This window comes from Rhea pennata, chromosome 1 (assembly GCF_028389875.1).
Source record: "Rhea pennata isolate bPtePen1 chromosome 1, bPtePen1.pri, whole genome shotgun sequence".
In the NCBI taxonomy this organism is placed as follows: domain Eukaryota; kingdom Metazoa; phylum Chordata; class Aves; order Rheiformes; family Rheidae; genus Rhea; species Rhea pennata.
This window is the reverse complement of record NC_084663.1, coordinates 86,149,695-86,284,804: the sequence shown is the minus strand read 5'-3', so window position 1 is coordinate 86,284,804 and position 135,110 is coordinate 86,149,695. Positions and strand designations below refer to the sequence as shown.

Sequence of the window (135,110 nt, the reverse complement as noted above, 5' to 3'; positions counted from 1 at the left end):
TGTATGTGGCTCTGTAGGAAGCACAGGTCTGCACACAAGTACTAGTGCCAAGGTCAACCTGTCAGTAGCTCTTTGCAGTGCCAGGGTGGTGGTGGGTTTTTGTTTCTTCAAAGGTGCCTACTGGTTTGGTTTCCTTTACTACTAAGCGTCTACCTGAGCAAGCCATTATTTCCTGAAAGCACCAGGCATGCAGCTTAGAAATTCTTCCTCTTAAAGGGGGGCTGGGCAGCTATTATGAGCACCCCTGAACTGATCTGTGGATCTTCAAGAAATGTTCTCTGGTCACTTGCTGCCTGGGCAAGAACTTGCCTTGGCCAGACTCGAAGCTCTACTCCCTTTCTCCTGTTCTTCACCAATTCAGTTGTTCCACTTCCTGCCCCAAATTTACATGGTGAGCTGCCCTTTTGCACACCTGCTGTGGTCCTCCTAGAAGGCAGTTGCATTCCAGTGGGGACTAGGTGACTCATGCTCGACAAATTGCATTGGGATGTGATGAGTGGAGGCAATAGGCGAAGTCAGAGCTATTATTATCACTCATCTGCAGCTTCTTGTTCTTCTGAGGCTGAGAACAATTCCCAATTTCATTTAGCTTGTTCCCTCAATGGGATTTAAAGGTCTGGACAGAGCCCTGAACCTGAGCCATACCTTTGCTATATTTAGTTCTTTTTATCTGTCCTCGACATTGTGCCCCTACCTTTGAGCTTCCTGCTGGCTCTCCAAGCACCTCATCTGGTTGTGCAACTTAACAGAACACGTGCCTGTGAACTGGGTCTCCCATGATAATGTCAGACTTGAAAAAGAAATAGCCATGGAAAGAGAGTGGTGAAAAAAACAGGAGATATGTAGTGGAGACCGGGGACCTCACAGGAAATGAGTGACACTTATGCAGCCTGCTTCAAAGAGGGCAGAAACTGCAGAATAGAAAGAAGGAAGAATACGACTCCCATCTCTGTGCAGGGCTGGACAATGGAATTAGAAGACTATGAAGTCAGTTTAAGGTGGATGGGAAGACGATGAACTCAGATGGCCAAAGGTCTGGAGAGTGACAGCCTAGAAAGCCGAGATCCAGTGTGCTTCCAGCTGGAAAAAGGTTTAGAGAAGGATTGCTATGGGGAGGCCAGGCTTTCAGGGCTTGGAAATCAAGCAGAAGAAGCTGGAAGGAGTGTAAATCAAAAGACATGGCCCAAGAAGGAAATATGTTCAGTGTTGAGGGTTGTGGAGCTGTGATGGTGGGGAGGCAGGACCAGCAATGGGGAAAACTGAAAAAGGAAAAGTCTTTGACCAGAATGATAGAGCTTGGTCTCCACAGGATGAGAGAAGGTAAATGTTTGCTACCTAGTGTGCTGGGAGGCATGATCAGAGCTGGACACAGTCTCCAGATCTTGACTGTACACCAAAGCTGAGGGGCAAGTACCACAAAGATAAGGTGGTTGTGCAACCTGCTACTGAAAGCTGCAAAGCCCCGCCAAGATCCCTCACCCCTGTCAATTAGCTGAGACTAGCATGCCCAACCCCCTCCCAAAGGAGAAGTGCATTCAGGTGGTCTTCCTGCCCAGCTTCACTCAGCCAGGTATAACTATATATCCGTGCTGGGAGAAACACCTCTTATGGTTGTTCTGTTACAAGGAGAGCAGAAAAAGTAGTGGAAGGGGGCCAGCTCAGGTACTGATCTTTTCCCATCCTTCAATGCAGTGGAGGTTGGCAGTCCTAGATCACTGCTGTGGCACATGCCTCCAAGCTCTGGCAGTGTAGCCATGGGCCCCCTCCTGCTCTCTCAGCCATGTGCTGGAGCAAGCAGACTGGGCCAAATGGCCACATCTAATGCCTGGGTAGGGAGCAGAAGAAAGGTAGCAATGATGTGGCTCCACGCAGCCTTGCAGTCACAATTGTACAAGCCTTTCTCTGTGGGGCATAGTCTGACGTAGCCTCTTTCAGGCATAAGCACAGGCCTTTCCACGAGATGCATCTCCCTGGCTTTCCTGCATTCAAATTGTGCCTCAGCAGTCATTGATCAAGCAAAAACTAATTTTGCCTGGAGGATCAAAGGAGAGCCACAGGGACATACAAGAGGAAAGGATTCTGGCGAGAAACTCAGAGAGCACCACTGGGGCCTTTATATGGGGCAAAAGAGCACACAAAGGTGGGACATGGGGAACCATCTGCATGTGCTTGGGGAGTGCCCCACTGGGAAAGAGCAGCCTGACACAGAAGGACCCAAAGCCCTATTAGCTGGAAGAAATGATGCTGTTAAACAAAAGGCCAGAGGTCAGAGGTTATGTGACCCGCAGGTTAGGTATTCTACAGATACTGGTGGAGCATTTCTTGGCATTGGTCCAAAGTGGTTCTTTTGATGGTGGTGCAACCAGGCTGATGGAAACACCTGAAGCACCTCTGGACACTCATACTTACCTGAGAGAAGGACTGAAGCAACAAAGATCAGATTTGTCTTTGTGAACGGGGCATGACAGAATCATTGGTGAAGTTTTAAGTACATCTAACAGCAAAGAAGGAGAGAACAAAACAGAGATGCTGTGTAATCCCATGGCTCGCCTGTACCTTGCAGTTCTGGTTCATTGTCTTCTCTGCAAAACAATATAACAACTGAAAAAGGCACAGAGAACAACAGAGATGTAACAGCTTACATGTGAGGAATGACTGAAAACCATCTCTGTAGTCTAGAAAAGAGGTGGTTCAAGAAGGATATGACAAAGACCTATAAAATCCTGAGTGACATTGAGTTGAATAGAAATCAATTACTTGCTGATTCTTACAGTTCAAGAACCAGAGGCCATCAAGTGAAGCTAGTGCCAGGCAAGTTCAGAAGCAATAGAAGCAGGTACTTCTTCACAGAGCATGCCATTAAGCTGTGGAACTTCACACTGTAGGGCACTGAGGATGCTAAAATTTGACACAGGCTCAAAAGGTGACTGGACAGTGGACTAGAGCATACAGTGCTACTGCCTCAAACTTAGGAAGTCAGTGAAAAGCTGGGCCAGCAAAGTAGGAGAAATATCATTATGTGCTTATTTTATTCTTAGATCCTTCCCTAGCTATCCACTTACTTTTTTTAGGGTGAGAAATCAGAAGAGAACTCTGAAAGAGCACTCAACAGTCCACAGATTGCCTTGATGGCCAAAGAGCTGGTGAACACTGTCCAGTAATGCTTTGCCTAAGACAAAAGACAGGAAATAAGCCCCACAGTCCTCCTGGAGCTGCAGGTGAACAGCTTGACCATGGAGGATCCAGGACTTCACAGGGATCTGGAGTAGGGAGGGTACAGATAAAGAGGTGAGGGGAGAAGTGCAGAGCCTCCATAAGAGGTTCTGGAGGTCTTAAGCTCCTAGTGTACATGTAAGTGGGATAGAGAAGCAAATGGACCTTTGGTCAGATCCATTAAGACCTTCTCAAATGCTAAAGGCTTTGACCAGATACAGCATGACGTTTCCAATCACGCAACCAATAAATGGCTGCCAAGTCCTTTTCAGAGACACCTACATTTTCATAACTGATCAAAGATATATTAGCATGCTTTCTACCTCACACTTCTCTCCTTTGATTTGTCTTTCCAGAATCAAGGTTCTGCAAGTGGAGGAGCCATCCCTAGATCAGAAATATGGGGGAAATTGAACAGATGAAACAAGAGGCTGAGCAGCTGAAGAAGCAGATTGCGGTAAGGCTGGGAACAGTCATGAAACTGCTGAGATAGCACCTGTCCCTTGTGGCCAAGTCCCCATCCCCTACTCGGCCTCAACCTGGAGCCACATTTTCTCCAAATACATCCTTGGGGCCCTCTGCAATTCTGCACAGCTCTTTAATTGATAATGGGGGTTCTCTTAGCAAGGACAGGGAGCAAAAAGAGGGGGAGAGGAAGTGAGAAAAGGGGAAACTCTAAATGGGTGAGAAGCAAGTGGCCACAGGCATCAGATCTGCACGGGACCACAGAACACAGTATATCCCTGGGCTCTCCTCTGTCTAGGAGATAGTCGGTGTTTTGCCAGGCCAGAGGATCCACAGAAAGGGCATAGCATGGGGAACTGGATGCAGATCACCTTTTGGCTCACCCTCCTGTTATTTGTCTGATGGACGTTGAGGAACCTTGGTCACAGATCAGGATCCCACTGGGCTGAGCAAATCTAAACACAGCAAAGCCATAGTCCCTACCTCTGACAATTCCCGCTTTAAATCAGGCTCTCAAGTATGCCGCTGAATTTCATTGCCCTCATCACACAGTGCTTTTCTGACTCAACCTCTCTCTTCTCTTTTCCAGGATGCCCGGAAAGCCTGTGCAGACACAACACTTGCTCAGGTAAGGGGCAGAACTGGCTGGCCAGGTGAGTATTTTTAAGTTAGCTAGCACTACTGCAAGGTGGTGTCTCTGCCAGGCTCAGGGGAGGAATTGGGAAGCAGAGTTGTGGAGAGTGGAAAAGCTCCTATTAGTCCAGGCTTAACTCCTTCTCTCTTCCCACTCTCCTCAGATTGTGTCTGGAGTGGAAGTGGTTGGCCGCATTCAGATGCGGACCCGAAGGACCCTGCGTGGGCACCTGGCCAAGATCTACGCCATGCACTGGTCCACAGACTCCAAGTGAGAGAGATACTGCTGATCTGCTGGGTACAGGGGTGGGGTGCAAGGCAGCACCCAGTCACAGAGGGCAAGAGGGCTCTGATGGGAAGAGAACTACTAATATAATGTTATGCCTCTCTCTCAGACTCCTGGTCAGTGCCTCACAAGATGGGAAATTGATTGTATGGGACACATACACTACCAACAAGGTAAGAGTCAGATGCGTGCAGCAAATGTGGATGCTGGAGTGAATGCCCTCAGAGGAAGTACCCTTGTTCTCTCCCATCTCCTCTGCTCCCAGAGTGCAGACCTGGTTTCTTGTCCTCCCAGGTTCATGCCATCCCTTTGCGTTCTTCCTGGGTCATGACCTGTGCCTATGCCCCCTCAGGCAATTTTGTGGCCTGTGGGGGCCTTGACAACATGTGCTCCATCTACAACCTCAAGACTCGTGAAGGCAACGTTAAAGTGAGCAGAGAGCTCTCAGCCCATACAGGTGTGTGTGCTGCCTACCTACAGCCTAGGTGCCTTCTGCTTCCAAGCTTCCTTCTTCTAGCCCTGTCCTGTTTCTCATAGTGGCTTGTTCCTGCTTCACAGGTTATCTCTCCTGCTGCCGATTTCTGGATGATAGCAATATTGTGACTAGCTCTGGAGACACCACATGGTGAGTGTTTTCTTCTGTATCTTCACAATACAGGTGGTCACAGGCACTGAAAATTCACATAGGTCTCCAGCTTTCAGCACTTCTGGAAAACCTTATCTCTAGGAATTATGTTATCACAGGAGCAGACACTGTACAATCCCTCTGGCTCTTGGAGGCACAACTCACACCAGCAAATGGAATTCTTTTGCTTTGCAGTTACCCACCTTTCCAATATCAAAGGATAAATTGCTTCTATGCAAAGTACACAGAGTACTTTAGGTACTTGAGTACCTTAGGAAGCCAAATTCCTAATTTCTCCCTCGGCAGAACAGATGCTTCTTTTCCCAGTTGAAGCCAAATCAAGATGCAGATCTACTAGTGAAGTAGCAAAGACAGTCTAGCCAGCTCTCATAAAGCACAGTATAATTTATTCCAGAAAAAAAAATAGTTATGTAGAACCTACATACAAGCTTAATTTCTGAAATCTTACCCACTACACAAAGGTCATCTATAAAGCCTGTGCATGAACCCTTGGTTCCTGGCTCTCCAGTAACCCTGTGCTGTGACTGAGCAAGTCTGAGTCTTTATCTTCCCCTTTCCCCCAACATCCACTTTGGCAGAAACTCTTAAGCAGGACAAGCCAGAATGTGGCATTTCCATTAGAGATCAAGGCTACATAGGGCTTATTTGCCTGCAGATAGTGTGGGATCCCAGGGAAAAATAGGCCATGCTCCAGCAGTGTGGGTACAGCAGTCCTTTTTCGGCTATTCACCTGCAAGTCTCTCTTACATGGTCTCAGTATCCCCTTTGACTGTCCCCATGAACACTGTCAAATCACAACCACCCCACTCCAGCCATAGTCTAAGTTAAGAATAACAATAGCTATGAAGATGTTTTGTTTTTAATATAGCCAAGTTCAGTGTTATTCTCACCTGTTTTCCCATTCTCATTCCCATGGCTTCCTCTTTTTTTTTTTTTTTTTTTTTTTTTTTTTGTTAATAAGTGGGGCAGCTCTTCAAACCAGCTATAGAGCTGATTTGCCTTGGCTGGCTCTGAAAACTTCTCTCCCCTCCCACAGTGCACTCTGGGACATTGAGACAGGGCAGCAGAAGACTGTCTTCCTGGGTCACACTGGAGACTGTATGAGTTTGGCTGTCTCCCCAGACTTTAAATTGTTCATCTCTGGAGCCTGCGATGCTACTGCCAAACTGTGGGATGTGCGGGAGGGCACCTGCCGTCAGACCTTCTCAGGACATGAGTCTGATATCAACGCCATCTGCGTATGTATGCTGTCCGCGTGGTTGTGATGACAAAGGAAATGGAGGTGAGACCAGCACAGAAATAGAGAGAGAACACCTTAGGGCACAGGTTGAAAAATGCTGTCACCATTATATGTGGGGAACCAAGATCTCAGGGTCCAGTCTGAAGTAGGGAAGATCTGAGTTCAGCTCTCAAATATCTGTGAGTCTGAGCCAGTTGCTGAAGTTCTGAGGTCTGTTCTTACAGGGCACTGGGGCAAAGTGTCTGGGCCTGACTGCCATTCTCAAAACACCGCTTGAACTCAGCCAGCACACCAGTCTGTGGAGCTCAACATGCTAAAATAAGCTTTGATGCAACTTTGCTCATAGCAGTTGTTGGGAACCACAGTTTAGGCATGCTGTAGGAACCCTGAAGCAAGGTAAGTGAGATGGCAGGAATACCTAACTTAGGTGAGGGTCTCAGTCAGCTTCAGACCATAGAAGTGATAACTTAGGATCATGGGGAGATCTTCTAAAGAAAAAATCTTCACATGAGGGAACACCCCAGGGGTGACAGGACAACTAAAGCGTGAGTTTAATTCCTTTCTGCTAACTAAATGAGTCTACTGGCTTCCTGCAATGTCTATTGCTTATAACAGCATTCACTGACTTCTCACTTGCCCCATTGCCATCCCGCCAGCCATGTGATTTTCTGCTACCCCTTGTCCTGAAGGAATCTTCTTCCCCTCAGGGACCAAGGAGGGGGGCAGAAAGCAGAGAAGGAGGAGGACACACAAAGAGCCAGCTTACAAGAAGTTTTGAGCATGAGGTTCAGACCACCCAGTGTGAGGAAGGCTCTCATAACTCTGAACCTTGCTAGACACCACCTGGGGGTAACTGGTAGACATCAAGCCCCAAAACTTTTGTGTGTGTGTGGGGAGGGGGAGGAACACACACACGCACACTACAATCCTTCTCCAAGCACAAGGGCATCTTGCAGAAGCTCTAGCCTAGGTCATTGGCTTTCTGGAGGTGGAAAGAGTTAACATAGTCTTCGGAAAAGCATGAGTCTCCCTCTCCAGCAGATTCTACTTTTAAGATCCAATGTCTTGTTCACTGGATTTTCCTAGCCCCATGGCTTTCTGGTGGTTAGCAGGGAGCAAGAGATATCAAGGAAATGTGTAAGTCACAGTCTGATTAAAATCTGGTATGTGTCCTCCTCAGTTCTTCCCTAATGGTGAAGCCATCTGCACCGGCTCAGATGATGCCACCTGCCGTCTCTTTGACCTCCGGGCAGACCAGGAGCTCATAGTGTACTCTCATGAGAGCATCATCTGTGGAATCACATCAGTTGCCTTCTCCCGCAGTGGGCGCCTCATGCTTGCGGGATATGATGACTTCAACTGCAACATCTGGGACTCTCTGAAAGCAGAGCGTGTGGGTAAGTGGCTCTTAGAGGTCCTTCTTATTCCCTGTAGGACATTCTATCCCTATCAAGGCAATAGAAAGGCTCTTATTTTTCCTCAATGGACACATGCTGTACTGACTGAAGCTCAACAATGCCTCCTCACACTTAAGGAATACACCAGAAGTTGTACAATTACCTTTTGAATAAAAGTATTTGCTTCAGTCAATGTTAAGGAGGGTAAGCCTTTAAGCAAGACTGTTTCAAAGGGGAAAAGAGCATCAATAGGCCTATTAGCTAAAACTGCTCATAGGCATAGTCTCACATTGTCTCTTAATTTCTGCTGTTTATCAGTTTCAGTTGCTCACAGTGCCACTTGGTGGCCAGGTACAGAGCCAAGCATGAAGCTGTGCTCCATTCAATATTTTTGGATGCTCAGTGACACTCATACAAGGAATACGCACAAGTATTGTTCTTTCAGATCACATAAAGCACCTAGCCTCTGAAAATTTCCATCATTGCACACCTTTTAAACTTCAACAGCATTGCTATTTCCTCATCTTATCAAGGATGATCTCCTTTCCTAGTCCTATCAGTGATATTGTTCCAGGATAAAATCAATTGCATGTTGCAGCAATTTCATCTGCATTGGGTATTCAAATGCCTTAACCTTCCCAAAACCATTGCTCTTCAGCCAGATCCCATAGATGATAGCTGTACAGTACGCACAAATGTTCTTCTGCATGTTTGTCCTTATTAACCCCATACTGATCTTCACATGGGGCATATGTACACAGGTTACAAGTCTGATCAACGTGCTCCATTTGGCCAACTTCTTTGCCTCTCCCAGGCTCTGTCTCTTTTACTGACCTCTCCTTTTCCCCTCCCATCAGGAATCCTCTCTGGCCATGACAATAGAGTGAGCTGTCTGGGGGTGACAGCAGACGGCATGGCTGTTGCCACAGGCTCCTGGGACAGCTTCCTCAAGATTTGGAACTGAGGATGACAGCAGAGAGGGAAAGAGCAGCAGAAGCATGGCCCAAGGCCTGAGCGCATGCAAACAGCATTGTCAACTGAACAAAACAAACTTCTGCTTATCACTCCCACTTGTCTCCATACACAGGTCACTTGTAGGAGTCTCCTAGAGTGAAAGGAAGATGAGAACTCTGAGGGTTGGGAGGTAGGGCTGAGGAGTAGGAGCACACACAGTGGCAGTTCTCTCCATCCTTAAACAGGCCCAGCAGTTTCTAGCCTCTTGCAGGCCTCAGGACTCCAGCCAAACACAACTGTTCATCATGTCTCAGGCCTTTACAGTACGATTCAGACACCCTACCTCTTCCTTCAAACATCTCTATACATGTTTGACACCCATCCCTCTGAGGGCTCCTTATCAACTCCTCTGTCCCAGATTAAGCCCTGTCCTCAATTTATCTATGTACAGCTCCTCCATATGGCTCTTCTGTGTACCTGCAAACATTCCCAGAGAGGCACTGGGTTTGATATTTTTATCATGAAACTTCTACCAAAAAGGTAGGGTAAATTGGGCTCATTTTCCATAGGGGAAGACTTAGCTCAAGTTTTGTCTATGCACAGATGGGGAAGAAATCTTCAGATCCCCCAGAAAAAACAGGGAATGTAACATTTATTATTATTTGTTGTTTGCTTCATGTTGTTCCTTCTCTTTTTGCCTCATCCTTGTGTTGTGTGGTGACCCCACCTAACCAGTAGTTCTCAGCCACTGTTTTCCACTCTGCTTTAGCACTTCATAGTCCAAGCAAATAAAGAAAGCTCACAAAAGTACCGCAGACTGTTCTTTCCTGTATTGCAAGAGTACAGCAGACGTAACTTTCCTCCTGTGAAGGCTGCACACTTCCCATTGCTTAAGGCATCTGCCTTAAGAAGGGAAACCACAAGCCCTGCTCTGCTTCTAAGTGGACAGGGAAGGGTCTCCCTCATCTATGTTTTGGCTGAAAACATCCCACTACCTCTTGTTCCAATAGGACACAGATTTGCTGCCCAAGAGTTTGGGCAGGGAGTCAAGTTTGTATCCTTGGGCCAGGAGCCAAGTTTATATCATTTGAAATCTGAGCTCAACTACAGACAACAGCCATTATGCAGGCATCATTCCAATAGTTGGCTTATAGCCATATCCTGGGATCTCAAGGCTTTACTACTGACCATTGATAAGCCACTGTATTTTGTCAGCCTTTAACAGAAGGTGAAGATACTACTGCCAACATACAACATTGCATCCCCCTATTTTGGATTTTGCTCTCATACCAGATCTTTGCCATGAGCTACAGTTCCCTGTGTACATTAGGCCCAGAGTCACAGTAGGTGCAGAAGAACTTAAAGTGATCTAGATAGTTCAGTTTCTTTTAGAGTGACTCCCCAGACTATTCTACAATATCTGAGTTGGAGTCTATGATTCAACGTCAGACCCTTCTTAGTACAGCTCTTCTGTGCAGTAACAGTATGGGGACAGAGCTGAGTGTTAGGGCTAATGAAAAATTAAGTTACTAAAGAAAACAATGCACAGGATGGTAGGAGTACCTTCCTTTCCCTTTCAGGACAAAGGTTTTTGCCCCATTTCCTCCCTTCTCCCCCACCCCCAGATAAGAACCACCATAGTGAATCATTACAGCTGACTTAAGCAGAATAGCCAAAGCCAGCACTGTTCACAAGACATGCGCTGCTAAGAGAGAGAATGTACCTCCTCCCCAGCAGGGAAAGATGAGAAAAGTGACCGTAAGTCTGGAGCTTCAGTCTATTGCAGGATTTCTCACACCTAAGAGGCTCAAAACATAGAAGAGAATTGTAGCAAGCTCCAGGGAAAGGAGATCTAATTCTCTGCAAAAGGACACTGCTGGTTCTCTTTGTTCAAGTCACTCCAGGTACAGCTCCCAGATTTAAGGCTCCTGCTCAGATCCACTGTCACTTCCTTCCTCTCCCCAAGGTTCTCTCCCAATGCATGCCTCTTACCCTAAAGAAGAAAAGCAACCAAGTTTAAAACCCAAGTTAACTGAGAGTTTGTTAGTTTTCAGTGGAAAATGTAACCTCTTTTTAGGCCATTCAGGTTTGGCTCTCCTATGACAATATCTGACAGAGTGATCGATTTCTTCTCAGAGCCTAAGAGAAGATGCACTCACATGAACAATACCATAAGGTAAAAAATACAAACACTGAACCAGATAGAGGGATCTAGGGACAAATACAAGACTGATCCACAGGAAAGGGCTTATAAAGTTTACTGGGTCTACAGACCTGAGAGACCCCAGCTTCCACATTTTGTAGGACTTCAGTTTGGAGTTGGATAATTCTTTCTTTCTAACCATCTTTCCCCACCCCCCAGTGCATCTCATTAAGCTTTACCTGACGAGGTACAAGAGCACTGGGGGAATTATCATCCTGTAGAATGCTGAGGGGAGAGCGCCCAGTTCCACCAGACGTTGCCATGATTTTGTTGCTGGTCTTGCGTCTTATGGGCTTGCTCCCTATAAAACAAAGGGGCAAGTCAGTACATCACTGCATGTCTAGAGATTGATGGATTTTAAGGGGAATCTTAAGTGCTGTCTTCATGATCTAGTCTACTCGCCTGCACAGACAATGTTACTCAAGGACTCTCAGGTAAACAATCAGGACAGTTTTCTGTAGCATGATCTACATAAAAAGACTCATCATCACTTACTTATAACATTGAGATGTACCTCCCATCCTCCCTCCTCAGGTCTTCCTCAAAGAGAAACAGCAGGGTCCCTTTGAATAGGTCTCCACAATTAAAAGCCTGCGTTATATTTTTGTACATAAACATACAAGCTCCTCTGTAATATTTACCTCATTTTGTCTATACATCAATTTTTTTCAATTCCTGGCAGAAACCAGTCAGATAAAAGACCCCAAAGGGACACCCAGGCAATCAGTTACAGCCCCTGAAGGAAAGGCTACCTGAGGCTGTGAGAAAACTGCTGAACTGGGAAGAGTGGATAAAGTTCCCATAAGAAAGTAAGCTTGGTGGATCTGGAGAAGGCATGCACAGGAGATAGCATTCAGAGTCCCAACCTATTTCTGTATCAAGGACTCAGTAGTTCTTAAGACCAAAGTCTTAGGTGGCTTAAGTCCCACATCAAGCACTGTACAGGCCAGTCCTCCAATTTATGGCAAGTATGCTCCCCAATGTTTAAACCCTGCTTATTAAAGGGGGCACTGAAAGCTGCATGGCTAACTTGTCCTTACGCAATAAGATCTAAGGGGGCTCTCTGTAAGGAGTAGCCTTATAGAGGCCCTAAGATGAGACCAGTTTCCTCCCTGCAGCTTTTGAACAAGGCTCCTCTGCAATTTCTCTTTGAGCCCTGCACACACAGGTGTCTCCAGTATTTCACTGAAGGTCTCTGCCTCCAGCCACTCCTGCAGGAAACCTCAAGGGCATTGCACTTACCCACAGAGAAAGGGGGCCCAGCAAGGCAAGCTGGCCTCACAGGAGGCTCACTGCCGGTGCTAGGAGAAGGTGGTTGGGCTCTTTCATCCCTCACTGCTGCAGTCACCTCCCGGCCAGCCTCGGCCATGGGGCTCTGCAGGGCAGGCTCCTCTGCAGCTGCCTCCTCGGGGCAGCAAGTCGCTCCTGACAGGGCCAGCTCCGGAGGTGCAGCTTCAGCTCCGAAGGCCTCGCTGAGCTGCTTCACCAGGCAGTCCACGCTGTCTGGGCAGGAGGGAAGAGGGCGGGATGAGCTGCCGCACCGGGCAGACAGTCCACCCTCACCAGCTGCTGCCAAGGTTCCCCGCTCCAGCGAAAAAGGGGGGTGGGCGTCCTCCGCGTTGGCGGCGGGCTGGGGCCTGGCGGGAGCGTCCAACTCACCATTCAGCCCGGCCTTCATAGGCGTGCGGAAAATGCCCGGCGTCGGCGAGCGAGGGTCTCGGTCCCGGCTAGTGCCTGCTGCCGGCTCCGTGGGGCTGGGCCTGCCCCCTGGGGAGCTCACCACCTGCGGAGACAGCAGGCGCTGGACGGCAAGCGGGCGGAGGCAGTCCCGAACCCCATCGGCAGGACGGGGCCCACCTGCCGGGGGGGGGGGGGGGAACCAGCACGGCCCGGGGAGCACCTGTACCTCAATAGGGGTCCGCAGGATACCAGCGCTGGGGGAGCGAGGGTCGCTGACGTGTGCCAGGTGTTTGTTAAAGACGGGGCCGGAGGCAGGAGTGGTGGGGCAGCTTTCGGAGGCCCCCATGACCGCAGGCGGCACGCCGCGACCCTGCCGCCTCAGCTAGGACCGCGCTCCAGCCCAAGCAGGCAGTAGCCACCACACAGGGCCGCAGCCGCGATTCAAATCTCCCGCGCTGCGGCCGGCCACGGCCCCATTGGCCTCCGCCCCGGAGGAGGGCCGCCGCGGCCCGCCCCCCGCGCCCGCCCGTTGGCCAGCTCCGATGCCAATCTCCCGAGGGCGTTTCTACAGCAACTGCTGTTACATCACCCCGCCTCGCGCGCCGCTCGCCATTCGCTAGGGAATTAAGCGTCCCCCAAGCTGATTGGGTGGTTCTGGAAGGCTTCTGAGGCCTGAAGTCGGCTGAGGGAGGTTGGCTCCCGCCGTGCCTCCATCGCCAGCTCCATGGGAACGACAGTCACAATTCATCTGCCGGATGTCGATTTTCAAGGGATTCCCCGCCCCCGGCCCGCTCTGCGACGCTATTGGCTGAGGGGCCCGGCGCGTTGGCACGGCCGGTCCAGGCGGCTGTCCGTAACTGCAGGAGGGCGGCTGCCATTGGACGAGTCGGTCGGGCTGCACTGCAGGCGGGCGCCGCGCCCGCCACTCGGCCTCTCCGCGGCTCTGTCTGTGCGCCACGGGATTGGCCAGAGACCGCCTGACTATGCGGGTCTCTGATTGGTTAGGGTGGGGCTGTGGGCGGTGCTGCAGTGAGCCGCTGTCATGGCGGAGCTGAGCGAGGCGCTGCTCTCGGTGTTGCCGTCCATCCGGGTGCCCAAGGCCGGAGACCGGGTCCACAAGGATGAGTGCGCCTTTTCCTTCGACACGCCGGTAAGTGCGGCTCGCGGCCGACCCGCGCCGCCCGCCTGGGCTGCTCTCCGCCTCGCTCCCGTTCCCCAGCCCACCCAGGCGCCCGGGTGCCGTCGGCGCGGGGCGCTCTGGGACTTGTGGTTCCCTGGCGGCCGGGGCCGCGTGCGGCCGGGCGGAGCGTGTGGCCGTGGGGACTACAGCACCCAGCAGGCCGCGCGCCGCGCTCCTCCCGGCCGCGGCGCGCTGGGGGCTGTAGTTCTCGGGCCGGGGCGGGCGTGGGCAGGTGGCTCAGCGCGCCGGGCAGCGGCGCGGCCCGCCCCGGCCCGCGCCCCTGGGGAGCGAGCCCCCTCCTCCCTGCCGCGCGCCGCGTGGCGGGACGTGCGGTCCGGCGAGGGAGAGGGGCGCGGGCGGGCCCCGGAGCCGGGCCCGGGCCGCGGCGCAGCGCGGGGGTCTGCCTTGCGCGGCTCCGAGCTGCCCCCGACGGCCCTTGGCCCCGCCGCCGGGCCTAGCCCGGCCCGACAGGCTGGGGGCAAGTCGGTGCTGTGTCATTAAGATGGCAGTGGTCCCTTTTCCAGCTGGTATCCCTGCCCCTCCCACGCCTCGGCCTGGGGCGGCCGAGGCTGGGGGGGGACGAGTCCCCCGCCTTGGCCTCTGCACCAGCGCCCCTTGGGGCTGGGCACATTTGGGGGAAACGTGCCACTGTCAGAGGATGCTTCCTTCAAAGAAGCAGGATATGAGAGTGGCCCTCTCTTTTCCCTGACACCCACAACAACACCTGTCCATGTGCTCCCCTCTCTGTCCCAGCTGTCTGATGGTGGGAAACAAGCTGTGAGTTCGTTAGTGTTTTCTCTGTTGGTCAGTCTCTATATTTGGGTCACTCCCCTCTTTGTTTTAAAAATAGTATCTCTATGGAATGTGCGTAGAGTTTTCTAGGTGCTTGTGGGGTGGGGTGGACTCATTCTGTATCTGCTTCAGGGCTACTCACAAGCTTTGGAAAGCAGCAGTAAAAATAAAAAGTTACCTGTTAATCTTCTTCATGCTGTAGTTTGGCAAAGTCCCACATGACACCTGAAGACTTTCAAACAGGGTGACACAGTTTTGTTGGTAAAGATTATACCATGCTCTGAACATGTGAATTGGGTGTTCTCTGGACTTTTTACAAGATAAGCTCCTCAGGAATCTCACTCAGCCTGGCCTGACTCCATAGCATCCTGCCATAAATCGACAGACACATTGGCTTTCAAATTCATTATCTTGATAGGAACACCTGTTCCGGGACAGCTGGACTAGGGCTTGACAGCTTATTTCAGGCTAGCTACTAAGAGGCTCATATACAGGAATGAACTGTAGCCATTATGTAGTGAAATCAATGAATAATGAATAGTATTCCTAGAGGTAAATGTGTACTTATCCTAACAGATGGAATGGCATTCTTTACCGGTTTTTCTCTCTCCTTCCTTCCAGGAGTCAGATGGTGGCTTGTATATTTGCATGAACACATTTCTAGGCTTTGGGAAACAATACGTGGAAAAACACTATCAGAAAACAGGCCAGCGGGTCTATCTGCACCTCAAAAGAACACGTAAACCGGTAAAAAAAATAAAAAATAGAGTGTTAGTATTGAAAAATACATTTGAATGAGTAGAATCATAGAATCAGTAAGGCTGGAAGGGACCTCTGGAGATCATCTAGTCCAACCCCCCTGCTCAAGCAGGTATCACCTAGAGCATGTTAGACAGGATTGCATCCAAGTGGGCTTTGAATATCTCCAGAGATGGATACTCCACAACCTCTCTGGGCAACCTGTTCCACTGCTCTGTCACTCTCACAGTGAAGAAATTCCTCCTCATGGTCAGGCAGAACTTCCTGTGCTTCAATTTCTGCCCATTGCCTCTTGTCCTGTCACACAGGACAGCTGAGAAGAGTTTGTCCCCGTCCCCTTGACACCCTCGCTAAATACATAGTATAGAGACAGATCACATCTCTCACTTTCAGTACAAGTTTAACACTTTTTAGAGTTCTTCCTCAAATGTAACTGATGTTTTTCTTGGTGAATCTCATTTCTTTAGCTGTGTTATTTTTCAATTACTGTATGGATTGCCCAAACTCTTTCTGTCTGCCCTTTTCCCATTTTCACAGTAGCTTAACTTTTGTCCTTAAGGCTTTCCCCGCATGCCTGTCCCAATAACTATTTTCTTATCATCTCTGAAATAGAAGGAAGAAGACACCAACTCCAGTGCTGGGGATCCCCCAAGGAAGAAACCAACTCGCTTGGCTATTGGTAAGAAAGCACTTGTATATTCTGTATTCCTTTTTGTTTAGCACCAGTCCTTTGGAGCTTCTTGGCCTTGTTGTATGTCTCTCTTGCTTTTCTTTTCCTAGGCTAGTTGAGGCTAGTAGCCTCGATCTAATTCAAATTTAATGTTTTCTAGCATAGCTTAGGAGGTCAGTTACTGCAAAACAGTTGCCAAGATGGTAGTTTTGTTCCACGTTCAAAGAACATGTGCTGCATCATGGTTTTTGCAGATGAATGTTTTGCATCTTCTCTTAACTCTGTATGCCTGACTCAGTTTAGCATATCCAGTGTGGGGTGCTGCTTGATAAAGCTGTGTTCCTTGTGGAGCTGAAGTGAGTCTGAGAAAATCGAGAGGTTTTCTGTAAAGCAAATTATTTTTCAAACTTCTCAAAAATTGAACTAATGTTTTTTATGTAGAAAGGGAAGAAATAACTGGAAATGCTATATGAACAGTTTTGGCCAAATAATTCTGTGAAATATGAAGCATAATACCAGAGGAAGTATATCTAAGCATTAAAATATTAAAGCAAGTCCTTTTTTGGAATGATAGTGCCGGTGTTCCATTACTATTTTGCACAGACTGAAAAAAAAAAAAAAAAAAACTGTTGTGGGAATCAATGAAGATGCTGCAGGTTTCAGCTAGTACCTTCTGAACCACTGTGGAGACCTATGAAGCAGAAGATGGGAACATCTTTAGTAGTAGCAGGTTCTTGGCCTTTCTGGAGGCTGACCACTAGAAGGAAATGCAGAATCTCTATGTAGGTAGTCTTGCTTGTTTCTCACTTTTTCCCTAGCTTTGTCATTGTGTAGCATAAATCTGATGACCACTGCGCTGCCAGAGCACAAACACTAAATATTAGTTTCAACTGTTCCCTCTTCTTATAATGAGTTGCGTAGGATCCCAAAGGTCAATTCTAGTAAAGATGAGACTAGAAGCTACATTTCTTCAGGTTGTCAATGCTTTTATCTATTTAATTATGCTACCTGTGCAGAGATTAGGCCCTGTCTGCATTGAGTTACTTCTACATCCTCAGTTCTGCAAAGGTCCAAAAGAAGTGTTCTCATTAAGTCAGCAAATAGCTCCCTGTGATAACATTTTTGTGGTGTGAATGGAGTAGGAAAGAATAAAAGAAAATCACTTGTGGTTGAGTCAATGATTTCAAATTCAGGAGAGATTCTTTCTTCCTCTCTTTTAGCCAAATTGTGATGGTGGACTAATCCCAACATAGAAGATTTGCAAAAGTACTGGAGAGATTTCAGAGCAGTGTCACTGACTTTCATATCTATCCCTTGATCTGTCTGCACCTTAGCTCCTCTCTCCATGACAAAGAAACTTTAGTGCTCGCCTCTCATGCCAGCATGTTGGTAGAATATCTCCTTTGGAATTTACGGTATTTAGATACAATGGCGGGTAGGGAGGCAGGCACCTCATGCTATTGAATGCAAATGGGGAAGATGGGAAGGAGACAGTCTGCCAGCCGAAGACGCTCTTTCTCATTTGGAACTTCAGGAGGTACCCAAAACAACGTTAGGGGACTTCAGCAGTCTATTTCGGTTTGTGTAGGAATTGTACTACACAGGAATTGTGTAGTATCCTGAAGGATTGTGTATTGCTGTATTCTGTAAAGTGATGACAGGAGACTCTCTGGAATGTGCTGGAGGGATGGCACCGGAAGGGATTATTTGGTTGTATTGTTGCATGATGACCTCTCAAATGATGCTAGTGACTGTTTCCAAGTATTTCAAAAATCACTCAGGCTTGCAGCATCTCTGTTCTTACATAGCATTTTTTGTATGTGTAGTCCAAAATTGTTGCTATTTGAGGGGAGAATTGCAGGAGAAGTTGTGAGAACCAGGTGTTTTTGTCAACAGTGTTTTAAATACAGTAATGTTTTTCAGAACAACTGCAATGCACACAGGCTTCTTGAGCCAGAGGCGATCAACTCTCAAAGTTATAGCAAAAACTCATATTGCTTTCACAGATCTGCTGCAGCCACAGCATGCCATTTCTAAAGAAATAAATGAAACTCAGTAAAAAAAAAATAAAAATAAGATGATGAGGCTGCTGTTAAGCAAAGTGTCTTCTGCCCTGTTCTTTCTGGAATGGAGGGTGTGAATTCTTGGAGAACAGGAAAGGCCAAGATAACGTTCTCAAAAATAATTTTTTTTTCTGGGTACCTCATAAATCAGAAACTGTTCCTTATGTTGCTGCTGTTACTTTTCAGTGACTGTCCAGCACGACTCATGGCAACTGGCAGATATCCTATTTTGTAGGGAACTCCCATGTCTTTGTCAGTCTCTGGAAGGCAGAGAGCTAGGCCAGCAGGAAAAACTACTACTACTGTGCTTTTCCTAAGACTTTTTCTGTAACTCTGGACATGACTAAGCACTCCTAGCTCCCTTATAATTCTGGACTTTGAATTGTCTTTTCTGGAAGGAAGAGAAGAAGAGGCAGGGTCTTGAAAGATGCTGGTAGGCTAAGCTTATCCTCTAGGGGTTTGAAGATGATTTCTTCATGCAGTTTTCACAACATATCAAAGATATGAATGGAAGGACTAGCAGCAATGCTTTATCATCACTCTGTTCTTGTTATTGTCACTCTAAAGCAGTTTTTCTTTTTCTCTGATTGTAGTCGAGGTCTAGAGATTCCTTCTAAGGACCTATGAAAAACAGCTGGGGAAAGCAAGCCTATTGTCACTGGGCTTATATTAACTTGTATGGAACTCCACACATCCAGCAGGAGCTTTAGGATCCAGAAGCTGAAGAAGGATTTTGGATCTAGAACTTTGCCTTAGTCATTGTGTCATGTTTCTTGCAGGCTGTGGGCAAAGAAGACTTGCAAGCTATTTGGTTTGACCTGTTACTACAATGCTTTGTCTTCCTATAGGTGTAGAAGGTGGATTTGACATCACAGAAGAAAAGTTTGAATATGATGAAGATGTAAAAATAGTAATTTTACCAGAGCATCTGGATATTCCTCGTGATGGGCTGGAGGGACTACCAGACATGGTCAGAGACAGGGTATGTTTGGGTGGACGGTTGTGTTTTCTGTTGGTAGGGAGGAAATGCACCATTACAGAGAAAGAACCACTGTCCTGTAAAAGGGATCCTGCAGAGCTGCTGTGAAGTTCCAGCTTGGAGTAAGTAATAGTATACTGCACTTATACAGTGCTTTATATTAAGAAGTCCTGGCCTTTGACTGAGCCTCCTGAACAGTGCCTTAATGCGACTGACTTGCAGATCTGACCCTAAATATGGAGTGTTGTGGCACTGGGAACTGGGAATTTCTTTTCTTGTGCCCTTTATTCTTTTTCCTGCTGTCCTAATTCTAGATTGCCAGTGCAGTTGAGGCCATCTTGACAGCAGATTCAGCCTCACGGAAGCAGGAGGTGCAAGCTTGGGATGGGGAGGTTCGCCGTATTTCCAAACATGCTTTTTCCCTGCATCAACTTCAGAACGACATCCGCATCCCACCATGGTGAGCATACTGTTGAGGCTAGCTGTATTCCTCTGTATTCCAGACTCACCCTGATCATTGTCTTCTCATATCCTGCATCTGCATGGAACTTGCTCGAGCAGAAGATAAGATTTCTTTTGTGGGGCTTTGCTGTGTGTCTGAAGATGGCTTGTGCAAATTAGCAAAGTAAGGGGAAGGAGCAGACTAAGGTATTTCAGGGTGCTCAGTGCTCTGGAGTGAAAGAAGAAAGAGATCCCAGAAACCTTTGCGTATACTGTGATTAGTGGGTGTCAATGCAGACTGCTTCAGAGGTACAGCTCAAAGGTTTCTCCCAACAGCTCTTTTCTTTCTGCCTTTTGTCATTAGTGGCTGGAAGTGCAGCAAGTGTGACATGAGGGAGAACCTGTGGCTGAACATGACTGACGGAGCCATCCTATGTGGTCGGCGCTACTTTGATGGCAGTGGTGGCAACAATCATGCGGTTGAGCATTACCGGGAAACTGGCTACCCACTGGCTGTGAAACTGGGAACGATTACTCCTGATGGGGCTGGTGAGAAGGGGGATCCCATGAGGGTTATATATGCCAGGCCCCACTCAAGCTGACTTTGGTTTCTGACAAGGCAAGTGAGGGACTCTCCAGGTATAAAGTTGGTGTTGCCCATGGTATGATCTGGAACATGTGGTGTCATCTGATCCTGAACTTTCTCACTCTAACCTGCTTCTTATTAGAGGCAAAGAACTGGCTGATAAAAACTGGCCGTCCTTCTTCCCTCCCTTGTAATTTGAAGGGTCTTAGAATAGTTATCAAAATTTCCTTCTTGTTTCCTGTGGTTAGACATTTATCAAAGAATGTTATGTTCAAAGCTTGAGTAGAGAGTAGATGGCACAGTAACCTACTTTTGTCTTTCCAGGCATAGATGCAACCCTAATCAGTGACAAAGTTTTTCATCTTGTCTTATGTTCTGGGGGAGCCTCAATATTGTCTGTAGTGCTATTCCTGAGAAAGGAGAGGAAAACCCAGCTGCTCTATCTGTCAAAACTGCCAGTTTTGAGCACTCTGTTCTCTCATCCAGCAGTGAATTTTAGATCACAGGCCAAGGTAAATCTCTTCTTCTCGGTTCTTCGTAGATGTCTACTCCTATGACGAGGATGATATGGTGTTGGATCCCAACCTGGCAGAACACCTTGCTCACTTTGGAATTGACATGCTCAAGATGCAGAAGGTAAGGAGTTCCTGTGCAGGTCCAGAAGGGGGAGAGTAGCAAGTCTGAGATTTGTTAGCTGGATTCTAGCTTTTCACATTCCTGAGCATCATTAAAATTCAGTCCTATGTCTATGCAGCACCATTCCTGATCAAGAAATGCTGGGGTTTTATTGGACAGAGCTGCCTTGCCTCTTCTTTACTGTCCCTCATGTTTATTCCCTTGGAGTTCTATGTCAGTACCTTAGGCAGGAAGCCACACAGGCTCTTAGCTTTGGTTGCTAGATTCTGTGTTGGTGCCTGATTTTTATGCTCTTTTTCAGGGCGTTGTTCACATTTCTCTCATGTAAGATATCTCTAATGTAGTAGCATTCCTCCTGCTGCCATATAAATGGGTCCTTCTGTCCCAGATACTCAGATAGTTCAAAGAAATTTTTGTATCTTCCTCTTCTCCTAATTTAAAGAGAAATCCTAATCAAACAGAATGGATTTAGGTGTTTCTCTACAGCATAGCCCTTCTGGCACTGCTAATGCTCCCTTGGGTCTTCCCTGAGGGTCCTCTCCGGTTCTTCTCCTCCACAGACGGACAAGACCATGACAGAACTGGAAATTGATATGAACCAGCGCATTGGAGAGTGGGAGCTCATCCAAGAGTCTGGAGTGCAGCTCAAGCCCCTATATGGTCCTGGGTACACTGGTATCCGTAATCTGGGCAACAGTTGCTACCTCAATTCTGTGATGCAGGTGCTGTTCAGTATCCCGGACTTCCAGAGAAAGTAAGTGAACTTAATTGCCTCTTTACATTGGCCTGAGGTCTACTGGATTCAGTACAAAGGTCCCTTAGGGCTAGGATCTTCTGTTGTAGGAATCCAGCTCAGAAATGTGTCTTTACCAGATAAATCCATACGTCCCTTAGATTGCCCTGATTTGCTTTGCAGGTATGTGGATAAGCTGGAGAAGATATTCCAAAGTGCACCTTCGGACCCTACACAGGACTTCAGCACACAAGTGTACGTAGAGTTTTGGTGAGAGGAGGAAGGCTGAGGCTGCCTGGGTGCGTCCCCTCTGCGCTGCTACAGTGTGCTTTGTTGCAGGTTTCTTCCTCAAGCCTTGCCTCTCTGTCTCCATGTCTGTCACCCGAGACACTGATCCTCTGTGATCAGCAAACATCTAAGACAAGAAGGCTCAGCTGAATGTCCTAGATGGAGAGGACAGTGCACCTACCTCAGTGCTTATGAGAGTCTCAAATGATGTCTGAGGCCTAGCCATGATCTTATATGTATTACGTGGGGAATGCAGTATCATCTGTTACCACGAGGGGGATTTCTGGTGGGCGTGTTCCATCTGCGTTACAGCAAAGAGGTGCTTGCTTTCTGCAGTTGGAGGGAGATGGCTTAGACCAAAGTTATACAGAGGTTTAGGGAACTTTGCCTTGGTGGATAACTTATATTTGCCTGAAGATAATATGATTATTCCTGCAAGAGCTATTGTGCAAGTAATTACAGGACAGTATACAGAAGAAGGAGCACAAGATTTGGGAGATTATTTCAGTTTAAATATATGGGTTCTCTGCTATATTAGCTATAAAACACCAAAGCAGTGTTTGGAGGTTTGTGGGGAAAGAAATGGAGGGTGGCATTTGTAGAAGAGGGTTCAGAGGAGGAGTCTGAGTTCAAAAAGATGCTTAGCCTGGGGTGAGATGTTCATTTAGGAGGGGATTGAATTGAGACAACTAGAACGATTTTTGCCTGGGCAAATGAGTGAGTTGGTACAGTATGATCCAGACAAATGACATCAGTGATGGATTGGAATAGTAATGAATTGGAATAGTGGGAGGGTCTGGGCATGGGAGAAATCAACGAGGGTTATTGTTGTCCATTATCTGTCTCATGCAGTAATTCTTAATCTTTCCCATGGGAAGATGTGATCAGTCTGTTCACACCAATACTGCTTCAGGCAATTTCACTGTGCCCTGCTGTCTCCTGTACAGTTAGATACAGTGCTACTTTACCCATTTCAGACTGCAGCATAGTTTGGCTGATAGACAGCTGTTGTACGGCTCTATACTGGCTGCCTTCTTACTGAAAAATTGAAGTTGTTCCTTTATGGTCTCCCCACTGTGCAAGCAATGACTGAGCTTGGTGCCTGAAAGTCTTTGTGACTTTCAAGCGGGTGATGTCTCGTGGAACCAGAGGCAGCAGACCAAGATGAGATGATCTCAGCTGATACAGCAGAGAAAGTTGATCTCTGAAATTGACAGCCCATGGCAGCGTTAAAACTGAATGGTTGATGTGGTTCCCAGAGTGCACAGGATTGAAGAAGGCAGCTTGATTCTAATGGTGACTTCTTCATCATTCCAGAGCCAAACTGGGCCATGGACTACTTTCTGGGGAATATTCAAAGCCAGCTTCCGCAGATGGGGAACAGCAACCAGATCAGAAGGTGAGGCTTAGTATCCTCATGATGAGGGGATGTGTGACGTATGTGTGTGATGGGGAAGGAGGGAGAACCCTTTCTGAAGACCTGTCCTGGAGCTCAGTCTGGAGCCCTGTCACCTGAAGAAGAGCATGGCTAAGAGTAGCGTGTTACATGCCAGGACACATGCTTGGCAAATTATAATCACCTTCCTCTTTTGCTTTGTTCTTTCCAGGGTGTGCAAAATGGAATTGCTCCACGCATGTTTAAGTCTCTCATTGGAAAGGGGCATCCAGAGTTTTCCACCAACCGACAGCAGGATGCCCAGGAATTCTTTTTGCACTTCATCAACATGGTGGAGGTAATAGCTGAGTCTGTCTGTCAAGTCCCGGAAAAGCCCATCTTTGTTTTCTACCCATTCAATGTTATCACTGATAGTCAGGGTCAGAGAGGGTAGGGGAGAAGCTGGCAATTGGAGCAGAGAGAGGGAAAGAACACAGTGAAATGGATCAGTCAGGATCTGTGAGAGCAGAGAAAGAGTGCTGTCCTTTGCCAAGCCTTGTCTCCAGGGATGATTGCTCAGAGGGAATCTCTTTTGTGAATGGCACAACTGGAGACCTATATTATCTCCTTCAGGAGCAGGAATAGCATGAGTTCTTGGGGTTGGCTGTAGTTTCCTTCTTCCTATCTTTTCCAGTGGACTGAGTGCAGAAGTGAATGCTGTTTGGCTGCATCCTATGTGGGGTTGCTACTGCTGTAGCTATTTATTTTTGCTATTCTGTTGCTACACCTCTGATGATTTTAATCTCTCCCTCTTCAGAGGAACTGCCGCAGCTCAGAGAACCCTAATGAGGTCTTCCGTTTTCTGGTGGAGGAGAAGCTGAAGTGCCTGGCCACAGAAAAGGTGAAATATACCCAGCGTGTGGATTATATCATGCAGCTGCCCGTACCCATGGATGCTGCACTCAACAAAGGTCAGTAGCATGCAGAAGGCCAGAATAGCGGCAAACGTTGTGGTTGGAGATTGACGTAGTCACGTCTCTCCAGAGTCTTTCCTCTTACACCACTGGACTGTGATTTAACAGCAAAATAGAACTGCAGTAGTACAACAGTGCTCACTGGAAGACATTGTCTACTTTATGCTCCATTCTTGAGGGCTTATCTCTATCGGCCTGTTCTGTCTCTGAGTGTTGCTTACACCACGTGCTTTATGAGTACCTAGGGGTGGTCTTTGACTCCTCTCCTTTATTACCTAGACGAGCTACTGGAATATGAGGAGAAGAAGCGGCAGGCAGAAGAGGAGAAGCAGCCACTGCCTGAGCTGGTGCGAGCTAAGGTGCCTTTCAGCTCCTGTCTAGAGGCCTATGGAGCTCCAGAACAGGTGGATGACTTCTGGAGCACAGCCTTGCAGGCCAAGTCTGTGGCTCTCAAGTGAGTGTGGGTTGGTGACTAGATGAGCTATGATGAACTGGATATAGCTGCATCTTTTGGAACTTCTTTGTTTAGTTGCTTGGGGAAGGAGTGTTACCAAGCTTTGTAGCTTTCCGTATCTTGCATCCATAGGACATTGAAGTACCCTTGTAAACCAGAGGGGAGATCAGATTGTCAGTGCTGGAGGGTATGCCCCCAAAGGATTACAGTGAACAGAACTGCAATGCTAGTGAAATCCTTACTACTAACTTTCAGTTGCTGCAGGGCTATGAAGATACAGTTAATCCAGAAAATGATCAGCTTTTGTTCTAAATTTGAAACTTAGCTTTAAAATCAGCAGCTGACAGAATATGGCAACTCTGTTCTTGCTTGGCCTCTGGAACCTCTTAAAGGAAGTTTTTATCTATCAAAGGTTGAGCAGGAGCATTGAGTGTAACAGATACATTTGTTTCAGAAACCAGAGCCCTCAGGTAGAAATTCTTTCAGTTATTTTAAAGGATGCTAGCTCAAATACCTATATCAAAGCTTAAAAAGCAGCTTTAACTTGTCTCACTGTCTGCAACACATGCAGTAGTGCAAAGATGTAGTGAGAAGACTGCAAACTTAAGCAGCTTCCTGCTGTGATGCTACTGACTATATTTCTACAATGAGAGAGTTGTCCTCAAAGAACCCAGTAAGTCTACCAAAATGGAAGTATTTTTCTAACATATATTCTGTTATTAAGCAATAGCCAGTATAAATTAACAGTCAGTAACACAATCATATTGAGAAGCAATGTTCTGTTCAGCTTTTAAATAATGAGTTGTGTTCAAATATTTCTTAAGAATTAGCATTGAATACATACTGTTACTTAAAAATTTTACAGCATGTTACAATTATTCCCCACAATCTCTCAATATTACACCAGTAATAAGTATCTGTCTTTCTCACTATTTCTTCTCCCTTCAAAAACATCCTCTCTGTTCCACAAATGCAAAACATCCTTTTTCTCAAATTGTCTAACTTAATTACATTCAATCAATTTTAGAGCCACTATTAGCTTAAAATTTGCTGCTTCTGCTTTCATATCCCAAAAAAATGCTCTTGTTTTTGAAAGCTTGTCAGCTTCTCCAGCTGTATCTGTTGGTCTAATAAAAGATGTTATTTTCCCTTACATTCCTTAAGGATTAGACTTCTAATTAAATACTAAAATCTGAGGAGGCTTGTAAAAACAGGATTGGAAGATAGAGAACATGCACTATTTTTCCTTATCCTTTAATGTTTTGCAGTGCTACATTCAGACTCATCTGATCAGAGCATCTGCTTTAGAAATTGTTCTATGTTTGAGGAGCTTTAAGCTCAGCGCAGGAGAATCTTCCACAGCTCTGCAAATACGTGCATCCCTGCCTTGGGAAGGACATGCCTCTGCCCTACTCACTGCTTTCCTGAATCTTGAGAAGCCCTCAATCATTGCTGATAAGATATAAAAAATAGCTGTGATATTTCTGTCTTTCAGAACAACAAGATTCGCATCTTTCCCAGATTATCTGGTGATCCAAATCAAGAAATTCACTTTTGGCCTGGATTGGGTGCCCAAAAAGCTTGGTAAGAAAGAGGAGAAGCTACAGAGCATATAGGTACTGGGTGTCATATATGGGCACTGTAGTTCTTCCTGGAAAGAGGAAAATAACTACCTCACAAAGAGCAGCAGTCTGTAGTGTGTATCGTATCCCCAGTGGCTGACTTCTCTAGATCTCCCAACTAAGTCCTTTGGTTTCTGCTCATGTGGGGGAGGCTGAGCAATAATGTATCTTGCAGATGTCTCAATTGAAATGCCAGAGGAGCTGGATATCTCTGCACTGCAAGGAACAGGGCTGCAAGATGGAGAAGAAGAAATGCCAGACATTGCACCCCCACTGGTGACACCAGATGAGCCCAAAGGTAGCCTGGGGTTCTATGGCAACGAGGACGACGACTCCTTCTGCTCCCCTCACTTCTCCTCTCCAACATGTTAGTGATTCTCCTTCTCTTTTCCTGATGCCTGACTCATTTCCTTGCTCTCCTTGTCTTATCTCCCATGCTAGCAGTTTCCTCTTGCTTAGTCTTTTCCTATCCCTCTGTCAGTGAATGCTGGCTACCTCCCTTGCATGCCTGTTATGCAAGGGTGTTATGCAAGGGAGTATGTTGAAGCTCATACTGTGTAAGATTGGGATGTGGCATGTCTAGTGCATTTACAGGTGGCAGGGCTGGGGTTTATATAAGACTTAGCTGGTAGAGGTATTTTGTTTTCACAAAGCACAGTGGGAGATAGGGTTTGGAGTGCAGAGGAGAGCCAGCGCTTCCAAGTTCATGAGCTGAATCTTTTTGTCCTCTGGGGTATGTGTGTGTGTGACTAGGCATTTCAGAAGAGGAAGAAAGAATATAAAGGATGAGTAGAGCAGAGAGACAGAACTTCTGTGAAATGAAGTCAGGCAATGGTGGTTTGGGGGATTTTTATGAGACTGCACAACATAGAGCAGGCGGGGCTGGGTGGGAGCGGGTGGCTCTAATCTCTGTCTTTCTACAGCTCCCATGTTGGATGAGTCGGTGATTATCCAACTGGTGGAGATGGGCTTTCCCATGGATGCCTGCCGCAAAGCTGTATATTACACAGGGAACAGTGGGGTTGAGGCTGCCATGAACTGGGTCATGTCACATATGGATGATCCAGGTATGAGCTCACATGGCCATGAGAAAGCTTACTGTATCTGGGTCATTGTGCTGCCTTGTCCCACTGCAGCAGTGGAAAACTGAAGTAGTTTGGATCTCGGACTGTATGCCTGTCAGAGAGATGTAACTGCTCTGAGCTGTGTTCTGTTTCCCACTGCAGACTTTGCTAACCCTTTAGTTCTCCCTGGATCCAGTGGACCAGGGTCAACTATTGCCTGCTCAGACCCTCCTTCAGAAGACAGTGTGGCCACCATTGTCTCCATGGGCTTCTCTCGGGACCAGGCTATGAAAGCACTCAGAGCCACGGTGAGAGGCCTAGGTGACATCAAACTGATATGGTATTCTGAGGAACAAACATTCCCAAATTCACAGTGTTCTGCTTTTCTTTCCAGAACAACAGTCTGGAGCGTGCTGTGGATTGGATCTTTAGTCATATTGATGACCTTGATGCAGAAGCTGCCATGGATATCTCAGAGGGGCGCTCAGCAGCAGAGTCCATCTCTGAATCTGTCCCTGTGGGTCCTAAAGTGCGCGATGGGCCTGGAAGTGAGTTCCAAGCAGTAGAAATGTGGATTTTGGGGTGCAAACCCAGCATGGCTTTACCCTTCCTACTCCATCCAGTCCTGTAGCTTCTAGCAGCAGGTTTCATAAAGCTGATTTGGTTGCTGAAATGGTTGGAGCAGGGAGGAAAAAGAGAGAGGTGGCCATGTAGGCCTAGACCTTTCAGGCTAAGACTCACCTGAAAGCAGATAAGATCTGAGAAGCAGAGGAGGTGTTGTGAAGTGAAAGATGGAAAGGACTGTGCTTCTTTCTCCCAGCCAGTTCTGGAGGCTTTTCTGTTCTTCAAGCTCCCATTGAAAAGCCACATTTCAATCTGTTTGGAAAACTGGTGCCAATGCTGTTTGTCTGTAGGTGCCATGAAAAGGTGGATCCCTGACTAACCATCCATCATGCATGATCCAGTTGGAAGGGGTGAGGTTGGACAGGAGTTACCATCTCCTATTCCTTGCACTCCTTGAGACCAAATCCTCACAGTCAGACTTGACAGGAGGCCATTTCTAAATTGTCATCCAGCAGATAGATGACACAGGCCAGGTCTCATACATCAGAAATTCTTCTCTGGAGAGGGCTTTTCAGGATAGGGTTTTTCAGGTATGAAGCCTTTCCTCTTTATCTGATCATTCTTCTTTTCCCCAAGAATATCAGCTGTTTGCCTTCATCAGCCACATGGGCACTTCAACTATGTGTGGCCACTACGTTTGTCACATCAAGAAAGATGGCAGGTAAGAGAGACTCTCACAGGATAAGGGGATCCCAAGGTAGAGTTTTAAATCACTGTCCTCCTCTGTTTCTTCAGGGGTCTTGCGGGGAGGGGGATGGCAGCTACTAAGAGGAGGAGGAGAGCAGGCAAGGGGAATCAAATAGTGTCATAGCAACAGAACAGTGTCCTTGAGCTTCCCTTCTGCCTGTTGCAGGTGGGTGATCTACAACGACCAGAAAGTCTGTGCTTCTGAGAAGCCCCCCAAGGATCTGGGCTACATCTACTTCTATCAGCGGATTCCCAGCTAGAATGTCCTCTTGCTGTGTGTGGAGGGGGGAAAGTGGGCTGAAGGCATGGGGGAAAGGGGTGGGGGGCAGTGAGGATAAGAGCAGGGTCCTTCTCTCCCCTGGTGTTCTTCACCTACTCTTCCTTTTAATGGCCTCTCTCCATATGAGCCACTGCTGCAACATGGAGGCAAGAGTTCTTTGACTAATAGACTGGGGCTGGAGCCCCCATGGACATGACTGAATGGGGTCTGGGGGGAGGGGGGGGGAATATCTGTTTCTATAGGAAATGTCCTCACTGTCCCCACCACCACCTCATGACACACACAGCCCTAGTGCTTTGCTGCTTAGTGGGATGACACCACCTCCTTGCTGTCTAGAAGAGGGGGAGGGGGCTTATGTGTATGTGTGGCTTGTATATCATGGGGGGACTTCCCATCCCCATCCTCCCAGAAGAGGGAGCAGTGCAGGAAGCAACATGGGCCATGAGCAGTGCCCCCTCCTTGTGTGCCCTTTACATGCCAAAATACACGAAGGATAAAATAAAAATCTAAATACCCCCTGGTTTCTGTCTGCTCTGTGTATTGTTAGGTGTTCTCCAAGAGCTAAGGTACGAGTTCTTTCGTACTATGAGCAGAGGGCACTTACTGCTAGTGTGGTTCTCTTGCCTTTGGTGAAAGCAGGCCCTGCTAGTCTTGTGTAGCAAAGGCACCTTGAGTGGCTAAGTCCCTGGTCTGATTGCCCACTTACGCTGTTATAGCAGTGGCTCTGTCTCCTGTTCTCCCTTCTGTCACTAATATCTGCTTCTGAATGCTGTAGTGAAGGCTAAATCTACAGTACTTGCAATCAAAGAGCTGCTGACCATGGGGGACACAGTGCTCCGTGTCACCTGTCCTGGTTCCCTCTGTCCTGGTGCTGGTAGGCCTGCTGCATTTTTGCTCGTGTCAGAACACTATAGGAAAGTGACTGATTCATACCTCCTTTTAGAAATGAAAAATGCTAGGGCCTGCAGCTGTGAGATCAGAAGGATTGCAGGGCCTTACATATTTAGTCGATCAGCATGGTCGCATCCCGTGTGTGTTCTGGTATGTCTCTTCCTTCACAGTGCAATCCTACGTGCCTCACTCCCTTTTGTGGCCTCCGTGCTGCCTCACTGCATGCCTGCTCCACTGAGCGGGGACAGAGGCCTTTTATCTTTCGCGGCAGAGCGGAGCCTCCACTCTCGGTACGTCGCTGAGCTAGGAGCTGAGAAGGGGGAGGCTTGTTCCGGGCCCACAGGACCGGCAGCACCGCCCGCGGACACGCTGTCGGCACAGGCGCGGGCCGCCGCTGCCCCGGCGGCGCCTCGGCGGCGGAAGCGCCCCCCCCGCCCCCCAGCGGGGGCGCGAGCCCCGCCCAGCGGGGGGCGGGGCCGCCCGCCCTGCCGGCCTATAAAAAGAGGCGCCGCGGGCGGTTTTCGCCGTTTTCGACCTTCGCGTCTGCCGCGGTGCTGGTGTGTTCCCGCTATGGCGCCCAGGAAGTTCTTCGTGGGGGGCAACTGGAAGATGAACGGTGATAAGAAGAGCCTGGGCGAGCTCATCCACACGCTGAACGGCGCCAAGCTCTCCGCCGACACTGGTGAGGGCGCGGCCGCACGTCGCGCACGTACCGCCGGGCAGCGGCACTCCCGGGCCGACGGGCGCCCCGCAACGGCGGGGACGGGCGCTGAGAAATGTCAGAGGGCAGCAAGGGGACGGGGCCTATATATAATCCAGTGGTGGGGCCAAAAATACCCGCGAAACCGGATCCTGGGCCGCTAAAGGGCAGTGCCGATCTCCGGTGCCGGATGTGCCCCGGTGCCTGCCCCGCGTGGCCCGGGCGGGCGGTGGATGTGGGCCGCCCCAGGCAGCGCCTTCGGGCAGCGGCGCCGGGGCCCTGGCCGGGCCGTGCGGCCCCGCATCGGGACTGCCGCGGCCTCCGGGAGGAGCCCGCGCTCGTTGCCTCTTCCCAGTGTCACGCGGAGCCGCGGCCGCTAGCAGCGGGGCCTCTCGTTGCCTGCCCCGTGGAAGGAAGCCCCTTTAGTGCTTTCTCAGGCCGCTTCTGGGGAGCTTCCTTGTTGGTGCTTCCTTGTAAGCAGTGCTTATGAGTCTCCTATGTCTGTGTGTGTGGTGTTGCTTTGGCTCCGCCAAGCTGGGTGGCATTAGGCCTCTGACCACTTACCTCCCTAAGACTCTGCTCATCTTTCTTGGCCTTACCCCTGCCCCTTAGCATTTCTGAAGGTCTTCTCCAACATTCACTCTCCCCCCTCCCCTGAAAGTACACTCAAGAGTGTATCTGATGTCTGGGATCAAGGAGGGCAGAGTACAGTATTTCAGCTGCGATCAATCTAGAGCTATATTAGCCTAGGAGGCCAGACCCAAATATAATCCCAGATGTAACCTGATGCTGCCATTTTCTCACCCGGTTCAATGAAGCCTCAGCAGCGGGGCAAAATTCTTGCCCAGTTTCTCAGACAGGCTGTTTCCAAGGAACATATGAGAACTGGCTTAGGGGCCTGGCTGTCTGCCTGATCTCACCTATATGGCTACTAGAAAGGGTTTCTCCCCAGCTGCTGAGTCATCAGATAATTGAAAGTGGGAATATCCTTGCTGCTGCAGAGGGTACCCAAAATGTCAGTAAGGACAGGCAGGCTAAATCCCCCTAGAAGTGGCAGAGAGAAGGGTGACCTCTTAGTGCTGGGCTTCAGGGTCAGTGGTTGGGTGCAGTTCCTGCCTATATACCTTCTCAAGGTTAACTCTTTCTCTGCTTTTCAGAGGTGGTATGTGGAGCTCCTTCTATCTACCTTGACTTTGCCCGTCAGAAGCTTGATGCGAAGATTGGGGTTGCAGCACAAAACTGTTATAAGGTACCAAAGGGAGCTTTTACAGGAGAGATCAGGTAAGCCTTAAAGTAAAAGTAAAGCTGGGGTGCTTCTAGGAAGTGAATTTCCCCTGGAGGTTTAAGCCAATGCCATTCTTTCCTTTTTCTCTAGCCCAGCAATGATCAAAGATATTGGAGCTACATGGGTGATTCTGGGCCACTCAGAGCGAAGGCATGTTTTTGGAGAGTCTGATGAGGTGAGTGACCGTGAGAGAGTGATGGCCTAGCTCAGAGATTCCTATGTAGGCTGGAGGGGTGAGCAGTGGCTGGGAAAGATGAGTGCAGGAGTAGAGTGGACTGGGTTGTCACTCATCTTATTTCTCTTTCCATTCCCAGTTGATTGGGCAGAAAGTGGCTCATGCTCTAGCTGAAGGCCTTGGTGTCATTGCTTGCATTGGAGAGAAGCTGGATGAGAGAGAAGCTGGCATAACAGAGAAGGTGGTTTTTGAACAGACCAAAGCCATTGCTGGTAAGGGAAGCAAATACTTTTTGGCCATTTGGGAAATGGGCATTCTGAAAGCTCTGCCTTTCTTGGCATGGGGCACTGTGCTTATCTTAAACTTCTCCCTTTTCTAGATAATGTGAAGGACTGGAGTAAAGTGGTGCTTGCCTACGAGCCAGTATGGGCTATTGGTACTGGTAAAACTGCAACTCCTCAACAGGTATGATGCTGAGTAGGTGGCCAACTGGCCCTTCCCACTAAAGAGATCCATCTCCTTGAAGATGGAGCAAGACAGCTCTCTCTCTGGAAGGATATTGTATAGAGAATGGCTCAGCCCTTAGACGTTTTGTTTCATCACAGGCTCAGGAAGTTCACGAGAAGCTGAGGGGATGGCTCAAAAGCCACGTGTCTGATGCTGTTGCTCAGTCAACTAGGATTATCTATGGAGGTAAATGAGTCCGCCTTTTTCCAGTGCAGAAAACACTATTTTTCTGCTTGTTGCAACAGTTGTGCATCATGCTATCTGCTCTGCTGATGAGAAAATTTGAGATTGGCAGAGCACGAAGGACCACATACTAGCTTGTTGGGGTGAAGGAGAGGTGGTTGCATCAGTTTCACAATCTGCGGAGTAAGAGGTGGCTAGTATCTTGCAAGTTTTATCTCTGTCCTGTTCTCATTTTATGTTAGCCTAGCCTTAAAATATTGCTTCCTTAGGTTCAGTGACTGGCAGCAACTGTAAGGAGCTGGCATCTCAGCATGATGTGGATGGCTTCCTTGTTGGAGGAGCTTCTCTCAAGCCAGAATTTGTGGATATTATTAATGCCAAACACTGAAGCAGCCTGGAGTCACACGGAGTCCTTTGTGATTAGGATTAAGAAACAGAAGCAACAAGGAACCTTACATTGCACATCCATCAATACAGAGGCCTCCTCTGAGGCTTTTCCCCACCACGGTCATTGTTCTAGCTGTGCTGCTAACCCCCATCACCATGTTGGAGCTCTGGTGGGAGCCTCTTTCATCAGAGTCTTGACAGCCTCCAGCCTGAACTGGCAGAATCCTCAGATGCCCATTGATCCTGTTACCTAATAGAGCTCACAGTCAAGCTGGCCCTTTCTCTGCTGTGAGAGAAGGCTGCTAACATAGGGGAAGAAGGGAACCACAGTCTCTTGCATCTTTCAAGCCCATCAGTAAGGAGCCTGTCAGCTTAGACCCTTGTGAGACACCTTACCTCTGCTATGTCCCATACTGAACAATAGATGGAATAAACAAAAGAATGTGTCTGTCTCTCTCTCTTTCTCTCTCTCTCTCTCTCTTTTTTTTTTTTTTTTTTTTTTTTTTCTTCCAGGAGGGAATGGGGACAAATGTATGACAGAACCAGAATATCTCCCTCTTAGCATAGCTGGCTGCAGAGAGAGTAGGGTGCTGCTGAGCTCTCCTCCTGTTTCCCTAACAGTTATTGCATAGGTACAATGTACTTCTTGCCATTGCAGGTTGTGTCTGGCATTCCCAAAGCATCTTTCTTCTCTCTATTTATAGCTTATCTTTGGGCCCTGGGCTGATAAGTGCTGCTGCAGTAGTGTTGATTGGGATGGGGATTTGTGTGCATTGCTGTATTCCAGTAGTTCCAGTAGCACCTAGGTCTTCCATTATTAGCAAGCTGAACTTTTCAGGTAGGCTTGATACTGTACTGGTCCCTAGTCTCTGCATGTGAGAACTGAATTGACCTTGCTGTCAATTCAGTGAACAGAACAGCTCACTCTTTCCACAGAGGAAAAGGTTTCTAGGCCATGTGCTGAGGATGTGCTCTCTGCCTGTGTACAGCCATGCATTAATGGGTAGGAAAGCAATACCAGGTCTTGTTTCCTAGTTGCTGCACCAGCTGGCAGCCTGGAGGTAGTAGTAAGAATGAAGGAAAGGCAAGAGCTGCGCTGGGAGGAGCTTAGCCTTAAGGCAGTATGTCCTTGGGAGTCCATGGGCTGTGCCCTGGTATAGAACACAGCAAGAAAAATATGCAAAAGGAGGATTCCAGTTTCTTACTCACATCTGAGAGTCTCATTTCATGTTTCCACTCTGCAGTACTTCCTTTTATAGTCCTGGCATGTTCTTCCCCAATACTGCAGCTGTCAGAGTGTATGCCCTGTCAGTATCACCCGAGGGATGAAAGGCAGGTGATGGATAAAGAAGGAGGAGATCTGCAATGCTGTGAGTTCTCATTCAAAGCACTAATCTGATTCCTAATGTCCTGCCCTCTTAAAGTAGCTGTTGATGTCTCACCTGGCTCTGTTTCATGGCAGCTGTAACAATGTAACTCTTTTGCCCTCTCTGGCATTGTCAGCTAATACAGCTACCTGTCTAGGGGCTTAGAACCAAAAGTGAAAGTGGGGCAGCTGGGAAGATGAATACAAGAGTTCAGTGGTTACTTGGGCTCTTGTCTTGGCTCTAGAAGTGCTGATGAATTAATTCATCTCTCTCAACTAGGAAGGGAGGTGGAGAGAGAAGAGGTCTCAGCTCCCCAAGAGACCAACTGGGAGCAGAACTAGAGCTGGCTAAGAGCACCACGCAGTCTGGGCAGGTCTCCTGGCAGCTAGGCTTCCTGTTTCAATTGAAGGCTAAGGCCTGTGCCTCTAGCAAAGCGAATGAGAAAACCCACCTGTCCGGATGCAGAGAACCTCCATCTTTTTCTCCTATTTTACTGCTTTGCGCTCCCGTTTCCTCCCCGACGGGAACCGGCGCGCGCTGCTGCGGCGGCGGAGGTGCTGGAGCGCCCCCTGCCGGCCCGCCCACGGAGCCGCGCGGAACCCCGCGCAGCCCCGAGCCGCGGCCGCCTCGGGCTCTTTGCGGACCGCCTTGAGCAGCAGATCTAGCACACAGGGCCTGGCCCCGCTTTTTAGGTGAATACTCAGTGGCAAGCGATTTCATAAGCAGAATCCGGGCACGCTGGCGAAGCCAGCCACCACCCCACTGACTCGGCCCTTCCCCTTGTTTTGCTCTCTGGGAAAGGTTTTGCTTTTGTAGCATGTCAGTCAGGAATAACACGCATGACTTTGTGAGGAAATCATGCAACAAATGATCTCATTACATCCACTGCAAGAGTGTCTAGGGGAAGAAGGCAATGTACTGCCTTGTGTAAATGCTGTACAGCATGAAAAGAAAGGGATCTTCTTCCTAGCTATACAAGTCTGGGCAAAAATGATATAAACTGGCCATGAGTTAAACTGTCATGTGACATTGGGGGGGTAACACCTGTCACATAACATAGTATCATCCTGTAGTGGTTGTGGTCCCTAGTTATACAAATATAATTTCTAGGGCTGCCTCATAATGGAAGAAAGATGATCGAACAGGGAAAGACACACGACAACACGACAAAGAACCTGACTGCAGTGTGGGGATGACAGCTATTTGCTCTCGGTGCCTGGATGCAGCAAAGAGGACATTTTCAAAGCAAAAGCAAAAGAAAGATCCTGAAAAGTCTGTGGCTGGTACAAAAGGAGTAAAGGTTTCTTCTTCTCACTCCCTCACAGCACTGGGGTCACATGAGTAGAGCAGTGGTGACACAATAGGGACATGGACTGTGCCTAAGGCTGCTAGGAGTGGGTAGGAAGGATCAGACACAGGGCTTAGTCTCAGGCTGCAACTCCACTGTCAACCCCGATTCCTGTGCAGCCCTGCCTAAAGAGTCAGGTGAGAGTCCAGAAAAGTGACCTACATAGGAAAACCAGATGGAAGTTGAACCTTGATTTTGCCACTTTAAGGTGAATACAGAAGCATGAAAGGATTTATTTAATGAGGAATAACTCATGCAAAGTAACTTCTGCATCAGCAGGAATGCCATGTCTTGGTTTTCCTGTTTTTGCCAAATGTTTTCTGGCAGGACCACAGCTCTGTGCAGTGGAAATGCTGTCAGATCGCCGCTGGAGATTTGCAGTGACTTGATCTTAAACAGATTTCCTCCTTAATGATCTGTATAGTCAGACTGTGGAGGGGGGAGGGATGCATCCCAAATAAAAATTCTCTCTTCTAATGATTTTGGTTGCCATGCAAAATTTGTCTTGTTCCCACTAAGTTCTTTGGTCATCTGGAACCAAAACAATAGAGCCATACGTTCTTGTTGTAAGATCATATAAAACCCACATGCATGCAGGCACATGTATTTTCTTTCTGTCCATTCTTCAGCATAAAAGAAAGAGACAGGAACGGAAAGAAAAGCATGTGATTACTTTTCTTTCAGCATCAATTATGAGGAATATCTGAAGGAGTCTTTAAAGTATTAGAAAACGTAGGCAAGAGAACAGCTAGAATGCTTTCTGCTTTTTTTTTTTTTTTTTTTTCTTTTTCCTGTTGATATGATGGAAAAAACATACGAAGTGCAGGTTAATGACTGGGGAGATAATTCAGATTGGGTCAGTGGAGCATAGGGGAAGAAATCAGTTGGGGAGTCAACCAGTGATAGTGGAAGAAAGGAAAAAGACCATGGCAAACACTGTTAACAAACTGTTGATGTGGCCCTGAGCCCAGGAGAACTCTGTGGTCAGAGTAACAGCTGATACATGAGCTGCAAAAGCATGGGACTCAATGCCTGACAGTAGCACATGGCACTCTGCTTGGATCAGTGGATGCAGACAGTATGCCAGTGTGGAGCTTATCTAACAGAGGCATTACCCAGGGGCTGCAAAAGAGCAAAGTGCACCAGAGAGAAAGGAAACAAAGCCTTGTACTTTGGTACTAGGCATAAAAACGCTGGCGGTCATCAACTCTGAGCAGAGCTTAGACTTGTCCTGAGCATTTCCCAACCTGTAAACATGGAGCTGTGAGGGTGCCCCATGACAATCCCGGGGCACAGTCCAGCTGTCGAAGCCCACTAGGCCTCACATCCAGTGCTCTTGAGCTCCTGACCTCAGTGGTTTGTCCTCATGGAGAAGACACTTAACACTTAACAGGTTAGGAAATGATGCTCCAAAGTGACTTCCTGCTGTATGGGAGATCATTTCATGTGAGGGTACACTCAGAACCCAAGTCTAATTCTACTCAACATTTTAATTAAGAATTTGCCAGAGGGAATATCGTTCCTTGGAGATACTCAGAACTTGAATGACCACCTCCCTGATCTAACTTTGAAGTTGGCCACATTCTGAGCAGGTTGGACATCCAGAGGTCCCTTCCCACCTAAACTACCCTACAATTCTCTGAATATGCTCATAACACTTGTGGATGTTACCAAACCAGGACAGCCTGAGAGCACTAAGGAAAGTAGGATAAGACCACAAAATGATGCTGATAAAGGAGAGACATCCTCTAAACTTTATAAACGGAATTTAATAATCCAAATGACAAGCCATTGCAGTTAGAGCAGCAAGCCGAAACCAACAATCAACTTGGAGGAATATTGCCTGCAGGAAGATGAAAAAAAAAAGAAACTGCAAGCAGCTTTGATCACCAGTAAAATGCAAATCGGCAATGTGCATGCTACTGCAGAAAATGGGGAGGTCTTTCTAGCATGTAATAACCAAAACACTGTCTGTAAAATATGGGAAGTCTTCTTGTTCGGTTAGTTGTTTTGGGTTTTTCTTTTTCTTTACTGAGAGAGCTGATGATACTTCAGATTTTGTATTTGCCCTGCTTGGGGTAGCAGAAAGATATAGATCATAGAATCAGTAAGGTTGGAAGGGACTTCTGGAGATCATCTAGTCCAACCCCAAAAGCAGCTGTGGAAGGGGCACCTGGAGTTGAACCAGGGACCTCTTGATCTGCAGTCAAATGCTCTCCCACTGAGCTACACCCCCTACATTTGGTGGAGATGCTCTGAAGAATAACACTCATAAGAGGAAAAACAAAGATCTTTGAGGAAAGACTGAGAATTAGGTTTGTGCAGCTGAAGAAAACAAAGTCTGGCTGAGGATGCATTGTGTTCTGATGTTAGGAAGCAGCAATCAACAGCAAGCACATCTGCCAAAGGCAGAAGAAGGAAAAACAAACAAACAAACAAAAAAAGTAGCAAAGAAAGTATCAGGAATATATGAGGGATACTCTTCTTTTTCTAGCTGATAGCAGCCTAGGCCCTGGCACCCCCTTGTCCCCTGAAGTTTCGGCAGTGAGGGGACAGGTATCTGCCAGCACGGCCTCGCGGTGCTCGTTGCTGCCTGGACGCAGGGAGATGGGCCACCAAGTGACCTTCAGGGGCTTTTCCAGCTGCCCTGCAATGCCGACCCCGGGGGCTACAGGGCGGCGGGCCCTCACCCCCCGCCTCGCCGCTCCCCCAGGGCTCACCCTCGCCCCGGCCCTCCTGGCCCCACCCCAGGCCCTTCTCGGCCGTTGCCGCTCAGCGGCCGTTGCTGCGGCCGTTGCGGCGGCTGCCACCGCCTCCCCCGTTCCCATGGCAGCGGTGCGCGGGCGCCGCGCCGCGCCGCGGGCCGAGCGGCCTTTCTCTGCGGGGGCGGGGGGCCACTCGGCCCGGCCCGGGGCTGGCGTGGGGCGGGAGCCAGGCGGAGCCGGTGGGGTAGCGAGGTTCAGGCTCAGCCCGGGGGCGCCCTCTCCCACTGAGGCCTTTTTGCAGGTCGGGAGTGGGAGTCCATGAAGATGGTGGATGAGGAGCAGGATGGTGGGTACGATGTTCTGGAGCAGGAGGGGGAGGAAGAGGAGGATGAGGGAGAGAAGGCACTGCTGGAACAGGAGGAGGAGGAACAGGTGAGAGAGACAGGTGCCACGGCTGCAAGAGACGGGGACCGCTGGCCCTTGACATCTCCTCTGACTGTGGTTTCAAGCGTTCGTGTTTTGTTCTCTCACCTTCTCTTGCAGGTCCTGGTCCCGTGTCCTCTGACAGAGGAAAACCTGAAGGAGGGCCTCTCTCTCCTGTGTAAAACTGGCAATGGCCTGGCTCACGCCTATGTGAAGTTTGAAGCGAAGGAGAAGTGAGTGTGCAAACCATACTTCAGGAGAAGGAATCTTCCTCCTCTTCCTCCTCCTGCTCCTCCTCCTTCTCTTTCTCCTCCCTACAGATCTGCGTAGTTGTGGACCCTCTACTCTGAGCAGCTGCACTATCTGGCTCCTGATCACTGGTGATGGACTCGTGGTGCAGGAGCATTTCCAGGGCACCTTCTCTGGCTGCCTCATTTCTAGTCTGTGTCTCAGGACAGTGTCCAGCATCAGCCCTGAGCTAGGGAACCCCTATGCTATAACCATACAAACTGCTGGGAGCATCAGCATCCTTGAAGACTGAGGGGTGCCTAGTGTGTCCATTCCTCTAGACTGTGGTCCCCTAGAAGGGACCTGGACAGGGTGACCTCCACAAAGTCATCTCTAGGAATATCCACTGAGCATCTTGCCTGATAAGTGCTCATCTTTAACCTTTGCACCTGTGAGCACTGTGCACAATGTCCTTCTAGCAAAGTTTTCCAGGACAGAAGGGAAGGGGGAGAGGAGGATGCCTTATTCTGGCAGTGGTGAGGGCCAAACTGAAAGCCAGTGGCAGGGGAGAAGTGTGAGAGGTGTTCTATTCACCTTCTTCCCCCATAGGCACCTGACAGACATTAGCCTCCTCCAACGCTACATTCACCTGCGGTATGTGGATTTGTCAGAGAACAAGCTGCGAGACTTGTCTCCACTGAGCAGCCTAACTCACCTGCTTTGGCTGAAGGTGGATGGGAATCTCCTTACCAGTGCCTGCATGCAGGAACTGCCCTACCTACAAATCATCAGCTTTGCTCACAACCGTATCAAGGATATGGAGGGCATTTCTCACCCCCGCTTAGTCAACCTCAGCCTTAAAGGTGATATAGACTGCTTCTCTTCATTCTTGTGTACATAAGAAGCTCTCTTTGTGTGGGATTAACTCTCTTGTTGCTTCTTCCTTCTCTGGCACTCAGGAAATAAAATCAAGACAGCGCTAGGCCTGAGTCAAGGACAGTTGTTCAGCCTGCACATCCTGGAGCTGCGAGGAAACAAGCTAGAGAGCACAGCAGGACTAAACCTTCCCAAGCTCAAGAACCTGTATCTGGTAAGGGATCAGCCAGCTTGGGGAGTGGGACAGAGATGCTGCACAGCCTTGTGCCTTCAGTCCATGGGAGGAGGGGAGATGTTAGCACCTTCAAAGCAGCATATCCATGCTCTGTTTAATCTTCTCCGTCTGAGAGAGAAACAGTTTTCTGAGAAGTGAAGAGACAAAATCACTTCTTTGGGGCAGATCCTGCTACACTGTCTGCTCTGATGATGCAAAGGGAGTAGTAACGTTTTGTATAAAGATTCACATATTAATTGAGCCATGGGAAGATGAAGCTGATGCTGCAAGGACAGTCTTAAACAGACTCATGCAACAGGAATTCAAAGGCTGATTTAAAGGAACTGAATCAAAACTCGTTAATATATGACACAGATGCAGATGAAACCAGAGACCTCTAGAGGTTCTTTCCAGCCTAATTTTTTCTGTGAATCTATTGCCAAATTTAAGAATTTTAGCTTTCCCCATCTTGTAACTCAACACAGTGAAGTGAATTCAATTCAGTGTTGGGGAATCTCAGACCAATAGAACATTCTTCCTTGCACAAGATTGTCAGATTTGTTTCAAGAAGGTGTGCTTATGGATGGATAACAAGGATTATACCAGGAGATGTTTAAAGTTAAACAAAGAACCCCCATCCATCTGCGACCTCTCTCAAGAACATCCAGCCTGCTTTTAGATCAGCCTAGAGGAGCAGAAGAGGAAAATTCCTGGGAGTAGATTTCTCCCACAAGAAAAGGAGCTGACACCATAAGATCCCTGGACTATATCAATTATGTGTTTGAAAAGAGCTAGTATTCCATTTTTTGAACACACTTCTGTTTTATGCTTAGACCCATGTTTTCCTCTCCAAACTGTTTCTCTCTGAGGCCTTAAGGACTCTGATAAGACATGACTGTGGAAGGTAATGCTGTGCTGGCAGTGGAGTAGATGACTCAAGAGTGCATGCTCTAATTAGTCTGGATCATGACACATCCCTGCATTACTAGAGGCTGTGTAGGTACCATTCATCGGGGGCGGTTTTGTCTCAATCACCAAGTGATGATACAGGAAACTTTTTCAGAAAAGTTTTGGTCCTTGAACCTGAACATTTAGAATTCTTTTTGGCTACGTCCTGAACAACCTTATCTAGCTTTGGAGTTAACTGTGTTGTGAGCAGGGTATCTCTAGTCAGAGACCTCCAGAGGTCCCTTTCCACCTAAATCTTCCTGTGAGTCTAATAGACTTGAAGATGCTGAGCTAAGGTGCACAACCTAGAGTTGCAATCAAATTCTCAAGGTATTCCATCCTCCATCTTTAAAATTTCCTCTGGGATTTCCACTCCAGCCTCACTGGCTTCTGGCTACCCTGTTCTTCACTACTATGTAGCCTCCTTCCTGCAATGTTACATATGTGCTATTCCCCACTTCAGAGAAAGGTGCATTAGTGGTCTGAAGGGAGACTGAAGGGTGGAAAGAGTTTTAAAGATCAGAAATAATTGCTTTTCCTCCCCTGTGTCTCCCTCCTTCTCTCTTCCTGCCTCCCTGGTGCTCAGGCCCAGAATGCCATTAGCAGCCTTGAAGGCCTTGAGGGCCTAGGACAGCTCACAACTCTGCATCTGCGTGACAACCAGCTTGAAACCCTGGATGGATTCTGTAGTACCATGAAGTGCCTGCAGTACCTGAATCTACGGTGGGTTCTTCTTGCTCTGTGCCAAGACCAGAAACCCCCCACATCAGGCTGTGTTCCCATTTGTGACTTTAGAATTTTCTGATTTCTTTGGGAGTTGAAGCCCTGTTAGGAATTGATTGGCCTTTACAGCCCTTAACTTATGTCTAGGGTTCAGCTCTCTAGGGGTATCATAGTCAGGACTTTTCCTGGGCTTCTTGGAAGAGATCTACCCCTCCAGTCACTCTCAGACCTCACCTCATACTTTTTATTTGTTGCCAAAATTCGTTTGGATCCCTCTCCACTTTCTCAGTGTCCTGGCCATGAACATAAGAATCCTTTTCATCTAAGCATTTTTCATACAGGGGTATGGCTAAACTAGATAACTTAATGGACTCTTTAAGCACAGAGAAATCCAGAGGAAATGTTCTTTTTTTGTCTCTCAGTTCAGGGAACTCCATACAGATCTGTGGTCTGCCACAGGTCCATGGTCTAAGGTCTATGGTCTGTCATGCTGCTAAGTTTTTGGTTGTCTGTGTTGTCAGCTTACTATTCTGAAGGGACCTTGCTAATTACGTTTACCTCTCTCTCTCCTTGTCCACTGTACTCCCTCCTCTTCAGGAATAATGGGATCAATAGCCTTCAGGAGGTGGCAAAGCTACAGGTGCTCCCCATGCTGCGGGCACTGGTGTTGTTGGACAATCCATGCTCTGATGAGGCCGATTACCGGGTGGAGGTCCTGGTCCTGCTGCCCCACTTGGAGCGCCTTGACAAAGAATTCTTTGAGGAAGATGAGCGGGCAGAGGCAAAAAAAATCCGTCAGCAAAGGCAGGAGGAAGAACAGGTGAGAATGGCACAGGGAGGAGAAGAAAGTGTAGAGAAAGAGAGATGTCAATCAAGAGTCTTCTCTTCTAGATTATAGGAGGAAAACGCTGAGGGAAGCCAGTCACAAGGCAGAGGGCCCTGCAACAGACACAGCACAGCATCACAACCCTACTGCCATTTCGAACCCTGCTAGCGGGAGTCAGAGATAGGAAAAAAAGTAGGGCATGGAGTCATTTAATTTCTCCCTCTTTTCTTCTTCAGGAAATGGAGGGATCTGCTGACAGTGACATGACTGAGTGACCCTTGGTTTTACCACCTGTTCCCCGAGCCCCTCGTGATATGGAGATGCCCTCCCACTGCTGGCATGTGTGGCAGGGAAAGCAAGAGTGCCAGGTGTCTGCATGTGCCAGACCCACCTTCACCTTTTTGCCTGGAGAAAGGAGGAGGGTTACTCGCCCTGGTCCTGGAAGCTGTGCTGAGGAACTACAAGGCTCTTGCAGTCACTGCACACACACTCTACTTTCAATAGGCGCCTGGGGAAAAGTGGAGACTTGTAGGTTGTATGGTTTTATTTATGTCTCCCAGAACTCCTGCAAGATTTTCTGGTTTGAATAAAAATAAATAATGAGCCTAAACTGACTGGAATTGTTTATCCTGCACACCCACTGCTATTCCCTGGCTCTCTCACCCTCATCTGTCTGTATCTATCCCCTGTCTGTCTGTCTCTCTTTCTCTCTCCATCCTCTACGTGCTGTTTGCAAAGCTTTGCTAAATCCTGACTCATCGCAGCTCTGGGTCACATGCTACTGTCCCGGCCCTATCAGGGGCGTCTCCATATTGCTGCTGCTGCTGCCGTTGGCTTAGAGGACACATCATCTCCCCTTGAGGTCCTGCATCCCTCCTCAGCTTCGTTCTCCTCTCTTTTCTACCAGCACTTTCTCAATCTCTCGTTCACCCCTGCCCTAGGAAGGTAAGTGTCTCCCCTTGGCCAGCATTCCACCCCTCCACTGCATGCATTTCTGTGCTCCCCATCCTGTGCCCTTCAAACCCCACACGCACTTGAGTCCCTGCAGAAAAGGATCAGGGTGAGCGGCATTAAACAACCAAACTCCTCTCACTTCCTTCCCCTGCTCCTCCCACCTCTTTCTCCTCACCCCCTCCTCACTTTTTTTTTCTTTCTCTCTCTCTCTTTTTTATTTTTTTTTTATTTTATTTTTTTTATTGCAGGTACTCCTTGCTTCCCTACCCTATAAGGCATCATTTCAGGTTTGAATTTCAGGAGGGGGACAACCAATAAACATAGGCTGTGTTCTCAAGGGCATTGCAGAAAATATACAGGATGGAGCTTTACTTGGGGGAGGGGTTGGTAGTAGGGAAGGAGAGAGAATTCAGTTTGGGCATTACAGGGGAAAGAACCCAACCTGGAAGTAAACAGTCCCCCCAGGCGGTGTCATAAATACAGGAACTCAGCCAGGTAGCAGGGAGAGGGAGGGAGGAAGAGAGGGAATGTTTTCTTATCTTTCACAGCCCCACACCACACAGGGGGAGGAGGGCAGCAGAAAGAGGAGGTGACAGTCAAGCAAGCAATAGCTGCATCAGCCACGGCACTGCAGCAGTGCGGGCTTCCTGAGAGCAGTGCCCAGCCTGGGGGAATTGCAGCAGCACCAGGGCCCTAGCACACAGGACTGCTGGCAGCAGCATGGAGGAAAAGTCTTTGCAACGCTGGCCTGTTCAGCAGGGAGGAGGGGAACTGCTGCAGTGTGAACTTCAGCAAGCCAGTGCTCTAGCAATACGCACTGCCACGAAGCAGTGTCCAGAGGAAGACACTGCAGCATTGCGAGTCTCCCAGCAGTTCCCTGCCCAGCCTCTGCCCAAGGGAGGCTGCTAGCTTCCAGTCTGGCTGCTCCCCCTCCTCACTGTGGTCAACTGATTCCCAGCTATAGCTCTGTCACAATCCCTTATCCCAGCTTATCCGTCTCTGACCTGCTTTCAGGACAGTGCGGCTGATGCCAGGGATTTCACCATGGTCCTTCATGCTGTGCAAAGGAAGGCAAATAGAGGGTGACAAGAGAAAGAAGCAGGAGTGGAGAAAAGGGTGGAAAGAGCTAGAGGGGAGAAGAGATCAAGTGAGCAATGAGGTGCGGTAGGCATGACTGAATTTATGCTTGTCATTTGGCTTCTCAAGTCTGATCCTAACTGGGGCAGGTGGACATGAGCAGAGGGACATGGCCACGGTCAGCATGAGCACATAAGCAGGCGGGGTACTGCATCTGGCACCAAGCTTATTGTCAGGTCCCTCCTGTGCCAAAGATCACTTTGACAGGGTCCCATTCTCTCCCCTGTGGAGACTGTTGAGGCATGGCCAAGGCACTGCTGCAAAGGAAGCTCACAGCAGTGCGGGCACCGCTCTGGAGGAAGTTCCTGCAGCGTGTGCCAGATGGCATGAGGAGTACTGCCAAGGCGGCTGATGGGGGATCCCGGTCCAGATGGACACAGTGCAGAGCCCTGCCCGGCCTCCAGAGAGTCCCAGTTTCACTGACTGCAACTTCCCGCCACTGGAAGCTTTTGCTGAAACTTCAGCAAAGTGATTTCCCCACACCCATATGATTTCCATGAGCCAGAAGCAATGACATCAAGAGCTCCCCAGTGCTGTACAATCCCATGGCTGGCTGGGGGCGGGCTAGAAGAACAATATACAAGGCCAATCTGTGGGAAAAAGAAAGTGGACTGGGGTAGGGGAAGGTATTTTGGACTTCTCCCTCAGAAAGCAGATAGTAGCCAGAGAAGCTTTTTCAAACTGCTGTCTCCACCCCCAAGCCTGTTTTCTACTTCAGGTTTAACTAGGTGCATCCAAAATGCCAAATTCCCTTCCCTTCCCTACTTATTAGATAGAGAGAAGCCTCCTAGCTTCATGTATTTTCCTACATGTGCAGAGGGGCAGGTTCAGACGCTGAGATCAGTCCTCTGTATCTGGACAGGGCCATATTTCCCTCCCCTCCTCCAGGGCTGTTTCTCCCACGTTTTTTCTCCCACTGTGGCCTGTAATAAAATGGCTTCTCAGGCTCCTGGCCTCCTCTGTGCTCGCTCACTTTGGTGCAGCCCTCCCAGTGCCTCGCGCCCTGGTGGTGGTTCCAACAGTGACTCCCAAGGGTGGCAGGGAGGCAAGTCGAGCGGCTTGCTGCAGAACTAGGTCCAGAGAGCGGGGGGTTGGGGGGGAAGCACTCGGCCCCCCCTTGCTGTGGGCTTGGGAGGGCTCTGCTGGGAGGGGAGGTGCTGGGAGCTGCTGCTAGGCCAGCGGGCACCTCTCAGCTACACCAGCTGATCCATCCCTCTCTGCTGCCTGCGGCTGCTGTGATGCCCTCCAGATTCCTGCCTACCCTGATCTGCATCGGGGGCCTAAGAAGGAAAGGGAGAGCACTCAGCTGCAGCTCTGGGAGCGAGGGAGAGAGTTCCCAGAGCTCCCAGTCTGTCCTTTGTGGTGAAAGGACAGAGTAGATTGAAATAGGCACTCAGTTCCCAGATCTTGGGCTTTGGATAGCAATTTTCACATCTCTCCTTTAGTCTGGATTTCCTCAAGCCAGTAGCTTCAGCTCCTAAAATACCTCTTCCTTGAGCTCCCTTCTCTCTGACAGCATCTGTTTTGGAAATGAGAAAGGCACCACATCCAGGGTGCAGTCTGAGGTCTTTCAGAGCAGTGCAGAACTAGGCATCCTCCCTCTCCCTCTTCCTTCCCCTCAACCCCTCCCTCTTCCTCTCCTCTCCCTCTCTTTTTCCCTTCCCTCTCCACCCCTTCCCTCTCCTCTCCCTCCCCTTCCCTCCTTTCTCCCTCTCCTCTCTCTCTCCTCTCCTCTCTTTTCTCTCCAAAGATTCATCATGTCAATTGAGAAGATCCATGCCCGAGAGATCCTGGATTCTCGTGGGAATCCCACTGTTGAGGTGGACCTGTACACACACAAAGGTAGGTGGGAGAGGATGAGAATTGTGAGAAGGGACCTCCTACCTATGCTGGAGGAGCAGGGTCTGCACAGCAGCCTGGCAGCTATATGGCTGCCTGCCTAGAGCACACACTATAAACTTCCAGCATAAACTTTCTAATGAACTCCTGGCAAACAGCAAGCCAGGGAACGTGGCAGCTCTTCTGATCTCTGTCTGTGGCTTTGTCTGTGACTCTGACTGTGCATGTGCTCAGCATGTTTGCACATAGGGCTGGTAAATCATCCTCTGCCACTGCAGCCACCAGTGAGGAGGTGCCCACTGCACTGCCCATTTTTGTTTCAAAGGTCTCTTCCCTTCTACCCAGAGTGGAAGATGCTGGTGTTCACATCTAGCCACAGTGATTTCTCTAGTGAATCTCAGAAGTGTGTTCTGTCTCATCATGAGCTCTGCAATAGGTATTGATGGGAAATCACAATGAAACAGTGGACTGCTGTGTGTATGATTTGAGCCATGTGTCTCATAGTAGCAGGGTCTGAAAGTATCATTAATGTAAGTATACGCATCTCCTTGTCCTATGCATGCAATGCACTCCTGCAGCTATGGTTTTAGTCCTGTGAGTCTGGAAGTACATCATGTTGTAGGAAGGTTTGTCCCTGAGACCTCTGTTTAGGCATATATGTGTGTATGTCTCAGCTAGAAGAGCTGCATGTGCATATGCATGTGGGCTGAAAGGTGTGAGAAGTTGTGAGTGGCCACAGAAGGGACTTTACTGGTTTGTTCTTTCTTCATCAAGGCAGAAAAGCCAGCCCCCGTAAGAAGCAGAGAAAATCTCTGGCATCTGTGATTCAGTCTGCTTGCAGCAGGGTGCAGGCACAGGTGCCAAGAGTGGAGCTCAGCAGCCAGATATCCACGTGTCATTTGTAATTCTGGGACTCATGTGGGTTTCTTTGTGGCTGAGATTCAGGATTCCCAAGCTCTGTACCTCAAAGCTTTTGATCATGAGTGGATTTGTTTCTGTCACTTGTGTTTTCCATCTCTAAGAGGACAGGCTGTGAATGGTCAACAGCGGGGCCCATGTATTCACACAATTGGTTACCATATTCTTTCCCATGAGAGTAAAACAGAAGCAGATGCATAGGAGCTTTTCCTCTTTATCCTCCAACCTTCTCACACCTGTGTTTTGCTATCTTTCAGGCCTGTTTCGAGCAGCGGTCCCCAGCGGTGCATCCACTGGGATCTATGAAGCACTGGAGCTACGAGATAATGACAAGTCACGGTTCCTTGGAAAAGGTGGGGAGGTGTCTGGTCCCACACCCCCATCCCTGGGACTGTGTGTGCATGGAGATCCACTGGAGGGTCTCTCTCATCCACTAATGTAATGTGGATGTTATTCTGCTGACCTCAGTGAGATCCCAAAGGCACAGAGTTAGCGTAAAAAGATCAGGTCTTGATTTTCTCTTGCTGTCTCCTTCTCTCAGTTCGTCTATATTGCTCCTCTCCTCTCCCTTTCTCTATTCTCTTCTTTGCCTCACACTCTTTCTCTCTCTCTCTCTCTGTCTCTTCCCTTCTTTAGGGGTCCTGCAGGCCGTGGATCATATCAACAGCACTGTCGCCCCAGCTCTCGTGGGCTCTGTAAGAATTTCTCTTTATTCTCTCTTTTTGGACATTTATTCTGCTCTCTCTCTTCCCCCCTTTTCTCTGTTTCTGCCTCTTTTCTTTTTACTCGGCTAATAGACATAGTGATGTTCTCTGTCAGCTTCGGCACACCCCTCTTGCGCCTTCATGTGTGTATGTGTCTGCAGGGTGGAAAAAAATTAACCCTACTGGCTCCATTGCAGCATCTCTACCATCTAATCAGTCATGTTGATGCTCACTGTAGAGCTCTATCCCTATTTCAGATGTGCTCCTCCTTAAGTACTACCTAAATCTAATCTACATGTCTCTGGACTCACACCCGTTCTTCTCATCCCCTCTCCCTCCAGCATTCATGGTATTGTAGAGCAAAAACCACATCTGTGCAAGGTCTGGAAGCCTCCACAGTACAGTTTGCAACCTTGCATAATGGTGGTGACACATCTGTAACAATTTACTGATGAAGACCTGGAGCAGCATGATTCCAGTTGCTCTGAATAGAGCTGAACTGGAACCACAAGCTACACCAACTACAGCCCATGCCAGTGTGTGCCTCCCTGAGGAGTCAGGCTGAGACCAGCTCGCTCCATCCTTGAAAACACATGGTCTAGTGGAGGCTTCCTGTTCTGGGCTTAATCCTGCTCTCCACCTTGCTCCCAGGGATTGCTCCATCCAGCTCATATTTGCACGCTTGTGGGGTGAGCATCTTCTGTTTTGCCTAGTGTCTTTGTAGCCATACCACCACTAAGCTCCCTAGAAGCTACCAAAAGGCTGGGCAAATCCTTGAGTGAGTCATTTCCTGAGCTCTTTGTGGCCTTGCCTGGCTGTCATTGATCTCTAATCTAGTTTGGGTTCATCTACACTTCACTGCAGTCATATTGCCATGGCTACATAACTTGACTATATACCAAAGGACTGAATTCCAAAGCTTTGTGTGTATATATTCCTCCACAAGCTAAAGAAGTCCCAGTTCCCCCAGTTTCTCTATCAATGCTTCCTTTCTCACATACCAGAGCTAACAATTCTTATCTTCTTAGAAGCTATTTCTTCTTGCAGGGCCTCTCTGTGGTAGATCAAGAGAAGATAGACAATCTGATGCTTGAGATGGACGGCACAGAGAACAAATGTAATTTCTTCTATTTTTTTGGTCTGGGAAATGAATACTGTGAGAGGGTGGAGGGAGGCTACAGAGCTGGAGTTGGGGGCATTTGCAGGGCTGTTAGAGCCGTGTGTGAGTGCAAGGCTGGACTGGCAAAGGGAACTGCCAGACACAAGGGAAATGTTTGAGAGCTTGATTTCTTTTTGGTTTTGCCTACAGCCAACTTTGGTGCCAATGCTATTCTGGGAGTTTCACTGGCTGTCTGCAAGGCGGGAGCTGCAGAGAAGGATGTTCCCCTGTATCGGCACATTGCTGACCTGGCTGGCAACTCTGATCTCATCCTTCCTGTGCCAGTAAGGCTCTTCCATCCCTGACATCCAAATTCAGAAACTAACTTCAAAAAAACTTCCAAGAGTGCATTGGGAGGGAAGGAAGGAAGGGATATAGGACTGAAACATCAACTGAATGCACTGTAGTGGTCAAGAAAGCAAACCAAGGCCTAAGATTTGGGAAGGACTGAGAACAAAATGCCCACACCCTGAGTAGTGCATGAAGTTCTCCCCTCCCTAGCTTCGCAAGGGTAGAAGGGAACTGGAAAAGACATAGAAAAGGGTAAGGAGACTGATTAAAGGCATAGAGCAGCTTCTTTGTAGAAGAAAGAGCTATGTAAAGTAGGATGTTTCAATCTGGAAAAAAAGGATTGAGAAGGATATGGTAGAAGCTGTGGTGGGAGTTGGTTGGGGATAAACCATTCACTCTCAGAGCAAGAACTAAAGACATCATGTGAATCCAATAGAGGCACAACTCAAAAGAAGAGAAGGTGGGTCCTCACACTAGGAGTAGCTGCCCCATAGAATTCCTTGACAAAGGGTGTTGTCAACATTTTCATGGATTCAAAGGAAAAACAGGTCATGGAAGAGAGATTGACCTATCATTACTGAACGCACAGATAAACATATTCATCTTGGAGATCTCTGAGAGATAAATTGCTGGGAAAATCCTCTGCAACCATTTACTTTGTGCCATTGTTGGAGTGAGGACTCCATGCTATTTGGGCCTTTGCTCTAGTGCACTGCAGCTGATGTACTATATTACCCTGTGGATGTGATGTATTACAGATGGACACAGTGACCCATTCAAGAGCCTCCTCAAGCTGGTGGCAAGATGGGTACTGTTAGCTCTGATTCTCTTCTGGACTCTTCCAGGCTTTCAATGTGATCAATGGAGGTTCCCACGCAGGGAACAAACTGGCCATGCAGGAGTTCATGATCCTGCCCGTGGGAGCTGAAAGTTTCCGTGATGCAATGCGCATTGGGGCTGAAGTCTATCATAACCTAAAGAGTGTCATCAAGGAGAAGTACGGCAAAGACGCCACCAACGTGGGTGATGAGGGAGGCTTTGCCCCCAACATCCTGGAAAATAGTGAAGGTGAGAGCCATGCAGAGATGGAATAACCTTGCCTGCAATGCTGCAATGAGGCCTTTCTACTCCCAGGTCACAGCATTCCCCAACTTTGTTTCAAAACATCATGCCTTGGGGTCAGTGACCTCCTGTGTTAGGAGATGGTTTCCTTTCCCTCCCTCTCCATACAAATCTTTCATGCATGTCCAGACACACCCAAGGCTTTCCTCAAAGTTGTCACTGAGCTGTGGGTCTGTTTTTTGATTTCTTCTCATTTCTGTGGATATGTCCTCTACAGCTCTTGACACGTTTATATTGTTCTTTGGCCTCCTTTCTTCCTCTCCCATCCCACTGTCAGCCTCTCTCAGCTGCTCCTGCTCCCAGGATCATCCCAGTGGAGCCTCTGTGATACTGGCTAAGTTCCCAGTAAAAGTCAGGGTTCTTTTCATGGACTGACTCTCCTGACTGCAACTCTTCTCTTCCCAGCTCTGGAACTCCTCAAGGAAGCTATTGACAAGGCTGGCTACACAGACAAGATTGTCATTGGTATGGATGTGGCAGCCTCTGAGTTCTATCGTGATGGCAAATATGACTTGGATTTCAAGTCCCCAGATGACCCAAGCCGCTACATTTCTGCAGATGAGCTGGGTGACCTCTACCAAAGCTTTGTACGTGATTATCCAGGTGAGCTATGTGCTTGGCAATGGGGAATCAGCACTGGTGTTGCATATATAACAGGCACATTGTCTCTGTGTTTTGGGGGTGGGAAAGAAAGCAGCTTTGACTCAGGCTTCTTCTGTTATCCCTTCAGTGGTCTCCATCGAGGATCCCTTTGACCAAGATGACTGGGAGGCTTGGTCCAAGTTCACAGCCAATGTGGGAATTCAGATAGTGGGAGATGACTTGACGGTGACAAACCCTAAGCGCATTGAGCGAGCTGTTGAAGAGAAGGCCTGCAATTGTCTCCTGCTCAAAGTCAACCAGATTGGATCTGTCACAGAGGCCATTCAAGCGTGAGTCCATCCTGCTGTCCCTGATGGCCTGTGAGAGGGGAAGATTTGGTGCTGAACCACAGCAGGGTCTAGCACGATCCATTGGACAAAATCACCTTTGTCTCCACAAGAGTGTAGGATGTTGACGGTGGGAGGAGAGGATGCCTGGATCTCACCTTGTGCAAGTGGTGGTTACAGAAAGAGTTACTGATTGCATTTCTTGCTCCTTGCAGATGTAAGTTGGCCCAGGAGAATGGCTGGGGTGTGATGGTGAGCCATCGATCTGGGGAGACTGAAGACACCTTCATTGCTGATCTGGTTGTGGGACTGTGCACTGGGCAGGTAGGTGAAACCCAGGCTATGGACAACTTTTGTGGAAGAAAATAAGAAGGGTGAGAAGACAAACCCCTCTCCTCTCCCTATGGGGAAACTGGTGCAAGTCATAATAGTGTCTTACACTATTTGTTGTGTGGAATACTTTACAGATAAAGACGGGTGCTCCCTGCAGGTCTGAACGCCTGGCTAAATACAACCAGCTCATGAGGTAAGAGGCTCCAAGAATGGGAACACATGGGAGAGAATGGAGAATTAACTAACTGGTGTGGGAGAGTTTGAGAGCCCAAGGGTAAAAGGGGTTCATGGGGGAAACATTATGAAATGTTTCTAGACCCAAGAATAGGATCCCAGGCACATCTCTGGAGCAGACTCCTTCCCCACTCCTTTGCATGATGGTGCACCATCCTCATGCACAGCAGCTGGAAGGAACAGTGCTTCTCTAAACATTTTCAGTTTTCTGACTGATGCACTGCATCTCAGGTGCTCTGGTGCCTCTGATGCTCCCTCACTGCAAGGGTCTAATGTTTGCTGTCTCTCTCTTCTGCAGGATTGAGGAAGAGCTTGGTGATGAAGCACGCTTTGCTGGACATAACTTTCGCAATCCAAGTGTTCTTTGAACACTGTCCCCAGGGCACTGCCACTCTACTGCTCTTTCCCAAGTCAGAGCCCCTGAAGCTGTCTTCTCTCCACTGCTCCCTTTTCTGCTCTCTCTTTCTTTTCCCTCTGCCACCTGCCACTCTTACCTCAAATCCCAAATGAGTTCAGGTCTGTGTGGCTAGACGTATCCAGGTGAAGGATGAAAGTGAGGCCTACCCTCTCTCCCTTGCTTTGGGGTCATGACAATTTCTAAATCTAGGCATTTTGTGTCTTCTGTTTTTGTGCAGGGACCATGTCTGAGTCACTTTGTTCACATATTAGACTATGGGAGCCTGCTGCCTAGTGTGTTTACGTTGTACACCAAAACATGTGTAGTGAACATAAGTGTGTTGGCTGGTGTGTTTGGACAAGTGTTGCATCTGTAGCTGTGTCTGGATGAGTGCTGCCAGTGGCTCTCATTGTGCATGTGTATAGGTGTGCATGTACTGGCCTACACTGTCATTTTGCCCCAGGCATGTTTGTGCTAAGCCATGATGGGACCCAAGTGTCTCTTCATTCCACTCTGAGTGCTGTGTTGTATTGAGCTGTGCTTGTCAGCAGCTTAGCATTGATCTGCACCGCTTTCTGTCACTCAGTGTGTGTGTGCTGTCAGTCTCTGGGTTAAGCGGCTCTGTGGGGTATCATGGGTCAGTGCATAGCAGTGTGAGGAGTATATGAAGACACAGTTGTAAACAAACACATGCACTCACTTGCTTCTCTTGACCTTTTTCTCTGTTTCCTTCTCTCTTGCTCTCCTTCACGCTGTCCTCCACCCATAATGTCTGCTTCACCTTCTGAACAATCCATGCTCAGCTGAGCAACAGACAAACTAAAGAACCCTAAACTAAATTAAAATGTATTTCACACCTGAGTTGCCTGGCTTGGCCTGATATTTTTCTCTACACAGCTTGTGTTGGGAGAGCTTGCAAGCAAAGCAGAAGATCAAACAGAAAGGTAGCCAAAACAAGCAGGACAGGCAAAAGAAACAGAAAGCCAGGTATCCTCATCTCCTTTCACAGCCCTGCTATGTAGCTAGAATGGTCTGCCAACTGTGTGGTTCCAGAGAAGAGAGCTGGACAATAATGAGAGGAGGGCAAGTGGGAAGGTGTAAATTCTTTCCCACCCCTCTGCACCAAATCTTGTTGCATGAAGGAATGCCAGGGATGTTGTGCAAAGGATTTTAATTATCCCCTCCATTGATGCAACAGACCTCAGAATAGGTCACAGACAGCTGCCCACTTAACATCTAGTCAAGTATGTTTAAGTACTGGAACTATATGTATTTTAAGAGAAAAAGCTGCCCCCTGAGAGGATATGTAGACCAATGAATGAAGGGGTAAATGGGATGTCAACCTCCTTCAATGCCATCTTAGTTCACAAGGGACAATACGGCAGTATTCGGGAAAAATATCATGTGCTCCAGCTGGTTTTGCAGCAGGCCAAGTAGAAGCAGACCTCACTGCTCCTCTGAACGGACTCCAATTAAGATGGAAAGGAGGAGGAGTGCTACTTTGAGAAATCCAACCCAAGATATAAAGGAGAATAGATGATGAAAACATTTTGACTGCCCCATCTATTCTTGACAGTAGCCCTTCCATTTATGTGGTCATGCTCAGGTACTGCAAAACTCCTGCTCTGTTTCAGCAAAGCAAGTTTGCAGTCCCTCACCTAAGTCACACTACTGTGTTTCAGTGAAGACTGAGGTGGATCAGCAAGTCCTAAGCCCTCTCAAGTGTGCACTGACGTTGATCTTAAAATTGAAAGACAACACTTGTAAGAATCAACATTGGCATTTCATTGCTGATTCTTTAGTGAATAATACAAAAAATGGAATAAGTTCAAGAAGGGAAGACAAAGGATATGATATATGTGCCCAAAACAGAAAAGACGATAGGAAGAGAAATACAAAAGTAGAAACAGGATTGGTTTCAAACGGATCATTAGTTAGTATGGAATACATCTTGATAATAACTGAATATGGAACAAAACTTGATAATGATCGACAGCTTATGTCCTAGCTATAGACCGTTTCTTGCCCACGTTGTCATGAGGCCTCCTCTTCAGTCTCTTGGAGAAGCAGCACAGCTGCAAGGTGAAACTTATTCCACACTTAAAGATTGCAGCTAGAAGTGGAGTATAGCCATCATGTCCTCCTTCCAACCTCGTATTCATAGATGAATAATCCCGGAACAAAAAGGTGCTGAATGGAGCATGCAACCCACTTGCATGCAACACGATGCACCCTACCAGAAGCCCCAGTCAGCTGCTCCCCCCCACCTGCCCCCTGCGGCTACCACCTGCCTCTGCCCCCCAACTAGCCACCCCAGCCAGCAGCCCATCACCACCTGTCCCCTCCTCCAGCAGCCCCCACCAGTTACCCTCTGCCACCTGCCCCACAAACTACCCCACCAACCGCTCCCATGAGCTCTGCCCCAGCAGCTCCGCCCTGCCAGCAGCCCCAGCCAGCTGCTTCCAGACACCCGCACCCCCCTGGCTGCCTCCCCCAGCTGCCCCCGGCCCCCGCGGTGCCCGGGACCTGGAGGCCAGGCGGGAACAGGCAGCGTGGCAGAGCCGCAGCTGCCTTCTGGGAGCTGTAGTTCAGGCATTTTCGTGGGGAAAGAAAAGCTCCATTTTCCTGTGCCAGAGCCCTCCTCTTTCCTCAAAATGCGAGCCCTTCAGCAGGTAGGAAGGGTCGGTGTGTCACTGGAGCTGTTTCACTGGGGACTTTCCGTTAGGGGGCACCCGCGTCCCAGCACGAAGCGTGCGGGCAACGAGCGAGGCCCCGGGGGCTGCGCGCCCCGCGCCCCCGGCCCTGCGCCGCGCCCCCGGCGCCGCCGCGCCGCGCGCCGCCTTAAAAGCCAGGGGAAGGGAGGGCGATAGGGAAGAGTTCGGCTGGTGCCTGCTGGCAAAGGCATGTTTGGGGGATGGTCAGGTTGAATCTGGTAGTCTTACAACGTTTTGCCACAACTATATGTTTGCAAAATTTTATATATATATAATTTTTGTTTATATATAGATATATATATATGTATATAAACTTTATATTGTGAAGGTAACTATATTGTGTTTACATGCATAAGATACAGATAACATTATTATTCCATTTGTATACCTAACTACAGTTTTAATGTTGGGATTTTGCGAACAATGTGGTTGTTGCTTAGCAATCAGTGCAGTTTTTTGGAAATAAAGTTTCTTAGCTTTCTGATTCCCAAGAGCATTTCTCCTCATCAGCTCTCTTTTATTTGTCTTTTAATTTAATTTATTTATTTATTTGTGCAAGGAAGGAGATGAAGTATACAAGGTAGGCTATGTTCCCCTCTAAAATGCAGCAAGGCTGTAACAGCAGGGAATCAATATATATGTCCCCACACTGGGAAGACTTTCTTAGTGAAGAGTTATTGCCAGTGAGGCATTGTCACATCCTGGTGTTAGAGAAGATGCTGGAAAGCATCGATGTGATGAGGATGCATTTCCTCACCTTAGTGTCTTTCCTAAATCAAAAGAGTTTGTCATTGATAGCACAACACTTAGAAGCAAGATGTGACTCTGGTATGCTTGGGTCACTACAAATAGTTATCTTTGGCCAATGCATCATAAAATGTATCACTTCTGTATCTCTTCTTGCATCAATGGAAGAGATTAGGTTATAGTTTCCATGTAATAACAATATCCAAATACTTTGTTATTCCCCTGCTTGAGGACTCCTGTTGTACAAGCTGATGTCTCTATGAGACCAGTGTGCTATAATGTGCTTTCAATCAGAGTGTGAAGGACAACACAGTGAGGAAGTGGAAATATGACAGTATCTGTTAAAGGAAACATTTGCAGCGTTGGTTTTGTTTAAAATCTCAAATCCTGTTCTGTTTAGATGACATTTTCAGAGCAATGTTTAGCTGTTAGAGGAATAATTTAACACTGGCCTCCATTGAAGCCCTCAGAATTGTTCTTTCATTTGTAAATGGGTGCGTGTGCCCATGAAGGAGTTGGAAGGGGAGCTGTTTGGGAATTAGGCTTGTTGAGAACACAGTGAAGACTCAATGATGAAGAGCTACTGATTTCCTCCAGGATCTTTTTGTCTCTCTCAGGGGTGATGGGGTTGTACTCATCCTTGGGAAAACAACATCTTTAACATATGAGGCCGTCAGGGACATTCCTCTACTGAACACCCAAGAAGAGGTCCACAGATCTGGGTTCTGAGTAATACCTATGACATGGTGAGCAACCTCCATGAAGAGAAGCATATGGTTTTGTTGCTGAAAGAGTAAATACAGAGATGTCAGGTGGACCTGAGGCTCAGTCTGTGGACAAAGATCAGATTACCAGAGTATTGCATGTCTGAGTGTGCAAACAGCTATGCCATATGTGGGAGGAGATAAAACACCCTCCATAAGTGACAGAGATGCCATAGTTTTGGTATAACTGCATCCATCACAGGCGTCTCTGCTAACACAGTGCACATTCTGCCATGCCTTAGAAATCAATTTTGTGTCCAAGACAGACTGGCACATCTAGTGGACAGCTAAACTGGGGTGATGGAAAAGGTTACCACCCTCATCCCTGCCCATCCTCACTTCTGAAGGGTACCAGAATAGCACATCAATGAACCTCGCATTAACAGCTCCCAGTCTTAGTGGCCCTCTGCTGTACTCTGTCCAGTTTATCGCTATCTCTTTTGTACTATATTTATGTAAAGAGGATATATCACAGTGGAGGCCTCTTGTTTCTCAAGTTAACATTTTTTGCACAGTAGAATCAGGGTATGATACAGCAGGAGAGATCCTAAGAGATTTTGTGGCCCATCCTCCTGTTCCAGGGGAGGATCAGCTGTAACCGAGCATTCCTGATATATATGTGCTGAGTCTCCTAGCTGACTCACAGGCTTCCTGAGTTGCTTGAAAAAATCCATCTTGAAAAAATATAGCTAATAATGCTCTTCATTTAGCCAAGCTCTTCAATCTGTTGATTTCAAAGGTGATTTCATTTTATTAACTGGGTTTGGCAGCCAGTCTGCCTATGGTCTTTCTGTACTGGAACATCTGACCATTTATGTTTCATTTGTCTATTTTTGACTCCTGCTAACCACCTTGCATCACAGTACAGTGTGAATTTGCCTCTAACATCAGTTTGGGTATGAGGATTTCTGAGTAGGGAATGGGGAGTTGTCTGTCACCTATGGGAAGGGTGACAGCACCCATCACAACCCTCCTCACACCCCTCTGAAAGGTTCCTTGTAGTTCCTGATCATATCGTCATTAACCATGCCAGCAATAGCTCATCCTTAGCCAACCATAGACCCAAAAAGGTCTTGGCCAGCTGCACTTGTCTTCAGTTGCTTGTCATTTTTCTTTCCTCTGGCCAAAAGACTTAGCCTTACTGTTAGAGATGGTAATTCTCCTCCACAAGCAAGCCCACAAAAGTCAAGATTACACAAATACAAATTGTTGCCCTATTCCGTGCTCCTGTTTGTCTTTTAAACAACCTCTTGTGTCTTTTCATAAACTAAGATTGCAGGCTTTACAGAAAATAGGCCACCTTTCGTTTGCTTGTTGGAACTGTGCTAAACCTAATAGGACTGCAATCTAGTAGAAGGGTCTCTGCCAATTATATTATGTAAATAATAAATTACACTAAAGATGTTAATTTAAATTTAAGACCTGTTTAAGTTAAAATTTTGATCTCAAGCACTGACCTAGTAATAGAAGAGGACAACATGAAAACCATGTCATAATTTATATTCTGGTTAAATAAAAGAAAGCCTGACATGTTGCTGATGCAGAAGACTCTGAGATAATTTAGAATCAACATGGAGAGACTGAAGTTATACCAGTTACCATAGCTTTCATGCAGGCTATTCCCCAAACCATAAAAGGGTAGTTTAGTGGTGTGGATATTTTGTCCAGCATCCAGAAAACAGGGATTTTCAAGAGATCTTTCTTGAATCATCACTTTAGCCTTTAAGGATCTCACTCGTGAGCTCAGGAGGCAAGACTGCAAAAGGTAATAGTGTTAAACAGCACTGACAGTGAACAACAACAATATATTTTTCTTATTTTTCAGGGGCCTAACTTGGTGAGACACTTTGTAAAGCAGTTAGTACTTACATCTGTATTTGGGATCAAGAGTGTGTTCTCTTCAACATAATACTTCTGTAAATAATACGCATTCAGAAAGGTCACATTTTAAATGCTCCAGACTGGCTACCGAAAATCCATGGGCATTTTTGAAAAGGTTAGCTGTAACTTTTTCAATCCTCCATTTCACGTTTCGAACGGAAAGCAGCAGCAAACTACAGCATTCCAAGACGACTGCTGACAGGGTAGAGGCTCTCCGCAGTGGTCAGTAGAAGAGGCAGGTTGAGAAGGAGGGAGGCTAAGAGAAGAAAAGAAGGCTGGAGACATGAGGCATGTTGATACTGTGTAATGGGGTGCTGTATGCCAGCTAAGCTGGCTTTGGACCTAGAGGCAGGTAAGAACAGTGCCATGTCAAGGGTAAATAGGGAGGGCCTTAAATAGTATGGTACCAGTGGCAATAGGATGTGGAACAAAAGAGTTGGGAGCCATGAGCTTGCAAGGGACATTGTGATGAATGTTCTTCCGATGTTCACATGTAATGGTAATTAGCGGTACTGAAACGCTACTGAAACGGTACTGAAAAACTGATGAGGAAATTAATACGTCTGCATTCAGTGCTGAGTCTGGATGCTGCATAGTAAATAATGCTTGGAGCTATGTAACTGACAATAAGGGTAGAAAGAATTGTTGAATAAATGCCCACTGGAGGAACACTGTCCAGGCTGCTCATGGAAAGGGACAGTAGGTCCTGCTGAAGGAACCATAGGTGACTATATATTTAAAGGCTATCAGAATGCAGATATCCAGTGGAACTAAACCATCAACCGAGGACAATACAAAGACTTGTCTATTTGCACGCACAGCTTGTTACATTTAAACATGCAGGCACGTGTGCCTGTGGGTGTATAATGCATCTTTTCTTTTTTTTTTTTTTTTTTGCTTATATGACCAGCCGTATTTTCCACAGCTAAAGCAGTCGATAAGGGCAACATTTGCTCACTCCTAGACTTCACGCTAGTGTGCACTCACCAACTCTAGTGTACTGTGCTCCCGCAGCAGTCAATGGCACTAGCAGTATTTGGGTTAGACCCTTCACTGATAACAATAAATGAGCTCCCACCCCACTCCCTTCCTGGGGTCTCTGGTACTTGACTACAACTTTTGCAAAATGGCTATATCCGTGCTCAGCTATATTGAACTTTGCAAGCAGTGCACAGAGAGATGGGCCACTGCAGCTTCTTAACAGGGAGGCACACACGAACGAGGAAGGATTTCTCAGGTTTTTAACGTTCTGGATGCATTTATGCTCCTTGTCATAATAATAAAGCGGTCCGGGCCTTAAGGAAACATTTCTCCCAGTGTTCAGCTGGATTGTGGCATTTCTCAAGTGTTTTGCAAAACACACTCAAGCTGAGATTACATGGAGGCTACAGCCGGGTTTGTACAGCAGGCTCCTCCAGCCGGAGTGGCTGCTCCTTCTCCTTCGAGTGAGAAAGCAGGACTGCGCTAGACTGCCAGCCTTGTGTGGCGTTTTCTGCCCGCTCCCGCCGCGGTTTGCCCCTTTCCGAGGGCGCCGGGCTGTCCCGTGCGGACCGTCCCGGCTCGGCCGCCCCCTGCTCGCCACCGGGCCCCGGGCCCGCTGACGGCCTCGGCGCTCGCCTCTGCCTTTGTGCCGTTGCTCGGCAACGGGGAAGGGGGGATGGGCCGGCCTCCGGGGGGGGGCGGCTGAAGCACGCACGGCTTGTGTAATCCTTCAAGCAGGCTCTGCATGCTGATTAGAGCTAGCCCAGCGAAAGCGAAGGCCAGGCCTGGAGCCCAGCCGGCCGCGCACCCCGGCGCGAGGCGGGGCGCTAGGCCGCGGATCGGGAGCGGGGCGGTGCGCGGGCTGCGGGGGGCTCCCGTCCGCGGCAGGCGGATCCAGGCCGTCTCTTCCCTGGCTCCTGCTGCCGGACTCGGTGGCTCCGGGGTCTGTGGGGCTAGAGACGCTCCAGGCGCTGCTGTTCCTTTGTAGTGGGATGGCGCGGGGAGGCGGGACTGCGGGGAGGCGAGGCCCGGGGAGCTGCGGGGCCGGGCCGGGCCAGGCGGGCAGGCGAGGAGGGCCCGGGAGGGTGCTGCTGTCCGCGAGAGGGGGCGAGGCCTGGGCTGTGAATATTGACTCCCTTCTCGCCTGGCGCCCTCATTTCCTCTCCCCGCTCCCGCCGCCGCTTCCAGCTCTGGGGTCTGCCCGGGGGAGGTCATTTATTCTCGGGGTATTGTTCTGAGGAGCGGATTTCAGCCGGGGCTCCCGACCCTCCACCCCAGCACCTCTCCGTCCGTGCGTCCCCGGGCTGAGCGCCGCAGCCCCCGCCGGGGCCGGGCCCGGCTTCCCGCTCCCCTTGTCGCGGCACTGCTGGCCCAGCCCGGCCTGGCCGGCCCGCTCCCCCTCGGCCGGCGCGGGGGCAGAGCCACGTTTCGGCGGCGGGGCGGGCCGGGGGAGGCTGCGGAGGGGGCGGGCGGCAGGGGAGGGGGGCTCGTTCTGGGCTCTTCGGAAATGGGAGGTGGCTAAGGGAGGCCGCGGTCGGCGCGATGGGAGGGCGGCGAGGCAGCGCCGGCCGCGCCTGAGAGAGGGGTGCGCCGCGGGGCGGCGGGGGGAAGGGGGCGCCAGACCCGCGGGGGGTCCCGCTCGCCGCCACATCCATCCCCCCGGAATTGCTGCCCCTGCGACCGATTTGTTATTCTGGAGGCGCCAGAGAAACCGAGGGAGCGCGGAAAAGGAGGGAGGAAAGAAAAAAAAAAGGGGGGGGGCAGCGTTTAAATCCCTTCCCCCTGCTCCTCGCCTCCTCCATTCCTCCCTTCATTCGACCTCCCCTCCGGAGCCGCCGGTGAGTCCCTCGCCCGCTCGCAGCCCTTCCCGCCCTGCTTGTCATCTTCGCCCACTCACTGCATTCTTACGCGGGTGTTTTTCCCTCCTGTCTGTCTGTCGGCCTCGGGAATTGGGGGGGGAGGGGGTGTGAGGCGGCGGGAAAGCAAGGGGGTAAGCGGGGGTGATGGAGGGGAGAGAAAAGCAAAGTTGTAAGGGAGGGAAGGGGGGCGAGCAGGGGATGGCGGTCAACCCCTACGGCGCTAGGGAGCGCCCCCTCCCCCCCCCCCGCGGTGCCTGCCCCACTGTGGGCGTTGCGGGTCACGGTGGGGTCCGTGGGGCATTCGCGCGTGTGCACACAAGGGAAGCGGCGGAGGGGCCTCACTCCCCGCTGCCTGCGGCCCCCAGTCCCGGCCGCGGCTGGAATCAGCTCGAGCGGCGCTGAAAACGCTCGTAAATCGCCGTGGCGGGGGGGGGGGGGGGGGGGGGGAGGGGGGGCGGGGAAGGGGGCGCTGCCCCCTCGCCGCTCCCCACCTTCCTCCCCCTCCCCGCGGGATTTGTTTTCCTTGGAGCACATTCCCTCCGGGAAGCGGGGTGGGCGGGCACGGGGGCTCGACGCCTGCCCGCACCGCGCCAGCCGCGGGGGTCCCGGGCGAGGGGGGGGGGGGACGCCCCCCGCCGCGTGCCCAGCATGACGTCACCACCCGGGGGGCCGCGCAGCCCCCTGCCCCGCGGCGGGAACTCCGGCAGGGGCCGGGGGCGAGCGCCTCGGGATGGGGGTGAGGAGCGGGCAGGCCTCGGGGTGCCGGCTGGCACGGGCAGCCAGGGGGACGCAGGACTTCTGAATCGGCAGCCTGGCGCCACGCAGAAAATAAAATAAAACAATGCTGGAAACGAGTCAGGCAGCACACTGCCTTCTGGAGAGTCTTCAGTTCCTTCCAGCCCCTAAAAATCGCAGTGACATTCCGTGCTACTGAAGAGCCTTTCATTGTCCATTCTTTCCCAGGTGCAGCTGGGAAGGAGGCAGAAATAACATTTGGAAATAATGTTTCCGTTGGGGTGCTGAGAAGTGTTTTTACTCAGTCTCCATCTCTTTGGCCTGTGCATATAGGATTCATTCCCGACTCATGCCATTCTCAGCCTGGGGACCCACTGTTGTCTCCTGCGCAGCCCACAAGGGAAAATACAAGGTTGCTCCTTGCAGATCAGACAAACCCCTAGAACTGGGTGTCATCAGGATGGCTTTTGTGCTCCCTTTGAACTGGCTGAGATTCCTCTGATGTGCCAGTTTGGTGGTTTCTTTGCTGTTTAAGTAGCTGAGGGAAATGGCACTCATATTTCCCATGCTGTTCTCCTGGCTGTGCCACTGAGCTGGTGGTTGGTTTGCCCTACTGTCTTGTGCAGGTTGCTGGTTCATGGCTGCTTTGGTGGTTGTTGCCCAGTGAATTGCCTGCTGTATTCTGCTGCAGGCCACTGTAGTGTTGAAGTGGCAGCCATTTGGTCACTATAGTGTTACTTTGTGTATTGCCTTTACTTGCCGTTGACTTCTGTTTGGCTTCTTGCAGTAGCTATTGTATGCTTGTGTTGATGGAGTTGCTTTTGGAACAAGCAATGTCTTTATTTGCATTCGTCTCAGTGCTGTGGCTGCCTTGACTGCAGCAGTGAGCTACTCTAGTTGCCAGGATGGTTACTGTAAGAATTTCTGTTGCTTTTTGTCTGTGCAGTTTCTTCTGAGGTAGGTTGGTTCTTTTGGAACAGCATGTCCTTATCAAGCTAGCCATTCAAATCTATTCACATTATCTCTCCTGGGTTATTGTTCTGGAAAGAGTGTGCGGCAATCTCTATTCTTTCTAGTATTGACAAAGTGGGGGGAAAGTAGTAGGCCATCGTGTTAAGTGTGTATAGCAGGATAGGAGGGGAGAAGGAGTTAGATGCATCTTTGATTTTGTGATCAGCTGAATGGTGGAACATGATTATGTGTCCTTCACTTACGCCTAAAGCTTCAGAGTTGGCTCCGTATGACTTCCTGCAAGAATCAATGTGTTGATGTGAATTAGCCATATCCTTTCTTGGGTGCCTCAGTTTCACAACACACAGCTGTTTGAGTTGAAAGCTAGACCATCCTTCCTTCTACACCCAAGTATGTTGTGCATCACTGCTATGCTGCACCTATGTCCTTGAGGGAGTGGCATTGTAGTATAGGGAGAACAGTCCAAGATTATTACCCAGGAATGGGGTACTTGTCAGTGTGAATGGTCAGATTGTTTGTGGGAATGATTTTTCTTCTTTCCCTGTTCCTTGGTCAAGTTACTATTTTTACTTTCATTATTGGTGACTGCACAACCAATCGTATGTGTGTGTTTCCCAGCTTTTTGGATAATCTGATCTTTCAAACCAGGAGGATCCTATTCTAGTGATTCATGATGGAACTTTTCAAGTATGACCATGAAGGAGTGAACATGCAGTGCCAGGATTCTGCTTGGAAACAATAAAACCCATCCAGACATCTGAAAATTAAATGTGCAGTGAATCCTAATGAAGAAGATTAACAGGTTTAACCTGCTGCGATGGCCTCCCTTTACATCTCTTTGTATGAATTTCCATCCTCTCCTAGATTTTGTACCCCTTGGGTACCTTGGAAAGGTTCTTGCCTTCTCACGTTTAGGTTTGTCTGCACAGAGAATCACAGGTGAGCTTCTTGTAGGCAGGCTTGTATTCCAAAACAATACTGTACATGCAAAGAACTATGACTCTACAGTACAACAGTAGTAGTATACTAAAAGCAATCTGATCTTTATTCTTCCTCAGATGGAGGAGTCTTTATTCACAGGTGAAGTGAATCAGGGAGGTTTTGCTCTTCCCCAAACTTAGCATCTGTCCTGCCTTGTATGCTTTCCTAATTCCTCCTTGATCTCCCTCATGTTCCTCAGCATTTTTTGGGGGATGGAGGTGGATGCAGCATTCCAAGGTAGCACAGATCGCTGTAGGATCTAGAATTACGTAGGAGAGGATTATTTCCTTTACCAGGTCTAGGATGTAATACCTTTGCAAATGCACTCTATGGCATTGGTCTGAGTATCTATCCAGCTCTGTCCCTTTTCAAATATCTACTTGAATTTTATGTGTTTTTTTTTCCTCTTTGAGTGTCTCCCCTTTTCAGATGTTTTTCCTGAGAATTTGTTAATTTGTTTCCTTCTTTTCTGTGGGCTGTATCTGCCCCATTCTGTTTTTTTTTTTTTTTTTTTTTTTTCTTTCCTCTTTTTCATTCGGACAAATAAAGTACTTCCTTTCCTCCTGTGGATTTTGCCTCCTTTCTTCCTCTGGTATGAGATGCTCTGGAAGTACTAAGTGTATTTCCTCTATTTATCACTTCATCTCTTCTATCATTACTTCTTTAAGAGTATTAGTAGTGAAGTACAGAATAGAAATGCTTTGTAAAATTCTTAAAGGTCAGTAGTCCAAAACAGACTCAAATGTAAGTTTAGCTTATGTTTAAAAGTGTAAGTGGCTCTGAAAGAGTCAGGTCCTTAACCAAGTGAGCCACGTTTAGGATATGTATTCTCTGCAGAGTTAATTTATGTGATCGGCATGATACTGCTTGAGTCCAATAACAGTGGTTATTTTAACCTAAGCATGAGATGTTCCATATCAATGCCTTGCCCAAGTTACTGAGTCTGCAGTGGTGCCCAAGACAAAAGCGGTGCCGGGTTGCCCTGCTACATATATGATTGCTTTTTGTGTCATACTAAGCTGGATGCTGGAGAGTCTTTCTAGCCTTCTGGTCATCTGATGGGCAATTGTGGGCCCACAATACATGTCCTCAGTGCAAAGTGCACAGAGAATAACAAGGTGTGTGGGGCTGTTTCCAGTTCAAAGAACATCCTCATGCGAGCTTCAATTCTGTGTTAGTCTGGATGGCTGATTGGGCTTAGAGCTCTTGGGTGAAAGGATTTGGCATATGTTAAAAGTTTGACACAAGTAAACTTTGTGAGAGAACCGTCTTTCCAGAAGCACTGTCTTGCTTCAAGTTCTGATAATGCTCTTACAGAAATGTCTTACTATCTGTTTTCTGTGTTTATTGTGGCGGCGAACACTGATTTGTTATTGTTCCCTGCGAGAATATCAATGTCTGATAGATTGTTGTGGCAGTGTTTTCACCTATAGAATAGAAGATAACTGTGATATCTTCTCTGGATAATCTTAGCGAATGTTGTTCTGGCTGAGCTTTGCTGAGGAAGGGTGGCTGGTTGCTTTCAATCTTCCTCCATGTCTCTTGCCCTGGTGATATTTTTCATCGTAGACTGGTCTAGCTAGAAAATGTTAGTCATGTACTTCCCTGCCTTACAAGCCATTTGGTGATACTCTGATCATTTCTTCCGTGACATCTCTCTGTGTTATGTATCACTTAACCAAAGGTTGCATCTGAGAGCAACTATATCTCTTTGGGCAGGAGGTTGGATATACTAGTATATGTGTGTGTGTGTGTATATGTCATAATAGATATATAATAATATATAGAGTATATATAGTATATTTTATTAGACATAAGGTGCATCTATAGCATAGTATATGGGAAATACTAATGCTTTTCTTTCAGGCAATGCAATAAATTAATTAATTTTCCTCAGAATTATTTAGAGTTTGTCAGACATATAAAGATGGTCCTGTCTCTACGAACAATGGTTTATCTAGTTAAATCATGGCTGTCCATCAAACTTTCCTATATGCTGCTGGACTGTTGCTTTCAAGTTCCAGTTTCATGCAGGATTAGGCTCTGTTCATCTCTTGGCTAACCTCAGCATTTAAAAAACTCTTCTGGTCAACTGACTGGTCCTCTCTCCTGCACAGAACAAGGCAGGGAATTTCACCAAGAGAGCTTTGCAGAAAACTTCAGAGCATTTCTTTTAAGGGAAAAAAACAACCCACTGTTAGCCTATTTCTATTTGTAAAATAGCTTTAGCTTTTATCCATTGGATCTTAGGTCTTTGTCTTGCATATTAAAGAGCTCTCAGCTATTAGAAATCTTCTCCTTCTGTAGTACTCATAGGCCATGATCAAGTCACCTTTTAATCTTTACCCTGATACATAAATATATTGAGCTTCTTAAGTTTCTTATTGTTAGCAGAGGGGATGGAGGTTACCAGGCCTTGCATATTCCTTGTTGTTCTTTTTTGAAAGTTTTCCACTTGTCAACTTCCTTTCTGAAGCATGCATTTAAAACTGTACATGCTAATTCCATAACAGTCCCACCAATCATGTGTATAGGCAGGTAAAAATAATCTCTTTATTCCTATGCTTGAAGGGTATTCGCTTCTTCATATGTCAGTGGATTTCATCCATTCAGGAATAGCCTCTTTAAAAGTCTTACACTGAAACTGTACATGCTCATGTTTAGTTTGCCATCAGTCATTAATTACAAGGACTTTTCAGAGCCTTTGTTTATCTGGATATAACCCTTCATCCTTGAGTGGATTCTACATTTTTTTGTTCTTAATAAAAAATGTTCTATTTTGGAGTAATTAAAATGCTTGTCTTTTTGCATGGCCTCATTGCAGCAGTAACACCAAAAGATATTTGCCAGAGATTCCAATCTGTTATTTTTTTCTGGCACACACCTTAGTGTCCTCTGCAAATTTGCCCATATTTCTGCAAACTTCACTTAGCCAATGCCTTCACCAGCTGCAAATGAATTCTGTGATGGACCGCCATTATTTGTTAGCTGAGTTTCATGATACTTGTTTTTTTGACAATGGATCCTTATGTGAGGCTTTTTTTGACAAGACAGGTCATATTTGTGTCATAGCTGTATACAACGCTTCAGCCAACAGGTTGTCAAATGTTGCTTTATAGAGATTACTCAAGACTATCTCACTCATCCATTAAAAAATCTTGGGTGATGGTTTCATTTGCTGTCATACCTTTTCCCCTGGCAATCCAATCTGGGCTTGATTTCTTATTCATCTATGAAATCAGGTGTCCTTTTAAGATGTGGGAGGCCTGAAGCTGTGGTTCTGTACAGATTCAATGTCTGTAGATGGAAGCACTTTGGCATGAAATGGTTACTGTAGTTTCTCTTGGGATCAGGCAGAATTTCAGATGTTTGTGACTTTTAATCCTTCATTCAATCATGATGAGTGATAGAATTCTATTCCTAATTCAGCCATATTCATCATATTTTCTGTTTTCATAAAATCATAGAACATGAACTTGGTGAAGTGGTGAAGTATGTAAGAAAAAACCTCTCCTTCTCCACAGGTTGATTCAACACTGGCACAAGTGGCCAGAGAGGCCATTCTCTGAGATGTTCAGAACTCGCCAGATCTAGCTTTAGAGTTATCTCTACTATGAATGGAGCTTGAGTAGAGACCTCCAGAGATCTCTTCCCACCTAAATCTTTTGGTGATACACTGCCAGGTTCCCCTTCCCTTAGTCTTACAAGTGAGGGCAAGATCATCCCACTTGAACAGTTTTGTAGACCAAGGAAAAACTGTGGATATTCTAAGCAAGGACTCAAAGCTCATCAGTGAGTGTCTCAAGTGCTGTATATATATTTTTCCCCCTATGTCCTTCCCCTAAGGTTCACCCCTTTCCTTCTGAATCTGTCCATTTGTCTTTCTCCTGTTATGGTTTTTTGTCCTTTGGAAAAATGGCTCTCACATTGGCTTTGATGTCAGCCATGAATTCCTAGAAACAGAGAATCAGAAGGGCTTATTTGGGTCATTGGCTGCAAAGTCCTGCAGGCACCACGCCATCTCAGCTCTTTTGCAAACTTACTGAATTCTGTCTTAATAATAATGACCCCCCCCCTGCTATGCTCCAGGGAAAGAACATACCTGAGTGTCTAGGAATCTTCTCATTTCTATCTTAAAATTGTTGGTGGCCTTTTTATACCCATTCATTCTTATACCAGCTTTCTCTTTTAGCTTAAATACCTCTTCTAATTCTTCTGTTTAGTTTTTGGTGTTTTACAGACAGTAATCATATCAGCTATCAGCTTTTATTTTGTGGAGTTAAAAAAACCCCAAAACTTTGTAGGTACCTTTGTTTATAGCAGGAGGCTCTTCATATCCCTTAGTATCTTGGAAACTCCTTTCTGCACTTTTTCCAATCTGATTCATCTTTACTCATCATTCATTATTCCAATCTGATGTGGAATAACAGAGGCATTACATGGTTTGCCACAGGAAGTCTGAAAATACAGTGTCTAGTGACATTAATACTGTATTTTTCATGCTCTGCAATACCTTGTCTGATGCATTTTAGGATTATAGTTGCCTTGGAAAGAACAATGGTGGTCCTTAGACCTCTGGTGATTGATTAATGCCTCTCTTCCTCAGCCTTTCTTCTCCTTGGTCATTCCCACCTAGTGAGCAGTTTTTATGGCAGATGTTCTTGTTGCTTGTTCTCAGCAATGTCTAATATTGAGTTTATTAAAAACGTAATATCCCTACCAGATCCATTCAGTCCAAGGCCCTATTTGCAGCAGTGGCCACTACCAAATACCTAGGAAAGAGCAGAAAGCTAAGGCAAGAGTGTAAGTTATTTTCCTCAGGTACTCTCATAGCTTCCAAACATTTCCAGCTCAGGGACTGCTGTAGCTGGATGTGGTTTCTAGTTATTTAGTAAACTTCAGGTATTCTCTCTTGCATGAAACTCTCCAGTATCCTCTGGAGTCCATGCAAACTTCTTGCAATCCTTAGTGAGAAATTCCACAGTCAGCCACCCATTTAAAGAACCATTTCTTTTGGTTTGTTTTGAACTTGTCTCTGTAGCTTTATCTGATAGTCCTTAGATCTTGTACTTTAAAAGACAGTGAAAAATATTTCCTACCTAACCTCTACTTTTCTTTTTCAGTTTTAGAGACCTTACTCACATCCTCACTTTGTAACCTCTTTTCTAGACAAAGATGTCTAACCTACTCAGTCATGCTTATTTATATTGTCCTTTCTAGTTCTGATGGCAGGAGCAGAACTGCGCACACATTTCAAGATGTGGACAAACCATGGCTTTATGCAAGGGCATAATGACATTCTCTGTTTTGTTTCGCATTCCTTTCCTAGGAATTTCTACCATGTGATTTGCTTTCTTGATGGCTGCTGAATATTGAGGTGATATTTTCAGGCTCTCCCTCTCCTATCCCAAGAGTATCGCTCTTGAGTGGCAACAGTCAGCCCAAAGTCCATCATTTTATATGTAAAATGGAGTTGTTTTACCATACACATTGCTTTATATTTATCTACACTTAATTTCTTGTGACATTTAATTGCCCAGTCACTCCTCTTAGAAAGTCCCTCTACAGCCCTCTCCCATTAGTTCTCATCCTCATTATTCTTATTAGTTTACTCTCATCAGCCACACTGACTTCCCTTTGTCCTTTTCCTGTATCTATCCTGTTTTCATTTCTGTAATTTCTTAATGATCTCTAAGTTCTCCCTTATGATATCCTGATCATCTGCTGCACTGACAGTGTCTATTAACTGAATGTCACTGGGAGGTAGGACATTGATCCTTCTGAAGATCCAACAGTTTTACCTGGTCGTAGCCTGATATTTTCAATGTGTCATTCATTCAAAATCCATTTGCAGAGCTTGATCTGTCTAGCTCCTTAGCTTTTCTCTGGTTCTCCTCTATACTCTGAATAGTTTGTCCAGAATAGAAGGGTATGAGCAGAGATCCATATTCCATCTTGGACCTCCCCTGCTACCTACAGAGTGATACAAGTTTTAATAGGTAGGAGTTTGTTTGCCTGTTACAGAAGTGAAGGATGGATGGATGGTGTGGCTTTCCTGAGCAACCTCATCTAGCTCTGGAGTGAGCCTTACTGTGAGCAGGGGTTGGGAGCAGAGACTTGCAGAGGTGCCTTACAGCCTAAATCTTTCTTTGGGTCTCTGGGCAACTTGTCCATGATGCTAATGAGTAATATGCTTGCCTTTGAGTAATATACTTTCCTTAATAAAGGAAAAGTCTATGTATAAAAAGTGGAGTTATAACTCTTAATGTTCTAACAGCTCCACAGGTAAGGCTTGCTCAGGCGTTGCAAGTGTTGAAGATGTCACACTTCTTAAAATAATGAATGCAGAGTGTGTGATGTATCCTTCCTCTGATTCACACATATGTAGGCCTCCATCCCATGCTCAGAGGGGTGATCCCAGTTTGTTGCATCTTGTGATCTTCCACTGGGCTCTGCTAATCTCTGTGTTTCTTTGGGAAGACTGAATGATTTTTTGAAATTTTTAAGTAAATTTGTTACATACTTATAATCATTTTAATGTGCCCTCAGGAATTGTTTTATGATTAACCTGACCTTCTTTAGTACATCTAACCTTCATTTAGTGAATCAAACTTTATTTTCAATTGCATGTGCAAGAATTAGTATCTTCTCTGCTGTAGCTTAAGCTATTGTTAAATGCATGAATATTTTTATTATTTATTACTTCACTTTAGTTCTAAATGTTTCATCTATTTCTCTCTGCTCATCAGCAAATATTTTTTTTTTTATTCTCAGATACCTTTTTGCTTTGAATACAGCTTTCATATTCAAAGTTACATGTTTACTCCTTGTGGTTATACAGAATTACAAAATGTGCAACACATTAATACAGACTTCATAAAAGTAAACTTATTTTATCTCCTAAACCTGTCAGCACCCTTAAAGCTCATCTTTTAGTGCTCTTATTTGACATTATTTCTTGAAACGTACATTTTAATTGTTATTAGTTATTTTATTGTGGAGAAGGAGTATCTAGGTAGTGTGACGAGTAAATTCATTAACAAATATTGTTGTTATGAAACTTCCGTATATGATGAAGGTTAAAAATGTTGGTTAAGGTTTAGTCTGCACTTTATATGGCAAGTATTATTTTAGACATATAGACAGATCCAGATCAAGAGGGGCTAATTTGTCTTGCATATTCAAATGTGTGTAATTGGCTCTTCAGTACAGGATGAAGTTTCTGAAAATGTTCATTTACATTTATTCATTAGGTTTATTTAAAAGTATTTCATAGTGAATCATTTTATGCAATATTTGGTGAATCTAGTTTAGCTAGAGGAATTCAGTGAAATTTTAATAGGTAATAAAAGTTGATTTGTTTATTAAAAAAAAGACAAAAAGAGAAAACTATCACTGTTTTAATATTGAAGCTGAGCTGCACAGGAGGTCCAAGCAGCTGCCAAAGCATGCCATAACACTGGCAATGGGCTGTGAGACTAGAGAGAATCAAGCAAAGACACAGCTGATGGCTGCAAAACTTCTGAAGATTCTGGTGGAAGAAGCTTTAGCTGATGTTCCTTGCTTTCAGCCAGGGGTCAAGAGCCTTTCAGTCTCCTCTAGCTCCTGTAGCTTCACATTAATTTTGCAGGGAGGAATTTAGGAACAGTTTCATCTATTGGGTAGGCTACTGCTTTAACTGGAATATGTTTTTTCTTCTTTTTTTTTTTTTTTTTTTTTTTTTTTTTTTGCACTAGGTCTGCAGTCTTTCCTGATTAATCCACTCTTCAGCCTGAGTTCACAGCCCCTGCATCTACCCAATATTGTAATTATTTTGTGAGACACAAAAATACCCATATCAAAAACTACCCTTTCATTCCATATAGCTTCAAAATGTTTTCTTTTTTAAAAAAATAACTCTACTAAGTGAAAAATGTTTAAGTATAGGAATATTCACACCAAGATAATACTGTCTGCAAGCATTTGCCCATTGCCATCTTGGTATTCAACCATTTCAGCATCCTAATCCGTTTACTCACAATCATTTTCTCTTTTACAATAATGTCACGCTCAGTGCACATATCAAAGGACTGACAGTCAGACTCTGACATGCAACCTGAACTCTGACCCCTTCATTTACTGCTATATAACACTGAATACATTGCTTCTCCCCTTCCTTCGCTCCCTTTCTCCCCCATGCCCTATAGTAAAACATCAGGGTTCAAGCATGAAGTCAGGTACTTAGCAATTAGGAAATGCCATACATCAGGTTGTTTTATTGTAATATTTTGGATAAAACTTTATGTTTTCAAGATACCACAAAGTTGTTAACCCTGATAAATCTCTGAGAATTTTCCCCCTTTTTTATATGTGAAGGAAATGGAGGCAAGAATTAATTTATTGTGGGGCTATCACTCACTGGGGCAATATGAGCTGGACAAACCATTGACTTCCCAGCCACAAGTGCATGTGCCCTGACCATACTGTTCCAATGAGCACTCACTCCTGGGTGATCATTACCTGTCATGATGAGTGATCCATGGGTTATCATCCCATAGTATTTCGGGACACTTTACAGCATCTGCAATGTGTTAGAGGGCAGCTGTGTTCATTTTACCACCCCAGTGCCTTCGTTCAGTGCTGCTCTGTCCCTGTGCAGTAAGAGGAAGAAAGAAAATGGGATGTGAACACAGAGCTAATGAAGTACAGAGAAAGAGACTCAGTTTAATTATTACATTTTTCTAACTTTTGAGTCATAGAATCAGTAAGGTTGGAAGGGACCTCTGGAGATCATGTAGCCCAACCTCCCTGCTCAAGTAGGGTTGCCTAGAGCACATTAGACAGGGTTGCACCAAGGCAGGCTTTGAATATCTCCAGAGAAGGAGACTCCACAGCCTCTCTGGACAACCTGGTTCAGTGCTCCGTCACTCTCACAGTGAAAAAGTTCTTCCTCACATTCAGGTGGAATGTCCTGTGGTTCAGTTTTTGCCCATTGCCTCTTGCCCTGTCACATGGGACAACTGAAAAGAGTTCAGCCCCATCCACTTGACACCCTCCCTTCAAGTACACACATTGATAAGATCCCCCCTCAGTCTTCTCTTCCCCAGGCTAAACAGGCCCAGCTCTCGCAGCTATTCCTCACAGGGCAGATGTTCCAGCCCTCTGATCATCCTCGTAGTGCTATGCTGGACTCTCTCCAGTACCTCCATGTCTCTCTTGTACTGGGGAGCCCAGAACTGGATGCAGCACTCGAGGCCTCACCAGGGCTGAGTAGAGGGGCAGGATCACCTCCCCTGACCTGCTGGCAACACTTCCTAATGCACCCCAGGATACCATTGGCCTTCTTGGCCACAAGGGCACATTGCTGGCTCATGGTCAACTTGTCATCCACCGGCACTCCTAGGTCCTTCTCTGCAGAGCTGCTCTCCAGAAGATCAGCCCCCAGCTTGTACTGGTGCCTAGGGTTATTTTTCCCTAGGTGCAGGACTCTGCACTTGCCCTTGTTGAACCTTATGAGGTTCCTCTCTGCCCAACTCTCCAGCCTGTCCAGGTCTCTCTGAATGGCAGCACAGCTCTCCGGTGTATCAGCGACCTAAATGTCCCTGCCTTTGCAGTCTAAATGCCTTCAATTTCACTTTTTTTTTTTTGACTCTATCTCCTGCATTAAAAAAAATGACTAAGAAGTATTCACTCTGTACTTTTAACAATTCTCAATTGAAAAACAAAAACAAAAACAAAAACAAAAACAAAAAAAAAAAAAAAAGAGAGAGAATTTGAACTCCAGATGATCCATACTCAGGCTAAAGGAGGAACCTCACTGGATCCTCACTGAAAACTTATCTTTTTCAGACTGGCATCTAGTGGAAGATAATATTGGTTATATCTGTAGTAACAAACTAAACTGGGTACTAGTACTGGTGCACAGTTGGCTGTTTTACCTTAGCGTGGTATTCCTTTGTATAATCTTTGTCCTGTACCAACTATCACTCTTCCAGGTGACACTTCAGCAAGGTTTAAGAGTTAGTGTGAGACCATTCCCAACAGCCAGTTTAGATGTGGCCATACCATTTTGGAGGGTAGGAGAATTTTGCTGTATGGGTGCAAGCTGTGTAATGCCAGTCAGGTTTAGGGCCTGAGAACAGGGCCTGGCCCATTTCATTTAAAAATACAGGCACTGTCAAATTGCCCCTTCTTGTAGCATTTGAGGTCCTGACGTATGACAGAGTCTTGCATTTTTTCCTTGTTTGAGTCTAAATGATCCACTCATGCACCTTGCGATCTTTGCATGCAGTGCCTCTGACTAGGTATATAGCCTAATAGGCAATGCCTAGGTAGAGACTCAGTGGGGAGAGAAGGCTGTGTTGGTGCTACTGCTTTCTCCCCAGATCATCAGTGATAGCTGTGGGTGGGCTCATGTTTCCTGACACAGTCTCATTGCCCCTCCACTGCACCTTCCTTCCTGCTTGGACCAGGTTTGAATCCGTCTGAGATTTCTAGGGCATGACCATCACCAGAGGATCAAGCATAGCAGATAATAAGACCAAGCAGATTTTTTTTTATCTCCCCAATAGAAGAATAATGTAGAAGGGAGGGAAGAGACTGCAGTAACAATTAACAACTGATCACCTAGCAGTTAAGCTCAGTGAGACCTGGATTGGGCCTTATGTGTCTTCAAGCTAAAGAAAAACTGCTAAAGTAACAGTGATGGTAGTTCTACTTCTTAAGTGCCATGAACCCCGGGAGCCTTCTTCACTCCCTTCTGCTGTCGCTGGCTCCAGCAAGAGCTGATAGGAACTTAGCTAGCATTTAACTTTCTTGAGCACAGCGGTGTTCTGGGACTCGGGCTGCCTGTCCTGGACTCTCTATTCCTTTTGAGCACTGGCTGAAATGACAAAAATCTTCAGCCCTCAGTGGATTCTGGGGACATCTCCCAGATTTCCCTGTCCCATTTGAAATTTCCTCCTAATGTTGGGAGCGTGTGCTCGTTGGGCCTGTGTGAGCAGCTGCAGACACTTGCAAGCATATGACTCTCTGCTTGTCATTTACAAGATCCTTGCCAAATCCCCAAACACTATCCTAGACAAATCTGCCCTGATTCTGTTTCCTCTGCTTCTTTTGCTATCTATGAAAGTTTCTTTTCTCAGGCTCCCAGTCTAATGTGCAAATGATGTCCTGAGCCAGGGACAAACTTCTGTCAGACTTCCTAAGACAGGCTGAAGGCATATACTTCAGCAGGTCCGACTTGAATCCATTCCAGTAGAGATGGACTTCTGTGCAGTTTTGTTACATGTGAAGAGTTCCTCCACAGTATAGCCTGCAAAGGAGACACAACATCTGCAGTCTTTCATAGAAGAGGAGCTACTGCCTGTGGTCTCCTGGTTTCCTGTGCAGGACGGTTTCCCTGGAGCAAAAAGGATCATTTAAAGCACGGCAGGGGAAAGAGCAGGATCCATTCTGGATTCTGCAGGGGGGTCCTTGCTGAGTGGGAGCTGCTAGCAGGAGGCTGTACCAGCACTCTCACTGGAATATGGAGGGGTTTTAGCAGCAAGCCAAACCAAGCTGGGTTATATGAAACACAAACAGAAAATGGTCATTCACAATGACTCATAACTCAATCCAACCTGTAAAGATTTTCACAAGACCAAGAAAAGATTGTCCCTTTGACAGTAGCGTTGCCAAATGTCTCATTTCCTTTCCAAAACCATGGATCAGTAAGAATTCTTCAGATACATTCACAAGGATTTTCAGTGATGGGAAGGTTTGATGTAACTCAAGATTTGTTGCTTTGTTTATGGCTTATGCTGTAAGCTTTTATTTCATAGATGTTAAAACCAGAAGGCAGTGTTGTGAATGTCTCATCTAATCTCTGGTGCAACAATTGTTATACTGACCCTAATAACACATGGTTCAATTCTGTTATATGCTTTAGAAAAGACTTAACCCTGTAAGTGATCCTGTAAGTAGTAGAAGCTTCTGCCCCAGTGGTTAATTGTTGTCTACTGAAATGTACCTATTTGTTCCTGGCTTTGTTTGGTGCTGAGTATTCTGCAATTGACATAAATACTTAGTTGGTGTTTCTGTTTAAAAGGGAAGTTTCAGTATGTGGTTATCAGTACATTATCTCCCTGACTTATTTCTCTGGAAAGAAGACCATAATTGCCATTACTAAATTACAGGAAAGTTGAAGTGAGACCTGTGCACTGTGTTATGATGCTCAGTTCTTTGGTGTGTGAGTTGTAGGTGGCATTCTCGTTGAATGTAGAATAAGAGCGGTAACGTATTGGTAATATACTGTTGCTAATTCTGTATATTCAGGCAAAGCTGGGCTAATCCTTGAAGACTGCCAACATGGTGTGTGTGTTGAGATGTGTTAAATTAGGATTGTCTTTCTTTATAATGTTTGTTTTATGTAAGAATGTTAATTCTAGATGCTTATCTAGAGTAGAAAATACCATCAAACTGGCTGAATTAGCAACCAAAGACCAAATTATGCCAGAAATGCAAGGTTGCAAAAGATAGCAGTTTGTAGGGATTAGGAGGGTGCTGTAGTTCTGCAAGATCAGGTCTAAACCAGTGTAAGCTGATTTTTCTATTAAAGAAGAGGTCTAAGTTAATGAATTGTTGTATGTGGGAATTAATGCTGGATGAGTCCCTTGTGGCTTTCGTGATGACGGCCAAATAAAATATTAATGAAATTAAAGCAAACAATCTCCTGCTCTTTGCAAGCACCTTCTGTATGAGTTTCTCTAAGCATTAGTCAGGGAAGATGTGGAACCCTGCTAGAGACAGGCCAGCATCATTATCCCCATTTTACAGATAGAGAAATGGAGGTAGAGGAAAGCAGTGACTTCAAGACCACATAATTCAGCAGCAGGGCTGCATATGAGAGACAGGATTCCTCCCTTCCCATTGCCTTTGCTCTGATGCCTGGGTTCTTATCCTTTCCAAGAGAGGTGAAGGTGAATCCAGGCTTCTCTTGCATTGCCTTGCTAGAAGCTAACGTCTCCTGATATGGGATGGCCTTTATGAAGCCTAACTCTCAGTCTTAATCTCCAAACTTCCCTATGCTTTCAGAGCACAGAGTAAAGCTCAGGAGAGGTGGATTTTTTCTCCTAATGCCTCATTCACAAGACATATCTTGGGGATTGTCCGTTGCAGAGAGCAAGTAGAGGAGCTCTCATAACAGGCTGGGGAAGGAACATCTCTCTTTGGTTACACTTGTACGGTGCAGTGCAGTATGATGCAAAGGATCCAGAGCCACACTCAAGCAAGCCAGCTCCAGGAACAGCATTCCTGAATCAGCTCAGTTAAGTTCCCAGGCTAACACAATCATGGTGTTTTCATACCCTCAAGTAGAAACCATGTGGCAAAACAGAGTGTTAAATTTTAGTGGTGCTTTCAGGACATAGCACAGGTCTGTTAATCTATTCAGAGGAAGCTCAGAAATCTTCCTGCTGTTGCAAACTGCAAGGATGAACTTCGCATTTCTGGGATAGACATCATCTGGTATACTGAGAAACAGCCCAGAGAATGGGGAGGAAGGAGATCTGGGCAGACACCCTAAGCTAAACAGGCCTGATTCTGTTTGTGACATGCAAAAGAAAAACTAAATGCATTTTCTTGTTCATATTTATGTATTTTTGAAACTGAACAGTCTGAGCAAGATTTGTCAGTGTTTCTGTATGACGAGCTGGTGCATGCATGCATGTGTGTATTATGCACTGGATAGGTCAGGGCTGTATAATACTTCTTGCAGCAAAAAGCTTCCAGAGGCTCATTACGCAGAGTCAGCTAATGACAGCACATGGCCAGTTAAAGATCATGAAACCACTGCACTGACGATAAGTGCAAGGAGGAACACATAAAGTCAGAAAAATTGTCACTAAGAACATTTTAAAGCAATTTTCTATTATTTTTTCCTCTCTCTTTCTCTCTCTGAAGATCAAATAAATAAGGAAATGGAAATGTTAAAATGGTATCAGAGGAAAATCAACTATTCTTCCTTGCTTTCTCAAAAAATTATTGTTGGGTACTAACTGCCTCTCATCATGCGGGTTTCACTCCTAGAAAAAAGAAATCAGAGATCACAGTGGCCAAATCTTTTCTCCTAATAATGGGAAAGTTTATTGCTTTTTCGATAAAGATTCTTGGATCTGTAAATAATAATTAAAAAACAATAATGATTTTGTCGTATTTATATAGCAAGCCATAAAAGGATTTCCCACATGCCATTCACTTTCTCACCTCTTGTCTCTGTCTGCCTTTCAGGATTCACCAGGATCTTGTTGCATTGCTGGTGTAAGCCCCCACTTCCAGAAGGGCTGATCTTGCCTGTCTCCATCTCACAGGGAACAGCCCAAGGGGGGGGTAGAGTGATAAAAATTTATGTTTTCATCAAACCGGGCCAAGGAGAATGGGGGTCCCACACCCAAAAGAATGAAGACGCGACAGAACAAAGACTCAGTACGTGAGATGGGAGGAGGAGAGGGGAACTCAGAATCAAACAAGAGCTGTGGGTTGGGGCTGAGTTCACAGGAAAGCTCATTGTGAACTTGAGTTTGGTATATCAGGGTGCTCGGGCCAGAGGTTCAGGGGCTTTGAGAAGCTAGGGAGGGTTGGAGGAAGCTGCGCAGCAGTACTAATCCAGTGATCTCTCTATTAGATGTCAATGAGGAGTGGACGGAAGAAGGAGACTCCAGGGCCCCGAGAAGAGCTGAGATCACGGGGTCGAGCTTCCCCAGGTGGTGTCAGCACCTCCAGCAGTGATGGCAAAGCTGAAAAATCCCGACAAGCAACAAAGGTAGTATAAGTTAGTACATGACTGTGAGGTGACAGAGGACTACCCTGACCAGATAGGATCCATTTAGAGGTCCAGTTGTGGATCCCATCTGGTCTATATTGTGGAACCCATTCTGGGCTCAGCTATCTGGAACGAGTGGCATGTATTCCTTCTTCTCATCCTCAGCATCTTACACCTCCAGACATCTTCCCAGAAGCAGTCCTCAGATTCATTAGCCCTTTTTAATGTTAATTTTTGCTGAATTCTGTCTCAGTATTGTCCTGACCACTCCTCCCTGCCCACAGTCTGTTAAGCTTTTCAACACATTGCATTATAGTTGTTGTATCTCACCCACTAGAATCTGGGCGGGCCAGGTAGGAGAGGAGGTTTTCCTTTGACCCTTCCAGCTCTCTGTCCTCTTCTCTCCCTTACAGAAAGGCCGGGTGGAGGAATCTTGTACCACCAAAGGCAGCAAGCAGGGCCGAACAGAGGAGATCTCGGAGAGTGAAGGGGAAGACAGCAATGCACCCAAAAAAACCAAAACTGAGGTGAGTTCTCCCAGCTGTGTCCACTTGGATATCCTGGGGCCAGGGCAAAGAAATGTTCTTTTCCCCTAAATGTGCTACTCATGTCCAGCTAGCTTGAAATTCTTGCCACTCTGGAGCCCTAGCCTATGTGTGGCCACCACAACAATCACATGTTCTGGCATCTCAGATTTCACATGGTAGACTCTTCTGCAAGTGGAACATCTGCCTGGCATACAATAAAGCTACTTGGAATGATGATTCAGAAGACAAAAACTCTCTATTCCTTTGGCTTGTCTACGCTTGGGCCTGGTGCAGGCCCTGCCTTCCCTCAGTTCAATAGCAGGAACCTAGGTATCCCCAGCAGTGAATCTGGCTGTGCTGATGAACAGCAGCTGTGAGATGTGCTGATCCACCCTCTCCCCTCACTCCACACATAGCTTTGTGGCAGTTTAGAGTCTGTCTCTTTTGCTATTGCAGAACAGTATAAAACAAGAGATCCTTAAATCATGCTGGGATCCAGATAATGATAATACCAATCCTAAAGTGAGTGCAAAATCAATTTAGACACACTCACCATAGTTCTAGCAGGGCTTTTCTGAAATGCACATAACACTGGACTGGATCGAAGATCAGCCAGCTGAAAGAAAACTCGGTTCTTGTACTTTTCAGTTCCTTGTTAGTCTGTTCAGGCAATCAGCTTTAAAGGCCTGTGGACACAAGGATATTTACTTGCGTTATGATGTCCATATAATTAAGCCATTGCAGTTATACCAATGTAATTTCTCCATGTGGATGCTTTATTCAACTTAACAATGATCTTTTTCATTTTAGCCTCTCTTGTAAACCCTGTTAATTGTCTGTATTAGCTGCTTAATCAGTGACTGTTTTATTGCTTGAAGTGAGACATGGTGAGGGAGAGCAGGGAATGGGAAACACAAAGAAGCAATGGGGAGCTAACCCCCCAGTAACGAGCACAGAGAGCTAACATTCAGGGCAGGGGCTAAAGAGGAGCGAGTGTCCTCAATGAGGAAGGAATGTGATGAGGCAAGCCCCGGATAAATAGGGAAGAGCAATTCTGGATTTGCTGACTGCCGAGAACACATTCTCCCCTTAATGCTTGTGCATTCTATCTGCCACCTGGTGGTAGTAATGAATTATACGCACCCAAAGGCCCTTTATTGTTGATGGTGCTGACACCTTTCATAGATTCGTTCCCTGCCTGATCTGTAACAGTTCCATGCACCTCTGTACACAAGACGCCCATTATCACCTCCTCTCTTAGGCACATGATGTTCCCGAAGTACCTGAGAGCACTGGAGCTGTTCAGAGGGGAAGTGCTAGTAGGACTGGCTATCTTGCCAAATGATAACTCCTTCCCTGTGTGTACTTTCCTTTATCCTGGGGCTAAGGGAGAAAGGTCAAAAAACAAGATCTCTGGGAACTTGGAAAGTGTTGTGCATGGTCTGGGAGGCTGCATAACATCTCTTTGCTCTTCTCTACTTCAGGAATTACCTTGTCCTCCATCCCCATCAGATGTTGACAGCCTTGATGGCCACAGTTTCAATGATGAGATGAGCAGTGACCCACGGGACATTGACCAGGATAACAGGAGCACCTCACCAAGTGTCTACAGCCCTGGAAGTGTGGAGAATGACTCCGACTCCTCCTCTGTGCTGTCCCAGGGACCGTCTCATTCCTACCACCACCCTCCACTCTTCCCTCAGAGTCCACCGGTAGCTCCTCCTCCTGACAGCCTGGCCCGTCCGCCTGAGCCAAGCTTTGGCCTCCCAGCTGAAGTCCATCCGCAGGGCCCCACTGCAGGGAGTTTCCACTCTCAGCTCGAGGGCCAGGCTTCGCGGATTTTCCAGGCTCAAGCCCCACAGACACCTGCCTCCTCCACTTCTGCTGTTGCCACCTCTTCTACTCCTTCCTCCTCCTCCTCCTCCTCCTCCTCTACCCATGCTCCTCTTTATCCTACGGCCAATGTAGTCCAGGTTGGGACCAAAATTTCCAGTGGTGTTGGGGGGCTCCTAGCATCAGGAGGTCGCGAACAGACCCTCAGTGCCAAGCACAATCCACCGCCAACCACCCCTATCTCACTGGCATCAGTGGCTGGGGGGCTTCCTTCTCAAAAGACCCCCCCAGCCAACCCTCCGGCTGCCTCCCCAGCTTCTGCTCCTTCCTTTCCCCATGTCTCTGCTAATCTGCCTCCCCCACCAGCTCTGCGCCCGCTCAACAATGCAGTGGCCACCTCCAGTTCTCCAGGGATGGTAGGGCAGACCCTGGGTGGGCACCTCCCATCACCCCATGGAATAGGGCAAGACAAGGCACAAACTGTGACCCCGTCACGTTATCCCTATGCTCCTCCACCACTGCCACCATCCAGCTCCTCTACTCAGTACCCCCAGGCATCCCCTGCACAGCCCCTACCCAGTTACAGTGCCTCCTATGGCCACTCCTTCCCCCCACCCAGTGGCCTCTCTGTGTCCAGTCAGCCCCCCAAATACACCCAGCCCTCCCTGCCTTCCCAGCCTGTCTGGAGCCAGGGGCCACCCCCCTACAGCCGTCCACTGGGCAACACCAGCTCCCACCCTGCTGCCTCCTTCCCTGGTCAGAGCTCCCACCACCAGCAGTCGCCCCAGCAGCACCACCATGGCCATGGGAGTGGAGGGGGGATCTCCCCAGCCACAGCAGCTCCTCCCCAGGCCACTGGAGGTTACTCGCACACCCTGGAGTCAAACAACCATCACCCTTCCCATGCCACTTATGGGCTGCGACTCTACCCTCCCCACAGCCAGGCCACTTACAGCCAGGCTCCCTCTGCGGCTGCTGCGGCCCCCCCTGCCTCCTCCTCTTCCTCTTCCTCCTCCGCTTCTTCCTCTTCTTCCTCTTCCTCATCCTCCTCATCTTCTGCCTCCTCTGTCTCTTCCCAGGGAAGCTATCCTGGCCTGTGTGCTCACCCTCAGGGGCAGAGCCCTGCCACATACAGCTTTCCTCCGCCGCCCCCACCCTCCCCTGCCCACGGTGCCGGTCCCCCTGTCACCTCAGTTTCCACCACGCTCTCCACTGTCATCGCCAACATGGCCTCCCCTTCCTCGGCCCCTTACAAGACTGTGTCACCCCCAGTGCCCCCTTCAGCCATAGCCCCATATGGGAAGCGAGCATCATCCCCTGTCCCTACCTTCCAGCCCCCAGCCCCCTACAAGCCAGGCTCTCCTCCTGTGTCCTCCACCTCCTCCTTCCGTGTGGCTACCCCTCCCGGTTATCGCATGACATCTTCCCCTGTGACGGGTGGCTACAAAGCCTCCTCCCCTGCCCCAGCCACCCCTTCGCTACCGGGCAGCATGGGCACCCCCGTGCCACCGCTGCCCCCACTCCCACTGAGCGCGGCACAGATCAAGCAGGAGCCGTCGGAGGAGTATGAGCCCCCTGAGAGCCCCATGCCGCCGGCTCGCAGCCCCTCACCACCCCCGAAGGTGGTGGATGTGCCCAGCCACGCCAGCCAGTCAGCCAGGTGCGAGGCAGACGGGGGAGCTGGAGATGTGCTGAAGGGAGGGAGGCACACAAACTTCAAGGGAAAATACAGAAAGGGTAGTGTGTGAAAGGGAAAGAATGGCCTCTTGGGGTTTCCTAAATGGAAATGGACCTCTTTGGAGAGCAGACACAGCCAAACTGGTGCAGCCCCAGGTATCAGCCTAGAGGAGCTGAGAGCTGGTTAGCCATTGCCTGGCTCCAGTACCTGACAGAGCACTACCTGTGTGCTTGGCCAGCCCTGGGAGGCCCCTGAGCTGGGGGGCTTGGAGGGCAGTGCCACAACTCTGCTCTTTGGCCCCACTTTTGGAGTATTCTCTCTACCTCTTTGCAACCTGGCCAGCCTCTGCATTGTGAATCAGTCCGCCTCGGGGAGTAGCAAAGGGATGTCTCCTCAGGGGCCTGGTTGAGCAGGGATGCGTGGGGCAAGGAAGGGGACATTGTCACAAATGTGAGCTATTGCTGCACTGTGTTACCTTACTAGTGAGCCTTGTATGCCCTCCTCCTTTCACAGTGCAGGGCTCAGCTTCCGTTGTTTCCTCACCCCCCTCTTGTGCTGACACACTTCATTCCTTCCCCTCAGATTCAACAAACACCTGGACCGTGGCTTCAACTCCTGCTCCCGCACAGACTTATACTTTGTACCCCTTGACGGCTCCAAGCTGGCCAAGAAAAGGGCAGATTTGGTGGAAAAAGTCCGGAGAGAGGCTGAGCAGAAGGCCCGTGAGGAGAAGGAACGAGAAAGGGAGCGGGAGAGGGAGAAGGAGAGGGAAAGAGAGAAGGAGAGAGAGCTGGAGAGAAGTGTGGTAGGTGTGACTCGGCTTGCTCCATTGGAGTGAAGCAAGGGCTGATGTTTGGGAACCCCCTTACTCCCTCTTGGGACTGTGACAGTGAGATGCTTGTTTCTCTGCTCTCTTACAGAAGATGGCCCAGGAGGGCCGGCCAGTTGAATGCTCCTCTCTTGGGCCTGTTCCCCACCGCCCCTCCTTTGAGCAGGGCAGTGCTGTAGCAACTGTTCCCCCATACCTGGGTCCTGATACCCCGGCTCTGCGCACACTAAGTGAATATGCACGGCCACACGTTATGTCCCCCAGCAACCGCAACCACCCTTTTTACGTGCCACTGGGTGCTGTTGACCCAGGCTTGTTGGGGTACAATGTGCCAGCCATCTACAGTAGTGATCCAGCTACGCGGGAGCGAGAGTTGAGGGAGCGAGAAGCCCGTGAACGAGACCTGAGGGACCGAGACCTGCGTGAACGTCTCAAGCCTGGATTTGAAGTCAAGCCAGCTGAGTTGGAGCAGCTTCATGCCGTGCCAGCGGCTGCCATGGATCCTTTCCCACGCCATGGTGGGCTGAGTCTGCAGACAGCCCCTGGCCTTCATCCTGCTTTTCCCTTCCACCCAGGGCTGGGCCACTTGGAGCGGGAGAGGCTGGCGCTGGCAGCTGGCCCAACTCTTCGTCCCGACATGTCCTATGCTGAGCGCTTGGCAGCCGAGCGCCAGCATGCAGAGCGGGTGGCTGCTCTCAGCAATGACCCTCTGGCCCGACTTCAGATGCTCAATGTGACACCGCATCATCATCAGCATTCCCACATCCACTCCCACCTCCATCTCCACCAGCAGGATGCTATACATGCAGGTAAGGACTGCATAGAAGTGCAGCACAGGTGTGGTGCCCTGCATAGAGCAGTGCTCTGCGTGCTACTGCACCCTCCTTTTGCTCCCTCCTTCTGGCTCCAGGGAAGCCCAAGAACTACTGAGATTAGACTTTGAGGGCCCCAATCCATCTCTTCAGCCAAAAAAGGTCAATACCATGGTCATTCAGTCTACTAGGCTCCAATCCTACCAAAGACACTGACATCTATTGCAAGTATCAGCATAATTGTGAGTTTGCTGCTTAGCACAGAACAGAGCTATTTGCACCATGCCTTTTGGTTTGGGATCTATGAGAACACTATGAATGTTGAGGTGCCACTGGCTAACAAAGGTGGTAGTGCTGCAGACTATACTCCCAGACTGGTCTGCAGAGAGGATTGGGGCCCCGCTAACAACCGTTTCAAAGATATCCTTAAGCCTAATGAAATGTTGGCTCTCCGATTTGCTCCCATGGCTTTTGCTGTAGATGGTGGGAAATGATGGGACATAGATTGGCTTTAAGTTGGCTTGCATTTATGAAAGAAACTGTAAGGCTGCTGCCCTTCAGAACTGAATCTTGGTCTCTTCCATTTCCACATAATACAGGAAAGCAAGGGAAAAAGAAGTTTAGTGACAAATATTGCAGGGAAACAAAGCCCAAACTACAATATAATAGGAAAAAAAAGTGCTATGCCTATTTGGGCGTTGTGAAAGGTCAGTGGGAACTGGTGATAATTACAGACAAACACCCATTCTTGCAATTGCAACCACTCAGAGTGGTATTGGGTATTGATGAACATTGATTCACCTATGCAGCATAGTTCTGTACCCCCAGGAGCATCTTGAGAGTGAGTCCAAAACACTAAGTGATTTGATTACCTAGAAAGAGCAGTTGTCATATAAAATGATATCTTGCATTTCAGCCTTAGATAATACTTGCAAACTTGAGTGCCTGGCACTGAGCATCTGCCCTGGATGGGACCTGGAAATGGAAGCACTCAATATGAGTACAGATATGAATGACAGCTCCTGTGGTGTATGGGCACAATACTGGGTACAGACATGATTGTAGAGCAGGTTCTTGTGGGATCAACTCTAAGAAGCAGTGCTCCCCAGGGAGTATAAAAATGTCTGCACACCCAGGTGGTGTGGCAGGGACAGAGATATGCCAATCTAGTTCACATGAAATTGAGTGCTGGCCAAAGGAATACACTGAGAAGGAAATGGTACTGCATTGTCTAGACTTGCAGTCATTCCACCCCCAATAGGCACTGGCCTTTTCCATGTCTGTCTGTTTTGTTGCACCTGTGTCTTTGCCTCTTACATAGCATGGGACAATTATCTTCTATTTTTTTCTTTCTAGCCTCAGCCTCTGTTCACCCTCTTATTGACCCACTTGCCTCGGGATCACATCTCACCCGGATACCATACCCAGCAGGAACCATCCCCAACCCACTGCTCCCTCACCCCTTACATGAGAATGAAGTGCTGCGCCACCAGCTTTTTGGTAAGGAGGCTTATGGGGACTGCTAGTCTTCTCTAAAGAGCATCAACAGAGCTTCGGTGGGCAGAGTGGGGAGCTCAGAAGACCATCTGTCATGGCATAGGCAGGCCTAGAGTATCAGGGCATCAGCAAGTCCTGCTCATTAGCAGGACTGGAAAAGTGCAATAAAGTCTTGACTGAACTATGTGGATGTGGATGAGGATGGGGCTGTTATATTAACTTTTTTTTTCTCTTGTTTGTCTTTGGCTGCAGCTGCACCCTACAGGGACCTGCCTGGGTCTCTCTCTGCACCTATGTCAGCAGCACATCAGCTCCAGGCCATGCATGCACAGTCAGCTGAGCTGCAGCGCTTGGCTCTGGAACAGCAGCAGTGGCTTCATGCCCACCACCCTCTGCATGGAGTACCGCTCCCTACACAGGAGGATTACTACAGGTGCATGGGACCTGCTCTCTCCATGGCACTGGGCGAGCAGAATGCTTTTACCTCACAGTACAAATCTGGACCCAGCCATGGCCTGAGGATGGCAGAAGTGGGAGCAGGGAAGCGTTTCTCCTTAAGTGGTTGACTCCAGCCTTGACCCCACATCTGAGAGCATGGATTACTTGCCACTGGGGCACAGCTATGGGTTGGCCATGATGAAGGTCATTCTTGGCAAGTGGCTGTTCAGTGGCCTGTAGGCTAATCTCTTGTGTAGGGTCTCAGCTCCTTTCCTTGGGGGGATAAACTTGCCTGTTCCATGCATGCCAATATATGCTAATACCCTTGCAAAACCACATGTTCACAAGGGTTGGATGCTCTGTCTTAGACAGGGTTCTTGCAAGTGCACAGGGAAGCATGTTGGTACAGGCAGAGGTGCACTGTACCTTTTGGATAGCCGCTACTACCTTAAGATTTTGTTTGCTTTCAAAGCCAGCGCTGTCATGAGTGACTAGACTAGCCAAATGCAGTGCACAGAACTAAATTATTTCTCCTCTTTTTTCTATCACAATCACCTTCTTCTTCTTCTTTCTTCTAGTCACCTGAAGAAAGAAAGTGACAAACCCCTTTAAATGGACTCCTACCCTCAATGCAACATCATCATGTCTTTCTCTTAAGAGGAGCAATTGAGCAACCAAATTTTGGGGGAGGGGAGGCTGCGGAGTAACACATCCTGATCCTACAGTGCAGTACAGTGCAAGAGCAGAATGGATGAAGAGTACAGGATGGCATCGTGGGAGCAGAATGGAGAGGAGAGAACGTGGGGAGGGATTGAAGTAACACTAAAGGACATGGAATGATTGGTACATAATTTCAGCAGGGCTCTGAAAGAAACAAAATCAGCATTGCAGAGAACTGACAAAGACTGATGGAAATTCAAGATTGCAGCTGCTCCATCCTTTCTTTTGGAGGAAGAGTTGCATTAAATAAAAACAGTGCAGAGCATCACAGTATTTTACGTCATGATGTTGCTGCCCTTTCTGCTTCTGTGAGGAGGAGATGTGTCCAAGAAGTAACTTGAAATCATATGGAGCTTCTTTTCAAAATGCCTCTTCACCTCCCCTACTTTAGATGTAAGATACAGCTTAGTGACGCAAAAAAAAAGCAACATGGAACTTTTTCGAATTAGCCAGAGTGCTTCCCAGTCTCCAAAATCCTGTTAGATACAAAGCAAGCATTATGGGACCTCTTCAGAAATGGCCGCTCCTACCTACTCAGTCAGTCACTGAGGGACTTGGCCTAGCCTTTGAGGTGCGAAGCACCATGATACTGTTCACGAGATGGTGGCTGTGCTTCCCTATGCCTTGAAGGGAATGGACAGGGCCATGACGTGCAAAGCACCGTGAGACCATTTTAAAGACTGCGATCTACCCCTTTGAGCCCCGTTGGGAGAGCTGACATGGCCAAGAGACCCTGCATCCTCGTACTCTTTGCAAAGGTGGTTGCCCCTCTCCCCCAACCCATTCTAATTGATGTACTTTAACTCATGCACATCCTATTAGACGTGGCAGTTTTATGTAGCAATTTGTGAGTCCCTTATCCCTCTGTGCGTGTCTGATTTCACAGTTGTATATCTCGATTGGTCCCCATATATATATTTACTTAAACATGAAAAAAAAAGAAAAAACAACCAACAACCCAACTACGGAAAAACACTCAAACAGTTTCCCACGCACTCCCAAGCCCAAACACACATTCTAATAATTTATATATATAAATATATATATGAAGCTCTTAAAAAAGAAAAGCAAACAAAAAAAAAACCCTTCCAGAAACAGTCTCTGTTGTGTTCATTTCTTTTTTACTGGGAGTAGGAAGCAATCTGGAAGTGCAGTGTAACTGCTCGCTTGCAGGAGTGTTCAGAAATGAGGTTGTCCCGGGGGAGGGGAATGAAAATGGGGGATATTGAAAAGGGTCGGAGAGTGGCTGTGATGCCGGTCGCTGTAGGGCCCGGAGGGTGGTGAGAGCCTGGGGCACGGCCGAGGTGAGAGAGGCGAGATGTTGCTATAGGAAATGCCGAAGCGGGGCCAGTACCCCAGCCGCACAAGGGAAGCCCTTCGTGGCCACGCAGCCGAAGGCTCGGCTCGGCCCCGCCCGGCCCGGCTCGGCTCGGCTCGGCGGCATCGCCGCCGACCGCCCCGTCCCCGCCCCTGTGACCACGGCGGACCCGCCGCGGGGCGGGGCGCTCTGTACCACGAATAGGAAACGGGCTCATTTACATATCGCCCAAAATACGCCCTGAAACCTCTGTTTTCGGCTATTACAGCCATCCTCGCGTGGGTCAGGCAACTCAGACCCCTTCGGAAGGCCGCAGAGGCGTTAATTAGTGAGGCTGAGAAAAAGCGGCGGCTCGCCCTTACCGCGGGAGAGTGCAGCCTGGGTGGGCCCCCGCGGCGGGCGGATTTGCCGCAGTGATTTCAGCTCTTTTAGTATTTGTCTAGCAGGTTTCCCGCGGCGCGGGAAACCTTAGCGTGGTGTGTAACGGCAGAGCGGTGGCTGCGCATGCGCGCGCAGGGCCTGGCCGGCGGCCGCTGCAGCGGTCCCGGAGTGGCGGCGGGGAACGCGGCACCCCATGGCGGCGTCGGCGCAGACCCCGGCCGCGCCGCTGAGCGCCGAGCAGGCCAAAGGTGAGCGGGGCGGGTAGGCCCGCCCGGGAGTGGGGCCCGCCGGGCGGGCGGGGGGCTGGCAGCCGTGTACGTGTGTGTGTGTGTGTGTGTGTGTGTGTGTGCCCGCAGTGGTGCTGGCGGAGGTGATCAAGGCCTTCGGCTTCCCGGAGAACGCACAGCGCATGGATGAGGCGCGCGACAACGCCTGCAACGACATGGGCAAGATGCTGCAGTTCCTGCTGCCTGTGGCCACCCAGATTCAGCAGGACGTGATCAAAGCCTACGGCTTCAGTAACGACGGGGAAGGTGGGTGGCCCCCCGTGGGGCGAGTCCTCGCCGGCGTGGGGCGCGTCCTCGCCGGCGTGGGGCGCCGCGGCGTGACCGTCCTCTCTCTCTCTGTCCTCTTCCTTCTAGGCGTGCTGAAGTTCGCCCGGCTGATCAAATCGTACGAATCGCAGGACCCGGAGATAGCCAGCATGTCGGGGAAGCTCAAAGCCATGTTCCTGCCCCCGATGACGCTGCCCCCGCACGGGGCTGGCACCGGGGGAGTGGCGACCTCGTGAGAGCAGAGGCTTGTCCTGTCCCAGCCCCATGGTGGTTCTCCAGCCCTCTGTGCCCCCGCAGCTGGGGCTGCCTGTGGCTCGGGGTTCAGCGCTGCGAAGGGGGTGGCTGAACAGGGGAGATGCTGTTCTGGGAGGAATCTGCTGTTCTGTGCACGTTTATATGCCTGCTTGTGAATAAAACTAACAGGAAAACAACCCTCGTGATTTCTGAACAAACGTGGGCCTAGCCCTGCTCTGCAGGGGTGGGTTGCTTCTGCTGCTGCAAAGGCAGTTACAGCAGTGCCCACCTCGTGTCTGGTAACACCTGTATAAATGACTTGGAGGGCTTGTATGTACTAATGCCAGAAAAAGCTGCTTGCTTGTGCAAGCCTTCATGTGAAACCATAACACCTAATATTAAAACAGTGCTTTTTTTTTTTTTTTTAACGCGATTTCAGAGGTGCTAAGAACCTCTGAGAACATGAGAACAAGCACATTCAAATGAGATATTTGAAGTGTACTAGGCAGTAGGTTCATAAACATATATTAGTCTATAAGGTGTTCTCTAGCAGTTGTCATAAACAGAGTTAAGACCCCTTGACCCAGCTGGGTCAGTCTTCCTGATTTGCTTACCCCCTGTATGGTCCTCACACCAGGTTGTATAGCTGCATTGTTTTCTAGTTGAATGTGTGAGCAGATATGTTAATCCTAATGAAAAAGGCTGCAGAAAGGTGTAGCTGGGACTGACATGGTAAAGGAGAGCTAGTTTTGCCCCTTTTTACTGCAGCCTGGTGTTTTTGACCTTATTCAAGTGAAGGGGCATCAGGTTGGTGGGCTTGCAGCTCATGTGTCTCTTGCTTTTGGAAGTGTTGATGCTTTTGGGAAGGGTGTGGGTAGGTCAGGATAGAAGGGCTGGCGGAGCAGGGAACGGAGAGCCAGACGTGAGAGAGCTGCATTCAGTTTTGCTTTCTGTGTCTTTCAACTACAAACTGCTGAGGAATGTAGCCAGCAAGGGCGTGAACTTTGCAAATAGGAGGCAGGAAGAGTAGTTGGTCCCTTCTGACTCCATCCACCTCTCCCAGCTTGGGCTTGGCCTTCTCCCACCCTTCTAATTATTTATTAACTACAACCCAGGAAGTGTTTTGCAAATTGTGAAAATTAAACCCTTGCTTGTGGCCTGCTGTTTGCCCGCCTTGGAACTACCTTTTCCTCTGTCCACCCCAGAACAGGCCAAGTTCAGAGTTTTGCCTGTGCTGATCAGATGCAGGTGAGTCACAGGGTTTGCAACAGACCCAAAGTACTGTCAGCTGCTCCTTCCAGAGCTGTGGAACTCACCATGGTGAGCATCCAGCCATGTCTCTAGGGTACGAGTCCACCCCTTACTCTGTCAAGTTGTTTGATCTCTCTCCCAAGTCCATTTCAGATACTACTGTGTTGATGCTTCTGATAATATTTTATTTTTTAGTAAGACCCTCTGGTTAAAGGCTGTGGTACTCTCTCTACCCGCTGCTGCTAGTCCCCTATCAGTGGGGATCTACTGGTCAAGATCCTGATGCCATCCTGTGGGTGAGTGTTGTGTATGCTAGCTAAGGACAGAAAACAGTGCTGTTGGTGAGAAAAATAAAAATACTGGAAGTAGGAATCAGGCAGAGGGGAAAAAAGAGCACCTTGGACTAGGAGCTACAGGATGGCTGGAAGACTGAGTTCAGTGTGTTAGATTACTATTGCTGCTGCTCCTCCTCCTCACTTTTACAAAGAGAGAGAAGAGCCAATACAACTATTTTCTGCCTTCTGCAGGCCCTGCAGCTGCAGCATCTCAAAACATTTTTTGTACAGAGAGAGATCAGGTATCACACCTTTTCTAAGCCTGGTTATTTCTTGATTTGTTACAGTCTTACAGCCCTAATTGACAAAACTCTTCACTGTTAATCCAAATGGGAGCTCTGTTGTTGGGACTGCAGCAACATGGTATAAGGAAATGAGACTGGCCACCAGCATTAATCTATGGCTAGATTCTGGTTGGGCCCAGCATTGTCCTGTGGTCCTGTAGCCTGCCAGAGAGCATCTGGCTTGGACAAATCGCAGGAAGATGGTCCATCTGCCCATTCCCCCAGAGCAAATGGCCTTTATTTGGCAGCTCTAACACAGCGCAAGAATGCTGCAGCTGAGCTACTAGGTGGTTCTGTGTAGAACTGCAACCTCCTGCCTATACCTTTCCTTCAAGCTGAGAATTACAGGGTGGCAAATGCAGTGCTGATTTAAAAAAAAAAAATTTTTTTTAAATAAGAACCACAGACCAATAAAACTGATATTTAGAAAGAGCAAGAGATTAGATACCATAATAGAGAAATAAAATAGAGATAATAATAGAGAAAGGAATGAATATGACATTAAAGAAAGAGTTGGTATCTACTTTTGTAAAGGAAATCCTATCTTGGAATACTATTGGAGTTCTCTGAGGGACTTAGCAAGCTTGTAGACAAGGGGAATCTGGCTGATACAGTTTGCTTGGATTTGACAAGCTTCCCTTCCCTGTCAGTCTCTATTTTTTCCCCCAGCAGTCCATATGTGAGCATTTTTTAATTAGCTACTTCATTTATCCTCTTTTTTTTTTAAATTGATTCCTGTGCTAGTTGTGGCCTAGCTCCACAAAGGATTTATAAGATGAGGTTCTATAGTCTGTATTGTACTGAAGGCCAAACTACACAGTAAGAATAGTCCCTTTGATGCTGAAATCTCTTGACCTGTTAATTATATTAAGAAAGTATTTCAGTAGCTCAATTACAGTCTGGTGTTGCATGCTCCAGCCTTTACAGAGAACAACTTCAAAGATAACAAGCAATTGCTTCTCTAAATATAACCCACGCGATATTTGCTCAGCTTATCAGTTGGAACTCTTCACTGGTAATTTTTTATTATCTGTCTTGGTGTCTTTGATCTGGACCACCTGTGCATACCTAGTCCTTTCCTGATGTGGAAACAATTAGAGGTTTAAATTCACTTTGTAAATTATGTGATTTAGGATTTGTATCCACACAGATACTACCTTGTGGGCTATACTGCTCCCAGAGGTTTGCTCAACTGGAGGATACTGAATTACATGGGTTTAGCTCTAACTTTCCGTTTCTATCTTGATTGGGGCTCTTTGGCACCTGGTTCTTTCCCCACTCCCCTATGTCTCAGTAATGTTCTGTTCCTTGGGCAGATACTCTGTTTTGTCCAGTTTTTAAGGTGTAGGGATGCCTCAATTTTATTTTTATCTGCTATGGCTTCCTATCAACCCTGCATAATCTAATATCCTTTTGATAGCAGGAATTCCCTTTTGTGACTTCTGCCCAGAACTTCTCCTGCTCTGGTCTGCTTCTTTTCTGTCTTTGAGTAAGTATCACTATTACTTTGCTTGATTTGTTTGGTTCCTATCATTTCTATCCAAACTCTAAATGTCATTACTTTCCTATGCCAGCACTACTCTGGCTCTGATTTGCGTTAGGTGCAGCCCATTCTTTGTGTAAAGACTGTTGCCTTGGGCCACAGTTTTCTGTGCCTTTGAAGTTTCCCATGTTTTAGGTCTGTACAGCAGGAGCTCTTCAACTTACCATGTCCCTGCTGATTGTCTGCGTGAAACTGGAAGCATTTCAAACGAAGGTGGTGTAGATGCTTAAATCGTCTTTCTAGCAATAAAGCTTGGCTTCCTCTCCTCTCCTGTACTTCCTTTTGCTAGTTTCAATATCTTCCTTGGCCACAAGTTATGTTAGTTATGTTTGGGCCATTGCTAGCAATCTGTTCAGCTGCTTTGCAGAATTTCCCAGTCTACTGGTGTGCAGAGAAGTTTGCAGCTGCTGATGTTTGAAATAAACAAATCTCTTACTGTTCCTGCTGCCCACACTTCATGTCTCAGCTACCATACAGAGTAGCTGAGATACGGCCCCAGGGAAGAGTCAGGCTCCTTCACCAGTTGGATTGCCCTCCTTAGCCACTCCATAGCACTCTTGCTTTCATGAGAACTGCAGACCTTAAAACCAGTGCGAAGAGAAAAGGCAGTCATGGGCTGTAAACTGTTAGTTTTCTTTCCTTCTATCTTCTTGTATAAATTGACATGTTTAACTCAGTATGCTGTCTTGGTACCTTGCAGGTTCTAGGCTGGACTCTCTTGATGCCATATATGCCAGTCTTAGCTAATATCTGTTTGTCCTGCTTTGTGCCTGCTTTTCTAGGCAGATTCACCCACCCCTAAGCTATAATGCTTCTGTCAAAGGCACATTCTGGAAGCAGACTGTGTTTCAAAAGCTGGTTGGAAGACACTGCTGTGCTCAGAGTGCTAGCCCAGGCCTCAAAAGCTGCAAGTCTGTTCTGAGTTTGCATGGATTCCCTCTGTGGGTGTATAGAGCACATGGGATATTTATCTGCTGAGAAGGTGGCTGCATGACTTATTCATTGGTGAGCTGGAGCATGGAGGTTTCAGCTAGGTAGCTGAGAACAGCCCAGGAGAACCCAAGCTGTGCGGCTGAGTGGGTGGTCAAATGTGAGCGTTTCATTGCTGAATGTATGCTAGCATGTGCTGGCTTGCAGATGCATGGGTGACCTCAGGCAGCTGTGGTCCACTTGGCACTACTGCAAGGACTTTTGGGGGCATTGATTATTGGCCCCTTAGGGAGGAAGAGGAAAAGATGACTTGTAGAGCTGAACTTTATGAACACAACCGGAACCCAGGAAGAACTTGGCTAGTCAACCCCACTGTGATAAAAGGCAGAGACCCCAAAATAATGGGGTGGGGGGAGGAGGAGAAAAAATGCAAAATGAGAAGCAGAAGTGTGTGCAAAGCAGCTTGGGGCTGGGGAGTTGATGGCTCAGAGCACTTCCTGTTCCTGGAGTTGCGCGTGCCCAGCTGCGTACTAGGTTACTCTTGTCTGTGCCCAACAGCAGTGCACAGAGCACCAGGAGAACAAGGGATGTGTCCAGAGTGAGGTTAATGGAGACGGACTGAATGGACTAACAGTAGATGCCAGGAGAGATACATGGCCAGCTCCCAGGAGACGCGGAAACAGCTTGGCATTGGGTGCTCCAGCACAGACCTCCGACTTCCCTTTTCTCGTCAGCATAAAGAGATCTTTCCTCTGTGTTTGCTGAGTTGCTTTGGTGGTAGCCAGTTGGCCCCCCTTTCCTCTCTCCCTCCAGAATGGTGAGGTAAGAGGGACTGAATGGTGTGTGGGCGGGGAGAGGGACCAGGAATGTAAGGCAGAAAAAAGGGATCATCCTGGCAGCTGTAACTCAGTGGAAGCCTTTCATGGGCTGGGGCAGGTATCATAGATGCAAGTTTCGTTTTGCTCCTGCTAGCTGTCACCTGTGTGGGTATGGGATGCCTCTAGAGATGCTGGCTGGGGAGCGTCCTACCTCACTGTGTAAGTCTCCACAATAAAGCTGTGGAATTTGAAAGCAATTTGAAAATATTTTTTTCATTTACCTGGTCCTGTTTTTATTTCCTCTGCTAGGTGGTTTCACCGTGACCTGAGTGGTCTGGAAGCTGAAGCCTTGCTGAAGGGACGGGGCGTCCATGGGAGCTTTCTAGCCAGGCCCAGTAGGAAGAATCAGGGGGACTTTTCTCTTTCAGTTCGGTAGGTAACTTGGACTCCAACTTCTGCCTTTCGAGGGTTACATATTCAGAATGCTTGAATCCTCCTGTGTCCTGGCCTCTCCTTCCCCCTCTTTTTATTCCTTTGAGTTATTTTCAAGCTGTAAAAGGTCTGGAGTTTCCCAGCATCGTCCAGACCTTCTCTCAGGTTGCCCCAGGAGCTTCCCTTTCCAGTCCTTTCCTTTCACTGAATTGATTTGTTCTGGTTCCATGGCAGGAGAGAATTCAGGGACTCCAACTTTTCTGCCTCTTTTCCAATCCCCTCACTGGCCCGCTTTTTGCATGATCCCACAGGGTTGGTGACCAGGTAACCCACATCCGCATCCAGAATACTGGAGATTTCTATGACCTGTATGGAGGGGAGAAGTTTGCAACCTTGTCGGAACTGGTGGAGTACTACACGCAGCAACAGGGCTCATTGCAGGACAAGGATGGAACCATCATCGACCTGCGGTACCCACTCAACTGCTCTGACCCCACTACAGAGAGGTATAGAGAAATCAAAGCAGTTAGTGTGTCTGTGCTGAGACCTCCTCTGTGTTTCATGGCCTGTGACCATGCCACCATCCCTGCGGCTAACCTTACAGAAATGGTGTCTCCTGCCTCCCACACTTTCCTATGTTTTCACAGGGACAGCATCCCCGGGAATAGCTGGATATACCCTTCCCATCACACCAGACCCAATAGGGCCCTATCTGTATTTGTTTTCTTGTTGTCTTTGCTATTTATATCCTGTTTCTAAGAGCAAAGGTTGTGGCATTAGTTCTGTGTCTGTAGTGGTCCCCAGAATGAAAAGATGTGTGAGAGCCCTCAGCCCTGCCCGAGACTTCTATGATTATTCCAGACGTGGGTGACTCATGCACCTGAAAGTAAGGCCGCGTTCCCCTGCTATTCCTGGCCTGCTCAATCTTCTTCTTGTCCCCACTTTGCATATGTCTCCTGATACCAAGTTCCTAAATCAAATCAGGTGGTTTTGCCCTTGCCTTGTACTTTCAGGCTCTTTGATGCAGCACGAGGAGCTATCCGTGTTTTGCTCTGGGATGGGGGCAGATTCCTATATGGGGAGCAGATAGTTCTGTCCTATGCACCTGGAGACAAGCAACAAGATGCCATGTGAGAAGCACCTGGGCACCCCCAACCTTGTGCAGGGCTGCAAGGGTGCAATGTCTGCACTCTAGCCATCCTTTCCAGTCAAGGCCGTTGGGTTGTGGCCATGCAGTTTCCTCCCTTCCTCCCTGCGGTTGGAAACTTCTCCCCCCCCCCCCCAAGCTCTTACGAAAGCTCCTCTCACTCTCTCCCCAAGAGATTTTCCATCACGTGGTTTCGAAGAGCTAAGCTCCACTAGAGGGGGAGGGGAGAGAACAGGACCCATTAACTCCTTCCTACCTGTGAAGGGGAAGCCCTCTTTTTGAGCAGGAGGGGAATCAACCATTTCCCAGACATCCTGGACACTTGCAGGTGGTGGCTGGATGCTTCTTTGAAAAGCAGATCAGATGAGCAGAAATTAGTAATTACTGTGCAACAGAAGTCATCAGCTATTTATTGGAGTGTATGAGGTAAAGATCAAAAGAAATTAAAGCTAGGCACTGCTATCTAAGACACAGTAGCTCTCTGCCACTTGTAATGACTTGTCTTGTAATGACTCCTAAGATGATGTATAGAGAAATGTGTTGGTTTGGCCAGATGCAAGAGTTGCATGAATCCAGAGAAGGGGTGAATGAATGCCCTGGCTGCTTCTGTGACTGCCTCCTGGACTAGATTTTAAGTCTGGGGAATGGATAGCAGAAGAACCATAACAACATGAAGGTCACCATAGGCAGCAATATCATCTTAGGCTTCTACTATTAATTGCTTTGTGGGCAGCAAACCTGTTTCTGTGGCTCTACCTACGCTGACTAGTCTACTAAGCATCAGGGCAGCCTTGACTGCAGTGTGTGCAGTGACATATGGACTATGTCTGACCTTTCTTGCAGTACCTGAGGTGAGCAGAATCAGGGAGAGGCATTTCAAAGTCTGATGCAACAGCTACCTGCTTTTGAAATACTGTTAATCAGGGGAAGACACCCCAAGTGGCTGTGGCTCCAGCTGCCAAGGAACTTTTGTGGAAGCAGTACAGAGTCACAATGAAAACAGCCTCCAGCTGGTGTGACAGCTTCACTGCAAAGGCCCCTAAGTGCAGAGCCCAACAGTGCAGAGCCTGAACAGGGATGTCCCAGGACTGGAGGGATCTGTTTGAGCCATATCCAACCTTACCTGGAAGAGAAGAGCCCAAATCTGCTCCCTGCCATTGAACTGGAAGAAGTGAAGGGACAGAAGCACCAGGGCTGGGGTGACCCCTGGGCGGAGATGGGTCCAGACCTGGTAGAACCAGCAAGTGGGTACCAGGAGGAGTGGGATGGTTTGGAGCAACACCAGTGCCTAGAACATCTCATGGCTCTCAATTTGATACAGTTTGTCTCTATGCTTCTCTAATTGGTGGCTCAGCAGCACCTCTGTCACCATCTGATATGATCCAAAGAGGCTGTGGAGCTTGAAATAGGCATGAGGAAATGCAGCATCTCTATGGAGGCAACCTGTGACGCATCTGGGGTTCCTATAGTGCCAGAGCCCTGGGGTAGGAGGAGAGGACAGGATTGTCCCATCTCTAAGCCTGCTTCTGTTGACCAACCCTTCCACCCACATCCTGCAGGAGAAGAGAGGGCTCACCAGGCAGGCATATCCATCACAGAGGTATTTGTAGGTGAGAAGGGGGTTGGCTTGTGCCATTTGCGCCAAGCTTGTGTCCCTCTGCTCCCTGTGGCCAGCCATGAAGCGGGGCAGAGAGTGCCTTGGTCAGATGGGGACACTCCCTGCCTTGTGGTGAGAGGACAGCTCATGGATCAGCAACAACAAAAAGTACCAGGAGCAGAACATGGCCTCCAGGTGGCTACTGGTCTCTACCCCCATGACCAGGATGATTGCTGCAGTGTGATCTGTTCAGAGAATAGGAATTTCTTTTTGATTGAAAAGATGAGTGAGTTTCAGAAAGAGGGATCATTGCTAGAGGTCTAAGAAAAGTATCTTTTCCTAGGATCATTCTTTGATGAGTATGAGCTTAACACAGCAATCTGGGTGCTGCTAAATCAGATGGGAGACTTTCTGACTCACTGGGCATTTATTTTCATTTCCTTGGTGTTTGTGTTTTGAAAGCACCCTGCAACAGTAAGGCTGGAATCTGTGGAGCCTGCCCATGCTGGGAGATACTGAATACTACAGGCTACCCACCCCCAGCTGGGTCTTCCAGCCAGCAAGCATTGCTTGCCTTTGGGTTTGTATATCACACAACCAAATTCCACTTGGTGCTTTACCCCTTTGTCCTGCGTTAACAGCATTCTGCCTGCCTGGTTCCAGAATCACAGAGCAGTTGGGGTTGGAAGGGACCTTGGAGATCATCTAGTTCAACCTGGCTGCTCAAACAGGTTACCTAGTAGAGTAAACTGTCCAGTCAGCTTTTAAATATCTACAAGAATGGAGTCTTCACAGCCTACTCTGGGTAACCTGCTCCACTAATCTGTCATTCTCACAGTCAAGAAATTCTTCCTCATTTTCAGATGGAACTTCCTGTGTTTCAGTTTGTGCCTGTTGCCTCTTGTCCTGTCACTGGGCACCACTGAAGAGAGTCTGGCTTTATCCTCTTGACACCCTCCCTTAAGATATTTGCATACATTGCTAAGATCCCCTCTTAGTCTTCTCCAGGCTAAACAAGCCCAGCTCTCACAGTCTCTCATAGGAGAGATGCTCCAGTCCCTTAGTCATCTTCATAGCCTTCTGCTGAGCTAACTGCAGTAGCTCCGTGTCTCTCTTGTATTGGGGAGCCCAGAACTGGACACAGTAGTCTTCATGTGGCCTTACCAGAGCTGAGTGCAGGGGGAGTACATCACCTTCCTCGACTTGCTGGCAATGCTTTTCCTAATGCACCACAGATACTATTGGCCTTCTTGACTACAAGGTCACATTGCTGGCTTATGGTCAGCTTCCTGTTCAGCAAGACTCTTGGGTCCTTCTCTACATGGCTGCTTTCCAGTAGGTCAGCCCATAGGCTATACTGGTGCATAGGGCTATTCCTCCGTAGGTGCAGAACTCTGCACTTGCCTTTATTGAACTTCAAGAGGTTCCTCTCTGCCCAGGTCCCTCTGAATGGGAGCATAGCCCTTTGGTGTATCAGTCCATTCTAGCTTCATGTCCTCCTCTTCCTTTTCCTGCCGGTACAGTCCACTTCTTTCTCTCTCACCTGCCTTTCCCAAGATCCTGCTCCTTGCTTAGTTTTGTTCTCTGTCTGTCTGTCTGTCTCTCTCTCTGCTTCTCTCTCTCTTTCTGTTGCTTTCTTTCCTTTCCCTCCCCCAATGTTGCTGCCCATCACTCCTCAGTTCAGGGGCAACCACTACTTGTATCTGCACCTCTGTTATGACCTGCTCTTGTTTTTCTTGTAGGTGGTACCATGGGCATCTGTCTGGCCCTGCAGCTGAGTCACTGCTCCAGGCCAAGGCCACCCCTTGGACTTTCTTGGTGCGAGAGAGTCTCAGCAAACCTGGGGATTTTGTTTTGTCTGTTCTGACTGACCAATTTAAACCTGGGTCTGATGCTCCACCAGCTGGGGCAACCAGTGGCTCTGGGGCCCGGCTCAAAGTCACCCATGTCAAGATCATGTGCGAGGTGAGTAGGGTAGAAGGACAAAAGGAAAGGGAGTGGAAGAGGCCTCTGCCTATCTCTGCTGATCATGTCCCCAAAAGCATGGTCATGATCAGCTTGATTACTGCCCAGAGTGCCTGTGAAACTGAAGTAAAGGGTGGTCTCACCTTGCAGGTTCCTTATGTCCTTGCCTAGGACAGGGTGACCATGGGCAATGCTGGGTGCTTAAATAGGAGGAAACAAGGTTAGAACTCCATAAGGAGTCTGTGGTGAAGGAGAAAGAAGGGTTCCTAGTCTGATGATTAGCTTATGAAAGAGATAAAGATGTAAAAAACTTTTGGGGGACAAGAGGCATCTGCAAGATCTCCAGACCTAGTCTGGAAGATGTTATCAACCTGTCTGTCACAAGTTCTCCTATCTTTTTCCTGTGGAATAATGCAGGGAGTAGAAGAGAATTTCAAAGCAATTGAGTTTAAATGAATGCTGAGGACAAGATGTTGTCTCTGAATTTCTATCCACTGAGGAGAGAAGGCATCAGTTCATCATTTTATGAGCTTAACGTTCTCAGGGCAAATTACTATTTGACCTTCTTGCCAGAGAAAATGCTCTTCCAGACAGCACAGAGTGGTGCTAGGGCTTTGCACATCAGTGTTACCTTTTCCCTGAGCATTGTCAGATTTAACTGTAGGACTGTTAGGGGATATAACTCTATTGCTCTATTCAGAATGGGCGCTACACAGTTGGAGGTGCAGAAGTGTTTGACAGCTTGGCAGAGCTGGTGGAGCATTTCAAGAAAACTGGGATTGAGGAGGTCTCTGGCTCCTTTGTGTACCTGAAGCAGGTAAATAGTTTTCTCATTACAGAAATCCTTTGGAAGGATCCACTTGTTTGTTTCTGCTTTCTGTCCCTCTCCTCCTTTTCTGCAGAGCACACAGAGGAGACTTGGCTCTCCAGCAGCCTCTCTCTCTGATGCCAACCTGTTGTCTTTTCCCAGCCCTACTATGCTACTAGGGTGAATGCTGCTGACATTGAGAATAGAGTGCAGGAGCTGAACAAGAAGAGTCTGACTGAGGAAACTTCCAAGGCTGGATTCTGGGAGGAATTTGATGTAAGCAACTGTGGTAGAGGATAGTCATATGGCTTTTTGGGAAGTCCCTGCTTATCACCTCTTCTCCATCTGTAGTTTATTCCTGGACACAAACTTCTTAGGCAGTCTTGTCAATTTTTGTCAGTCTTTCTCTGAAAATATTCTGTTTGGATCCTGTTCCTGTAGAGTATTAGTATAATCTTAAGTGAACCCACTGAGGTTGAAATGTGCCTTTTCATGGATGGGAAAGCCAGTAACCAGGGATCAGGCCATGAACCTTGGACTTTTCTAGTCCAGATTTACTTTTAATTCTCTGCTCTCCCAGAAACACATCCAAATGTCCTCAGAGTTGCCACTGTTCCTCTGAGTCCCCGTGTCCCCTGTCACAGATTGTGACCTTGTCATGATTATTCTCTGTTCTGCTCTCAGAGCCTGCAAAAACAGGAAGCCAAGCACCTGTATGACCGTCATGAGGGTCAGAGACCTGAGAACAAGAGCAAGAACCGGTATAAGAACATCTTGCCCTGTGAGTCTTGTTTCTCCAATGTAAATAAAAGCAAGTACAGACAGGGATGCAATGAAGAGCTGTCCAAGTCATCTCTGGCCTTGCCTCAGCCTGCTCTAGGCTCCAGAGTGGGGACAGGTTACAAGGTGTGCAGCACTGGGGATTTAGGAGTTGATTAGAGAGGTCACAGCCTTTCCATGCCCTTGAAGGCAGTAGGGATGCATTAGGCTTATTTGCTCATAGTGTGGTCCAGCACAGAGGGAGGGAGAGAGATGTGTGGGATTGGTCTGACCCCCAGAGGAGGAGAAATGAAAATATGTGGCAGGATGCATACACTGGGTAATGTAAATGAGATAGTGTAGGGCAGGGAGGGAGCTCCAGAGAGCTGAGCACAGAATATCTCATTTCTCCGTTGATTTTTTCACTGCAACTCCAGTCGATCACTCCAGAGTCATTCTCCAAGGAAGGGATCCAAAGATCCCTGGATCTGACTATATCAATGCGAACTATGTCAAGGTGAGATTCTGAAAAGATGACTGTATATGTGGGGGGAGAGGGTTGCCTGATCCCTGCAGCCCACTTAATCTTCTCCATCCACCCACAGAACAATCTAATCAGCCCAGATGAGTGCACCAAGACCTACATTGCCAGCCAGGGTTGCCTGGATGCCACGGTTAATGACTTCTGGCAGATGGTGTGGCAGGAGAACACGCGCATTATTGTGATGACCACACGGGAAGTAGAGAAAGGACGGGTAAGTAGGTGTTTGTAGGAGTCTTGGAGCTGCCCTCTTATATCCTTCAACTACTGCTTTTTTTTTCTCTCTTGCCCTCTTTCTGTCCATTCTTACTCTACCTGCATCCTCTGTCCACACAGAACAAATGTGTACCCTACTGGCCAGAGGTGGGCAGCACGAAAGAATATGGTCCCTACATTGTGGAGAACGCTGGGGAGCATGATGCGTTGGAGTACAAACTCCGGCAACTCTGTGTGTCGCCGATAAATGATGTGAGTGTGCCAAGTCAGGAGCTGTCATGGTGCCTATGGGTCTAACAGTGGCTATATGTCTAAGGCTGGGAATTGCTGGGTGCTGTGGTAATGCTGCTGTTGTATCTCTCCTGGGGTCAGTGTTCACCTGGTTTGGGTGGGTCATTTGGTGGAAGGACCAAGGAGTGAACAGGAGCCAGATGCTCTGGCTTCAGATCTACCTCTCCTAGGACAGAGGCCAAGACTGGACTGGCTAGGCCAGGACTGGGCTGTAGCTTTGCCAGTGGGATGTTCTGTTATTGTCAGGGTGAGGCTGTGCGTGAGATTTGGCACTACCAGTACCTGAGTTGGCCTGACCATGGCGTCCCCAGTGAGCCAGGAGGAGTGCTCAGCTTCCTCGATCAAATCAACCAGAAGCAGGAGAGCATCCCACATGCTGGGCCTATTCTGGTGCATTGCAGGTGGGTACAAAGGCTGGGATTTGAAGCCTTTTCCATCTCTCCTCTATTGTGAGACATAGAAAGTCTCTGTCCTGTTGCACTAGTCATTCCCCAAGACTTGTGAGTGAAGCATACACCAGCCCTGGTACTTCCTTTGCCCTCTTTCTTTGACACCCCTAAATGAATGATGCTCATTGCATTCTTCTGTGGCATTGCTGAACAGCTGTTATAAGTGCTACTTCCTTCCCAGAAGCAGCTGCATTTTTCTTCAGGACCCTGGTTCATGCCTAGATGGGTGGTTGCAGATACCATAGTAATTGTGACCACTGCTTGTCTTCTCCTTGCAGTGCTGGAATTGGCCGCACTGGGACTATCATCGTCATTGATATGATAGTGGAAACGATCTCCACCAAGGGTAAGAGGACCCTACAGTGTCCTGAAATGGACTGGCCTTAAGTCCTGCTGCGGGGCGTTAAAAACATGAAATATCCGTGGGAGAGATCCTGCGCTGCTGGATAGCTGAACTGTATCCACTCACTGTACCTTTAGCCTTCTCTGAGCTTGGGTTCTTCAACCAGGGCCAGATTTGAAGGATGTTGAGCAGGAAGGAGGGATGAGAGGACTCCTGTAAAGAATATGAAGGGCAGTGGAAAGCTCCCAGCTGAGCTCCCTTGTGCCTACTTTGGACAGAGAATGGGATAGGGTGTCAGCAAACATGCCCATAAGCATTTCTGGTGCCCCCTGCTAGGGCTGGACTGTGACATTGACATCCAGAAGACCATCCAGATGGTGAGGGCCCAGCGCTCTGGAATGGTGCAGACAGAGGCCCAATACAAGTTCATCTACATGGCCATTTGCCAGTTCATAGAAACTACCAAGAAAAAGCTGGAAGTCATCCAGGTGAGAAAGAGAACTCTACATTCCCACTCTATGCATCTATACCCTGTATGATGCTGGCTCTGAGCCAAAGTGCTCTGTTTCCTAAACCTCAAGCAATTGCTGGGACCTGCTCAGACTGTGATGGTGCACTGAGATATGAATCCCTTCCCTACCCTTTAAAATTCAATGGACAATATTGCAGCTCAAATACCAACCCCTTCTGAACAAATAACCACATTAAAACCTATTGCTGTTTATTTCAACCATGTTCTGTGCAACGCTTCCACCAAGTGCTGTTCACTTACAAGCTGGATTGAAGACAGGTATAGACTTGGCCCTCTCCTTTCCTCTTTGTCTTTCCCATCCTGGTTCTGTAGCTGCTGCCCAAACCCTTGTGGAAAGTATAGGAACTCTTTTCTCCTATTAGCTGATAAGTGACATCTTTTAGCTCTACCTTTAGCCTCTGGCAGCACCAACCAGCTGCTATTTAATGTTCTTCAGCTGACATATAGGACTATCAGGCATGCCAGTGCCTCCAGTAATTAGTTGCCCCCACTGTTCACCTACATACAAGGAGGCATTAGCAGTCTTACTGCTCCCTTCTGCGACAGCAGTGGGTAGAGTGCACCAAGAGCCTGAAGACTTCAGCAATCCACCCACCTCTACCCAGATACTAGAGTGAGGCACTGGTAAGAGCTGCAACTCTTTTATGGTATCTTTCTTGCTTCTCCCAGACCTCTCTTCTCAGCTTGGCTTTTCTCTCCTGCAGTCTCAGAAAGGGAAGCCCAGTGAGTCTGAGTATGGCAACATCGCCTATCCACCTGCTGTGAGGAACATGCATGCCAAGGCCACGCGAAAATCCTCCAAGTAAGATCTTTTTGCCATAGTCTTCCCTGCTGACTTGGCTAGCTTTTTCCTCCTGTTCACTTTTTCATTTGCTCTTACAGGCAGAAAGAGGAGTCAACGGTTTATGAGAACCTGGGGAAGAAAGAGGAGAAGGTGAAGAAACAGCGCTCCGCAGAGAAGAAGCTGAAAGGCTCACTAAAGAAAAAATAAGTTGCAGGTAGCCCCTCGTGGGGTATGAACCTAGGGTTCAAACTGGAGAGCATGTCCAGACTGGCCTATCTCATATCCCTTTCTCTTGGACTGGAACTAGGCCTTCCCTCTTTCCTCCATGCAGTCTTTCAGTGCTACGAACTGTACTGTTTTCCAGCTTAGCTGACTACCCTCTTTGACCCTTGTCTGGGCAGGCCAGCTAAGTCTCCCCCTGCCCCTTCATCACTCATTAACAGGGAAAAAAAATCACATCCTGTCTTTCCTTTTCTCTGTGAACACTGGCAGCCAGACTCCTCTGTTATGTCAGCTTTAGTTTCTGCTCTTCTGTTAGGAAGAGCTTTACACAAGAGTTACATCTTCACCTATTGCTATGAGTTGCAGTTCAGCCTTTTAGTGCACTGGCTCTCTAAAAGCTCATTTTTTTAGAGAAGCCTGGTATTTTTTTATCCTTCCACCTTGTCAGTGTTCCAACAGAAAACATCCTTTTTCCTTAAACCCAACCCTCTGCCCTTGTCTATCTACTCTCGGGATAGTGTAAATAAACCAGAATTTGATATGATGACTGTTTTCTGCTTTGTCTGTAAATAAATATGTATTTGTTTGAATGCTGGGTTCTCAAAGCTTTCTTCATAACTTATTTGTGTGTTCATGTCTTCCTACAACTTTCAGTCTCCTTAACAGAAGTCATGACTAATTATGGTGGTTCCTTGCCGAGAGGCTTTTGAGTGCTGGTAATTAGCAAGTAAATCCAAGCATAGAAAACGAGCTGTGGCAAGCTCAGGAGCAGACTTTTGCACCTGAATTATGGTATTTGGAAAAGTTACTTCTCATCCAAGTCTACAGTCATTTTGTCATCTGTCTTTGGTAGCATTCAATGGCCTTGGACAGTAAGTCATGACTAAGTGCTGCTTCAGCAAACAGAATAATGAACTGTGGTGCCTGCTGGTTCTGCCCTTGTAGTTCCGCCCTGGTAGTTCTGCCCCTTCTGCAAAGGAAGGAAGAGCAATTTCATCTTTCCAGAGAAAAGAGACCAGGACATGGCTACACTGTGCCATTATTGCAATGTGGCATTCCTACCACCACTTCTGTGAATGCCATAAAGCACCCCTGAGCACTGAAATCCATCCTTGCTGGTGGTAGAAATGACTTCAGCCTGATCTTTAAAGCCTTGCTAATTAAAACTAGGCCCCAGCCTGTGACCTGTACCTAGGAATCATTTGGGACAATGCTGAGACAGCTTGGATACAGTCACAATTTAACAGTGCAAACCCAAACCTTTCATGGCATTTGGCTTCGATCACAGAGAAAGTGCTGGGGAACCTTTAATGTGCAAATATACATACTAGTTAAATTGTGGGTATTTGGTACTCAAAGAAAAAGATGGATCAGGTGCTGGAACTAGAATCTGGTTAGAGCTGATGGCTGGAAGAGTTAAGTCTTGGGAAAAAAAAAAGATTGAACTAAAATTGACAAAAAGTGGCCTAGGACCCAGACCAGCATAGCTCAGGATGATTTAATCTGGTCTGAGACACACACAGGCCCTGTTCGGGAAGATGATAGGATTCAGGGAAATGAATAGTCAGTAACATCAGCTGCCTGATGTTCCCCACAGGAATAAGCCAAGCACTTTTTCGAAGTCTAGCTGTCATTTTCCCCTGCTTTACCGTGGGGACGCCAATATTCAGGTTCTTTCCTCTCAGTCTTCAACTACAAATCCAGGAGGTGGGGAGGCAGAAAGGAGGAATGAAGCATAGCTTGAACTCCGATCCATGTAGCTTGTAAAACAGTGAAACTGAAGTACTTCCCTGGGAGCTGGTAATATGAAGCAGCTACCAGTCTCTACAAACCATCTGGAAGCAGACAAAAACTGCATACTTTTAACCTTGCACCCTCTCAGCATCTATGCCCACACTCAGTTGGCACTCTTTTTTAGCCACTGAGCATGCTTAGACACAATACTTTTTTTTTGTTTTAATTTTTACAAATCTTTAGAAGAATCACTGAGCAGACAGTGTCACAAACAAGTATTCCAGCAGTTACAGGTGCCTGATGAATTACATTTTACTGAGTTCAGCCTCAGGTTCTCTTGGAATCAGGAGGGAAAGAGAAAAAGATTTACTAGAAAAAAGCCTGGTGGTGGTGGCAGCAAAACTCACTGACTTGGAGAGGAAAAAAAAAATAAAAAAGAGCGAGAGAGGCAGAGAGAGAGAGAAAGGAAGGTCTGAGTCTACTGTATAGAAATCCAGACATACTGAAATTTAGAGGTGAATTACTAGATCCACATGGCCTCACACCAGTAAGTAAATTTAACTGATGGGGAAAAGAAGGGATTAAAGCCCAATCCCACAGCCAGGTCACTACAGACAGAGCTGGAGCAGGAGAACGAAACCTGGCTACTAGATTAAGAATTCCAAAATGAGGTCAAATGATGCTAGTGGAGGGAATTCAAAGCTCCTCATAGGCATCTTCTGCTGGTCAGTGACAGTGGTTCTGGAAAGCTTTAGTTCTTTCATTTCTTCCCTTGTTTGAGTAGGAGACTGTCACTGAAAGGGAGACAGAAATGAGTCATTAGTCCCAAAAGCACAGGCAAGACTAAGCCAGACCCTTACTGCAGGATTGGAAGCCACACCCAAAGGATTTCAGCTTCAGCCCTGGTGAATAAACGCCTATTTCAAAGCCCCTTAAGCCTACTGGAGGAATAAGGTGAGGCATGATCAAACAGGCAGAGACTCCATGGAAAAGAAACTATCTCCGATTTCCTCTCTTTATTTTAAACTTTTAGCTGCATACTCTTAAACTTGGCTGGCACTGCCTCATCCAGTAACACCAAACAGATTAGGCAGAAGCCAAACTTTCTCTAGGTCTGAGAGCAAGGAATGATACATGCTGGCATGGACTGGAAAGCTTTTGGAGAATTAGTGATAACAAAGAGAAGAGAATGTTTCCTACACTCAATTAACTGCCTATTTGCAGCCCTCTTTGGTCACCCTACACAAAGGATGAATCAAAGGACATTCCTCAGTTTACTGCTCTTGCCTTCTCTATGCAAGGTTCTTCATGGGACATACAGAGCTCCAATTCCTGAACATTTGCTACTTGATACTACTTGGAGAAATGCAAGTGTCACATCACAAATGGGGGCCGAGATAGAGATTGAATGAACTCCCTATGGCCAGGAGGGTCCAAGGCAGCAACATCCCGGGCTCCAAACAAACATATACACCCTCTTTCCAAGTACTCACAAAAGGATCAAAATAAAGATCAGCGCCTTACCTTCCTCTGTGTGCCAGAAGATGCATTAAGGAGAAGGAGGGGGAAAAAAGAAAAAAAAGAGTAAAGCATTAGATTTAATATGCTTTTAGCTTCTGCAGTAAGCAAGGCTACTCCCTACTTGGCTCTATCCTCTGGCATCAAGGTCTTATCAGAGGAAAGATCCTGAAGCTCCTGAGAGCACTCCAGAAAGATAACCAGCTTCACAGTTAAGGTGCATGTAAATCCACCCACAACAGCCCTCTGTCCCCTTTACCTGGTAAAGCCCTCATCTTGCAGGTTCAGCACCAAGTTATCTGCTGTGAGATACACACGGTTTTGTGAGGCAGCAATCTGAAACAGAAATCCACAACAGAGGTTGTATAAAACAGACAAGTATTAAAGAACAAGGAGGAAGGGTATTAATAAAGAACCTAACTCCCCCTCAAGACACAGCTTTGCACTTTTGAACATTACATTTGACCTTGCTTAGGACTTTTCCAGTGAGTGGAGAGGGAACAACATGAAAAAGGAACCCCCTATGAAGCAGAATTAGTCTGTCCCCAATTTAGGCTAAAGTTATGTTTAAACACATTTAAAATGAACAGAAGTTTCTGCATGACAGTTCTCTATTTTAGATAATTGAACTAATAGACTAACAATTTAGCTGTTAATGCTATATTTATATTTGAATTCAGAGTACCTGTGAACTCTTGCCTGTATTTACTTAAGATCTTAGATTTATCTATGCACTTCCCCAAAATAGCTTTGTCATGGTCCAGACTTCCCATTCCAGCGCCATCAGACTTTCTAAAAGTAGTGCTCATTCCTTCTCCCTGTCAGACAGATCTTTGATCCCAGGCTTATTTGTTCCCCATTTGTCAGGCTGCAGGAAACCAGGAGCTTTCGGCAGCTGCAGCTGGTGTGGGTGATGGAATCTGATGTGGATCTGGCCTTGTCACGTGGAAGGCATGAACTCATAGCCTCACACCTAATTGCCGATCATGGCTAGCTAACCTTATGCTCTATTTGAGCAGATAAGGGCTAAGTAGGAACAAAGATCAGGACAGGACAGTCACATTCGCCTTAAAATCATCACATGGCCACTGGATTGAGAGAGGTGGCACAAGGAAACACAGGAGGAAGAAAAATCTGGCACCCCACTACTCACCGTTTTTGAAATGTTCTGAGCAGCTCGGATTTTACGTAGCTTGATGTAGCCTGGATTCCTGCTCAGAGCTTCACCAAGGTACAGGGGGGCAAAAGTTAAGGAAAAATCTGCTAGCAGAAGCCCCCACCTTGAAGAAATTCTTTCTAAACCACATCATCAAACATCTTGAGAAAAATGATCTCTATCCCAGTCACTTAGAGCTCTAGGTAGGGATAACTTTACTTCCCCAACCAGGAACAGGGTTATTGTTACACACAACCAATAAAAGTTAAACCTTCCAACAGGAAGTGGAGGCTCATGGCCTACTCTGCTCTGACCTGTAATCTCAGACAAATCCCACTCCAGCCTACTGCAGGGAAAAAATGATCGCTTTAAGTAGATCTCTCATCTCATCAGTCTCCTAAATGCAAATCAAATAATGCAACAGATTCTCAGGACAGTCAAACTCACAAACCACCTCCCACAAAGTCTCCCAGAAATGGATATCATCTTGGCAGCCGTAGCTTCCCCTTCAGCCTGAACAATCTTCTGCTTCTGTTCCTGCTTGGCCTTCTCCACCAGGAACTGTGCACGCTGTGCCTCCTGTTGGGCTGTACAGGGAACAGCCAAAAGCATTCAAAGCAGATCCCATCTTCCCAAACCTTCAGCAGAATGCTACCGCTGAGGCCTCGTGGCTCATGCTTCCCAAGCAAATGATAGCGTTCAGGAGCCATACCCACATCTAAGAAATGTTTCTGAACACACTTTTTTCTAACCAACAACGACTACACCCTTTAAACATAATTCCCATCGTAAGTGACAGTCCCAGTTTGGAAGAGGAACCTCTATAGCTTTGGAAACTCAGTCCAACGGATGTTCTATTCCATTAGCAATAACCCAACATTTTCTGGTAATACTTATGAAACAATCTGGTTAGACATATTACTAAGGAAGACAAAATTTACAACTTTGAAACTGTATCCATGCAGTAGCAGTGACATACTACCCCAAATTTAGCTTCCTTGTTTAATAATTCAACAGAAATGCAAAGGAAACTCACTCCTTTTAAATGTAAATTGAACTCACCCACTTGCTTAGCCTCCACAGCTGCTGTGTATTCACGACTGAAGCTCAGTTCTGTGATAGCCACATCATCTAGAATGAGGCTGAAATCCTTGGCTCTCTCTGTCAGTTCTCGTCGAATGAGCAGGGACACCTGAAACACAAATATGGAGAAAAGAATACTACACAGAGGCTACTTCTCACTTCCTGTACATTCCAGAACAGAAGCGCAGCTGTCCCTCACAGTTCATTCACATTGGGCTAGTGTGAGGAATCACATAAAACAAATCCTGAAACAAAGATTAATACATGTCCCCAAATTTTCTGTTCACTTCTTCTGCATATTCATAGCTACTTAAAACACTTTAAAAATATAGTTTATTTGTATTTATTAACTATTAAAAGTAATTATTTATGAAAAATAAAAGAGTTTTCTTGAAAGTCTTTTGTTTACACAGCCTATCTCATCTAGTTCCACAGTTCCCACGTGTGTTTTCACAACAAGTATTTCTTTCTCCATCTTGAATGTCATTGTTCTAGGTTTGACTGTCTCCTCGTCCTTGCACTTAGACTGATAAAATAACAAATCCTGCTCCCCATCCCCATATGTTACAGATGCATCTCTTACCTAGTGTTGCTACTCCAATTTTCTAATCTCTTTCTATGAGTAGTCTTTAAATCTTATGATTTGTTCTGCTTACCTCTGAGTTGCCTCGGGTTTACCAGTATCTTTATCAAATAGGCTGACAAGTCCCAGACAAAATGTTGATTTAAATGGAAATTATTGCTACAGTATCACATCCTTGACTATTTTAGCATTTGCTTTCACCTTCATTGTTGCTCTTCACTGAGCAGAATTCTAAAAAGGTGCCAGAACATTTTACTGAGTGAACTGTGAGCAAAAAACTATGTAAAGCCACTTCATTTTCTTCTGAGTATCAAGGGCTTCAGTATTCATCACTTTACAGTTATTGCTGCTGGATGAATTATGACAGGAAAAGAATAAAATTCAGTTTGTTCCGAAATTTCAGACATAATCTAACAGTCTTTGCTGCTTCTGATAAATCTAGATCAACTGCAGATGTTGTTTCCTTTGCTATCACATTCTCCCTTTCCATCCATTCTCCTTACACAAGACTCATAACAAATCTATTCGGTGCACGTCATACGGCCTAGGACAGAACCATAAAGTCCCTGCTATGGATCAATCATAGGACAACACCTGACCAATTAGTCCTGCTCTTTACTTTGTTGTCATGGATCAGAAAGCAGTTAAGAAATGCTTTGTATTTTGTCCTTCTGATAACTTATCCTCTATAGCAGCAGATCTTCCCTAAAACCTTTTGAAAGAAAACTAACTAAAATCACCAATTTACATCCCCTCAGTGGGGATAGATGACAGTTATTCTCAGCATCCCTGACAATCAAATTTTCAGAACATGAACTTTCAGACGTAGGCATTTTTTGTTTGTTTTAAATTATTTCTATCATTTTGCAACCCCCCAGATTACCCCTTTAACTTTTTTAAAAAATAGAAACATTTGCCACCTTTAGATTTTCTGGAACAGCACTGTTCATCACTGAGATCTTATCACTTTATTAACAGATCACCCACCTCTCTTTTCAGATCCTTTAGCGCTTTTTAAATGTGCTTTGACAGCTCTTTTGAAGCCCAAGCAGGGTCAAGGTAATCATTTTTTAAAGCCAGTTATGCCATTGCCTGTGGACTATGATGTAAGTCAGTTCTCTCTTCCCTATCACTACACCACAGTGCCCCCCCCCCTTTTTAATCTCTACACAGAGTATCCGTTTCTCTTCCCCGTATCTAGTGGTACAGTGCTACCGTTTATATCTCTATTCAAATCAAACTGTAAGTTACATGCCCTTTCCATTTGGATACTTCTGCCATCAGCCTAAAAAATAGCTATACTTTATCTGTTATAACATTTCCCACGTCCACAATTTAGATGTTCCTTTGCGATCTGAATGCTAGACTTCTCTGAAGAGTTACCTGGGCTCTCTGAGTGATGAGCTGTGAAGCGTTGAACTTGGCGACCACGCTCTTGAGCACTTCGTTAACAATGGAAGGCAGTACTCGCTCCTCGTAGTCCAAGCCCAGGCGCTGGTACATGCTGGGCAGCTCTGCAGCGTTGGGGCGCGTGAGAACACGCAGTGAGATGTTCACCATCTGCAGGTCTGCAAGAAAGACAGATGAACAGGGCCACAACCCTGGCTGGGCTCGTGCCACTGTCTTGGAGCCCCCCCTACCCCTCAGTACTGCCAGTGCCTTGTGCTCTGGCTGGTGAAGCAGCTCTTACCTTTAGATCCCGTGGGAGAGGAGATTTTGCGTGGCCGGGCTCGGATGTCGTAGATGATAGGGTACTGAAACCACGGGATCCTGCGGAGGAACAGAGACTCGTTGCAGGGCGCGGCCGGAGCAGCGCAGCCCCTGGGGGTCGGGGTGGTGACCGGGGCCACGGCCGGGGCTCGGCTCGCGGACGGCCCTTACCTGAAGTGGAGCCCCTCGGCGAGGATGGTGTCCTGCTGGACACCGCCGATGCGGTTGAAAAAGATGGCCCGCTGGCCGCCTTCCACTGCGGGGAGAAGGGACAGGGGCAGGGTCAGCGCGGCAGGCGTGGGGCTGGAATCGGGGCCGGGGAGAGGGACTCACCGATAAAAACGGACTCGCGGACGCCGTAGGCCAGGGCGCCAGCGCCCAGGAGCAGCTTCAGGGCTGTGCCGACGCCACGGGGCCCCGCCGGCAACCGCCCGGCCAAGTCCTTCAGATTCTGCGCCATGGCCGCGCCGCGCCGCGCCGCGCGCCAGCCGGGAAGGACACCGGAAGGTCCCCGCGTCGAGGCGTTCCGGGAGGAAACCGTGGCACAAGCAGGGCCCCGCTCAGTCCCCCGTTCTGGGCAACCGCACTGCGCTCCGGAAGTGGGTCCGGCCGGGACCGGTTAGCAGATGCCGTTAGGCCGCAGCCGGAGCGCCATCTTGGATCGTCGCGGCATCCAATTAGCAGCTGGGAAACAGGAGCCAATCGATTGCGGCGGAAATGAAGTCACGGCGCGGGGCCTGCTCTACGCGGTCGAGCGCTCGGAAAATGGCGGCGCCCATACGGTCCCGCGAGGAAGCTGACGAGAGCTCTGGCTTGGAGGCGAAGCGGGCCCGGGGGCAGCGGCGGCTTCTGGTGGTGCTGGAGGGGGCGAGTCTGGAAACAGTGAAGGTGCGGGGGCGGTGGGGCCGGGGGCGGTGGGGCCGGCTCGGCTCGCCGTTGCCCACCTGTGTGTGCTTTGCCCGTAGGTGGGAAAGGCGTTCGAGTTACTCAACTGCGATAAGCACAAGGCGCTACTGCTGCGAAGCGGCCGGGACCCTGGTGAAGTGCGGCCGGACATCACACACCAGGTACCAGCCACAGCTCAGCACTGCCAGGCCCTGTCTAAATCCATACTGGGCTGCTGCCGTGTGACTTAAGAACCATAGGGAAACCACCCCTGAAGTCTGTGGTCAGCTTGTGCCTCTGGAACAGGAGGGAATTAAGCCTTACCTTCTGTGCTTATATTTTAGAAGCTCTTTTTATCTGTGCATCTCTGTATCTTTTATATTAATATTTGCATTTCTTATATTTCTCATTATTTATATATGAGAGTGCTTCATTTCATTATTACAGCAGGACTTGTATGGCCAGATGGATCCTTTTCTGCCTCAGTATCAGACCCTTCTTCACTTATTGGGCTTAGATCTTAATTTTTGCAAGATTCTTCTCTTTTATGCCTTTTCTATTTCCACTGCTACATGTTTCTCTATTTCAGAGTCTCTTGATGCTTATGGACAGTCCACTGAATCGGGCTGGTCTCCTGCAGGTTTATATCCATACCCAGAAGAATGTTCTAATCGAAGTCAATCCCCAGACCAGGATCCCAAGAACTTTTGATCGGTTCTGTGGTCTTATGGGTAAGTGATTCAAACTGCTCACCTGGCACAAAATAATACAGAAGGCTGGTTAGGAATGGAAGGATTTTGGGAAGAGTCTAAAAACTGCACCAGTTTTAAAAGTCCAAAAATGAGGAAAGAGTGGAAAAACAAAAATGCTTTTTTTCTGTGTTTCAGAATTCTAACTATTCATTCTTTAGCAGAATGGGGAATAAGTGAATGAGTGTTTCTTAGGGCTACTTTAGAAAATACTGGGAACTCTAAAGATGGGCTACTTACCTAGTTTACCTAGTTTAGCTCTACTCGCTAGCCAGAAGACTCTTCCAGCAACACAACATACTGCTTAACTGATTTTCTTCTCTCCTGCTAGTTCAGTTGTTGCATAAGCTCAGTGTTCGAGCAGCTGATGGACCTCAGAAATTGCTGAAGGTAAACATTCTTTGACTGTTTATGGGTAATGTCACAACATTCCTCCTTTGCAACTAGAGATATAGGAGGTATTTTGTCTGTACAGTGGACTTAAAGCAGCAGATCTCTTACCTCTGCCTCTGTTAAATTTCTGCTCTCTGCAGGTGATTAAAAACCCAGTCAGTGATCATCTCCCAGTGGGCTGCATGAAGATAGGTACCTCTTTTGCAGTTCCCAAAGTGTCAGATCTGCGTGAGCTGGTTCCTGCAGCAGAGCCAGTTGCCATTGTTGTGGGAGCTTTTGCTCATGGTTCGGTAAGTGCATACATTTCAAATCTGGTGTCACAAGGGTCTCTATCAGAACAGATGTCAGTGTTACTGTGTATATGTTGTTCTATTTCACTTTTTTGTTTGGCTGTTTCCCCCCCCCACCTCTTCTCCAAGGTAGGCTTTATATCAAGAAACTATTAAACTCTGCAACAGTTAGGTCTTGCCTCCCTCGTAAGAGACCACAGGTGAGGGTTAGCAGTTGTCCTGTGTGCTACTGTGGCTGTGTTAAATCTTGGATGAAGCACAGCCATGGGCGAGAAAGATACATGGCTTTCATGGACAGCCCACTGAATCGGGCTGGTCTCCTGCAGGTTTACATCCATACCCAGAAAAACATTCTAATCGAAGTCAATCCCCAGACCAGGATCCCGAGAACTTTTGATCAGTTCTGTGGTTAAGAATCCTTCCATTCCTAACCAGCCTTCTGTATTATTTTGTGCCTCTTCTAGCAAGGGAATTAAAGAGGATTAAATGAAAACTTGCAGCTTAACTTCACTCTTTTCCCCCCAGGTCAATGTTGACTATACAGAAAAGATGGTCTCTATCAGTAACTATCCTCTCTCTGCTGCCCTGACCTGTGCCAAGATTACTACTGCCTTTGAGGAAGTTTGGGGAGTAGTATGAGCTTCTGCCTGTAGCCCTTGTTGTGGTGGACTCCTTTATAGTGACTGGAGGGGATTTGGCAGATTCTGGAGGGGCTTTTTTTTTTACTCAGGTGTGGACCTGGTGCAACCTTGAACTCGTGGAAGGGAAAAGGCTTCAATTTCTTCTTTGTAGCTTTTGGTGCAATGAGACTCTAAAGGGACTGCCCCTGGTCTTTGTCCTCCAATTAAAGGTCACTTTTGATAAGAAAGCTTGTGTATTGTACTTCTTCATGTTTTCTAAGTGAGCAGGTGAGCAGGTAAGAGTCTCTTTATAGCAGGGGTGCACCCCAAAGCTGTCTCAGAACTGAAGTTCTTGGCTGTGCCCTGTTAAACCTGTAGCTCATGTTACTCAGTCCTTTAGAATTACCTTGTTCTGTGGGTGGGAGACGATTCATAATTCCCACATGGATGCACCCAAGAGGAAAGGAGCTGAAGCAGATATGAAAAAGAACAGGAGCAATTTTTATCTTGGATGACAAACGTAGAAAAGTCAGAAGGTGGCTCCATTCCAATAGAGTGCCTGCATTGAGTGTCTTACAATCATCTGATATCAGCAGAGAGACAAGAGTGTTCACTGGAGGGTGGCAGAGAGATAAGGCAACATATAGTAAGGGGAGGATCTGGAGGAAGAATTCCTCCATACCCCTCCTTTTTGATCTCTGACCCTGTGCTTTCTCTTTCCCCCTCATGTTGAAAGAAGTCATACTTCAACACAGCAAACTTGGCAGGTGCTGCTTTTGCTTCTGGAGTGTTAAACTGACTCCTACAAATGCACACATGGTACAATCTGGAAAAGAAAAGATTTAGGTTGTTTTCATGTTTCACTTTCGGAAGTAATGCTGCCGCTCCACCTCCCCTCCTAATCTAAGTGCACGATTCTATGTAAGTGTTCCTGAACACAGTGCAGCCTTACCTTTTAGCTGCTATTCTGCCTTCTTTAGCTTTTCTTTTCGTGGCACAATTATTCTACGAATATAAGGCAACACCAATAATAAAGTGAAGAACAACACATGGCCGAGGAAATAAATAGACCTGTACACCTGTAAAGAGAAAGGCATGGTTGAAGATCAGCAAGCAGATTTGGGCCAAGCGTGCATGAAAAGACATGCAGAGAAAAAGGTTATCCTTTTGAAGCTACTAACTACCTTCATCCATTTGTCCCAGGTGAAAAGGCAAAATGGCACCAAGGAGTAACCCATAAACATCCAGTGGTTAGCCTGCTGCAACACATAGAAGATAGGCCGCAAGACAGTGATGGAGGCCAAAGTGCTTAGGGTAGGGCTGTCCCGAACAAGGTTTATGACCTAGTTTAAAGAAAAAGTAGAATTCTCCTGAGTTGGATGGCCTATGGCTGTAAATGCAGGTTTTGCAACTAAAGTATCTATCCAATTGTGTCAAATCAATATCAATAACCAGTGAGTCAAAAAAGGGCATTGAGTATCCTGTCCTGCTCAAAGTTTTAATCCAAAACCAATGAGATTACATATGGAATGTTGTTCTCTCATACTGAGATTTAACAGAAGCATTCAGCTCATGTGCTTGTCTTCCAACTTCCCAGGTGCCAAGCTCTTCAGTTGCCCTCTAGTCATGTGCCAAGCTCTCTAGTTTCCTTCCTTTCAGCTTCTACAGGAAATTTATGGCTTGCCCTTGCAGAAGTCAAGAACTAACTGAACTTTTGAGAATGGACTAGTGTTTGAACACCACTTTCAAAGTGAGCACATATATTTCATATTTAATCCACACAAAGTCTTCATTGTGGCAGTTTACAGACCGAAGGGGACATGCCATCCCATCCTGGTAATTCAAAGCGCACCTGTCTTTCAACGATGACTATAAGCAACTCCATCTGAAAGCACACCAGGTAGCCAGAGTGCAGCCCATGCCAAATGGCCAGGAAGAACAGAGCCAGTGCCTGTGACAGCAGTTTGTTACCCAGAAACTTCAGGCGCTTGAAGATGTAGCTAGGGCAGAGAAGAAACAAACTCAATGTCCTTCTAGTTTGCTGGCTGTCCTCCCCTCTCCATGTTGGGAGATGCAGGGCCCAGGAGACCATATACCCTTGCATATTCCTGTGGTGACAGGAGCAAGGAAGACAGCTCCTCTTACCAGGGAAAAATGTACCTCAGCCTTTGTCTTAAAAAAGTCTCAGCTAAGAGGGAGAGATGGTTTGTCTGACAACATACACAACTGAACTGTAAAATATCTTCCTTTCTGTATCCCAGCAAAGGTTGAACCAAAGCCCAGTCAAGTCATTACACAGTCATGAATCAAGAAGCACAGTGTAGGAACCAGCTTTTTAGACCAAGAGAACCACAAGGCTCACTGTAGTTCCATTCTAACTTCTGCCCCTAACAGGTCCCCCATCCTGCTTTTACCATCTTCAATGTTTTGCCTACATTAAAGAACTGACAGATTATATCAAAAGGTCTATCCAACTCAGTAACCTTTTTCAGTAGGGACAGCAGCCAGGAGCAAAAGGTAAGGAAGAGTCTATGAACTGAAAACTGATAAATTTTTCCCCTAGTATTCCCTCTCAGCCTAGGATCTTGGTTCTACCTGAAACAGAAATTACTGGCATGTTACAGAAGTGGAAAAGTTTGTCCTGCTCACCGGGCCACCCAAGCATTGGTGTTGATGTTAAAAGAAGCAATGGTCCCTGTGAACAAAGGCGTTGTCTCATACAGCCAGACTTTCATGTTGGCACAGGCATCCCACATAGGCTTTCCACTCTGATCCTTCCCATTGTACCCCAGACCAACAAGGATGCAGACACCTTCCTGGGTAAAAAGATACAGGAAAGAAGAAAAGAAGAAAACATCACCCTTTTGGGGGAAGACAGAACTGGGGAAGCTTGAGCTCTCACTTTGCACAGTGGAGAATGCTTACCACTACAGTTGGAAGAATGGATTAAAAGCTGCCTCCTTTTTATTTAGTTAGCCTTTGTTAATTTATAGCAGGCTAAATTGATCAACATTTTTCTCCAGATAGTTGAATTATTTCCATTTAGTGTCAAGTCCAAGAGCATACTAAATAGCTGCAAAGATGCTACCTTTGTTCTTTTGTCTTTATTTCTGAAGAGACTTCTAGACTCACCGTAACAAGCCAGCAGGTTACGTATTTGTAGAGTATAACTTTGCCCCAGATCAATATGTAAAAACAACGGAACCAGAAAGGCTTCTCCTGCAGAGATAGAGTGAAACAGAGTAAAAAGATTGCCAACTATTCCCGAGGGCTGGTTTTCCTAAAGGCTAACGTTTCTTAGATCATGCATGGCAGCTAATACAGCAGGCTAAGTAAGAAGATTCACTTCCAGCACTTCAGGAAAAGACAGTAATTTAGGTGCCTTGAGCAGCCCTGAGTTGACTGCCAATAATGAGACAGAGTAGATGAGATCTTACCAGTGTCTTTCATTTTAATCTGATCTACGTGTTGAGACTGCTATATGGACCGATCACCAAGCTATTCGTTTATGGTTTTTTTACATTTAAAAGATTGATACATCATTTTACTTCCTTTACTAATATTTGGCTGTAATGAAATAGCTACTTTGGGAAGACTTTGGGATTAGCATAATTGTATCTGGAATTTATATCCTCATTTGTTTGTACTGACACAGAAACACTGATAATCTGCAAATAATCTGCCCAAATTGCCACATTAATACATACCATGTAATCATCTGAGATGAGGTATTCATCAGAGATGTATGGGCTTGACAAGGTATAGGTTACTAGAAATAACAGGCCCAAACTCAGGCGCTTGAGAGCAGGCACAAAGCTGAGAAAGAAAAAAATGGAGGTCAAAGAAGAACATTGGAATGAGACTTTCAAACTCATAATTTAGAAAACAGAAGTAGAGATGGAGGGTTGGGGAGATAGTGATAGGGAGTCACCACATCCCCTGCAGCAGATGCCTCCATTTGGAATGTTAGCATTACCAGGTTGGCACTGGATCTGTACTGAAAATGCAAAACAATTACTGACATTCACGCCGTGGAACAATGCTAGGACATTGTGCAGAGAGTTTATGAGCAACTTTGGAAAAAACTGCTTTCTCTTCTAAAGCACTTCTGGTCACAGTACTTCAGTGTTCAGGTAAGAAGGCACTGTACTGCAGGGAATGTATGGATGATTCGGTGAAAGGTATTCTGGGATCTTAGGAGGTAGGGAGTTAAGTGTCTCTTATTACCTATTGGGTCTCTGGCCTGGAACGTCAGTCATCTCACCCCTTGCCAGTTTCTGATAGTCTGTCATGGAGAACTGAGGCCCCACCATGAAGGCACCATAGAAATAGGAGAATCCTGAAACCTCCAGCAAGGTAGGAACTCCCCGGACAGCAAATCGCGACTGCTCAGGGGTCAGGAACTCCTGTACCAAAGGGAATGGCATTAGCATCATCCCAGGGATCTCATACTAGGTCTGGATGTTACATTCTCAACTTACCTCCTTTATGGTCTACGTTCTTACTCTCCATATATAAGGAACTTTCCACTTTCTGTGTTCCACGTCCATTCCTCTCCCCACCCTTCTGTCCCCAACACCTTTAAATAGTGACAAGATCCAATAATTGAGACGAATTGCACACATCTCCATTCCCCAATAAGCTCAAAACAAGGGATCTACTGACATATATCCCCTCAAGCACAGTAGGCTGAGTAAGAGCAGTGTTTCTGACTTCTACTAGTCACTGAATGCAACAGCAAGAAGAGTATTACAAGACCTTACTGCCCTATGAGTCTTTATATAAAGTCTTTCCCTTTAAATGTTCAAAACTTCACCTTAGGAAATTTCAGCCAAGCTTTATTTTCTTGCAATCAGCAGTGATTGCATGGATGTTAAAGGCTAGGTGAAGCCCCAGACAGGAGATGTGGAACACAGCACTTGAAGAAAAATTAAGAGGCTGTTAAAAAGTGTTCTGTCCTTTCCTACATGCTGTGCTGTGTGACTTCTCTCATTGTTCGGTCTGCTTTACTAACAGGACCCTAAAAAAGGGTAAACAGCAACTATCCACAAGGATATGATGAGACTAAACAAGGGAAAGAAAAAGAGGAACTGAGATTCAGTGTTTGTGGTCGGCAAGTTAAAGGATTACTACCCACAAGATACAAAGCAGGTCGGGAATCTAAATCTATTGATTTTGGGGAAGGCAATGGTGGGGAATTTGAAGGGGACAGAATAGTATTCTGACATGACTCAGCACTGAAGAAGTGTTTCTCTGGCTGTAATCACTACTGCTTCTGTCTCAGATTACTTTTTTCCACGCTGGAATTTGGTGCCCTCATACACTCACAGATGCTCCTCTCAGGTATGGCTTTTACCAAACAGTGAATGCAGCTTATTAAATTGCATCATTTGAATTTGATTTTCTGACCTCTGCCTCACTGGAATGGTAAGGAAAGGGGAAGAAAGAGTGAAGGAGAAAGAGGGTTGTACTCACTGAATCTTTTCCTCCATCATAGTAATCAATGGCCAGACCTAGAGGAGAGGAACAACTATGTGAAGACCTGTGATGGACTAGCTGGGCTGAACAATCAGCCCTCTCTTCCTTGAGACATGTCTTGCAGAACATAAGAGGAGCAAGGAGCAATCACTCACCAATCAGTTTTAGAGTCAAGACACAGTGTGGCATTGTCCACTTGATGTCATAATGTTCTGTGGCTGTGAAGTAATATCCAGCCATAAGGTATGTCTGAAAGAAACCATTGTGTGGATTATTCAAACTAATTCCTCCAGCACCTTTTGATCTGTCTCCACTTTTCAACCAAAGTCTCTTTTGGGAAACGAAAAACTGAACAGAGGGCCCTTTTCTACAAACAGATACAAAAGGAAAGAGAATTTTACCATCTGAAAGAAGAAACTGGTGAAGACGGCAGTGATCGTGCGACCCATAAGTCTCAGTATGAGGAACTGCACTAGGACACATAGCAGGGAATGAAAGAATTGCATCCCTGTGGGGAGAGAGAGAGAGAGAAAGAAAGAGGAAGTAGAAATGATGTTTCAGCAGCTTCCCATTACAGGTTCTTCCACGCTGCAGCAAGCCCTGGGCCAAGCAGCTCTCTCCCCAACCCATCTTACCAAAATTGAAGTAAGCAATTGAGAGTCCTGTGAACACATTGTACAGATGAATGAGGTAGGTCTCCTTCTGGAAGAGGAAATAGCGCTGGAACAAGGCAAAAGGATATCCTGAGTAGGGGAAAAAAAATTAAAAAGTCATAAATGGGTGCAGACAAGCAGTAATGTTTGTAATGGTTCAAATTAATGTTCTTGAACATGTTACTAGGTAAATGGACTTACATAGATAAATCATGGCTACAGATCACACTATACATTCCTAACTTTAGATTACCATCTTGGGGATAGATACTAGAAAACTTACTCTATATATTATAAAGAAGAAAATATATTAACAGGAACAGTATTATACCAAAGCTGATGCTGAAGTATAAGAAATTTCATGATTACAGTTTGTGACCTCATTCAATATGTGAGATAGATCATGCTGAAATAAATCAGATTTGTGCTATTTAAGAGGCTAGGGGACTGTATTCTGACTCATTTCCAATTTCTGTGACAAATACAGTGAATGTGGCATGCAGCTAGATTTAAACAAACAAACAAAAATTTATATGGTTAATACCATTACACTGTCCTACAGAATTCAATCCCTGCTTCTCCCACAGAGTTCTTAGATGATGCCGACCAACTTTAATCCCACCTTTCCCCAAATGATCTCCAGTAGTTTATTCTTTCTTTTCTAACTCTTCAGTCTAATTCACATTTGCATCCAATTTATTAAGTATTGGGCATACAGAGTTATAACTGAATCTACTTGGCACTACGCATGTAGTATTTTGAAAAAAAAAAAGTTAAAAGAATTTCATACTGAACAGCAACAGTAAGTGGAAAGAGTTTTTTTTTTTCTTGCATTTTCTGCATGCTACCTTCCACTCTAATTTGAGAATATCCCCAGATTATTCATCTGTGGCTTCAGTGAGAACTAAACATTTGTGAAGCATGCTTGTACTATGGTAGAGAAGTGCCACATAAAATCCCATGAGTAAATTAAATTCTGTCATCTAGGTGATGTCCACATAGCATGCAACAAACACTACCCCTTGCTAAACAATAAATATATTGTGTTTTAATACATATTGATAGAGAAAGTGTTGTCCATCTCAGGTATTTTAAGTCTATTCATGCAGTTAGTGTTTCTAAAGGTATATGCATAATGGAGCTGAAGTGGGATAGCAGAAGCAGCCTAATTCTGGCATTTCATAAATTATGATTGTTTGACTTTGCAAGCTTGTGTTCTTTCATCTTGATTAAAACCACCAACAACAAATATCTGTCCAGCTAGAAAGGAAAAAATTCAACACATACCATCATATTTGCATCCATACTGCTTATTAATCTAGTTGAAATCTGTAGCAGTGGATAAATCTCTGCTACCTGAAGGGAAGCAATGGAATAATAGCAGCAGTAGGTAGTCATCTCTTGTACTGAACATTAATAAAAGGGGATGAAATACAGGTTTTGCCAGGAAATGGTTGACAGATGGAACATCTCCATTAAGTAAGGCCAAATTAAGTCACTACTATGAGAGGGAACGAAGAACTCTGTTATGTTAGGTAAAATATATGCATCACAATCTGGTGAAACTAAGGTGCTGAGGGGTGACTGGAGGAGCCATTTTATGGTCCTTTCCTTCCCCCCAAATCCCTTGAAAAGGAGTGACAGAATTTGAGTGTTTTGGGCTTTACTGAGCCCAGATATATATCTATTTCTTCTGGGATCTGAACTGCTTCTCCCTACTTCCTCAGCCTCTTGCCATCTCTTTTTCCTGTTTCTATCTACTTTTGCACCCCACATCAGTCTACTTTCCAGGCTTCTTTCTCCGTCTCAACGACCAGCCAGTCCCACATTCTGTAACTCTTTGCCCACAAAAGCTGCCAATCTTGCTCCTGAATTTGTATTCAATCTCCTTCTTCCCTCCTGCAAAAACAGTTCCCGTTCCTGTACAGAATGCCTTATCTAAACCCTTCCTTTTCCTTCCTGCTCCTCTCAAGCTCTTCATGCAGCCTTTCCATTCTTTCCTTTAGCCGGCTCGCAGTTCCACCCCACTTCCCCAATTGCTTCCGGTCTCAGCCTTACTACTCCTCTGTTCTTAGTACCTGTTTCTTTGCTCCCCTCTGCCCCCCCTTATGCCCTTGTCCTAAGTTCATCAGCTATTTTGCCTTGATTCCCCCTGTTCCCCCTCTTGGTTCTTGGTCTTGGTTCTTTCACACTAGAATCAGATGTATGCTCTTCTACTACCCCTGAATACCATCTGAGGAGGAAAGAGGTAACTATCAAAGAGAGTTCATCACACTAGCTCTCTGGGGATTTAGGGGTAATTCAAGGAGTTAGAACATTTCACATGAATAAAAGAAAAAAAAATATATTGCCTGCCAGCCTCCTACTCAAAAAGTACAGACGGGAATCTCTCTCTTTTTAATTTCCCTGTGAGGTAGCACCACTTGAAGTTTAACAGACTATTAAACTATAAGCACTAAAAGTGCTATGAAACTAAGTGTTACCATCAGTTCAGATCAAAACTTAAAATATTGAGGTTTATCATGGAAATATTTTTTCCATCTTTTGAGCAAGGGGAAAGAAAATCAGACCAGAAATATACACAAAGTACAACTTTGTTGAAACATGTGGTTTAAAAATAATATTTTCAATGATTTTCCACTTTCTCTAAAATCAGTGCAAATCTTGCAAAATACTCTTAATTTCAGCAGAAAAAAAAAAATTGTTCTTTTGGCTTCAGCCATCTCTGTGGAGAGAACTAAATTTTGACTCAAGTACTATAGTGTACATCAAATTTCTGAAAGTAGTAAAACTTATCTATTTCCCCCCATCCCCAACAAGTGTTCTTACTCTTTAATAAAAAGACCTAGTTCACCTGTTATGCTTACTTCTTTTTAGCTCCCCCCCAGGAGACTGTATCACCATTTGGGAAATACTGCTCTAAACAAAACAAATTACGAAGAGCCTTTGCAACTGAAGAGCTACTAACATGCACAGCTTATATATATTTTTGGAAACCAACAAATCTAAATCTTGGTCTTGTATGGCATAGGTCATACATGCTGTTCAGGTTCAAAAGTCACAATTTTTATGGTATCAGAGCAACTTGTTGGCACTCTGGGCTGCACTTTAGTTACAGTTTTGTTGCACATAGCATGTTCTCAGTTTTAGAGGTCCTATTCCATACTGCAGATACAACTCCGAGAGGGAAATGAATACTTAATGAAGATCCTATTGTGGATAAGTCAGCCTGTGTATTTTTGAGCACTCAAAAACTGGCTGTTAAACAATTAGCTATTCTTTCTGTTAACAACAGCAGTATCCATACCATCCCACTAAAGTGTCCTTGAAATAGCATGAATTAGCACAGTCAAAGCAGAAAGGCAGTTTTTGAAGCTAATGTTGCCATATGGAAAGTTTGCTGTCATATTTAGATACGTCAGATTCAAGATGCCACATTGCTTTTCTTTTGCTATTCAAGCCCAACAGGAATAGATCAGTTCTTGGTGCTGAGGGACCCTGTGAACCAGATTCCAGTCTGCCAAATTAATCTTCTATAGCTTTTTCAGGAAGAGGCAAACAAAACTGAGACAGGAAACAGGCTGGAATGCTCCTAGAAGAAACAGAAGACAGCCTTCTCAAGAGGTAATTCTCCTTTTCTATGTACAATGAAGTTGAAAAGTGACCTGTGTACAAAGCTTATTTTTAGCTTTAGACAGACTCTTTATAGAATGCAAAGGGTCGAATCAGCTGTGATATGCCTCTGATGATAAATTCCTCCCTTATTTTAAGGGAACAAGAAGACAAACTCTGCTTAAGAGAACCCTAGAACTTGAGTGAAAGGTTGGTTTTCCCATAGCCGTTTGGGAGAATAATGGATTGCTGCACAATGCCCAAGTAGTCCAAGAAAACAATCTAAAAGAACAAAGAAGTAAATGATCAAGAGGTTGAATTAGGTAGAAGAAAAACAGTGTTGTTAAGTTTGCCACATTCTGGAATGGGACTGTCTTGTTCCAGAAACAAAGCTGCAAGTAAGGGCATCAGAAACCCTCTTTGTATCTCTGTTCCCTTTATTTCCCCCTTTCTATGTGTTAGTTTCATTTTATCTTCGAGAGAGTACATCAGACTTCATTTTTTTTCTCCTTCTCTTCTGCTAATCAGTTAGCTCCACCTTTATTTAAATCTAGCAGACCAATAGTCTGCATTTCCGTATAAGAATGCTAAAACTAGAAGTAATGGGACAATGGGAAGAGGATATGTTAAAATGAAAGCCTTACCTATTATTTTGACTTCAAAGGTGTTCTCTTTTCCTGTCTATAACGTTTGCCACAAGATTCAGTGAAATCTCACACCTTGTTTAACATCGGGTGCAGGTACATGAGTAAATAATTCAGCTCAGGAGTATGTTTTTCAAGTCCACTTATGTGCTTTAGTTTGCAAAGTAGAGCTGTCCTGGAGCATGAGAACTGGATTCCTTTTAGATGAAACTGAACTGAAAATGGGCTCCAGCTGCTAATGGGCACTCAGTCCAGAGGACCAGACTACAGCAAGTCCAAAATAAATCTGTACAAGTCAAGCACTGAGGAGATCAGGTACTGCTCACAACATATCATCTGCTCTACAGATCTGCTCCTGTTGTGCTCTGTTACTTGTTAATGTAGATATTGTATGAAGCTCTCCATTACACAGATCTCCAAATTATTATTTTTTTTAAGGAATAAAATGTATTTGAAGTTAGGAGTTGAAAAAAGAGGCAGCACAGAAAAGACTGCTCTCCTAGTGGACTGATTTTAACAGCTGTGGCGGGACAAATGTTGACTCTTACCCCTTCTTCTTCTATCTCTAATCAATCGAAACTAGTTGTCTGCCTTACCTTTGGTAAGGTTCTTCCTTGGCTGGCCAACTGGGATGTTGTTCTGGGACAAGTGATCACGTATGGGGTGATCACTGGGTGAATTTTACTGAGCAAAAATCTTAAAGATGCAGAGAGCAAGAAGTAAAGGATGTCAAACATTGGTGGGGAGCAGAAGAGGAAGGCATAAAACCCATGTGCAAACAAGGCAGCTGGATATGGCACCTATTCAGTAGGCACAGTGTTAATTCTGCAGGTCACTGTTATGTATGTACATTAGGGAACACTTTCCAGGTGCTCTTCCTGGCCAAGTCTGGGCAGAGCAACAGGATCAGTTCTGGCTCAGGGCTGTAAACAATATGTTGCCCCCACCATTCTGCAGGAGAACACATCCCGTAGCTTGCAAGTCACTCTATAATAGCATGGCCTGATAAACACCTGTAATTCTTTGGGATCATTCTTTCTTTTACAGTTTTGACAGGGAGTAAGATCAACCTTAGACCTAGATGTACAATGCTGCAGGGCCTTCTGTATCCTGGCTTATACCTTGAATGGTGACAGCAGGAAAGAAACCTGCCTCTTTCCAGAGGAAAGAGAGCAGCAACTCAGAAACCATAGCTGAAACGTCTCCCTCGCTCTTTCCTCCAAGGAGCTATGACAGCTGAGCTCCTTACTCCAACAACTAAAAAGTAACTCTGTAGGTAGAGAGTCAAGACCATTGTAGTCTTCCATGCTGACCTAGAGATGTATTTTCTCTTAAGGGAACACTAGGCCTTGAAAATAATACTGAAGAATATAAGGCAGAATAAATATCTCAAAAGATAGTTTCATATGATTGACAGACATTAATAAACTAGACACACTAGTATCTAGTTTAAAACTAGAGTTTTAAAATGAAAGGATCCAGATTCATGCTTTAAGTGTTACTGCTATTGATAACATTGCCTAATTACAGCCCAATTGCTTCAAAGATTGTACAAGATTAAAAGTAAACTTCAGACCTCTTATATGGTGAAAATTTGCATAAACGAGCTGAGTAATGGCCTTCATTCTAATTGTATTCTTTGCTTCAAAATTGCACAATGTACAAAATGTGTCTCTTTGATTTAAATACAAAGCTGTGAATGAAATCCTCCTGATTTTCTTCATAATAGTCTTCATCTATTCACCAAGAAAACGTGCTACTGTTTACGACTACTCTGATTTCTGTACTTTGTTGCTTCTCTTTCTCTTGTTCTGCCTCATCTTAAACTCTTTTTTTGCCAGTAGTGGCAGATTGTTAACAGTTTTAAATCACATTTTTTGGTTATTTCAGATCATGACTAAGTGAATACTCTAAAGCAAGAGATTTCACTCAGACTATTTTTTTCAATGACAATCCAGCTTTCTGCAGAAATTAATACAAGTCCAAAGTCCTCTACCATTCTTCCCCTTTTTAGAGAGCTATTTTTAACAGCTTTTGGTGATCTACTGAACAGTGGGGCCCTGCAAACAGTTTTAGCAGAAAAACTGCATAGTGCAGATGGTGAACTGTACCACAGAGGGAAGAACAAGCACCAACCTTTTAATTCAGCTTTGGAACACCCTATGCTACTTCATCATCATTATCTTCCTCTGAAATAACTCAACAGTATTAGATACAGCCAAGAGAAATAACTTTCTATGCAGATCTTTGCAAACATGTGCAATTGAGGAAGTAATGGAGAAGCACCCTGCCTGTCCTAGTATGATTTCCGGCTTCTAGCAATTTCTGTCTTTCATTCATACCTTTTTCCATCCTATGAAGTGATCATCAGCTCAAGCTGCATTACCAACAGGCGTAGGTAAGGGCTCTCAGTCACACTGGAAGGATTGTAAGCTAAGTTGCAATTAAATAAGCATTTATTTTAATGCCAGTGACAAGTTAGGCAACTCTTCTTGTCCTCCTCTCATGTTGCTCTAGAGTGGTGGTTGTCACTCCCTTTTATGTAATAGTATAATGCTTTCCTACCTAGCCATTAACCATGAAACCTGGAGCCAACCTGCTCTGCCTGAATATGTTAAATCTACATGCCCTGCAAGAGTACCAGGCTACTGTCCCAGTCCCCAGCTACAGTGGTCTGTATCAGCAAGGGAGAATATGCCATCTCAGTCGCTTGATGTCAGCACTGTATATGGAGTGTTTGTAACGATACCCAAGAGTGTCAGACTTGTGTCAGAACTGCCTGAATTAGGCATCTCTTCTTATCATTTAAGTGGTAATTATCTGCTGTTCATTTTGAAGAAGTAAGTGATTATGCTCCCCCATAGGACATCAGGCAGCACACAGGGCCTTCTAATGTCATATTACAGCTTACTGTTTACAAAAGTAAAAAGGAACTCTGAGAACATGTCCAAGGTGCGTTCTGCAAATGTTCCTGACACTCTATAATAAGCGTCTGCCTCCCCACGCACTTTCTAACCTCTTTTCCGCACCAGTTCTTGTTATACTAGTCCCTTGGTTGGTTCAGTTGACTAACCCACGAGTAAACTATCTGCTTTTTCTGGTTTAGATTTCTGCCAGGCAAGTAAATTGAATAAGCTCATGATTAGAATACCAGAAACAGATGTCAGAGAAGGCAGGACTTTCCCTGTTCTGCTGTGGGGAGCTGTTAGATTAAGGCATGCTGCCTTATGTGCATGTCTTGTACATGTTTCACATTACTTCATTTTTCTTTATGAAATATGTTTGGTTTAACTAATATCCAAATTAAGTCCAAAATGACAATCAGTTCAATCCCCTATATCTACCATGTAAGTGAAGAATGTTCCAATTCATTTTGAACTTATGCCTAGTGGATTAAGCCAAACAAAAATAAGTCTGGTCTAGACCAAGGTTACAAAGTGACCAACTTTTCTTCTATCTTTTTTTTAATTTAAAAATCATGCTTTTAGTTGGCCAAGGCAACTTTATTATAGGCAGAGCATATAGTAGCAGCTGAACCCCTTCACACGTATTCTTATTTTCAGAGAGAAGCCTGAATTTTCTTTCTGCTAAGTGACTATAGCATCAGAAGTTTTCAAAAATCATTTTCATGGACACTGGAGATTTTTACAAACAGCTTGATCATACATTTGAATTAATGTTTTAGGAACTCTAAAACCCCCACAATTATTAGCCTACATCACAACTCCAGTGCCTCAGCAGTTTCATGTGTGACTTTATCTCATGGTTGGATATGCATAGGAATGATGTATTTTGCAACACTAATTTCACCTCAGGTGGCGCACAGGGTAACATCCCAGTACTTCTAACCACCACTCAGCTAGCATGCTTTACCCACCCTACCTGGCAGTCCATGTGATGATATGCCACTCCTACATAGCTCTGCTATTACTGCAGACACTAATAATGTCTCTTGGCAGAGATCTCCCTACAGTTGGACAGGGCCACATCTCAGAGAGGTTATGGAGAGTCATAACTGTATATACCTCCAAGCACATATGCTCACATGCACAAATGCAGTACCTGGCACTGGCACAAAAGACATCAGAAGAACTGTAAACAAAGTTGTTATGTCCCACACAGTCCCCAAAACACAGACTTCATTTCACAGCATGCAGAAAGCATATACTGTGGAAGCACAGTGACTAGATCTATAGGTCTCAAAGCCACGGTTTCCCTCCTCAGTCCAAGATGCAGGGTTTATATACACCTTTCAAACGTGACCTGCAAATACTGCATCCTATTCTTCCTGCGGGGAAAGCCACAGGTTCTTCTGTGCAGCTTCGCAGCAGGTTATCCCTCCAGCCCACTGCAGCGTTTCCCCCTCCTCCACCGGCAGAACCGATGTGCCGCCCCGGGTTTCCAAATCGAAGTCTGCTGCGAGACCCTCCTAGGACTCGCTCCCTGGCCGCGCGACACGGGGGCCTGACAGGGCAGGTGGACCCATCCCCCGGCCTCCCGCTGCCGCGACGCCCCCAGCACATGCCCTCGGGCGGCGCGCGGCAGCGCTCGTCCCGCCGGCTCCTCGCGCGCACACGTGGCCCGGCCCGGCCCGGCGGCGCGGAAACAGGTGCGGCTTCGCGCGGGCACGGCGCTGCCGCTGCCCGTCCCAGGCCCCGCGCCGGCACCTGCCTGCCCTAGCCCACTCCCCCGGAACGGCGCGGCGAGCGCCGGCCCGGGCTGGGGAGCCCTGCCCGGGGCGCCAGACCTTTCACCCCTGACCGCTACGCTCTCTACCCTCCCTTACCCATCAGGATGGACATGATGAGGCGCAGCGCCTGCTCAGACGAGCCCAGGGCCTCCGCCACCCGGGCCAGGCCCCAGCCGGACCCCGCCACCGCCATCTTCTCCCCCGGCCGCCCCGCCGGCCGGCTGCTCCTCGAACCCGGCAACGGCACCAACCACCGCGGCCCCCGCACCGCTCTGGTCCCCTTGCGCGCCCATTGGCTGCGCCAGGCCGACCGCGCCCCCTGCGCGCCTTCTATTGGTCAGTTTGTGGCAGCGGGGCAGGGCCTTGCGCTCACTAAGGCAAAGGTTACCCCGAGAGTGGGCGGTGCCGCGGGTGTCCCTTTTAGCCAATGATTGGAGAAAGCGCTTCTGTGGGCTGGGCTCAGCCGGCCTGGAGGGGGCGGGGCCGGGACCGCGAGGCGGAGCCCGCCTCACCATTGGCTGTGGCGGGACAGGAGAGACCCGGGCAGGGGAGGGGTAGGAGGAGGGGGCGGGGCAGGGGTTACTCGCGGGCACGAGGCGAACGGAGAAGGTGGTGCGAAAGCAACGGTCGTGCGCGCGGGACTGGGTTCCGTTAGCGCCGAGCGCCTCATGCGTAGGCAAGACGTGTTCGGGAGCCTCCTGACCACCGCCAGCTCAGCGTACCTGCGGCAGCGGGGCGGGTCGGGCAACCCGGGTGACTCCTTGAGGCCAAAGTGTTGCTGCTTGGCTCCTGTGGCCCTGAGGAGCTCACTTCTCTCCCAGCACATACCAGGTGTTATGACAAGAACTATCCATTGCCCTGTATGCTGGGCACCCAGATCTTTGTAGTCACTGGGTGGGTCTATTTACATAGTCTTTTCTACACCCATTACATCCTTTGGTGGATTTTCCCCTAGGTGATTGCCTTCATGTGGACATCCGTATGTGCATTTCTTACTTTAAGTTCCCCTCCCCAGCAAAAGCTTCTGGTGTTGAGCTGCAGTCAATGTGATCCCTTACCCCTTATCTATGTTGTTATTTTGCTGCTAGGTCATTCAGGTGGGCAAGGTTGCCCATAGACAGGCAATCATAGACTCACAGAAAGTTTTGATGAGGTGAGACCTTTGGCGATCTCTAGTCCAACCCCTGCTCATCTGGGCTGACTCCAAAGCTAGATTAGATTGCTCAGGGCCTTGTTCAGGCAAGTTCTGAACCTCTCCAAGGGTGGAGATTTCCCAGCCTCTTCAGTCACCCGTAGCAGTGCTGTAGTGCCCTTGTAATAGGCACAAAGTGATGCCCATTGCCTCCTGTCCTGCCATGCTGCTCTAAGACTCTGGCTCCATTCTCTCTATAACCACCCTTTCGGCAGCAGCAGCAGCAGCTATTAGATGCCACTCCTTGTTAATCTGTTTGGGAGGAAGACTGAAAATCACAAAAGGCTGCATTTACTTAGGAAACTACGTTAATCAGGGAGATTTGCTGCTATTAGATTCCTTCTAGCCTTTTTCCAGGCTAAACAAACCCAGAATCCTCTGCTTAACCATGCACATTATGCTCCGGCTCTCTGACCTCTTTAGTGGTCCTCCACTGGACTCTTTCCAGTTTGTTCGCATTTTTTTTCTGCTGAGGAACCCCTAATGGACAGTGTGCACCAAATAAAAACTGTATCAGTGCTGTACAGAAGGAAATAATCACTTCTCTCAACCTATTGGCTCCTGTTTGTGTAGCCCAGTATGTAGTTAGCTTTCAGTGATGCAAGGGTACATTGCTGGCTAATGTACAACTTGCAATAAGCCAGAATTCTTAGGTTCTTTACTGCAGAGCTGCTATTTAGTCAGTTGTTTTCCAGCCTGTAGTAGTGCATAGGATTCTCCCATCTTAGGTGTAGTTCGGACAATGAGGTTGTTATGTGTTTTGAGGCTGTGATCATGTGCTGGACATAGGCCTTAACAAGCATCAATTTTACTGATGTGTTTTTTTCTCATGTCTTCCGTTTCCTGCCTAGGGTTTGAATAGTGGCAAAGGTAGAGAAGTGGAGGAGAAAGAGGAAGTAGTCTTGGAAAAAAGTAATTTTCCTAGTACAATAGGCAGTACAGCAGATTGAGAACGTGCAGAAAGTGGAATCATAAGGAATGGAAGGAATGAAGGAATGGTCTGACAGAAACCTCACAAGGTTAAAAAAATGCAATGTCTTGCACCTTGGATAGAAAACAAAGTGAGTGGCTGCAAAAGAAGGCTGAGCTAGATTCCTCTCAGAGGTGCACAGTGAAACAAGAGGCAATGGTCCCAAGCTGCTCAAAAGGAGATTTCAATCTTGACCTTGACCTCCAGAAGTCCTTTGAAGGCATGCTTAGAAAAGGAAAGCTGCAGGGTGGCAGACCAAGATGGTCATTTTGCAGAAGTAGGGGTTTAAAAACCCTCCGAGGTATCTGAGTCCCTCAGGTTAGAGTTTACAGAATATACAGAACATCATATTTGTTCACCTTAATTGGTCACAGTTAACCAAGCTTTTTGCAAAGTTCAAAACCTAATTGAATACCAATCTATCACTTCTGTGCTTAATTCCATATTTATGCTTTTAAATTTGGTTTCCTAAGTAAATGAGGCCTCTGTGAGCATATTGACTGTCAGTACTTTTCCTAGTCAGATTTGACAAGGAATGAACATCTCAAAGGTACCATGTTCAAACATACTTCATGAAAATGGAGAGCAAGATTGGGAAAAAAAGGCCTGTAGACACTGTCACTGAGGGAATCCACTTCAGATTCAATCTTCCTGATTCAATCTGATAAAATTAAATTAACCCACAGATTTGGCACTTCTTCTGGGATTACAAGCTCTTAAAATCTATCCTACTGGACTTCGCTGTTTTCTGACAAGAGAACATTCTTGTAATTTCATTAAAGAAAAAGTGATGAGAAAATTCATGTAAGAAAGATCATTGAGGGCAGTTAAATAGTAAGAAACAGATACAATTTCTGGCTCAATAAGTCTCTTAAACTTTAGATCACCAGAAAATGGCAGAATAACCTCTCCTCGTATCACTTGTATTCTTTTTGGCTTGCCACTACTATTTACAGCATTGCTTTTAGATTTCTACATACATAGGTACATCTTTTGCCTAAGTAGAACTCCTGTCTTCTGGCAGAAGTAGACCCCTTCAGTTTCTGCCTCCCTCTGATTTTGGAGGCCACATTTGTAGCCAGCAAAAAAACCCAGTCTCTTTCATCTGGTATCCTCATGAACTCCTGTTCTCAGCGCTCCATCCTCAGCTCTGACCTAAGATGGCAGCAAAAGGGAGAATTAGAGACTGTATGCTGGACTGGATAAAGTTCTGGTATAGTTCATTTATGTTCTTGAATAGCTTAGGGAAACCCATGAAACACTCCTTTTGCTCACGGAGTAACTTATTTGAAATGTCTGCTGTTTGTAAAATAAACAAAAATATATTGTAGTGTGTAAATAGAACTTGTGGTCAGTTAGCCACATGTATAGCAAAATAAAGTGCATATGAACATTTAGACTTTTCATTCTGTAATTTACTGCTGTCACAGAAGAGTTTCAGTAGCAGTGTCTGCTCCTAAGATTCTTTTTGTTTCCTTTGCAAGATTCTGTATTCAATTGCTTGTAACTTTGATAAATTTGAACTTTCCAAATGAAATGCTAAAGCCTTTTCAAACTTCAGTTAATTGAGCATATTCAAGTTGTTCAAGCAGCACGTGACCCCAGATAGTTCAAGAGCTCCTGTAGGACTTTCCTTCTAGTACCATTTCCTCTGAGATGAGGATCTGAAACAGGAATCTCTGTAACCTGTCTTTCCAGTGCCTCTTCTTCCTGGCAGTCATAGGAGCTTATCTTGTTTCAGATACCAGTCATTGTGAGAAGTTCCAATTATAGGTAACTGAGGGCCAAGGTGACTAGCTGGAGGGGGGGGGGTTAGAATTTAGGATTGAAAATGGACAGGAAGGAAGATACTGGAAAAGCAAGAGTCAAGATAGAATTAAATCCAACTGAAGTCTGCAATGGCAAGCCGGTAAGACAAGGAAAGAACATGGAGGGTGCAGAG

General features: G+C 46.9%; 12 protein-coding genes, 1 long non-coding RNA gene and 2 other non-coding genes across 22 annotated transcripts; 10 read left to right on the top strand and 5 right to left on the bottom strand.

Moving 5' to 3' along the window:
- The first annotated feature begins 3,613 nt into the window (after positions 1-3,613).
- GNB3 (G protein subunit beta 3) lies at positions 3,614-8,844 on the top strand. Its single transcript, XM_062594708.1, has 9 exons — positions 3,614-3,670; positions 4,268-4,306; positions 4,476-4,582; positions 4,707-4,770; positions 4,892-5,054; positions 5,156-5,222; positions 6,280-6,481; positions 7,664-7,880; positions 8,738-8,844. Exons 1-9 carry the CDS (start codon positions 3,614-3,616, stop codon positions 8,842-8,844), a joined length of 1,023 nt encoding a protein of 340 aa, XP_062450692.1.
- A 1,842-nt stretch (positions 8,845-10,686) lies between these two features.
- On the bottom strand, positions 10,687-13,063 carry CDCA3 (cell division cycle associated 3). Its single transcript, XM_062594765.1, has 4 exons — positions 12,944-13,063; positions 12,697-12,820; positions 11,217-11,338; positions 10,687-10,827 (listed from the first exon to the last, which is right to left on the bottom strand). The coding sequence occupies exons 1-4, from the start codon at positions 13,061-13,063 to the stop codon at positions 10,687-10,689; spliced, it is 507 nt and encodes a 168-aa protein (XP_062450749.1).
- Positions 13,064-13,731: 668 nt separating this feature from the next.
- Positions 13,732-29,444, top strand: USP5 (ubiquitin specific peptidase 5). Of its 2 annotated transcripts, none has more exons than XM_062594178.1 (20): positions 13,732-13,867; positions 15,311-15,436; positions 16,061-16,127; positions 19,030-19,163; positions 19,475-19,620; positions 19,966-20,150; positions 20,729-20,823; positions 21,384-21,577; positions 21,740-21,811; positions 23,162-23,243; positions 23,452-23,577; positions 24,037-24,190; positions 24,473-24,647; positions 26,143-26,231; positions 26,445-26,567; positions 27,193-27,336; positions 27,496-27,641; positions 27,728-27,881; positions 28,534-28,618; positions 28,811-29,444. In XM_062594178.1, the coding sequence occupies exons 1-20, from the start codon at positions 13,760-13,762 to the stop codon at positions 28,902-28,904; spliced, it is 2,499 nt and encodes an 832-aa protein (XP_062450162.1). In that variant the 5' UTR covers positions 13,732-13,759; the 3' UTR covers positions 28,905-29,444. The 2 variants fall into 2 exon arrangements, with proteins under 2 accessions (XP_062450162.1, XP_062450152.1); XM_062594168.1 differs by having other exon boundaries at positions 26,445-26,636.
- Positions 29,445-30,330: 886 nt separating this feature from the next.
- On the top strand, positions 30,331-33,504 carry TPI1 (triosephosphate isomerase 1). Its single transcript, XM_062571361.1, has 7 exons — positions 30,331-30,497; positions 31,673-31,796; positions 31,891-31,975; positions 32,115-32,247; positions 32,355-32,440; positions 32,581-32,668; positions 32,935-33,504. The coding sequence occupies exons 1-7, from the start codon at positions 30,386-30,388 to the stop codon at positions 33,051-33,053; spliced, it is 747 nt and encodes a 248-aa protein (XP_062427345.1). The 5' UTR covers positions 30,331-30,385; the 3' UTR covers positions 33,054-33,504.
- Positions 33,505-37,931: 4,427 nt separating this feature from the next.
- Positions 37,932-38,003, bottom strand: TRNAC-GCA (transfer RNA cysteine (anticodon GCA)). Its single transcript has one exon. It is a non-coding gene; the product is annotated as a tRNA-Cys (tRNA).
- Positions 38,004-38,790: 787 nt separating this feature from the next.
- On the top strand, positions 38,791-43,274 carry LRRC23 (leucine rich repeat containing 23). Its single transcript, XM_062572241.1, has 7 exons — positions 38,791-38,904; positions 39,016-39,128; positions 39,733-39,986; positions 40,083-40,213; positions 41,748-41,884; positions 42,482-42,704; positions 42,947-43,274. Exons 1-7 carry the CDS (start codon positions 38,791-38,793, stop codon positions 42,983-42,985), a joined length of 1,011 nt encoding a protein of 336 aa, XP_062428225.1. The 3' UTR covers positions 42,986-43,274.
- Positions 43,275-43,516: 242 nt separating this feature from the next.
- ENO2 (enolase 2) lies at positions 43,517-53,588 on the top strand. Of its 2 annotated transcripts, XM_062571350.1 has the most exons (13): positions 43,517-43,655; positions 43,913-43,951; positions 46,552-46,643; positions 47,816-47,911; positions 48,195-48,253; positions 49,310-49,379; positions 49,572-49,705; positions 50,558-50,780; positions 51,240-51,437; positions 51,565-51,766; positions 51,979-52,087; positions 52,231-52,289; positions 52,629-53,588. In XM_062571350.1, exons 3-13 carry the CDS (start codon positions 46,559-46,561, stop codon positions 52,696-52,698), a joined length of 1,305 nt encoding a protein of 434 aa, XP_062427334.1. In that variant the 5' UTR covers positions 43,517-43,655; positions 43,913-43,951; positions 46,552-46,558; the 3' UTR covers positions 52,699-53,588. The 2 variants fall into 2 exon arrangements, with proteins under 2 accessions (XP_062427334.1, XP_062427326.1); XM_062571342.1 differs by lacking the exon at positions 43,913-43,951 and having other exon boundaries at positions 43,571-43,655.
- Positions 53,589-61,381: 7,793 nt separating this feature from the next.
- On the top strand, positions 61,382-88,557 carry ATN1 (atrophin 1). 2 transcript variants are annotated; one of them, XM_062594145.1, is made up of 10 exons: positions 61,384-61,652; positions 78,609-78,803; positions 79,003-79,140; positions 79,554-79,667; positions 81,152-83,160; positions 83,761-83,983; positions 84,099-84,816; positions 86,176-86,319; positions 86,569-86,749; positions 87,333-88,557. In XM_062594145.1, the coding sequence occupies exons 2-10, from the start codon at positions 78,726-78,728 to the stop codon at positions 87,364-87,366; spliced, it is 3,639 nt and encodes a 1,212-aa protein (XP_062450129.1). In that variant the 5' UTR covers positions 61,384-61,652; positions 78,609-78,725; the 3' UTR covers positions 87,367-88,557. The 2 variants fall into 2 exon arrangements, with proteins under 2 accessions (XP_062450139.1, XP_062450129.1); XM_062594155.1 differs by lacking the exon at positions 86,569-86,749 and having other exon boundaries at positions 61,382-61,652.
- Positions 88,558-89,128: 571 nt separating this feature from the next.
- Positions 89,129-90,158, top strand: C1H12orf57 (chromosome 1 C12orf57 homolog). The gene is made up of 3 exons (XM_062571329.1): positions 89,129-89,421; positions 89,530-89,706; positions 89,815-90,158. The coding sequence occupies exons 1-3, from the start codon at positions 89,367-89,369 to the stop codon at positions 89,961-89,963; spliced, it is 381 nt and encodes a 126-aa protein (XP_062427313.1). The 5' UTR covers positions 89,129-89,366; the 3' UTR covers positions 89,964-90,158.
- Positions 89,204-89,263, top strand: LOC134135768 (U7 small nuclear RNA). Its single transcript, XR_009957356.1, has one exon. It is a non-coding gene; the product is annotated as a U7 small nuclear RNA (small nuclear RNA).
- Positions 90,159-91,488: 1,330 nt separating the features above from the next.
- On the top strand, positions 91,489-105,790 carry PTPN6 (protein tyrosine phosphatase non-receptor type 6). 4 transcript variants are annotated; one of them, XM_062594556.1, is made up of 18 exons: positions 91,489-91,508; positions 93,252-93,320; positions 94,157-94,379; positions 94,863-95,126; positions 95,432-95,554; positions 95,866-96,060; positions 100,041-100,263; positions 100,964-101,080; positions 101,234-101,347; positions 101,756-101,852; positions 102,268-102,347; positions 102,436-102,585; positions 102,708-102,839; positions 103,125-103,279; positions 103,606-103,673; positions 104,007-104,158; positions 104,907-105,004; positions 105,085-105,790. In XM_062594556.1, the coding sequence occupies exons 4-18, from the start codon at positions 95,119-95,121 to the stop codon at positions 105,191-105,193; spliced, it is 1,821 nt and encodes a 606-aa protein (XP_062450540.1). In that variant the 5' UTR covers positions 91,489-91,508; positions 93,252-93,320; positions 94,157-94,379; positions 94,863-95,118; the 3' UTR covers positions 105,194-105,790. The 4 variants fall into 4 exon arrangements, with proteins under 4 accessions (XP_062450540.1, XP_062450534.1, XP_062450556.1 ...); XM_062594550.1 differs by lacking the exon at positions 91,489-91,508 and having other exon boundaries at positions 93,187-93,320; XM_062594572.1 differs by lacking the exons at positions 91,489-91,508; positions 93,252-93,320 and having other exon boundaries at positions 94,104-94,379.
- LOC134150804 (uncharacterized) lies at positions 104,375-107,755 on the bottom strand. The gene is made up of 2 exons (XR_009960722.1): positions 106,858-107,755; positions 104,375-105,115 (listed from the first exon to the last, which is right to left on the bottom strand). It is a non-coding gene; the product is annotated as an uncharacterized LOC134150804 (long non-coding RNA).
- A 692-nt stretch (positions 107,756-108,447) lies between these two features.
- Positions 108,448-113,634, bottom strand: PHB2 (prohibitin 2). Its single transcript, XM_062594721.1, has 9 exons — positions 113,326-113,634; positions 113,164-113,248; positions 112,973-113,052; positions 112,666-112,850; positions 110,679-110,808; positions 110,100-110,203; positions 109,614-109,691; positions 108,720-108,796; positions 108,448-108,472 (listed from the first exon to the last, which is right to left on the bottom strand). Exons 1-9 carry the CDS (start codon positions 113,450-113,452, stop codon positions 108,463-108,465), a joined length of 876 nt encoding a protein of 291 aa, XP_062450705.1. The 5' UTR covers positions 113,453-113,634; the 3' UTR covers positions 108,448-108,462.
- An 84-nt stretch (positions 113,635-113,718) lies between these two features.
- On the top strand, positions 113,719-116,177 carry EMG1 (EMG1 N1-specific pseudouridine methyltransferase). Of its 2 annotated transcripts, none has more exons than XM_062594762.1 (6): positions 113,719-113,880; positions 113,958-114,059; positions 114,518-114,608; positions 114,958-115,016; positions 115,160-115,309; positions 115,835-116,177. In XM_062594762.1, the coding sequence occupies exons 1-6, from the start codon at positions 113,758-113,760 to the stop codon at positions 115,946-115,948; spliced, it is 639 nt and encodes a 212-aa protein (XP_062450746.1). In that variant the 5' UTR covers positions 113,719-113,757; the 3' UTR covers positions 115,949-116,177. The 2 variants fall into 2 exon arrangements, with proteins under 2 accessions (XP_062450746.1, XP_062450745.1); XM_062594761.1 differs by having other exon boundaries at positions 113,720-113,880; positions 114,467-114,608.
- Positions 116,178-116,409: 232 nt separating this feature from the next.
- On the bottom strand, positions 116,410-131,280 carry LPCAT3 (lysophosphatidylcholine acyltransferase 3). Its single transcript, XM_062594686.1, has 13 exons — positions 131,103-131,280; positions 122,043-122,150; positions 121,809-121,915; positions 121,563-121,656; positions 121,405-121,442; positions 120,157-120,335; positions 119,637-119,745; positions 119,062-119,148; positions 118,579-118,745; positions 117,782-117,929; positions 117,114-117,272; positions 116,882-117,008; positions 116,410-116,755 (listed from the first exon to the last, which is right to left on the bottom strand). Exons 1-12 carry the CDS (start codon positions 131,197-131,199, stop codon positions 116,892-116,894), a joined length of 1,410 nt encoding a protein of 469 aa, XP_062450670.1. The 5' UTR covers positions 131,200-131,280; the 3' UTR covers positions 116,410-116,755; positions 116,882-116,891.
- Between the last annotated feature and the right edge of the window lie 3,830 nt (positions 131,281-135,110).

Bases quoted from the DNA above. Each gene is read 5' to 3' on its own strand.
- GNB3 (XM_062594708.1), top strand. From the start codon at position 3,614: ATGGGGGAAATTGAACAGATGAAACAAGAGGCTGAGCAGCTGAAGAAG. The intron at 4,771-4,891 runs GTAAGAGTCAGA...TTGTCCTCCCAG, and splicing joins ACACATACACTACCAACAAG to GTTCATGCCATCCCTTTGCG. The intron at 5,055-5,155 runs GTGTGTGTGCTG...CCTGCTTCACAG, and splicing joins AGAGCTCTCAGCCCATACAG to GTTATCTCTCCTGCTGCCGA.
- CDCA3 (XM_062594765.1), bottom strand. From the start codon at position 13,063: ATGGGGGCCTCCGAAAGCTGCCCCACCACTCCTGCCTCCGGCCCCGTC. The intron at 12,821-12,943 runs GTACAGGTGCTC...CTGTCTCCGCAG, and splicing joins TCCTGCGGACCCCTATTGAG to GTGGTGAGCTCCCCAGGGGG. The intron at 11,339-12,696 runs GTGAGTTGGACG...TTTGTTTTATAG, and splicing joins TATGAAGGCCGGGCTGAATG to GGAGCAAGCCCATAAGACGC.
- USP5 (XM_062594168.1), top strand. From the start codon at position 13,760: ATGGCGGAGCTGAGCGAGGCGCTGCTCTCGGTGTTGCCGTCCATCCGG. The intron at 15,437-16,060 runs GTAAAAAAAATA...TCTCTGAAATAG, and splicing joins TCAAAAGAACACGTAAACCG to AAGGAAGAAGACACCAACTC. The intron at 26,637-27,192 runs GTTAGTGATTCT...GTCTTTCTACAG, and splicing joins TCACTTCTCCTCTCCAACAT to CTCCCATGTTGGATGAGTCG.
- TPI1 (XM_062571361.1), top strand. From the start codon at position 30,386: ATGGCGCCCAGGAAGTTCTTCGTGGGGGGCAACTGGAAGATGAACGGT. The intron at 31,797-31,890 runs GTAAGCCTTAAA...CTTTTTCTCTAG, and splicing joins GCTTTTACAGGAGAGATCAG to CCCAGCAATGATCAAAGATA. The intron at 31,976-32,114 runs GTGAGTGACCGT...TTCCATTCCCAG, and splicing joins TTTTTGGAGAGTCTGATGAG to TTGATTGGGCAGAAAGTGGC.
- LRRC23 (XM_062572241.1), top strand. From the start codon at position 38,791: ATGAAGATGGTGGATGAGGAGCAGGATGGTGGGTACGATGTTCTGGAG. The intron at 39,987-40,082 runs GTGATATAGACT...TCTGGCACTCAG, and splicing joins AGTCAACCTCAGCCTTAAAG to GAAATAAAATCAAGACAGCG. The intron at 42,705-42,946 runs GTGAGAATGGCA...TTTCTTCTTCAG, and splicing joins AAAGGCAGGAGGAAGAACAG to GAAATGGAGGGATCTGCTGA.
- ENO2 (XM_062571350.1), top strand. From the start codon at position 46,559: ATGTCAATTGAGAAGATCCATGCCCGAGAGATCCTGGATTCTCGTGGG. The intron at 47,912-48,194 runs GTGGGGAGGTGT...TCCCTTCTTTAG, and splicing joins GTCACGGTTCCTTGGAAAAG to GGGTCCTGCAGGCCGTGGAT. The intron at 50,781-51,239 runs GTGAGAGCCATG...TTCTCTTCCCAG, and splicing joins CATCCTGGAAAATAGTGAAG to CTCTGGAACTCCTCAAGGAA.
- ATN1 (XM_062594145.1), top strand. From the start codon at position 78,726: ATGTTTTCATCAAACCGGGCCAAGGAGAATGGGGGTCCCACACCCAAA. The intron at 78,804-79,002 runs GTACGTGAGATG...TCTCTCTATTAG, and splicing joins CGCGACAGAACAAAGACTCA to ATGTCAATGAGGAGTGGACG. The intron at 86,750-87,332 runs GTGCATGGGACC...TCTTTCTTCTAG, and splicing joins ACACAGGAGGATTACTACAG to TCACCTGAAGAAAGAAAGTG.
- C1H12orf57 (XM_062571329.1), top strand. From the start codon at position 89,367: ATGGCGGCGTCGGCGCAGACCCCGGCCGCGCCGCTGAGCGCCGAGCAG. The intron at 89,422-89,529 runs GTGAGCGGGGCG...GTGTGCCCGCAG, and splicing joins GAGCGCCGAGCAGGCCAAAG to TGGTGCTGGCGGAGGTGATC. The intron at 89,707-89,814 runs GTGGGTGGCCCC...TCTTCCTTCTAG, and splicing joins CTTCAGTAACGACGGGGAAG to GCGTGCTGAAGTTCGCCCGG.
- PTPN6 (XM_062594556.1), top strand. The intron at 95,555-95,865 runs GTAGGTAACTTG...ATGATCCCACAG, and splicing joins GACTTTTCTCTTTCAGTTCG to GGTTGGTGACCAGGTAACCC. The intron at 102,840-103,124 runs GTGAGTGTGCCA...TGTTATTGTCAG, and splicing joins GTGTGTCGCCGATAAATGAT to GGTGAGGCTGTGCGTGAGAT.
- PHB2 (XM_062594721.1), bottom strand. From the start codon at position 113,452: ATGGCGCAGAATCTGAAGGACTTGGCCGGGCGGTTGCCGGCGGGGCCC. The intron at 113,249-113,325 runs GTGAGTCCCTCT...TTCTCCCCGCAG, and splicing joins CCGCGAGTCCGTTTTTATCG to TGGAAGGCGGCCAGCGGGCC. The intron at 110,204-110,678 runs GTGAGTTCAATT...TTCCCTGTACAG, and splicing joins TGTGGAGGCTAAGCAAGTGG to CCCAACAGGAGGCACAGCGT.
- EMG1 (XM_062594761.1), top strand. From the start codon at position 113,758: ATGGCGGCGCCCATACGGTCCCGCGAGGAAGCTGACGAGAGCTCTGGC. The intron at 114,060-114,466 runs GTACCAGCCACA...TCTCTATTTCAG, and splicing joins GGCCGGACATCACACACCAG to AGTCTCTTGATGCTTATGGA. The intron at 115,310-115,834 runs GTAAGTGCATAC...TTTTCCCCCCAG, and splicing joins GAGCTTTTGCTCATGGTTCG to GTCAATGTTGACTATACAGA.
- LPCAT3 (XM_062594686.1), bottom strand. From the start codon at position 131,199: ATGGCGGTGGCGGGGTCCGGCTGGGGCCTGGCCCGGGTGGCGGAGGCC. The intron at 118,746-119,061 runs GTGAGTCTAGAA...CTTTTTACCCAG, and splicing joins TAACCTGCTGGCTTGTTACG to GAAGGTGTCTGCATCCTTGT. The intron at 117,273-117,781 runs GTGCGCTTTGAA...TCTTTAAACTAG, and splicing joins TAGTCATCGTTGAAAGACAG to GTCATAAACCTTGTTCGGGA.